This window comes from Bombus affinis, chromosome 12 (assembly GCF_024516045.1).
Source record: "Bombus affinis isolate iyBomAffi1 chromosome 12, iyBomAffi1.2, whole genome shotgun sequence".
Taxonomy (NCBI): Eukaryota; Metazoa; Arthropoda; class Insecta; order Hymenoptera; family Apidae; genus Bombus; species Bombus affinis.
The window spans coordinates 1,373,196-1,516,524 of NC_066355.1; the positions used below are offsets into that span (position 1 = coordinate 1,373,196).

The following is a 143,329-nucleotide window of genomic DNA, read 5'->3' on the forward strand; positions in this document are numbered from 1 at the left end:
ACCCAATCTGTTTCTTCTTACCGTTCCATATGCGTTGGTTAAGTTTTTATGTAACTCGAGGGACAAACTGGGACTACTGTACAAATTATCGGTCATGAGTGTGTGACCTTTTCCAAGATATGGTTCAAAAAGTGTCATTACTGTTTATGTAGTAACTGAAACGGGTCTAGAGCAAAGACAAGTAAAAGATGTTTTATTTATTAATAGGTTGATATAGTTTGTGTTACGACCGTTCGCGGAGAGACGCAGTCACTAGGAAAACGCGTCAGCGAGAGGTGTAACTTCTCGCTACGATTCTGTTAATCGACGTCGCGAAATAGTCGTTCCCCTGTTTCGGTTGAGATAACAGAGGTGGTTCAACTGAATGTAACACTGTATTAACAGGTTAATATAAAATAATATATTTAATAATAGTGTGGTGAATGTGGTACAGAAAATTTCCTCAATGCTTTACGAGATTATTCGATGTAATCGGTTTGAATTTGATCGTCACACCTCTCGATGTGTAACGTTCGACTCGTCAGTAGGAACTGCTCGTCTTTCGATGATTCCTTTGTCTCATTTTGAAGACGACCCCCACTATGCTCGGGTCACGCCACCGTTCGCGCCTATGATCACGTATGTCCGTTCTTGTGTGGAAAACGTAACGGACAAAATTCGACGTTTCGAGAGCTCGCTGCTTGGCGACAACAATGCGCTCGTCGATACATTGTATATGATCCGGCGGTCAGATAAGACGATCTGCCTGCGACACTGTAGGGCCACGAGCGACGGTTAGAAAATACAGCCTGTGGTAAGCCTCGTGGCGTAACAGTTTGTGCATTTAATAACGATGAATATAATGATAAAGAGTGACAGATTATCCAGTGATAAACAATGTCAACGTGTTCGTTCGGCTTAGCGGCTTTATACATTCGACGTATGCTCTCAACGTATGCTCTTAGAATCTTCAAAAAGGACTGCTTTGACCTTGGATCATTTCTTGGTCTTCTCGGGGAGACGACCCCCATTACGCTCGGATCACGCCACCGTTCGCGCCTATGATCACATATGCCGCATTCTTTTGAAACAACAGACTGAAATCGACGTTTCTGAAAGTAGCTGCTGCTTGGCGACAACTATGCGCTTGTCACAGACGAAATCCGACTAAACAAAGCGATAAGATAGCGAAATTCCAAGTGCCCTAATATAAGTGACCATCGGAATAACCTCCGGTCACTCTATCCATTCTCCGAAATATATGATCGAAGTCTTTTCCCACTCTCACGAATAAAAGAATTTAAATACTCCCCCTAAAATCATCCAAGTCAGTCTTGAACAGTCACGCCTAGAGCTCAGAAGTGTATTGTAAACGAGAAAGAAATAAAGTTTCTTTTTTTTCTTAAATTTCTTTTTATTTTACGTAACACGCTTGTCGATACATTGAATGCTCCTCGTCGGGCAAATAAGGCGATTCACCTGCGACATTGTAGGATCGCGGGCGACGACCAGAAACGCGACCCATACTAAAACCTCGCAAGCGTAACAGAGCGTTCACCTCCCTCTTTTTTGAAACTATATTTATAAGTGTCATTACTAGACTGTCCTATCGATTTTGATGGTATATCTTCAGATATTATTATGTTTGCCCCGGAATATACAATTAAATCTTGAATATAGTCTGTCACGCTATCACACGAGACAAAGGATTTAATCCCAAACTTGCTTTTTTTACGGTATATACTGTTTGAAAAATAAGATACTTTCATTTATACATAATTTTCCATATGGATAAAATGAAATTTTAAAGGATGTTCTTATTTGTTCAGCAATATAGCGTATTTTCATAATTGGATCGTGATTTTTAATGTTGTTTTCACTAAAATGCAGGTTCTTTCGTAATAGTGTATATCGAACCCTTGACATTATTTCTCCAAACGATACTGTTCTTATCAGTTTATCCTTACACCAACATTCTGATACAGATATCTTATGTATTCGTGCCACGAGCATGGCAACGGCCAAAAAATTATACATTTCGGGAACAGTAGTTGCATTAGAATTATATACATCGTCTCTTGTACTATTTTCAGAATATTTGTTTGTTTGCTCACCAATGAATTCTACGAGTTCCTCCAAAAAGAAAATTTGAAAAATATCGAGAATAGATGATTGCTCTTTTCACTTGCTTTGATTCCACTATTCCCGTTATCAAATTCGTGAATTATAGGTTGGAAATTTCCTTGTGTCCTGGAAAATTTATTTTTACATTCTTTTGTTTTGGTGTAGCTTTCGTGCAATACAGGAAGAGGCATTTCAAAATCATTTGTTTCTTCAGAATCAGAATCATCCGTTGTATCATGTTTGCATGCACTTTTTCTGACCATTCTCTTATCTCAATATATCATTTTAGAGATAAAACAAAAAATAACTGCAAAATATAAATAAACATATTTAAATAATATATGACTAACGAAATATATAATTGCCGAATTAGCATTCAGTTTTTCAGTCAGTATGTTTATAATAATAAGGGGTAGATTACCCCTCAAAGATATGTGAGGTGATAAGGTAGTGATTAGTTTTCACAAACACCAGAGTATACCTAACTACGTAGTTTATTAGAATATACCCAACGCGTACACTAGTCGTACAATACACGTGTTGTCTCGGTTCGCGGTCATTAATAGATCGGCGCAAAGAAGTATCGCTTAATTGCTGCTGCTCGTGTCTCTCGATAATTAAGAATGTGTCACGTAAAATAAAAAACAGGGGCTCGAACGAAAAGAAAAAAATTAAGGTAACAAAAAACAAGAGAATTTATTTCTTGTATTCTGAATTTACACTGACTGCGATTTTGTTCTGAGCTCCAGCCGTGACTTTCCAAGACTGAAGCTCTTACAATTTGACTTTCGGTAGCATCTGTTTCTTCTTTGTTTGTCATCCCTCAATATCCCCACTACCCTGTAGGCGTACCTGACCGTTGTCACGCTTCTAGGACATTCGGTAGAAGGACCGATAGGATACAGATGACTCATTAGGCACTTCGGCGGTATACATTGTCGCCAAGGCCGCCACATCTCTATCTCCATCATCGGTCGATCGGATTTGAAGTATGCCGGTCGTGACAAATGCGTCGCTACCCTGTTCGCTATATTTATATGCGTTGGAGTTGACGAAAGGCGATGGGATTTGAATTTCGAAGATGTTCTCGAAACATCCCAACGGGCGCTGAGCTCTCGACCTTGTTTACAATTGTTGGCTTTTCGGATAGCTGACTCGAGGGCCTATGATCACGGCAAAAACGACGGATTTGGATTAACGATCGGTACCGCCTAAGGTTGTCGGATCTATAATTAGCTCGTCTTTGGGTAAACACGATTTCTTGTGTAGCGGATTTACTGGGCTAAAACCATTATGATTTTTATCGACGAGTTCCGCTACATATGGATGCAAACACAGCGCACCGTTAGATGCAAAATTTGTTCCCCTTTTTTTTTATTGATGTTCTAATAAAAATGTTTAATTGTTCAATGGGACTTTTTATTTTTCTTTTATTTCTTTATTTACTTTTTATTTCAAAGTATCTTCTATTTATCGGTTATATTTAAAATGCCCTAACTGTCAATTTTCATACAATTTCATATATGACCAACGTGCCAGTCAAAGTGTTAAGCGCCTACAGACGCCTACAGCGTCACAAGCGCAAGTTTTCTAAACGCCTTGGGCGTCAATAGTAGTCAAAGGGTTAATGATGGAACTTTTGCCAGGAAAATCTATAGATCAGTTTGGAAGTTCCAACTCGCACGTCCTTGAATGTCTGTATTAAAAGATTGAGAAAGGTGCTAAATACGACTCACTCAATAGTCTTTGGTCGATAATCTCTCTTTTATTAGAAGCAGAAGCAGAAGCAGAATATGACGAAAAAATAAGAAGATTTTTCAAATGTGTAGCGAAGATAAGACTATGGAATTCAAACCAGGCATATAACCAGGTATAAAGTCTAAAAATAGTCCTTAATTTTCTAGCTCTTTTAGCTAATTCAAATGATCCTTTATCTTCAGAAATATTATCCTTGAAAACAATTACTCTACTTGCCTTGATCGCTGATCATTGTATTCAGATTTTATCAGATTACAGACTTATAAAGCTCGAAAATTGGTAGAAAATCCGATTCGTTGGAAATAAGAATATCTGATAAGGTAAAGAATTATGCATTAAATAGAAAACAATCTTTACTCACTATAGCTTTATACAAGAAAGAAAGAAATGTTTGCGCTATTTTAATTTGAGATAGTTATTTATTTCGAGCGCAACAACTTAGAAATTCAAGAGAGAACCATTTCGTTCAAATCAAACGCGCCTTGTAGAGTACATGGTAATATTGACATAAACGGGTTTTTTCCTCAAGACCGTCGATATACTTCGACTTTTACTACTAAGAATAAAGATATTAATATTGATGTTATTCGTAGGGCAGCGGAATGGATGGAAGATTCAAAGACATTCGTCCAATTTTATGACTTAGCAATCATATATGATGCAGACAGATATGTTTACAAATGCGATTTGGAAACTTACTTTATATAATATAGGATGATAAATTAGAACGCTTGTAGTGGCGCGTGGTAAGATGACATCCGCAAAAGCCACTATAGTGGCACATGGTATCTAAGAGATTAAGGTCTTTTTGTGTAATTCGTGCTACACTTCGTTTTAATGTTATAGATTAAGCAGAACAAATAAATCACAATTTTTCTTCTCTTGCAATACTTGAGTTTATGCTCGTTTTTCCGAATTTCTGGTCGTCGTTAGATGCTTTAAACGTCCACTAATTGATCTTGAGGGAGAGGAGTGAAATATAATTAGATAATTAAACGAACCTAAGTGGAATTCAACTATAGTTGTATGTTGCGCCTCTTCCGAGAGGATCAACTGGTAATACTCCTGTCCCTTTCGACGGAGTTGACACATTTAAAAGAAATAAAGAGACGACACGCCACTTATCCCAAAACCGTCGAGAGGCAAGAAATTTATAGGTTTCGTTATGCCGCCCGACGAACGTTCTGTCGTTCGGTATTAACAGAATTAAAACGTAATCCACGGATTCCGTGCTTTTCTGCAAATCCGTTCCCAGGCTTCTTCGTTTTTAGTTCGTTGCCTTTGTAGGCCGCTGCTTCTATATCCCATATATAGGGTTATCCACTTAACACTAAACCTATCGACATTTCGTGTGCGGTCAAAATGACCCGTGATTAAAGAAGTAATAGTTTTAATGATTTAACTTAGATAATGGTTTATTTAGAACTAAATGTATATAAAATGATGAACTTTCATAAAATTTCGTCCAAATTTACTTTTATTTAAACTCAATTATAAACCTAAATAGAATTCTTTACATTTTTATTTATATAGAGATATATCTTATTCAACTTTGTTACATTTTTTACAAATATAGCGGCACTCCACAGCAAACTTCCCAACGGTTTCTGTCCCGTGCCTCGCTACACAAAGACTCTACCCTTCGAACAAGATGATTGCCAGATGTCGATACATTTTCACCGAATATTTACCGCAAGTCTAAGGACCCGCTATAAATCTTAGGATTCATGCAGCTAAGATTCTCTAAAGGGACAAATAGTCTTTGTCTCAATAGTCCCTACACATACCATCCACTACGGGAAATTGCTTTTTCTCACGTACGACGCTCCTCGCTAGCAACTTTCTCTGAAGGGCAGTTACCATCCCTTTCCAACCACCAACTCACAATTTAGCCAATTAACAGCGACATCCATTTCCCTCACTCTCTGAACTAACACTTTTCTCAACGAATCCGATGATTCCGTAGCCTTAGACACACCCAATCAAAGTTTTCCTAAGGAGCATCATCGCGACACAAATTCATTCTGTTCTATCGCGAGCCGCGAGGCAAGTTGGAAGACGCCTATCTGAATTGTTCGTCCGCAGTCGTACGTAATAGCGAATCTGAATTTCTCGACATCTGTGCAACCGTCTCGTCTTGAACCACCTCGTAAAGTATCGCGCCGAGCTTGAACTTGCAATCTCGAACCGATAATTATACCGTGCTTTCAGCGCGCTAGTGTATACCACGAACACAAGCAACTAAATAGTTATTGTTAAACAATACCGAGTGATTCTTCTACACGTATCACGCACATCACCTCAAATTGGTGACCCCGACGTGATTTTTGTGTAAGAGGTGACAGCGATAGGCTAGTCGCAGTGTGAATATCATAGTCCGCAACTCACACCAATGGAAAAGGAGAGCAAACAAACTCCAGCCGGCTCATTGTTCCGCGTGCCGCCCTTTATGCCCACGAAGACCGGGATTTGGTTTTCCATTTTGGAGAAATATTTCAGAGTAGTCGGCATCAGCCACGACGATGAAAAAGCCTTAACCCTCATGGGATTCCTCGACCCACATTACCTCGCGAAGATTGAGGACACAGTGACCAACCTCCCCGCCACAGGCCAGTACGATAAATTGAAGAGCGAGCTGATCCGCGCCCTGACCGAATCGGACAGCGCCAAAGGCGAAAGGTTAGTCGAACGGGAAGAGATGGGCGACAGAAAGCCTTCCCAGTTTTACAACGACTTAAAGAAATTAGCCAGCCCCCTCGCGTCCGATGAATCCATCCTCAACTTGTGGAGGAATCGCCTCCCTGATCGTATGAGGGAAGTCCTGGCTGCAGTGGACGACACGAGCATCGAGAAACTGACCAGGACAGCGGATAAAATCGATGAGGCATATCGTAACTGGCAGCGCGTTCGCAAAGTGGTCACAATCGCCGAGCCCCCGGCATCACACGAAGGCAAAATCGACGCACTGGCCGCCGAGATCAGCAGACTGCGAGAAGAAATTAAGGCTATGAGAATCGGCGGGTATCGTCGACCACGAAGACGCTCGAATTCTCTCACTCGACCCCGCCGTCGTTCGCGTTCGCGAGACAACCCGCGCCAGGACGGAATTTGCTTCTATCATGCGAGGTTCGGCGATCGCGCCATGAAATGTACCACCCCTTGTAAGTGGAGGTCGGGAAACAACCCCAGCCGTCCGTAAAAGCGTCGGACGACAAAGGCTTGGGATCTCGCCGCATCTTTGTTTTGGACCAGAGAACGAAGACTTCGTTCTTAGTTTTTAGTTGACACCGGTGCTGATATCAGCGTTTATCCCCGAAGCAGGCTATCTAGGGACGTAAAGAAAACAGCGTATGAACTATTCGCTGCCAATGGGACGCGCATCGCAACGTACGGCACTTTAGCGATGGAGCTGAACCTGTCCCTTAGAAGTGCCCTCAAATGGAACTTTACGGTAGCCGATGTGCAAACCCCCATCATCGGCCTAGACTTCCTAAGTCATTACGGGTTGCTCGTAGACGCGCGAAACAAAGGCCTCATCGACACGGCAACCCAAATGTCATCGAGGGGATACACCGCCACGACAGACGAAGTGTCCGTTAAGACCATTATCGGCGAATCACCATATCACCAACTCCTGGCAGAATTTCCGGACTTCACCCGCCCACCGATTTTTGGAAAAGAGAGGACTCGACACGGTGTGGTACACCACATCGAAACCACGCCTGGCCCGCCGGTCTACAACAAACCCCGCCGTCTCGAACCTGATCGACTTAAACAGGTAAAGGAGGAATTCGAGATCATGATCGAACAGGGCGTGATGCGACCATCGAAAAGCCCGTGGGCATCACCTCTGCGTGTAGTGCCGAAAAAGGACGGAAACCTGCGACCATGTGGCGACTACCGTGCGTTGAACGCCCGCATCGTACCCGACAGGTACTCACTGCCACATATCGAAGACTTCGCGCATCATCTGCACGGTAAGCGAATCTTCTCAAAGATCGATCTCGTCCGCGCGTACCATCAAATTCCGATTGCGCCCGAGGACATCGAAAAAACCGCGATAGCAACACCGTTCGGTCTTTTCGAAGCAACAAACATGATGTTTGGGCTTCGGAACGCCGCGCAAACATGTCAGCGATTCGTCGACGAAATCACACGCGGGCTCGATTTCGTCTACGCGTACATCGATGATTTTCTTATAGCATCGGACGACGAAGGTCAACATCGCGAGCATTTGAAAATTCTGTTCAACCGCCTCAATAATTACGGCGTCGTGATAAACCCCACGAAATGCGAATTCGGCGTGCACGAAATTACTTTCCTCGGGTACTCGGTAAATTCCGACGGAATTAAGCCGCAGCCCGAACGCGTCGAAGCGATTATAAAATTGTCGAAACCCGCGAACGCTAAGCAACTACGTAGGTACCTCGGTATGATAAACTTCTACCGATGTTTTATACCGGGGGCCACAAAAACACTCAAACCGCTCAACGATTTGTTAAAAGGCGCGAAAAAGGGCAACGCGCCCATAGAGTCCACTCGGTCGGAACAGTCGGAAAACAGCTTTCGCGAATCGCAACGTGCTCTCGTGGATGCCACGATCCTGGCGCATCCGATACCAGGTGCGCCTATCAGCCTCACGGTAGATGCATCCGACTACGCAGTGGGAGCAGTATTACAACAACGCGCGAATAACGAATTACAACCGCTAGGGATGTAGTCTAGATATCGAAATTGTCGCGGCGAACACTTTTCTAACTTTTGTCTGAACGCGTAGGTAGGAGGTTTGTGGTCGGTATATATTACGAAGTTTCTGCCTTCTAAAGCGTGTCGAAAGTGTTTGATTACGGTGTATATTGCGAGTAGTTCGCGATCGTACGCGCTATATTTTTGCTGAGCGGGGGTCAGAGATTTCGTTGCGAACCCTAGCGGTTGCAATTCGTTATTCGCGCGTTGTTGTAATACTGCTCCCACTGCGTAGTCGGATGCATCTACCGTGAGGCTGATAGGCGCACCTGGTATCGGATGCGCCAGGATCGTGGCATCCACGAGAGCACGTTGCGATTCGCGAAAGCTGTTTTCCGACTGTTCCGACCATTCTATGGGCGCGTTGCCCTTTTTCGCGCCTTTTAACAAGTCGTTGAGCGGTTTGAGTGTCAATTCAGCACCGATATACGTTACATAAAGGGGCTAGATAACAACGTAGCCGACGCTCTGTCACGCATCGAAGCAATAGGGAAGGCCGTGGATCATCAAACTCTCGCTGCCGCGCAAGAAAACGACAATGAACTAAGCGATATCGTCAACTCCGGTACAACCGCGTTACGGTTAAAGAAGATACGCTTTCCCGGTTACGACGCAGAAATATACTGCGACGTATCAGCCGACATTGTAAGACCGTACGTACCGAAATCCTTGCGGCGCGACGTATTCAATTCGCTCCGCGGACTTTCCCACCCAGGGATACGTGCCACGCAAAAGTTGGTGACGTCGCGTTTCATTTGGCCGTCCGTAAATAAAGATTGCCGGACTTGGGCACGGCAATATATCCCGTGTCAACGATGCAAGGTCACCAGGCACGTGTCCTCACCCGTCGGAACGTTCGAAACGGCAGCAGGCCGGTTCGAGCACATACACATAGACATTATCGCGATGCAATATTCGCAAGGCTACCGATATTGTCTAACGCGCATCGACCGTTTCTCGCGTTGGCCTGAAACCATTCCCATCGCCGACATGGAAGCGACAACCGAAAGCCCTCCTTTCTACATGGATAGCTCGTTTTGGCGTGCCTGCAAAAATACCGAGCGACCAAGGACGCCTATTCGAATCAAACTTATTTAACGAACTGTGCCGGTTGCTCGGCATTAACCATCTACGCACGACAGCCTATCACCCCGCGTCCAACGGGATGGTAGAGCGTCTTCACCTGCAATTAAAGGCAGCAATAAAATGTCACAATACGAGCAACTGGGTAGAAATCTTACCAATTGTTTTACTTGGCATAAGAACCGCTATCAAGGAGGACCTGAACGCGACGGCCGCCGAAATGGTTTACGGCACCGGCATACGATTGCCGACAGAATTCTTCGTACCGACAAAGCAACAGCCCAACTCGGAATTCGCGAACCGTTTAAAAGAGGGAATAGAGAAAATCAGGCCTCATCCGATTACGCGACACGGCGACAAGAAAACCTTTGTGTTCCGCGAGCTCGAAACATCACCGTACGTATTTGTACGCCACGACGCGAGCGGTAGCCCGTTACAACCGCCTTACGACGGACCTTACCAGGTTATACAGCGTGGAACAAAGACCTTCATCGTCAAAATAAACAATAAAAACGTAATAGTCTCCATAGATCGTTTGAAACCCGCTTTTATTGTATCCGACGACATAGAACAACAGCAACTAGAAACCTGCGCAGAAACCCACGATATTTTTATACCGCGTCAAACCACAACTACGCAAAACGCCGAGCGGGCACAGCAAAGCGAAGACAACTCAAGAGTTCATCACACCACGCGCGCGGGCAGGAAAGTTCGTTTCCCTGATCGCTTTCAGGCGGGTCTGCGATAAGGTAATAGGTCAGAACTACCTGCGAGATATAAGAAAAAAGATAAACGTTGTCACTGGTAAGGGGGTACTGTAGCGGCATTCGACAGCAAACTTCCCAACGGTTTCTGTCCCGGGCATATAACAGAGTAAAAAATGCATCTAGTTTTGTTGCATCTAGTTCTCTCTTAGTCCCCAATACTCTGCTCGCTTCTTCTTCGGTACATTTTATTATATGATCCCTTATACGATGATCAATGATGAGATAAAATGACGTCTTTACCCGTCCTTTCATTATATGCCGTTTAGCATATCCCTAAAAATATTATGAACTGATGTCCTGCCAGATGTGGGACTTGCATCAATTTCTCTCCGAATTGTCTCATCGAGCCCAGTTTCGATACGTTGGTTCTCACCCTTTGCTGTCAACGCTTTTTCATCGCACACTGACCAGTCTTCTATGTCCGTAATTTTTTTTTTTTTAATTTTTTTTGAAAAGTCTTGACATTTCTAGGATAAATGTGGCGGCATTCGAACACGGAACTTTTCAACGGCTTCGCGACACAAAGCGCTATACCTTCAAAGTGTAAGGTCGACGTGCCTAATGTACCATCGTTATCCCTGTGGTTCTTTCGCCAAATATTCGGAAGAATGCATACGCGGCAACCGTCACCACACGTAATAATCGCGTGCGTAGTGGGGATATCGAGGGGCATATCTGTTATAATATCGTGGGGATATCTGTTCCGAGCTGTGAAGTGCGAAAGATTTAGCGTCATAACAAAGCAAACACAATTCCAGATACGTGATTATTAACTCTTGATTGTTAATTGTTGATCGTCGATAGTTAATCGTTAATCGTTAATTGTTGTTGATAGTTAATCGTTAATCGTTGATCGTAAATTGTTGATTGTTGATTATTAATAGTTTAATAAACCTTTTTTGTTGAACATCAAGAGTATTTCTTGTTGGCACCTTCACCAACAACCACCTCATAAATATTTATCACAGAATAATACCATGTACGGATTACAAAATTATTGTCAAATTTGATATGTTTTACTTTTCCTTTTATAACAACTTTACACAAAATGCTTTGAGATGCTTTCTGTCTGAATTTTAGAGACAACAAGTTTAGAAGTCGACTAATTGACTAACAAACTGAGATGTATTCTAGTCGAAAGGACAATAACAAGTAAGAATATGGTCTGTGACGGCGATGTTTACATGAAAATATTGATGAGTATTGGCCCTTCTCCATCAACGGTTATTCGAGGGTGGAATTGGGAAAGCTTTTTCCGTGTTTTATCGCAATGAGCAATAACCCTAAGAAACTTCTCGATTTTTAAAATGTTTGCAACAATGGACTGAAAATAAAGCTCAATTTTATGGCGATTCCTTAGGATTATTATGGGGATGGATTATGTTTTATAACAAGATTACGGGTGTAACAGCTGCTATTATTTGTTATTACTGATTTTGTTTGTCATCTACCCTCGAGATAGCCTTTTCTTTGTACTCATTGTATTTATTTTAAAAATAACTAATTTTTTTTTGTCGGGCGGTCAAAATGACCGCTCACGGTAGGCAAGACGGAGTACAAATCTTTCTCAGAAAATAAAAGAGCAAGCTAAAAGTAAATACAGAAAAATATATATTATATGCATGTTTTAGGAAAGGTGAGAAATTATGAAACGATACGATAAAGTTTAAATATGGTTAAATTTGAGTAGAAGTTCGAGAGCGGTTAATTTGACCGCCGATGGTAGGTTTAATGTTAACTGGGAACTGTGCTCGCACCAACATTGGAAATGGCAACAATGTAACATACAGTGACGAGCAAAAGTGTAAACGCACTCCGCTGATTTTATGTAAAAGGCGATAATATGACTAATTTTTCAAGTGATCGGAAAAGATTAGGTAACAGTAACTACAAGCTGCATCTGATTAACGAAATGTAATAGTTTTTCATTAACAGTATCATTTTCATTAACATTCATTATTCATTATTCATTATTCATTAACATTCATTAACATTAATAATTTCATTTTCATTAACATTAATAATATACAGAATATTTTATAATAATTGTGTTTTGAAACAATGTTTACAATTTTATACGTTTCGTGAGAAACGTTTATGATAGTATGTAAATGTCAGGGAAACGAAACTGTCAATAAGCACTGATTGTCCACTGTTTCGCAGTCAACTGCTCCACACCATTGTTAGATTACTTTTCAGCTTGATATACTTAATCCAAGATGAAGCAACTTAGTGAAGATAAAAAGAACAGTATTACCATATTTGTTTGTGTGATAAAGGTAAGTTTTATAATTTATTAATAATTCGCCAAATATAAAAAACATTGCAATTATAAGTGATAGTAAATTTTTCATTTGCAAGTCTCGTTTAGAAAAACAAATTTTCACGCAAGTCACTATTCGTTAGTCAGGAATCTAAAAATACTCAAGTTCCCTCGTCGTTGATAATGAATTTTTGCCTAGCATCTTTTTCATGAAAAACTGGCATCTAAAAAGTTTATTTTTGTGCCACACTTCAAAGGTAATCTGCAATATCTGAAGAAATAAAAACTTATGGTGTTACGATAAACAACATGTTGTAAATAACTTAAACACAGTTAGTTGTTAGGTTATTGTGTAAGTGAAATGATAAAATTCATATGTTTCTATTACTAAATATCTTAGAAATAGGTTGCATATCTCTAGTTATGTAAATTATTTGAATTTTGTATTTTTAAATATCTAAGTTGTAACTAAGTTTTTTTACACAAGCTTAGCTCTAATTTACCTTTTCCAATAATTTTTGTCAAATTCGTTATAACAAACATGTAAATATTTAGTGTATGTCGAATACTGAGTGCGTTATTCACATTCATTAAGACACATGATTTCACGAGATACATGTAATGATGGGACAAACATCTTGCGAAAACCATCTTTTTTGTGAGGCTTCAATGTTGTCGGTATCTCTTTTAGAAACTTTTATTGAAAATATAAAGTAATGTTAAATAGATAATTGAATAATAACCCTGCCCTTATATATAAAATCATGCGAATCGAATATAGTAAAAGGAACGTTTGAATATCTAGCAAAACACCTGAATATTCGGTACACGTCCAATACTAAATAGATAAATCAGGAAATTGGCAAATAATAATAATAATGTTCGGTGTCTTTAAAAAATACGCTACCGTTCGTAGTTTAATTAGAAAATTATCATCGACTACTGCATAAATCGAACTACAATAATTTTCTTTACTATATCATATACATCATAACATATGGAAACTATAATATTTTTCGAAATAACTCGGAAACGTATGGGCGAAAACCAAAAGTGTATACGATCCTTTTGACTCGGAATAATTTACCAAACATGCTGACAAAGTTCGATATGCTTCTAACGCATCTTGCATATTGACTGTAATAAAAATCAGATTATTGCATAATCATGCAACGAGCGTATCCGAATAAACCTCCAAAGTTTCAAACTGTTTTATTCGATTTTACTACTTGGAATCCAGCGAATTGATGAAAAGTATCCGAATCATCTGATACTACACTACTTGTGAAAAACATTAAAAGTAGTTTGCACGATAAGAATTAATACGCTACATCGAGATCAAAGTTCACAAAGAAATGCATTATGTAATAAATGTAACTTTTGTATTTCTTAATTTTTTGTATTCTACTTGAAGCATAACAAATATAAACATCTCTTATCTGTTTCTGCTCTTTATTCGACAAAAAATCGTTAATCCGTTGTTATATTGTATCGTTGTCTTGTAACTTTTTAAAGAAATATATAATATATTTTCTTATTTTTACACGTAGAACAGGCTGACATCGTTTTACGAAAAAGGCCAGAACACCATTGTATTATAATTATTAATCATACATACATATAGGTGTAAATGTATGGCTAACGATAATAATGTCTCTTTTTTTATCACTATAATGTTTAGGAAAACATACTTCGAAGCTCGTCTTTGAAGCAATTTCATCAAAATTTTACTATGCTACATTACTTTACTACGTTATTTACAATTTTCATTCTTGCGTTGATTCGATAACATTACATGTGATAGCAAATGCTGAGTAAAGCTAAGTCCACACTGAAAGACAAATGTCGACAGACATACGTCATCCGAAGAAAAATCCGTGAACACTTACTATCTTTTTCATTCCAATGGAAAACAAGAGACAACGTCTGCGGATGGAATGTAAATGGAATGTGCTTTTCATCCCGTTTGGGAATCAAATATTCCGTTGTACGATGGTGAGATCTATGATACAGTATTTGTTATCGAGCAAGGAAAAGCGAAAGTAACAAATTTGAAGACGCATGTTGTTCGTCGAAATCACTGCAGAATGCAAAGTGACGTATTATCTCTTTGTACATACGTCATAAAAGACAATTCGAAAATCGAACAAAGGTCAATTTCATTTCTTTTTAATAGAATTATTTTTTAATACATTAGTCATGACATTCCCTGTAAAAAGTTACGAACCTATGTATTTATGTCGAAAAACTGTTACCTTTGAGATGGTTGAAAAACGTAAATAAAAGCTATTAAATCCTGGGGTAGTATTTTATGGTAAAAGATTATTTTCGTCATTACAATGTTAATTATTTACATGATATGCGACTCCACAAGTGGATGTATGTATTTATTATTTAAAAATCAGGATTCAAAAATTTTAAGTTATGTACCGTACAAAGATTCCTAAAGTTCAACATTCGTACATTTCATCCCCAACACATCCCTAACTTAATGACACGCCTGGTACTCATCCTACTTCTGCTGGACAAACGACATTACCTGCAGACAGTCTACTAGAACATCTTCTAGCGACTGTTGGTGGACGATATCTGCGGACAATGTCTATCAATGTAGACGAGGTTTAAGACTGCAGAAAAGTACATGTGCACATAATAGGAAGGTATTCGCATAGAAATTTATGTTAGTGTGTTGATCTACTTAAGAAATATTTACTAGCGCATGCATATGTCGCGGTTTAAAAATTAAGGAGCCAAATTAAATATCGTAATAATTGAGATTTTTAAAATCGTGTTAAATATTATACAAGTGTACAGAAATAGCTCTTTTCATATTTCATTCATTTTATATTGTAAATATCAAAAATCAGTAATTGTAGTTTAATCATTTCTATAATGTAAAAGTAAAATTAAATATAGTTTTAAAAAATGCAATATTATAATGTATTTCTGTAAAGTAAAGCACGTCGAATATAATTGCACGATTTTTGTCACACGGAACATTTACATTGATTCTTACGTATTTTTCGATAATGAATTGGAATCTGCAATCAGATTCGTTCCACTACCCATACCTTCTATGTAATAATGCTATAATAATCGGATTATATATAAAGCAAATAATAATTTTATTTAATTGCCCAGGGCTGATCTTGCGACCGATCGAGAGGTGTCTTTGCGTGTATAATATGAGAGTGTAAAACCCAAGAGGGCATTCCGTGTTCACATGCCCTTAAAAATCCATTTACCGAACTCTCGTCCGGGGTTTTCCCGGGAAATCTTGGAGATGCAACTGACAAATACGTTGAGCGATTTCATCAGAACATTTCATATATGGAGAAACGATAGCACACCAAGTGGAGTGCTGATATGCTGGTTGATTGTAGCTGGATACTCAAATGGGATGTCTTTCGAGCAACATATTCCAGGAAATCAGTAATTCTGACATTTTACGCAATGTTCCGCGATTTTCAAATATGTAGCATTATACGAGTTACTAAATAATGATGCTGTATGGCACACAAAAATCAGGCGTGATGGGAACAGAGGTTCCATATAGGAGTTCAGCATACGTACGTGATAAAAGGAAATAAAATTTTGTAGGCCAGTGTTATTATCAAGTGTACTATTACGTTATGGTTTCTTTGCAGAAATAGCGGAAGATGTGAAGATTGCTTATCTTAAGAGTAACGAAAACAATGGTTCAGTATTTCCGATATCAGTTCTTCAACTCTTAAGTACGACGCGCCACTATAGTGGCCCACTCTACTGATTCATTCGCTCACCGTTTGAACTAAACGATCTTTTTCATTTGTCTTGTTTCATACGTTTCTTGTCCTCGCACTGTTTTATAACAGTTAAGAATATACAGACAGAATATATAGTCTTTGTTTTTGATACGCCAATGTCAGATATCAATTATTGCTTTCCGTTAAAATAAATATACCATTATTAGATGCTTTTTTTAACATGTCGATCCGTAGCCTTATAATTTTTTAGAATCTTTAGCCTCAAAATGTCGCGTCAAAATAGAAAACGAAGAGCAATTTGGAAAACACTATCGCGCAATATGTGTGAAAATTGTGACGTGGCTCTATGTGTCGTACCGTGCTTTAAGATATATCACTCTCAATTGTATTATTAATTGTTAAAATAAATTATTGAAGTTAAAGTATGTGCATCGTATCTTTAAGAAAACTTACACTTTAATTATCAAAAACATCGTTTCAATGTGCTTGAGTAGAGTGTTCTCTACTTAAGCAGTGCTGTATGGTTTACGCGTACTTCGCGTCAAACTCTGCCGTACAAAGAAACAGCTCTGCGCAAAATTCAGCCGTACGTAAGAGGTTAAACGTATATTCTTCACAAACTTGATACTTGACAAACAATATGCAAGTTACATGTACACTCTATCATGTTTGATGAGTATGAATTACACGATGTTCGATGGTTTGTGAATGAAGAAACTTTTTCCGGCGGTCACGAGATGGTTTCATGTCAGTCTTTAATATATGTTTCGAAACGGTGGCTAGCAATAGAAGCGAGGTTTTGCTAAGCTTACGTAATGCTACTTAACGCAGATTTGAAACAAGGTTACAAGCGTCTCGATGCTGATACCGCGGTATCTAGTGTTTTTGAGCATTTGGATCAGTGAACATTCCGGGTTGTAGATCACAGAACATTTTACTAATTTTTCTCTTGTTGTAAGTAATAACTCACATTGAATAATTAATTAAAGATTAATTAAACATATCGTATTCATGAAGTACTTTTTAAGAGATATTGCAGATGTGCATTATTGTAAAAATAATACAAGATAAGAAATTAAATTAAATTTAAATGACAAATTCTACTTTCAAGTATTCAAATTTAAGATATTATGAAACTTATAAAATATGTACGAGCTTCGCATAAAAATAGCTTTCATATGCAAAACGTCTTGAATGTTGTTAATTGAAATAATAAATTTTCATACATTTAATGCCTTTGCAATACCACTTTATTTATTCATTATCTAACTAAAATTTACGTCATTTATTCTACCAGGTGTAAATTAAAAGTTTTCGTAATCCACGTATAATCTTTAATCATCTTTATTTTGCTTAAAGGTTAGTGATAAGTACTAACTACTTACTTTAATTGAAAAAGAAAGCCGATCGATCGGCTTTTCATTAAAACGATTGGAGAGTTGACTTCGTGCCAATACAATTAATGAAATTACACAGTAGATACCACACAACAAAATTCTATGAAAAGTATTTAAAGTATTTTACTGTTTTAAAAAGTATTTTAAACAGAAAAAGTAACTATAAAAGGAAGATATTTTTGGGAAAATCTTTTATTATTGTTCTAAAAAATATTCAGCACGAAATTTTTGGAAATTTTTCTTGAAAAAACCTTGTGTAGTAATGTCACCAAAAATTTAATGAAATTAACACGAAAATATTGGTCCCCTAGTAGCGCAAATGGCTTACATTTTATTCCGCTGAATCTTTCTCCTATTCTTCTCTCAAAATTAATCGACACTCTAATCTGAAAATTGTATGCATGTATTATATTATAAGTCATTTTCCGTAAAAGTTTATACAAACGTATAAAACATATTAAAAAAATAATAGTGCGTCTTCCGTTTGCCAAGAAAAAGGTATTCTTAATTTCAAGTTACATTATTTCAATTATTGCTATTAAAATAATTAAAACGTGTTGTTTTATTTCATACTTCTTCTTCTTCTTTCTTTACGTTTTACGTCGCATCGACTACGAGGTCATTAGCTGGTCAATGTTGGGTCAACTATTTGAAATAATTATGAAATAACTTGTTCTTTGGAAGTATATTTCCACTAATATCATTTCAGAGATGCTCAGATCTGACGTATATTTGCATTCTTCTATTTTTGCTGTTTATACCATGAAATATCACAGTTTCTTCTTTTTGCATGATTTTACGATTATTTCTTGTGCCACATTTGAAATAAAAAGCAATAACAAAATAATTCCTTCTATTAAATTGCTGTTATTTCAAACGAATCGGTATTAATTATATTTTCAAATAACAATATTAAAAATGCTATGATACGGGATAAGATGAAACATTTCAGATAGTAATTTCTTATCTTAATTCCAAATACAATTTGCCAAGTCTGATCGATACTCGCGTATGGGCATATGACTTAATAATTGTATAGAAACCTCGAGTCAGAGTCTCCATTGATATACCAGTTTGCTTGGTAGCCGTTGTCCTACAGAAATGCTAAACTTGTGTCGTTATCTGTGGCCTCCATGATCGAATCGTGCAAATTGCTTCCTTCACAAGGTTGTAAATCTCGAGCTGACCTTGCTAGTACACAATTCTATCACGATTGTTGACTGCCATATTAATATTGGTTGTAAACGGAGAGTAAGTGAATAATGCTCGGTAGTCAGCTGTGTGTGTTTGGTTCCCAACAATGGAGTATATGCATCGTTGTCTCTGTCCAAATACTAGTTGTTGGCGCTTTTGGCGTTGTTGGCGTCGGAATAAATTAAAATCAAGCAATCCAACGTCAAATCGGCATACTTATACAGAAATATAAAGGACAGAGTATATATGGAACAACCACTAAGATTTATAACCGACGGTAACAAAGTAAACGAGCTAGAAAAACGCATATATGGATTGCCTTAAACTGGATACTATTGGATATTATATTACGCAATTTGAAGGAGAATAGTGTGCATATAAATTAAGGGACAGAAGCAGCCGATCGTTGGAATATACGTAGCTGACTTGTTATAGCAACAAATGATAAGGTAGTTGAAGAACTCGTATCAAAATTGATATAGCACTTTGAGTTAACGGAATCGGAAGAAAATAATTCCTTAAATATAAAAATTATAAAAAATAAGGATGCGATATAATTATTGGAAATATTATACAAAGAAAAAATTTTAAGGAGATACCGCTTAGAAAGTTGCGATTCAGTAAAATAGCCAATAAGAAAATGTGCCCATGACAGAGATTTAGATGCATATGAGGTTCGCCGAAGCCGGTGTCACGTAAAATAAAAAAAGAAATCGAAGGTGAACATAAAAAATAAAAAAAGAGAGAATTTATTAGGCTAACACCTTGTTTACACTAATGACAGTTTTCTTCCGAACTCTAGCTGTGACTTTCCAAGTCTGAAGCTCTTACAACTCGGTCGCATCCCTACACAAGTGGTTATCTTTTGAAGTAGGGAGGACCCCCGGGTGTTTGGTCTGGGCCCTGGACCCCCCTGCTACCGCGTGCGCTCCCTTGCCATCTGGTGGGTGTCCGTCATTAACCCATCGGTTTTTTAGTGTGTCGGTCGTGACACCGGATAAGACCGAATACCAAAAGTTACTGAGACCATTAATCTACTCGATTGGTAACTATATGATTCCGGATTTTGTCAATACCACCTAATGACAAAATCCGCAATGACTTAGTTGCCAAGCCAATATATGGCTATCGGAACGAGACCTGATATTTTTTACACGTCAAGTAAACTGTCAAAATATAATCAGAACTCAAAAGCAATACATTTGACCGCTGTGAAAAGGGTATGTAGATACCTGAAGAGAACGAAAGAGTAGAGATTAGAATGCGACCGTGTAGAATTGCAATTGGCAATCAGTAGAAGCCAGTTGGATGGGGAAAAAATTAAAATTGTAGAAAGAAAGAGAGAAAAAAGAGATTAGACAAGATCAAGTCGTGCTTTATTCGTTCTACAATGGAATATGTTTGCAGGACAACAATGAATATTTCAGTAATAGCATTTTACAATTAATTTAAAGATGTCTAATACAAACATTGAAATGTAATATATCGTAATAGTAAAGTAATTAAGAAATATGATAAATACAGGCGTGGAAGATTGGTCGTGAATATTGACAAAGAAAGCCAAATAAGATTGTAGCCGTTCGTCAGGTATATTTAAAATAAATAAATATACGTGTACAGAGTCCTTGATACAGTATAAAACTCGTTATCGTTCGTCGCGGAGATACTCGTTAATCTCGATATAGACTGTTCGACATTTCGTAGCTAATCGACTTATACTCTCTCGCTCGCGATCGCGTCCGTATATTTATACTGGTTGGGGGAGAGCCGGAAAATTTAAATTCGTCGTTTGTTTGACGGTTGCACGTAGCGGCGACATTGTTTTGCCCGGAGTTTATTTGCTTTTACATTACTCATAATCTAACGGTCTTGACACTCCGAGGCAAAACAACGTGATTCGAAATGTCCTCTGACTCATGTGCCGCTACACAGGCGTGTATAAGTGACATTTATGTATAAGTAATATTTTGTATGTAAATTCATTTTTAAGAAATGAACAGGTGCTATATTTTAACCTTTCAGTTTCGACAAAGAAGATAATTCTTTTAAGAAATTTTGTAGAAATTAAAGTCAGAAAATAAAATAAAAAAGTATACAACTTTCTATTAATTTTCAAAGTCATTTTAAAAACAATTACAAATAACATATGAGTTATATGAATGGAAAGAGTTACGTCAGAACCATTATCCACGATAAAACCTTATTTATTTAGTATCAATTCAAATTTTTCTTATAGAAAAGAAATGACACGTGAAAGTATTTAACGCAAAGATTTTAATTAAAAATTTTCATGCTATTGACCATTCATTTGCGTACACGTTCGAACGTCCCTTGTGATAGGCTCTTCTTATCATTTTATTTACATCATTTTTAAGAATATAAGTAAAACTAACGTAAAAAAAATTAATTATTGGTATACTACTTGTAGCAGACTGCAGTAAAGTACATAGAATAATTCAATACAAAGTAAAGAATTATATATATTTATTAAAATTTTGCGTATTTTTTAAAATTACAGTCCTGAACTATAAATAATTATCTGTAAATTCAAATCCAAGCCTAAAATAACATCTTTTTCCAAACTGTCTCTTCCCCAAATCTTATTTGTAACACCATTTTACTTACAATAATTTGCCTAACTTCTTCAAACTACCATGGATTTTTTTTATTAATTGTACTTTCAATCGAATAACTTTAATATATCATATACTTTTGTTATAATGTACGAAATAATTATAATTTATCAACAAACATCATTATAAATATTATTCTAAACATCATAAGGAATCATTATAAACATCAGTTCTTTTTATAAGTGCAATTATGAACTACATATAAGTTTTGGATCTGTATATTACTACATTTTATATGTAGAAAACCGAAAAGTTTACCTTTTAAATATATGCATATAAAAATAAATATTATTTATAATAATATTTACTCGTATAGGGTAGTAGTTAAGCTAATCGTTTTATAGCGTGGAGGCTTAGCCGCGGATAGATAGTGCGAAATAATGAGAGCAAATTATTGCTGTCACAGCTCGTTATCTGTATGTTATATGTATTTATATGTATATATGTATTATATGTATGATAGGTACTCGATATAATTATTGCAGAGATACCCGTTAGTGCTGTTGATTTCTGTCAATACTCGCTCGATACTGTACTATATTTTCCTTGGTCCGCGAACGTGTCTGTTTATTTATACTAGTCGGGGGAGAGTCGGAAAACTCGAATTTGTTCTAACCCGACGGTTGCATGTAGCGGCGACATTGTTCTGCCCGGAGTTTATATTACTTGTATTCTAACGGTCTTGATACTCCGGGACAAAACAACAACGTGATTTGATTTGTCCCCTAAATCATGTGCCGGTACAATAGGATGTCTATATTTGTTTCATATTCATTAAGCAATAAGCTGCGCAACCTAGCTGAGCGATAAAATGTGTGTATATTCAGGTATTTGAAAGTTCTTCGATAAAATGAGAAGCTATAAATTAGAGAAGTAAAGTAAATTAGAGAGAAATATGAGAAGTAAAGAGAAAAATGTAATGGCAAGAAATTGAAAAGATAAGAAGAATAACATGTGTAGTAATCTAAATAATCTACGATATAATACTATGTTGATTGATCTCTTCATCATTATTTTTAACATTAAATCATATAAATATTAAAACATCTCTGCAAGATATACCCAAGTCAGCTCTTCTCTGGAACTCCCATTAGATCACTCACTTGTAGCAACAAGTAATTCAACAATTATTGAAAACCAAATAGAACTACTTACAACTAACTCACAAATTATCAGTGCTTTCGGGAAGCTTTAAACATCTCAAGATCGACTTCAGTACCGTTAAGAACCAATGAAGATTTTGACGCAAGTATGGAATATTTGAATAGCAGCATAATAAATGCGATCTGTTCTACTACACCTGATGAAGAATCCGTAAGCAAACAGGACTCTCCAGATTTCATAAAAAGGAAAATTACAGAAAGACATAAGCTCAGAAGAATATCGCAAAGCAATAAAGAAGCAAGAGAAAACGTAGGTTAACAAAGCAACGAGAAAAGTGGAAACAATCCTTCAGAAATTCAAAAACAACTGTTTCCAGAAGTATCCAAGGAACTTGTCTCTTACAGCAAACTGTAACTATTCTCTTTGATAGATATTTAAGAAATTCACTTGTTCATCGTAAATTATTTCTGCAATCCATTTGTCGCAAGGAAGACACAGAACTCCACACAGATAAAGCTAACTTAGTTGTGCATTAGCCGATGTATTTAAGTCATTTTCTTCTATTGAAATCGGCAGGTACGCAGAAAAATACAAGGAAGGAACGACAACACATCCAAACCAACTGACTGCCGAAGCGAGCAAAACTCTCATAGAAAGAAGACAGAAAGAAAACATACCATTGACCTCACTAAAGAAATAAAATAGTCAAACTCGAAGAAGGTATCCCGCTGGGGAATGCCATCTAAATGTTATTTAACAATTAAGCTAGAAAAATTTACCAAATGTCTAGCTGGACAAATTGTAAAGTACAAATTAAATAATAATAAAAAAACACTTTCTTCTGTTAACGAAGCAGAAATATTTGTATATCTATAAATCATATTTGTGATGACAGATGAAATTTTTGTAAATCACCTTTCTAGATATCATTTCCTATAAAATCATTTACAACCTCAAAGGTCAAAGAAATGATCCATTACCATTTCAACCCCCTAAAAGCACCCGGACACGATATGATAAGTAAATAAAACGATCAAGGGAGTGTCCTGAATTAGAATGTTCTAAAACAGCGTCTTTTTGCGATTTTTTTTAGAAGGGAAAGAAAGAAATGAATTTGTTGAATTTTGAGGTATGATTTTATATATATTTAACGAATAGAAACAAATTTTTTTAAAATAAAAATTACAACAGAATTCTAAGCCTATTTCACGGGCTGCAGTTTTCAATCGGCGGGAAAGGTCCACTTCGTAATTCTTGACTGTAACAAAAAACCAAAAAAGGATTAAATTATTACATATCTTTCTAATAAACTAAATCTAAATCTTGAGGTTAAAATCTTCTGTTACAAATTATTAATTAGACCTTTTTATAACTTATGCTAATTCCATATATTATAATATCTCTGCCAGTGCGATGGAAAATGCACGGCTAGGCATCTTGAAAATAAATGCATTAGAAGAGGCAGGAATTCTTTTAGAACGGCCTTCTCTTACTACAAGAAATATAATAGCAGCAAAAATATATTATTAAGAGCTTCATAATAGATTTAATAATAATGATTTAATTAAGGGAATTATTTGCCTTTACCCCTTATATCTTGAGAGGGCTATGAAAAATGTATATATCCTTCAAGAGGCTAATTAGAATACTTCCTATGATATACATCGCCACATTAAGAATCAAATACTTTCTAATTAGCTACAAGCTCGGCGGGGCAGTCAGCTACGCTCGTTGAAGCCCAGAACTGAAGACGAACGTTCGCGAGTTCGAATCCCTCGGCATTAATGATATTGATAATCGAAATAAACAAGGAGAAAATACTCCAAATTTCTCCTAAAATACAACAGCAAGAAGGCAGCCCCTCCCTTGCGTGTTGGTTGGTGTACTTTCTGGGAGTGCACTTTTAAGGTCGCTTGGTATCAAGCACCTCAGGGGCCCGATGGGGTCACTCGCCTGATCTATGTCCCGCCCGTGGAGGTTTTAGCCGGTAAGAATCCGGCACTACCTTCTACCCACCACCACCTCACAAGGGTAGGTAGTAGGTTGTCTATGAAGATTTCCTCCACGTAAAAAAAAAAAAAAAAAATTTTTTTTTGTAGTGTGAAAGGAGAGACATTTAGCGCACCCCTAATTAAGGATGTAACACACATATAAATGGTAACTGTCGCTTTTCGACGGCACTTACCAGATTTTTTTGGAGAGACCGCGGAGAACTTCCGCTATCCTTTCGAATGACGCGGGACGTATATATACTGAGTTAGTTGCATTACTTAAAAAATGTACTTATTTTAGTTTTTACTCTGTTATATGAGGTTCTATGTATTTACATTATTTTAATATTTTATTGTAAAATATAAAGTTACTTATATATATTTATGGTACAATCACATTTCCAACAATTTTTATTTACTTTAATTTTACTGAGAAGTGATATTTAAGCTTAGGCATAAGGATAATACACATAATAAAGACTGTTTAGTTTTAAAAAATTAAGAAAACGTTTTATTATTCAATTTTATATAATACCTAACACCCACATAATTACCCATTAAATTTAAACATTTATCATAGTTCACAAGTTTTAAAACCATCTTGCCGTAGTCGTTCACTGCCAGACCATTTAACACGATAAGTATTACGCGAATGTTACATGTTTTGCCATTGAAACCGCAATAAATAAACATTTAATTTTTGCACAATATCATGTTATATTTGCATACTTTTTCTCTAACAATATTATTTGAATCATCCACATTGTTGGAAACTTGTTCAGTTCATGGAAATTTTTTTACTTTGATCAGTAAGAAAAATTTAGCAAGCGGTGGATCACCGATGACTATCTCAGCAGTCAACATATCAACCAATTGTTGACTGCAGACTGTTAAGCTACAATTGATCTTTTGCAAAACGCTTTCCAACTAGGAACTTTTCAAGATTATGAATATAAATGAATATAATATAATTCATTTATGAATTAACAAAGTATGACTTTTCCTTAGTATCAGCTTTCTTTGTACAATCCTCGGAGATACGGTAAATCAAAGTTGTTGGTTTTATAACGTGAAATTTTTAAACCAAAATTGAAAAGAACTTTTTGTTTCAGTATCGATTTGTAATCCTTTTCTTTCAATGTTGGTAGCTGCTTGACGTGCTCTAAATTTATATACATTCTGATCTCATTTATCTTCTTTATTTCACTATCTACACTTAAAATAAAGGGGAACACAAGATCCATATATTTTTCCATTTGTCCCAAGGAAATAGTTATGTATAAAGCGAGATGAGGCGCCAGTTTTTAAAAAATAAACTTTGAAGATTCCTGCAAAAAGATCCGTTGCATTTTCTTGCTATAAATTACGATATTACCAACTGCTATTTCTTTGTCATCAGCACCGTTTATGCGATGCACATTTATGGCATAGGATCGGAATATTGTGTTTTACTTAATTAGTATGCTTATTTCTATATCTAACGTTTCTATATTTATATAGTTCTATATCTTAACGTTTGTTGATCATTATAAACCGAAGATTCGTTGAAGAAGAAGAATACATTCTGGTCAGTGTTAGGTATGAAATTGCAATTTTTTAATTCCTTTTTTCTCTTTCCACCGAAATTTTTAGTGACATAATGCAAGATTAGACACGTCCTCACAAGGCATTTACACGTTGTTAAAACTAATTAACCAAATTTTATTAAATCCAAGCTCATATTAAATATGAACTTGGCTAATAAAAACTGGCCAAAGTCATTCTACTTTTTTTTTTATTTATTTCTTAAAATTCACAATTAGTCCAATTTGCACATTAGGTCGAATTTTTTAGCAGTTATATTAACATGTTGGTGGCTACCCCAAGCGAGGTACCATCCTTGCGTTTGCTAGGTTATATCCTTTGTGAGGTCTGCTGGGTGCTTCCTTCTTAGCCTTCTGTCCATGTTTATGGTTTTGAACGTTTCCGCAGCCAGCCGGTTTGAGTGTGTTGCTATTCTTGATTTGTATTTTTCTGCGTATCTGCTAATTTCTTCCTTGATCGTTGGGATTCCCAGGTCCCTCCGTATGTCATCATTTCTAACGGACCATGGTGAGTTTACTATCGTTCCAAGAATTTTAGCTTGCATTGTCTCTATTTTGTTTATATGGCTCATTGTTGTTGTCCCCCATAATGGGGATATTCCGTACGTCCAGATTTGTTTTATGATCGTTTTATGTATTTTTAATTTATTTTCTATGCTTAATTTGGATTTTCGACTTGTTAGCCAATGCATGTGTTAGCCAATGTCTCCTTGCTGTTTGTATTTTGTCTATTATTGATTTAGTATGCTGTTTCCATGGGAGTTGTGTATCTAAGTGGAATTCTTCTGTGCACTCCCTCGTGTAGCTCAATATTTTTTCTATTAATTGTTTATTAGATTGCTTATATCAAATGTAATTACCATGTAATTATTCGCATTCTTATAAACATCGTCTCCTCTTCCTATTTTGTGCGGTAATTTTCACTTTAAACGTATTAAACAATTCGCAATTTCAAATTTGTTAACGTTCGCTTTCTACGAATTGACCGCTATTGTCTGATTCTGGATCGCTTTGTCGTGAATGGGTTAAATAGAAAAATAACGAGCAAGGAAAGTAATTGAGAAGCAGCAAGACACGCCACAGAGTTCATATTTAGGAAGGCCAGTTTAAAATTATAGAAGTTTATTTATTCCTCGTACTGCAATGTTTGGGTCCGTTCGAACCCGAATACGTTACGACCAAACCTCGCTAGTCTGCAAGCAATTAATTTATGCGATAGCCTAGTTGTTTATGTTAGAGCGGGGTGCAGCCGAACGTACCGCTGAACTAAGCCATGCATTTAGCATCAGTGTTCGATATAATCTCACAATGTTTGACCTAGACACCATTTCCTGTGTAATTGATCGAACCGTCCACATTTCGAGGCTATAGCCATGATTTATATCATTTTGTTCGCAAGAATCTTAACAACCGCACTAAAAACTCTTAAGCTAAGTTGTAGAAAAGCTCCTAGTTACGTTACAACGAGCATTTTTTATAGTCTCACATATGCACATTGCACACGGGGCTCTAATCCGAAGCATCAGTGGAACTCCGAAACTTGCCGAATCCTCGTCTATGTATGCTATAAAGAAAAATTAGAGTTGGGTTTGTGTCAGGACAACGTATCCTGCCGCCGCAAGGCGACCGATAATCAAACAATAAACACTATTGATACAATGCATACGCTGTTGTAGACGCACAATTATAGACAGAATTCACTGTAGTGGTACCGATACCTTTTCGAGAATATCTCGTAAACTAAGATCGTTGGTTATATAAAGAAAATTATAAAATAGAGTATAAAAGAGAGTTATCCAGACTGATAAACTCTGTGATATATTTCAAAATCATCGAAATCGGAGAGGAGGTAACTTCACCGAAATTTGTCATCAGAAAATAAAAAATATGAAACTTTATATCTTTTATTTCGGCGACTTATTAATAATTGCGTCATCGCCGAAACAAATCACTGATAATCGGCAACTGCTCCGAGCAATCGGTTCCATGGAGTAGTGGTAGTATATGGTTATCAGGGATATGATCCCGCGATATAAACAATTTCCGCTGTTATCTATGATGGGTATCGACGATGAAAATTATTAATAAATCGCGGAAACAAGAAAAATAAAGTATTTTATTCTGTATTTCGATGTTATAAGGTCATTTTAGTTGGATCGTTGCGGTTCTTACGACCAAAATGATGCCCAACATGGCTGTACTCTCCAAAGGCGAACGATTCAATCAACTGCGCGAAAGGCGATGTCTGTATTCGCTTGAACATAACATTTCGAGATTACGGTGAATACTGATACCAAATGCATCGTTTAGAGGTGCGTTTGGCTTATTATCGTTCCGACATAAGTAAAAACAACTTTTGTCGATTACACTCGGTTGCAACGGACTGGGGTTCAAAAGGACCCAAACATGCGTGGATTAAATTAATTTCCATTCTTTTTAACAGGTCTGTCTAAATATGAATTCTGTAAGTTGTCTTGCCGTACCTTACTTGTTTTCCTTGTTCTTCATTCTTACATTTGACGTATTCACGGCACAGCGATTCAAAATCACATTCATAATCAGATAATAGCTGTCAATTTGTAGAAAGTCACTGTTAACAAATTCGAAGATACAACGTAAAAGAAAATCTTCAATACGTTAAAAAGGAAAAATATCGAACGAAATAGAAAAGGAATTGTGACGTTTGTAAGAATACGAATGTAGTATCGTGGACAAAAGGCCTAAGATATCGGCCGAATCGTAAACAATGTCGCGAGAGCCGCGGCATCGTCGGGTACATCAATGTGTCGTCGGTTCTTTTTAAGTGGATAGTTTCGTGGAAAGGGCCTGCGTGACCCTGGCCACGGGCGTTCCGGGACACGTGTCTCGAACGGCGGAAAAAGACAAAGAGACGTTAAAGTCAGTATTAGTTGAGAAGCCGGAGAGGACGGATGCAAAAGGTGTGCAGAGTGTGAATTGAGAAGCGAGAGCGAGCGAGTGTAGAAGCCGAAGGGTGTGAATCGGGAAGTCGGAAGCCGCATGTGAGAATAGGACGTGCAACAGCATTGTAATCATTTCGTTGCTTCGAATATTATTTATTAAATCAAAACATCATTACTTGTCCTTTCCTCTAAGACCCATTAAGATACTACACGAATAATTACATTGGAATTACATTTCACGACACACATTGAGCTACACGAGGAAGTGCATAGAAGAGGTAGCTTTTGATTGCTGCGAAGTTTCACGAACCCGCAGGAACGTGAAATCGGCTGGCAGAAACGCGACGCTCGTTTCTCTTTATCGTATAGAGAACAGTGATCGCCTGCTGTTTATTGTGACGTTAAATTTAAAATGCTTTAGCGTTCGGTAACAACGAAATTGTTTTGTATTCTCTCAAACGCGATGTACGATTGTAGTAGCACACGTAGATGTTATATTGTTGCCATTCTCAATGTTCTCGCCGCCGTGTATTTCAATGTTAAATGTATGATGCTGTATATAAGAATTTGTACAACTAGCTCTTGCTACCTCTGCGAAGTTAAACCTTATTAAACTGTAAAATGTTGTATCCGGAGTTGTAAATTTGAAATAGTGGAAATATACTTTATGCTTTAAACTGCTATTATGCTATTTCTCGTTTATCATCCGATTTTCAACGATACGACGGTATGCAGGAACTGTAAAAACGAAATTGGGAATATTTTAAATTTATAATTATTATTAATTGTTAAAGTACCGCAATTAATTAATTATATTTATTTAATTTAATTGATTAAAGCTATTAATTATATAAATACTTAACATGATTATTCCATTATTTTATAAAGTATGTTACATTTAATATTTTTAGATAATGCTTAATTACGTTATTCAAATAATTAATCACTCGATTATCGAAATAACTGATCAATTTTATGAATGTAAAATTGAAAATCGAAATGTTATATGTTCAATCAATACGAAATTTACTTGTCAAAATTACGAAGAAGCTGATATGAAAATAGTGTATCATACCAGCAACATGGATTAGAATGCACTATCATTAAGTGCTTAGATACTGCCATTTTTGTTATAATGTTGAACATCATGACCAATCTCAAAAGTAAATGTAAAATTTGGATTCAAATAATCAATGATTTATTAATGTGAATAAACTCTATGAATCACAAGATCTGCTCTGTAAAGGATTGCACCCGTTTGCTGGCTGACATTACAATCCAGCATTTTATCGAAAAGGAAAGAAGCATCCATTAAAACTGTTATTGGTATCTCAGGAATTCCAAAAAGCATTTTCAGATCTAGACAATGTGTCAAGCGATAAAAATGCAGTATCTGAAGTAATGGAAAAATTTGTTTGTCAATTATACGGTATCCGATCAATTCGAATTGATAAATTAACGCAGCAGCATTAAAAACTACGGCCGCTCGTTTATTAGTTTTCTATCCACTTCTGTCAAGCTTTTATTCGCCGTTTCATGATTGCTACATTGCATATTTATTTCTAAATGTTTAAACAATATGTAAACCAAATTTCAGCATCCGAAGTTTTCATTCTGTAGCGGCACATGAGTCATAGGACGATTCGAATCGAGAATGATTCATGTTATTGTTTTGCCTCGGACTATTATCGCCGCTACGTGCAACCGTCAATCGGTGTCGAATTCAAACTTTCCAGTACTCTCCAGACCAATATAAATAAATGAACACACTCTCTAGGACAATCGCTATCTATAGTATCCTTATATTGAGTAGCATCGAGCGAGTGACGTATTATGCTAACTCGGTATTCTGTACTTAGAACGATTTTAAATGTATCTGACTATCACAAGTATTCACTTGTTTCGTCATTTAAAATAACACGTTTAATACCCACCACAACTCTTTCAGCCACCACTTTATCTCTCACCTAGCACGAAAATTTTTCTGTTTCACTGTTCGGCCCGGCAAACCTTTTCCGGTGTGGTGCTGCAGAAATGCCTTTTCGCAAATGGCAATACCAGAGGAGAAACGACTATACTCACGTTTGTAGGTTGAGTTGTACTATGGTACCAGAGCTGCACCAAGCGGCTCCGTGTTGCAAAAGAAGGAAATTTACCCTGTTTTGTACCACACTAGCATAGACAAGAACCTAGCTCCACCCTAGCATAGACAAGAACCCAGTTTCACCGTAGCATAGACAAGAACCCAGTTTCACCGTAGCATAGACAAGAACTTAGTTTGTCACAGGCGGGAAGTTCTAAGACCATTTATCATGCAAGTGTCATTTTCGATGTTACCGATGCAGCGTAGAATGAGATTAATATGAAATTACAGAATATAGGACAAAACATTGTATAACCGTAGCTGATGGAGCCGCTCGATGGTGGACGCGGTGAATCGTATACGAGTCGAGTGAATCGTCGGCTACGACGCGGTGTTTCGCAGTCCACTGTCCTCGGACACAGGCATGGTGTATTATGCCGACGACACGTTGGTCCTGGTGCTTGGGCGACGTTGATGGCACGAGACACTGCATCTCGGTCAGCTAGTCGTCGCTTGCGCGGTACGTGTCATACGCGGGCTGGGCCTGAGGGTGCCCCAGCCATGTCTGAGGCTATTTGGTTTTACGATTAGTGGCTTATAGTTGGTTCCTTTGCCCGGCCTGTGCTTGCATATAAACGAGGAGCATATCGAGGTGGAGCTCCAGATGAAATTTTTAAATAAAAGTATTTTGGTTATAATTTTTTTTTTTTAAAGAAATTTAATTTTAATATAAAAATTTTAAATAATTAATATATTTTATATAAAAATTTAAAAAATTTATAAATAGAATATAAATTTATTAATTTAAATTTAATTGATTATTTAAATTTGGATAATAAAATTTTTAAAATTATAAATTTTTAAAAGTATAATTATTTAGATTATAATTATTTAAAAAATACTTTCGTTTATTTATAGAAAATATGGTTTTATATAAAAATTTTAAAAATTTATCGATAGGGCATGAGCCTATTAGCTTAAACTTAGCCTATTATATAAATGTTAATTTTAATTATTATTATTATTATTATATTTAATTAATATTTAATTATTTTAAATGTTATTTTTATAAATAATATATTTAAAAAAAATTTCGAAAAAAAAAATATTTTTATAGGATGGTATCTTTGTAAAAAATTCATTATTTTTTGAAAAAAAAATAGATTATCTTTTATATATACAAGTATATATTAATATATAATTATTAATTATAAATATAAACAAATTATAATTTTAATATAAATATTTATATTATATAAAAATTTATATATATATTTTAAAATTTAAACCAAATAAATATATTATACAATTATTTATATAAATATTATTGTTTATATAAAATATTATTATTTAATAATCTTTAGATATATAATTATATTGTAAAATATATTGGGAAACATAAATATCCTATGTATCGGTGTCTGTCTTGGCGGCGTCTCCTCCGTTCGAGCTCCAGGCCTTGGCGTTGCTGCGCGTGTACGAAAACCTGAGCGGCCTGGGTTCGGGCGAGGATTGCTACCCGAAATTAGACCTGAGGAATGATTCCCTTAGATTGGGAAAAGATGCAGGAATGCTCCGGCAGCAATTCGAAAGAGGTCCCGGGATATTCCTGTTAACCGACCGCGGGGTTTCAGTCGGTAAGAGTCCGACACTGCCCCCCGCTTCCCAGAAGTGAGACGGGGTGACCATTTCCCCGCGCAAGGAAAAAAAAGAAATGATTTTTTGAAGATATTTTTTACCACTGAGCTGATAAATCAAATAACAATTGAAAAAACAATTATGCTGTAAAAATGATAGGCTGCGGACACTGTTATCACATTCAATTTGGTGTAATGTCACCAAGGAAGAATTTTGGCCAATCCAAGGAAGCATCTTGGTAAATGTTTTATAAATTATATCATACAGAAAGATAAAGAAATTAAAATTACAAAATCATATTTTCAAAGATGTAAATATAGATAAATTATTAGAATATAATGTTTGTGTAAGTTAATTTGCGCATAAAATCGTTTTACGCTACCAGTAAGACACGCGTCACATATGCGTTGAATCATCTCGAGTTGCTACTTGTATCGATTGTATTGATTGGTATAATATCTAGATACAATAATCTCCGACTGGATCGCAGCAAATTGTCAACTTCCGTGGTGCGTCAGAGAAACCTCTGTTCTTCGGATTACGATTATGCAATTACATACATGCAAATATCGAATGTTGCTGTAATTACATGACAAAAAATTTAAAATAAATAAAATAGTCAGTTCGTAACAACCGTAATATATCCGTGTTTTCATACAAGCCAGACTCCTCTACGTTATTAACTTTGACTGAAAAAATAGATTTAAATGTACTTAAAAATACAGTTATCTAGATTATTAGTTCTAATCAGCAGAGCAGCTCTACAACCTCTTCACGACGATGGTCGTATGGGCAGTTTCGGGGTTAATGTACCCTGTGGAAAGGACAAATTTTGATGGGCGCGCATCAAGTAGGAATCTGCAATTTATTCTTATCAAAACAACGTGTAGCATAGAAAGTAAAAAGCAGATATACGTGTAATGTATACAAATTTATTAACTCATTATAATTTATTCATTTATTATTTATTTAAAAATGTGTGTTACAACCGAATGTTACAACCTTCCGAGTGAGACAAAAATTCTGTTCTATCCGTGTTTTTCGCTCGTGAGCTTTTCGTTCGCAGTCGGACCATGACCTTTGCACCACAACATACCGCAGCTAAACAATGCAATTTTACCATGACTATAGATTTTATTGAATTACGCGAATACAGTGGCTACCGATATACAATGATTAAAGATTATGTTCAATTCTATGAATTGGCAATGTAATTAATTACAATGGTTATATAATAAATCACACTTTATGTGCATCGCCGTGTATGTGTTTGAATACATAGGATTGGATATTATTCAGCTTGTTTTGAGACCGTCGGTCTGACAAGTCTCTGAATCCTGCCCGCGGTGTTGGATGTTCGTTGTTCATTGGTAAGATGCAGATGTTGGCCATCAGCCGTTTGACAACCTCAGTGGCTGTCCTTATTGAGATGATTTTGGTAACGCCATCCTTGCCTTGAAGCATCTCGGTGATACGGTCGAATCTCCAACGTGAAGGAAGAAGGCAATCCTCCTTGACCACCGCTATAGTGCCCAGGCAAAAATCCTCTGAAGTAGCGATGCGAATAGCATCCACGAAATTTCCACCGTTGTTAGAATGAATTTCTCCAATTTATATAGGATAATTTCTAAATTTCTCTGCATACAATGAACCAATGGAAAGAATTTAAGAATGCGTCTGTGGACTCGTAAACATCGACCGACTGCAAAGGATCGTCTCTCCATAAAAATGACCGTTGCTCGCGTGTTATAAGAACTTGATTATACGATTATACACGTCTTAACGCAGTGCTCTGTATAAATTCTCTAATTTATCGTCAGCTGTGCACAATGGACGTTTGAGCCTCTCAGCGCTAACAAACGATACAAGACCCGATTGTAGTTTCTGAGGGTCGCACTTATTGTTAGTATGTTCGTTCGAGAAACGCCTCCAAATCTACTAAAGTTTCCATGCGGCATTATAGTTGTCGTCGGACATTGCCAATGCTTTAAGCGTCCAGATCATCCTCTCTTTACTGTAGACTTTAAATATAAATAGTGAAATTGCTCAATGTTGCTCAAGGATTCGTTTTGATTGATCAGCGATTCAAAGTTATTGCGGAAGTAATCGCAAATGATGCGTAAAAGACAGTGGAATGGACGGTAATTTTATAGTAGCCGGCTGCGGACACTGCATGAGACGCACTCGTTTCTAACTGCCTGATTCGCGCTGTTAATTGCGAGAGTGCCTTTGAAACGAATAATCACTTATATATGTCTGAGTCTCGTACATCAATTTAAAATACAGATCTTGAAACTCTTTCGTTGATGAAATGTGAGATTCCTCCTCCTCACTTCCCTCTTCGAGGTACGAATGAATTTGTTGCTGAATAAACAGAAAGCGATCCATCAGCGGTGCACTCTTAACGATCCAATTACAAATGACCTCGATAGGCGCAATCTTTCCTTGCGTTTTCCAAAAATTATCGAATCTCGCGAGGTCTGATCTAATATGAAGGCGTTCAAGTTTCAGTAAATCGAAACCGAACCTCCTTTTTAGTGTAGTCATCGTTCAACGCAAAACAAGCAATATACAAAACTCGACGATTCACTGCAATGCAAGTTCGTGAAGATGTTTGTTTGTCAACGACTGCAGGCTCCACACCTAGCTACTGCGATGTGCCTCGTCTTGAGTTTCCAGTACGCTGATTACCGATTAATATCCCTCTGTCAACTGATCTCTGGATCCGGCATGTGCTTCCTTCGGATCTGACTCTCGAACTTCTTGCACGTGGTCTCTGACTGACTTTGCTTCTTCTTAGCACACTAGCACTATGAACCAGACTGACTCGTCACACTGAGTATCGACCTGATCGCGTCCGAACAAACTGGAATTGTGAGCCGGTTGACGAAGGAAAGTAGTTTATAAACCCACCCCCAGAAAGTAGTTCTTCAGTCCCACTCCATAACCATTAGTTTTCGTAAGATGGAAAATAATAGTTATGGACGACTGATTTCCCCTATTGGCCGACTGCCGATCGCTTAAAATAAGGGTGGGGAGGATAAAGATTTCCTTAATTCACCGAGTGGTTTACGACACTCTTGAGCATTCGGGAATTTTCAGGTTTACACCCTTCTTAGACCCCATTCAGCAGAGTCATAAACCCTTAACTTTCCAATTGTCTTGAACAACTACCGTTCAAATATTGAAGAAATTAATCGCATATTCATAAAATTGGGATTTAGCATTAAGAAAGTTTCTTATTCTTGTAACGGCACATGAGACAGAGGATAAATAAAATTATATTGTTGTTTTGTATCCGGACTGCAGATCTTGTATCAGATTGCAAGTAATAGTCTGGTCAAAATAGAAATTTCAAAGAACAGAAATTCCAACAGAGCTAAATTTTGGTAGAGAACTTGGGTACACCAGTAGAAATGAAGGGTGAAAAGTCCCCATTGATCCCATGTGTGCTAAAAAAGTTATTCAAGGTTAAAGTTAAAATTTTCTGATTTTTTTAATTTTTCTTGAAAACGGTAAGTTTTATCGAAAATATAGCCCAGACAAAAATTGGAGATCATAAAATTATCTACAAAAATGTTCCGCATAGTGGTTGTTGACTCTTGTGTTATATCTGCTTCTGGACTTGTGTATTTCATCTTTGACTGTAGGTATCTTGAGGTCACGGTGGATTGTTTCGTTGGTAACATACCAGGGTGCATTTAATAGGGATCTTAGCGTTTTCGATTGGAACCGTTGGAGTATTTCAATGTTGGAATTACTTGCTGTTCCCCATAGTTGGATTCCGTAGATCCAGACTGGTTTTATCACGGTCTTATAGAGCGTAATTTTGTTCTGTGTGCTTAGGTTGGAGCGACGGCCAATGAGCCAATAAAATTGTTTGAGTTTGTCCCTGAGTTGTTTAGATTTGTCTAGGATATGTTGTTTCCAGGTTAATCTCCTGTCCAGAGTCATGCCCAGGTATCTATCTGACTGTGTCTTTGTTGGCAACTGTTATATTGTTAATGGAGACCTGTGGGCAGGTTTGTTTTCGCAGCGTGAAGGTTACATGTGTGGATTTTTTTTCATTAATTTTGAAGCCCCATTTGTGGAACCACTTTTCCATTGAGTCGAGACCTTGCTGAAGGGTGGATAAGGATATTGTCGGGTTGGCGTGGGACGCTAATAGCGCTGTGTCGTCGGCAAATGTTGCTATGATTATTCCTGTTGATATTGGTAAGTCGGCAGTGTAGATGGAGAATAGAAGGGGTCCGAGGACACTGTCTTGGGGTATGCCCGCTTCTATTGGGAAAGTTGTGGTAATGGCGTCTGCGTATTTAACCATGAATTGCCTATTGGTTAGGTAGGACTTTAGCATGGAGTAATAAGTGTGTGGTAGGACTTTTTTAAGTTTGTAAAGAAGCCCTTCGTGCCATACTTTGTCGAATGCCTGTTGAATATCAAGAAATACCGCTGAGCAGTATTTTTTCTTTTCGACGGTTTGGCTGATACTGTGTGTTATTCGGTGGATTTGCTCTATTGTGGAATGCTGCTTCCGAAAGCCGAATTGATGATCTGGCAGAGTTTTCAGATCCTCTAGGAGTGGAAGGAGTCGATTCGTTAGCAACTTTTCGAATAGTTTTGACAAAGTGGGTAGAAGGCTAATTGAACGATAGGAGCTAGTTTCGTGTATTGGTTTTCCGAGTTTAGGGATGAGCGTAATTAGTGACGTTTTCCAGGTTTTGGGATAGTATTCAAGGCGAAGAATTGTATTGAAGATTGAAGAAATGAGTGGAATCCCTTTTACGGGTAGTTCCTTAATTGCTTTATTACTTATTTGATCATGTCCCGGTGCTTTCCTGGGGTTCAAACGATGGATTAATTCAGTAACCTCTAGAGAAGTGAAAGATTTATTAGGGAGAGACATTTGGAAGGAAGAATGCAGGTATTCCGTTATTCCCGGAGCGGTATTGGAGGAATAAGGTTTAATAATATTAATTTAAAAATAATTTTTATTAATGAGTATTTAATAATTTAATAATTTATAAATATTATAGATTTTAAAATTAAAATATATTAATAAGTAAATGTATATTTAAAAAAAAAATAATAATTTTTAATTTATTAAAATTAAATATAATAATGAATGAATTAGTAATTAATAAATAATGTTTTAAGTTTAAAGTTTATTTCTATAAATATATAATATATATATATAAGGAATTCGGCAAATTTAATATATCCACCTGTTTAACAAAAACATGGCTTATTGAGTAATAATTTTAAGTCAATTCTGCCCAATGATTTTAAAAATTTAATGGCTGCAGTATAACTGACTGTACAAAGGTAGCATAATCAATCGTTTTTTAATTAGGAACTGGAATGAAGGAGTTAATGAGATATATACTGTCTCATATATATATATATATATATATATATATATAATTAATTTAAATTTTTAATTAAAATGCTGAAATTTGTTTATGGGACGATAAGACCCTATAGAATTTTATATTAATATTTTGATTATAATTTAATTATTAAGTATTAATATTTTGTTGGGAGGACAGGTAAATTTATCAAACTTTATTTTAAATATTAACTTTGATTAAAGAATAATTTTTGGTGATCTTTTAATAAAAATTACAAGAATAAATTACCTTAGGGATAACAGCGTAATATCTTTTTAAAGATCATATTTATAAAGATGATTGCGACCTCGATGTTGAATTAAGATAAATTTTAAATGGACAAATTTAATAATTAAGTCTGTTCGACTTTTAAAATCTTACATGATCTGAGTTCAAATCGACGTGACTCAGATTGATTTCTATCTATAAAATGAAATAATAAATTATTTGTACGAAAGGACTATAATTTATAATTTAATTATAAATTTTATTTAATAAATATATAATTTAATTATATTAGCATATTTAGTGCATTAAATTTAGAATTTAAATAAATTATAATTAGTTATAATATATAATAATTATAAATAATTTTTTAAATTATATTTTATTAATAATTACAATTTTAATTGGAGTTGCATTTTTAACTTTATTTGAACGTAAAATTTTAGGTTATATTCAATTACGAAAGGGTCCTAATAAAGTAATATTTAAAGGTTTATTGCAACCATTTAGAGATGCTTTAAAATTATTAACTAAGGAGATTTTTTATTTAAGAATTAATATAATATATTTGTTTAGTCCAATAATTATATTTTTTTTATCAATAATTATATGATTAGTTTATCCTTGAATTTATAAATTTTATTTTATTGATTTTAGAATTATTTATTTAATGTTAATTTTAAGGTTAACAGTTTATTCAATTATTATGATTGGTTGAGTTTCAATATGTAATTATTCTATTTTAGGATCGTTACGTGTAGTTTCTCAAATAATTTCATTTGAAATTTTATTATTTATAATATTTTTTATTTTAATATTTATAATTGAGGATTATTCATTTTTTGAATTTATTAATTTTCAAAAAAATGTTAATTTTATATTTTTTATATATCCTTTATATTTAATTTTTATTGTTAGTGTATTAATTGATTTGAATCGTGTGCCATTTGATTTAATTGAGAGGGAATCTGAATTAGTTTCTGGATTTAATCTTGAGTATTTTAGAAGATTATTTGTGTTAATTTTTTTATCAGAATATATAAATATTATATTTATAAGAATAATTTTAACTCGTAATATTTTTTGGATTTTATAATTGATCGTTTGGTTTTATATTAATTTTTATATTTCATATAATTTTGTTGGTTATAATTCGTGGAGTTTTACCGCGAATTCGTTATGATATTTTAATAAAAATATGTTGACTTGAATTGTTAATATTAATTTTGTTTCATTCTTTATTTATTTATTTAATAAAAGAATTAATAATATTAAATTTTAATATTTTATAATTTTAAATAAAAATATGTTGATTATTAATAAAATATTTATTGGATTATATTTTATTTTTTAATTTGTTTAAATGGTTTAAGTTTGAGAAAATATTTATAGATTTTGGCCAAGGGAATATGGTTTACTGCTGGAATGACAATTATTTATATTTATGTAGTAATAGTAAGAATGGATACATGTGTAATTTTATTAACAAACGAAAATGCAGAAATTATAACTGCTGTAGTTTTAATAATTATTGGATAGATTAATTTAAATGGATTTATTAAATATTTTTTTATTAAGTATTTATTTAATAATTTTTCATTTATTTATTTATAGACTTTATTTTATTTTATTTTTTTATTTAATTTAAATAATTTTTTGATTGAATTTTTATTTAATTTAATTAATTTTAATGTTTTCATTTATAAATTTTTATTTTACTTTTTATTTAATTTAAACATTTTTTTTAATAAATTTTTTGTTCAATTTAATAAATTTAAATATTTATGTTTATAGATTTTTATTTTATTTTTTATTAAATTTAAATATTTTTTTAACTAGATTTTTGTTTAATTTGATCAATTTTAATATTTTTATAGATAAGTTTTTATTTTATTTTTTATTTAATTTAATTTTTTTATATAAGTTTTCGTTTAATTTAATTAATTTTAATAAAAAATTGACTAAATTTTTAAGTATTTTTAAGATTAAATTTGAATTTTATTTAACTGAATATTTTAAGATTATGATAAATGTATATTTAAAAGATTTATTTAGTTATTTTTCGTAATTCAGAATTTTTAATTTTATAATTTTTCATAATTTAAGTTTTATTTTGTTTTATTTAGTTAAATTAATATTTTTAAAAATTTATATTTTTTAATTATTAATTTTTATATTTATTATTTTTGATTTATATTTAATAATTTAATATTTGTTTAATAGTTAACTTTTAATTTACTTTTAATTAAATTATTATCATTATTATTATTTAATATTCTTAATTTTTATGAAGTTTAACAAATTTAACATTATATTTATAATATATTTATTTAACATTTATTTTATTTTTATTTATATTTATTAAACATTTACATACATACATACATACATACATACATACATACATACATACATACATACATATATATATTAATTAATTAATTTAACTAAATAAAATTCATTTGTATTAAGGATTAAGTTATTAATAAATTTTTAGTTTATTGGTATATTTAAAAAGTTAATATGATTAATTATTAAATTAAGTTAATAGAAAATTTTATTTCTATGGTATGATTTCAAGTCATATACTTGTTCAAGTTCATTAACTTATTTTTTTTAAATTAAATCTCAGATATTATTTATGTAGTATCTTAATGGGTCTTAGAGGAAAGGACAAGTAATGATGTTTTGATTTAATTAATAATATTCGAAGCAACGAAATAATTACAATGCTGTCGTACGTCTTATTTTCAGACGCGGCTTTCGACTTCCCGATTCACACTCTTCGGCTTCTACACTCGCTCGCTCTCGCTTCTCAATTCACACTCTGCACACCTTTCGCATCCGTTCTCTCCGGCTTCTCAACTAATACTGACTTTAACGTCTCTTTGTCTTTTCCCGCCGTTCGAGACACGTGTCCCGAAACGCCCGTGGCCAGGGTCACGCGGGCCCTTTCCACGAAACTATCCACTTAAAAAGGATCGACGACACATTGATGTACCCGACGATGCCGCGGCTCTCGCGACATTGTTTACGATTCGGCAGATATCTTAGGCCTTTTGTCCACGATACTACATTTATATATAATGATATAATTATGTATATAAAGTATATTAAAGTAAAAATTATGTTTAAATTAGTATATGGATATTCAATTATTTGTCCTCCTAATCAAGTTAATATAATAAAAATATTGATAAATCATTAGTATATAAATTTGTTAATAAAGTAAAACTTATTATTTTTCAAATTATTTGTATTAATTAAAGGAATTAAAAATATAAAATAAAGATTGATATAAATAATATAATTACACCTCCTAATTTATTAGGAATTGTACGTAAAATTGAATATGCAAATCTATATGCTGACGGCTAGTTACAAAAGGAGTAAATAGAAGTTATTCCTAGACACGGTCGATAGACCTGATCGATAGTTTTAGGACCTCTCTTGCCTTTTTCTTTCATTCGTTTGTGACCCTTCTAAGTGTGTGCAATAAAGGTTTTTCTGCTCCGAGAAGTGTGGATTTATTATCTATATAACATAATACAAACTAACGCGATCCTACCTCTAAAACATAAAATAACAACAAATATGAACAGGGTTAATTATAGGATTTGCTATTTTAAAATTATCAGGTTCTCCTAATATAAAAGGTATTTGTAAATTAATTAATATAAATAAATTAAATGTAAAAATAATAGTAATTAAATCTTTAATAGTAAAATATGGGTGAAAATTAATTTTGTAAATATTTATTTTTGAATGAATTGGATTTGATGATCCTGTAATATGTAGAATTATTAAATGTATAAATACTATTAATAACATGATGAAAGGTAAAATAAAGTGAAAGGAATAAAATCGATTTAGTGTGTCATTATTAATTGAAAATCCCCCTCAAATTCATTCAACAGTAAATTGTCCAATATAGGGAATTGCTGAAATAAGATTTGTAATTACTATTGCTCCTCAAAATGATATTTGATCTCATGGAAGTACATACCCTAAAAAAGCTGTTGCTATAGATAAAAATAAGATTGATACACCAATTGATCATACTTGAATTAATTTGAATGAATAATAGAATAAATTTCGTGCAATATGTAAATATATAATTAAAAAATAAAATGAGGCTCCATTTATATGAATTAAACGAATTAATCATCCGGAGTTTATATCTTTGATAATATTAGAAATTCTATAGAAGGCAATGTTAATATTAGGACAATAATGTATAGATAAAAATAATCCTGAAATAATTTGAATTATTAAAAATATTCCTAGAATTGAACCAAAATTTCATATATAATTAATGTTGATTGGTGTAGGTAAATTAATAAATGATAATGGTAAATTTAATATACGAGTTTTATAAATTATAGAAATTATTTTTTTCATTTTTTTGTTCGTAAATTTTTATTTTTAGTATAACAGATTTTTGTTATAATAAATAATATTAAAATTAAGAAAATAATAATTATTAATAAAATTAAATAATTTGGTTTATAATATAAATTTTTAATAATTTTAAATTTATTGTTTTTGTAAAAATTAAAATTTAAATGTTTAAGAATAATTTTGATTTGATAAATTTGAAAAATTATAGTTAATAAAATAAATGAATTTAAAATTAAAATTTTAGAAATAATATTTTTTTTTCTTTTTTATTTTATTGATTAATCTAATAAAATAAGAAAATATAATTAAAATTCCTCTAATGAAAATGATTATTAAAATATATATATTTATTGAAAAATTTTGTCTTAAAATTAAAGTATTAAATGTTATGTAAATAATATATAAAATTGAACAAATTAATTGTTTTAAAGGAGAATGGAAGATATTTATATAAAAATAATAAATAATTAGTATTAAACTAATATTTAAATTTATGTATAAAATAAAATTAAGAATTAATAAAGTTTTCATTTTTATTTTTTTTTTTTTATTTAAATTTTGTTATATTAATATTATAATTAAATTTTTAATTTACAAAATTAATGTTTTTATTAAACTATAAAACATTTATATTATATTAACAAAAAATAGTTTAATTAAAATAATAATTTTGGTGATTATTGATATTTAAAAAAAAAAATTTTTTTGAAATTTAATATTTTATATATATATATATATATATATATATATATATATATATATATGATAGTATTGAATTTATTTTAGATTATTTAATTTTTAATATAGTATTTTTAATATTAATTGTTGTGTTAAATTATAGAATTTATTTTTTAAGTTTTTTAATTGGAATTGAATATTTGATTGCAATAATTTTATTTTATTTAATATCAATAAATTATGGTGGATTTCTTTATTTAATTTATTTAATTTATTCAGTATGTGAGAGGGTATTAGGTTTATCATTGTTAGTAAGAATAAATTATGAATATGGTCATCAAAAAATTAATTTTGTGAATTTAATATAATGAATGAAGTTTTAATTTTATTAGTTGTAATATTTTTGATAAATTATATTAATTTTTATATTTTGAGAAATTTAATATTTTTAATAAGATTATATTTTTTAAAAAATATTAGATGAATTAAGTGAATTAATATTGTTGGAGGTTTAAGAAATAATAATTATTCTAATTATTTAATTTTAATAATAATTTGAGTATTTGGAATAATTTTTTTAAATTTAAATGAAATAAGAAAAAGTTGTTTAATATTAAATTTAATTTTATTTTTTTTTAATATTATTAAATTTTATAGTTATAGATTTATTAGTATTTTACTTTATATATGAATCTAGATTATTATTAATTTTTTATATGGTAATAGAATGAGGATATAGAGAGGATCGAATTTTAGCCGCATTTTATTTAATATTTTATACTTTAGTATTTTCTTTACCAATATTATATTTAATTTTTAAAATATTAGAAAGAAGAGGTAGAATAATTTTTTTTTTTTTATTAGAGATTAAGAAATTTAAATTTGATTATTTTAATTTTATTTATTTATTAATATCTTTTTTAATTAAAATTCCAATATATATATATTTCATGGATGATTAATTAAGGCACATGTAGAAGCTTCTTTTTTTAGATCAATAATTTTGGCTTCAGTAATATTAAAATTAGGAAGATATGGAATATTACGATTAATTTTAATTTTTAAGAATAAATTTATTAATTTATCTTATTATTTAATAATAATTAATTTATTTGGAATATTAATTTTAAGAATAATATGTTTATTTCAATTTGATATAAAATTAATTATTGCTTTATCTTCAGTGATTCATATAGGAATTATATCTATAGGAATATTAAGGGGTTTAAAAATTGGTTTATTAGGAGGATTATTAATAATAATTTCTCATGGATTAGTTTCTTCAGGTTTATTTTATTTAGTTAATGAAATTTATAAACAAACTAATAGACGAATTATTTTTGTAAATAAAGGATTAATTAATTTAATACCTTCAATATCAATAATATGATTTATAATGTGTGTATATAATTCAGGAGCTCCAATTTCTTTAAATATGGCAAGTGAAATTTTTTTATTAATAAGATTAATTATATGATATAAATATTTATTTATATTTTTATTTTTTTTATTGTTTATTTAGATTTATATATTCAATTTATTTATATAGATTTATTCAGTTTGGAAAAATTTATAATTTTAATATTAATTTAATAAATAGAAGTTTATTAAATTATTCAACTTTAATTTTACATTTATTACCTTTAAATTTATTTATTTTTAATTTATTTTTTTATTTAAATAGTTTAATTAAAAATATTGAATTGTGATTTCAATGATATATAAATATAAAATATTTTAAATTATTTTAAAAATAGTTGTTTTTGGAATTATATTAATTATAATAAGTTTAATTTTTATATTTTTTGGATTTTATATTTTATTTATAAATAAATTATTTATTTATGAATGAATAATTTATAATTTAAATTCAATAAAGATGAAATTAATTTTAGTAATTAGGTTTAAATTGTAAATATTTATATTTTTAGTTATATTGATTTGTTCAATAATTTTATTATATAGAGTAAGATATATAGATTTAAATAATAAATATTTAATTAAACGTTTTTATTATTTAATGATATTATTTTTATTATCAATAATTTTTTTAATTTTAAGTCCTAATATATTAACTTTATTGTTAGGATGGGATGGATTAGGATTAATTTCTTATTGTTTAATTATTTATTATCAAAAGAATTTAGCTTTTAATTCAGGAATAATAACTGTGATTTTAAATCGTTTAGGAGATTCAAGATTATTAATAATTATTTCTTTTATAATAATTTTTGGTAGATGAAATTTAATTTTATATAATATAAATTTATTAATTTTATTTATATTTTTAGTTATAGTATTTAGAAAAAGTGCACAATTAGTATTTATAATTTGATTACCTGCTGCAATGATAGCTCCTACACCTGTTTCTTCTTTAGTTCATTCTTCAACATTAGTAACTGCTGGGATTTATTTATTAATTTATTTATTAATGCTGAGCTTATTTATAAGTGCTGAGCTAGGCCGTTGGCGTTCCACAGAGCTATACGCATTGGTTTTATTTTTCTTCTGTGCGTATAAATTTGTCCATGAAGAGTGTGAGTAGTGACAGCAAGTTGTTAATTTGCTCAGTTTGCTTCTCGATAATTGCTTTTTCGAGTCTGGTGAAGTTGTCTGTGTTTTGTGTGGTGGGAATTCTATTTTCTGTGTGTACACTGTGTGTTTTCGAGTTGTTTACGTTTCTTTGTGTTGCCTGGGCATAGGACATTGATGGTGCGGTGAGTTTTTGGGGTCTAGGTTCTTGTATGGTTATCTCCTTGGGTCTCAGTTTTGGATACTTAATATTATGTAGTGTTTTATAGGCTGAGCATCCTTTGTAGTTCGCATTATGCTCTCCTTGACAGTGGATGCACTTCGCGGGGGTTTCAGGGGATTTGGTGCATTGGTCAGTGGGGTGATTACCTGCACATTTTACGCACCGGAATTTTGATTTATTTATAGGAAATATGGTTTTATATAAAAATTTTAAAAATTTATCGATAGGGCATGAGCCTATTAGCTTAAACTTAGCCTATTATATAAATGTTAATTTTAATTATTATTATTATTATTATTATTATTATTATTATTATTATTATATTTAATTAATATTTAATTATTTTAAATGTTATTTTTATAAATAATACATTTAAAAAAAATTTCGAAAAAAAAATATTTTTATAGGATGGTATCTTTGTAAAAAATTCATTATTTTTTGAAAAAAAAATAGATTATCTTTTATATATACAAGTATATATTAATATATAATTATTAATTATAAATATAAACAAATTATAATTTTAATATAAATATTTATATTATATAAAAATTTATATATATATTTTAAAATTTAAACCAAATAAATATATTATACAATTATTTATATAAATATTATTGTTTATATAAAATATTATTATTTAATAATCTTTAGATATATAATTATATTGTAAAATATATTGGGAAACATAAATATCCTATGTATCGGTGTCTGTCTTGGCGGCGTCTCCTCCGTTCGAGCTCCAGGCCTTGGCGTTGCTGCGCGTGTACGAAAACCTGAGCGGCCTGGGTTCGGGCGAGGATTGCTACCCGAAATTAGACCTGAGGAATGATTCCCTTAGATTGGGAAAAGATGCAGGAATGCTCCGGCAGCAATTCGAAAGAGGTCCCGGGATATTCCTGTTAACCGACCGCGGGGTTTCAGTCGGTAAGAGTCCGACACTGCCCCCCGCTTCCCAGAAGTGAGACGGGGTGACCATTTCCCCGCGCAAGGAAAAAAAAGAAATGATTTTTTGAAGATATTTTTTACCACTGAGCTGATAAATCAAATAACAATTGAAAAAACAATTATGCTGTAAAAATGATAGGCTGCGGACACTGTTATCACATTCAATTTGGTGTAATGTCACCAAGGAAGAATTTTGGCCAATCCAAGGAAGCATCTTGGTAAATGTTTTATAAATTATATCATACAAAAAGATAAAGAAATTAAAATTACAAAATCATATTTTCAAAGATGTAAATATAGATAAATTATTAGAATATAATGTTTGTGTAAGTTAATTTGCGCATAAAATCGTTTTACGCTACCAGTAAGACACGCGTCACATATGCGTTGAATCATCTCGAGTTGCTACTTGTATCGATTGTATTGATTGGTATAATATCTAGATACAATAATCTCCGACTGGATCGCAGCAAATTGTCAACTTCCGTGGTGCGTCAGAGAAACCTCTGTTCTTCGGATTACGATTATGCAATTACATACATGCAAATATCGAATGTTGCTGTAATTACATGACAAAAAATTTAAAATAAATAAAATAGTCAGTTCGTAACAACCGTAATATATCCGTGTTTTCATACAAGCCAGACTCCTCTACGTTATTAACTTTGACTGAAAAAATAGATTTAAATGTACTTAAAAATACAGTTATCTAGATTATTAGTTCTAATCAGCAGAGCAGCTCTACAACCTCTTCACGACGATGGTCGTATGGGCAGTTTCGGGGTTAATGTACCCTGTGGAAAGGACAAATTTTGATGGGCGCGCATCAAGTAGGAATCTGCAATTTATTCTTATCAAAACAACGTGTAGCATAGAAAGTAAAAAGCAGATATACGTGTAATGTATACAAATTTATTAACTCATTATAATTTATTCATTTATTATTTATTTAAAAATGTGTGTTACAACCGAATGTTACAACCTTCCGAGTGAGACAAAAATTCTGTTCTATCCGTGTTTTTCGCTCGTGAGCTTTTCGTTCGCAGTCGGACCATGACCTTTGCACCACAACATACCGCAGCTAAACAATGCAATTTTACCATGACTATAGATTTTATTGAATTACGCGAATACAGTGGCTACCGATATACAATGATTAAAGATTATGTTCAATTCTATGAATTGGCAATGTAATTAATTACAATGGTTATATAATAAATCACTTTATGTGCATCGCCGTGTATGTGTTTGAATACATAGGATTGGATATTATTCAGCTTGTTTTGAGACCGTCGGTCTGACAAGTCTCTGAATCCTGCCCGCGGTGTTGGATGTTCGTTGTTCATTGGTAAGATGCAGATGTTGGCCATCAGCCGTTTGACAACCTCAGTGGCTGTCCTTATTGAGATGATTTTGGTAACGCCATCCTTGCCTTGAAGCATCTCGGTGATACGGTCGAATCTCCAACGTGAAGGAAGAAGGCAATCCTCCTTGACCACCGCTATAGTGCCCAGGCAAAAATCCTCTGAAGTAGCGATGCGAATAGCATCCACGAAATTTCCACCGTTGTTAGAATGAATTTCTCCAATTTATATAGGATAATTTCTAAATTTCTCTGCATACAATGAACCAATGGAAAGAATTTAAGAATGCGTCTGTGGACTCGTAAACATCGACCGACTGCAAAGGATCGTCTCTCCATAAAAATGACCGTTGCTCGCGTGTTATAAGAACTTGATTATACGATTATACACGTCTTAACGCAGTGCTCTGTATAAATTCTCTAATTTATCGTCAGCTGTGCACAATGGACGTTTGAGCCTCTCAGCGCTAACAAACGATACAAGACCCGATTGTAGTTTCTGAGGGTCGCACTTATTGTTAGTATGTTCGTTCGAGAAACGCCTCCAAATCTACTAAAGTTTCCATGCGGCATTATAGTTGTCGTCGGACATTGCCAATGCTTTAAGCGTCCAGATCATCCTCTCTTTACTGTAGACTTTAAATATAAATAGTGAAATTGCTCAATGTTGCTCAAGGATTCGTTTTGATTGATCAGCGATTCAAAGTTATTGCGGAAGTAATCGCAAATGATGCGTAAAAGACAGTGGAATGGACGGTAATTTTATAGTAGCCGGCTGCGGACACTGCATGAGACGCACTCGTTTCTAACTGCCTGATTCGCGCTGTTAATTGCGAGAGTGCCTTTGAAACGAATAATCACTTATATATGTCTGAGTCTCGTACATCAATTTAAAATACAGATCTTGAAACTCTTTCGTTGATGAAATGTGAGATTCCTCCTCCTCACTTCCCTCTTCGAGGTACGAATGAATTTGTTGCTGAATAAACAGAAAGCGATCCATCAGCGGTGCACTCTTAACGATCCAATTACAAATGACCTCGATAGGCGCAATCTTTCCTTGCGTTTTCCAAAAATTATCGAATCTCGCGAGGTCTGATCTAATATGAAGGCGTTCAAGTTTCAGTAAATCGAAACCGAACCTCCTTTTTAGTGTAGTCATCGTTCAACGCAAAACAAGCAATATACAAAACTCGACGATTCACTGCAATGCAAGTTCGTGAAGATGTTTGTTTGTCAACGACTGCAGGCTCCACACCTAGCTACTGCGATGTGCCTCGTCTTGAGTTTCCAGTACGCTGATTACCGATTAATATCCCTCTGTCAACTGATCTCTGGATCCGGCATGTGCTTCCTTCGGATCTGACTCTCGAACTTCTTGCACGTGATCTCTGACTGACTTTGCTTCTTCTTAGCACACTAGCACTATGAACCAGACTGACTCGTCACACTGAGTATCGACCTGATCGCGTCCGAACAAACTGGAATTGTGAGCCGGTTGACGAAGGAAAGTAGTTTATAAACCCACCCCCAGAAAGTAGTTCTTCAGTCCCACTCCATAACCATTAGTTTTCGTAAGATGGAAAATAATAGTTATGGACGACTGATTTCCCCTATTGGCCGACTGCCGATCGCTTAAAATAAGGGTGGGGAGGATAAAGATTTCCTTAATTCACCGAGTGGTTTACGACACTCTTGAGCATTCGGGAATTTTCAGGTTTACACCCTTCTTAGACCCCATTCAGCAGAGTCATAAACCCTTAACTTTCCAATTGTCTTGAACAACTACCGTTCAAATATTGAAGAAATTAATCGCATATTCATAAAATTGGGATTTAGCATTAAGAAAGTTTCTTATTCTTGTAACGGCACATGAGACAGAGGATAAATAAAATTATATTGTTGTTTTGTATCCGGACTGCAGATCTTGTATCAGATTGCAAGTAATAGTCTGGTCAAAATAGAAATTTCAAAGAACAGAAATTCCAACAGAGCTAAATTTTGGTAGAGAACTTGGGTACACCAGTAGAAATGAAGGGTGAAAAGTCCCCATTGATCCCATGTGTGCTAAAAAAGTTATTCAAGGTTAAAGTTAAAATTTTCTGATTTTTTTAATTTTTCTTGAAAACGGTAAGTTTTATCGAAAATATAGCCCAGACAAAAATTGGAGATCATAAAATTATCTACAAAAATGTTCCGCATAGTGGTTGTTGACTCTTGTGTTATATCTGCTTCTGGACTTGTGTATTTCATCTTTGACTGTAGGTATCTTGAGGTCACGGTGGATTGTTTCGTTGGTAACATACCAGGGTGCATTTAATAGGGATCTTAGCGTTTTCGATTGGAACCGTTGGAGTATTTCAATGTTGGAATTACTTGCTGTTCCCCATAGTTGGATTCCGTAGATCCAGACTGGTTTTATCACGGTCTTATAGAGCGTAATTTTGTTCTGTGTGCTTAGGTTGGAGCGACGGCCAATGAGCCAATAAAATTGTTTGAGTTTGTCCCTGAGTTGTTTAGATTTGTCTAGGATATGTTGTTTCCAGGTTAATCTCCTGTCCAGAGTCATGCCCAGGTATCTATCTGACTGTGTCTTTGTTGGCAACTGTTATATTGTTAATGGAGACCTGTGGGCAGGTTTGTTTTCGCAGCGTGAAGGTTACATGTGTGGATTTTTTTTCATTAATTTTGAAGCCCCATTTGTGGAACCACTTTTCCATTGAGTCGAGACCTTGCTGAAGGGTGGATAAGGATATTGTCGGGTTGGCGTGGGACGCTAATAGCGCTGTGTCGTCGGCAAATGTTGCTATGATTATTCCTGTTGATATTGGTAAGTCGGCAGTGTAGATGGAGAATAGAAGGGGTCCGAGGACACTGTCTTGGGGTATGCCCGCTTCTATTGGGAAAGTTGTGGTAATGGCGTCTGCGTATTTAACCATGAATTGCCTATTGGTTAGGTAGGACTTTAGCATGGAGTAATAAGTGTGTGGTAGGACTTTTTTAAGTTTGTAAAGAAGCCCTTCGTGCCATACTTTGTCGAATGCCTGTTGAATATCAAGAAATACCGCTGAGCAGTATTTTTTCTTTTCGACGGTTTGGCTGATACTGTGTGTTATTCGGTGGATTTGCTCTATTGTGGAATGCTGCTTCCGAAAGCCGAATTGATGATCTGGCAGAGTTTTCAGATCCTCTAGGAGTGGAAGGAGTCGATTCGTTAGCAACTTTTCGAATAGTTTTGACAAAGTGGGTAGAAGGCTAATTGAACGATAGGAGCTAGTTTCGTGTATTGGTTTTCCGAGTTTAGGGATGAGCGTAATTAGTGACGTTTTCCAGGTTTTGGGATAGTATTCAAGGCGAAGAATTGTATTGAAGATTGAAGAAATGAGTGGAATCCCTTTTACGGGTAGTTCCTTAATTGCTTTATTACTTATTTGATCATGTCCCGGTGCTTTCCTGGGGTTCAAACGATGGATTAATTCAGTAACCTCTAGAGAAGTGAAAGATTTATTAGGGAGAGACATTTGGAAGGAAGAATGCAGGTATTCCGTTATTCCCGGAGCGGTATTGGAGGAATAAGGTTTAATAATATTAATTTAAAAATAATTTTTATTAATGAGTATTTAATAATTTAATAATTTATAAATATTATAGATTTTAAAATTAAAATATATTAATAAGTAAATGTATATTTAAAAAAAAAATAATAATTTTTAATTTATTAAAATTAAATATAATAATGAATGAATTAGTAATTAATAAATAATGTTTTAAGTTTAAAGTTTATTTCTATAAATATATAATATATATATATATATAAGGAATTCGGCAAATTTAATATATCCACCTGTTTAACAAAAACATGGCTTATTGAGTAATAATTTTAAGTCAATTCTGCCCAATGATTTTAAAAATTTAATGGCTGCAGTATAACTGACTGTACAAAGGTAGCATAATCAATCGTTTTTTAATTAGGAACTGGAATGAAGGAGTTAATGAGATATATACTGTCTCATATATATATATATATATATATACATATATATATATATAATTAATTTAAATTTTTAATTAAAATGCTGAAATTTGTTTATGGGACGATAAGACCCTATAGAATTTTATATTAATATTTTGATTATAATTTAATTATTAAGTATTAATATTTTGTTGGGAGGACAGGTAAATTTATCAAACTTTATTTTAAATATTAACTTTGATTAAAGAATAATTTTTGGTGATCTTTTAATAAAAATTACAAGAATAAATTACCTTAGGGATAACAGCGTAATATCTTTTTAAAGATCATATTTATAAAGATGATTGCGACCTCGATGTTGAATTAAGATAAATTTTAAATGGACAAATTTAATAATTAAGTCTGTTCGACTTTTAAAATCTTACATGATCTGAGTTCAAATCGACGTGACTCAGATTGATTTCTATCTATAAAATGAAATAATAAATTATTTGTACGAAAGGACTATAATTTATAATTTAATTATAAATTTTATTTAATAAATATATAATTTAATTATATTAGCATATTTAGTGCATTAAATTTAGAATTTAAATAAATTATAATTAGTTATAATATATAATAATTATAAATAATTTTTTAAATTATATTTTATTAATAATTACAATTTTAATTGGAGTTGCATTTTTAACTTTATTTGAACGTAAAATTTTAGGTTATATTCAATTACGAAAGGGTCCTAATAAAGTAATATTTAAAGGTTTATTGCAACCATTTAGAGATGCTTTAAAATTATTAACTAAGGAGATTTTTTATTTAAGAATTAATATAATATATTTGTTTAGTCCAATAATTATATTTTTTTTATCAATAATTATATGATTAGTTTATCCTTGAATTTATAAATTTTATTTTATTGATTTTAGAATTATTTATTTAATGTTAATTTTAAGGTTAACAGTTTATTCAATTATTATGATTGGTTGAGTTTCAATATGTAATTATTCTATTTTAGGATCGTTACGTGTAGTTTCTCAAATAATTTCATTTGAAATTTTATTATTTATAATATTTTTTATTTTAATATTTATAATTGAGGATTATTCATTTTTTGAATTTATTAATTTTCAAAAAAATGTTAATTTTATATTTTTTATATATCCTTTATATTTAATTTTTATTGTTAGTGTATTAATTGATTTGAATCGTGTGCCATTTGATTTAATTGAGAGGGAATCTGAATTAGTTTCTGGATTTAATCTTGAGTATTTTAGAAGATTATTTGTGTTAATTTTTTTATCAGAATATATAAATATTATATTTATAAGAATAATTTTAACTGTAATATTTTTTGGATTTTATAATTGATCGTTTGGTTTTATATTAATTTTTATATTTCATATAATTTTGTTGGTTATAATTCGTGGAGTTTTACCGCGAATTCGTTATGATATTTTAATAAAAATATGTTGACTTGAATTGTTAATATTAATTTTGTTTCATTCTTTATTTATTTATTTAATAAAAGAATTAATAATATTAAATTTTAATATTTTATAATTTTAAATAAAAATATGTTGATTATTAATAAAATATTTATTGGATTATATTTTATTTTTTAATTTGTTTAAATGGTTTAAGTTTGGAAAAATATTTATAGATTTTGGCCAAGGGAATATGGTTTACTGCTGGAATGACAATTATTTATATTTATGTAGTAATAGTAAGAATGGATACATGTGTAATTTTATTAACAAACGAAAATGCAGAAATTATAACTGCTGTAGTTTTAATAATTATTGGATAGATTAATTTAAATGGATTTATTAAATATTTTTTTATTAAGTATTTATTTAATAATTTTTCATTTATTTATTTATAGACTTTATTTTATTTTATTTTTTTTATTTAATTTAAATAATTTTTTGATTGAATTTTTATTTAATTTAATTAATTTTAATGTTTTCATTATAAATTTTTATTTTACTTTTTATTTAATTTAAACATTTTTTTTAATAAATTTTTTGTTCAATTTAATAAATTTAAATATTTATGTTTATAGATTTTTATTTTATTTTTTATTAAATTTAAATATTTTTTTAACTAGATTTTTGTTTAATTTGATCAATTTTAATATTTTTATAGATAAGTTTTTATTTTATTTTTTATTTAATTTAATTTTTTTATATAAGTTTTCGTTTAATTTAATTAATTTTAATAAAAAATTGACTAAATTTTTAAGTATTTTTAAGATTAAATTTGAATTTTATTTAACTGAATATTTTAAGATTATGATAAATGTATATTTAAAAGATTTATTTAGTTATTTTTCGTAATTCAGAATTTTTAATTTTATAATTTTTCATAATTTAAGTTTTATTTTGTTTTATTTAGTTAAATTAATATTTTTAAAAATTTATATTTTTTAATTATTAATTTTTATATTTATTATTTTTGATTTATATTTAATAATTTAATATTTGTTTAATAGTTAACTTTTAATTTACTTTTAATTAAATTATTATCATTATTATTATTTAATATTCTTAATTTTTATGAAGTTTAATAAATTTAACATTATATTTATAATATATTTATTTAACATTTATTTTATTTTTATTTATATTTATTAAACATTTACATACATACATACATACATACATACATACATACATACATATATATATTAATTAATTAATTTAACTAAATAAAATTCATTTGTATTAAGGATTAAGTTATTAATAAATTTTTAGTTTATTGGTATATTTAAAAAGTTAATATGATTAATTATTAAATTAAGTTAATAGAAAATTTTATTTCTATGGTATGATTTCAAGTCATATACTTGTTCAAGTTCATTAACTTATTTTTTTAAAATTAAATCTCAGATATTATTTATGTAGTATCTTAATGGGTCTTAGAGGAAAGGACAAGTAATGATGTTTTGATTTAATTAATAATATTCGAAGCAACGAAATAATTACAATGCTGTCGTACGTCTTATTTTCAGACGCGGCTTTCGACTTCCCGATTCACACTCTTCGGCTTCTACACTCGCTCGCTCTCGCTTCTCAATTCACACTCTGCACACCTTTCGCATCCGTTCTCTCCGGCTTCTCAACTAATACTGACTTTAACGTCTCTTTGTCTTTTCCCGCCGTTCGAGACACGTGTCCCGAAACGCCCGTGGCCAGGGTCACGCGGGCCCTTTCCACGAAACTATCCACTTAAAAAGGATCGACGACACATTGATGTACCCGACGATGCCGCGGCTCTCGCGACATTGTTTACGATTCGGCAGATATCTTAGGCCTTTTGTCCACGATACTACATTTATATATAATGATATAATTATGTATATAAAGTATATTAAAGTAAAAATTATGTTTAAATTAGTATATGGATATTCAATTATTTGTCCTCCTAATCAAGTTAATATAATAAAAATATTGATAAATCATTAGTATATAAATTTGTTAATAAAGTAAAACTTATTATTTTTCAAATTATTTGTATTAATTAAAGGAATTAAAAATATAAAATAAAGATTGATATAAATAATATAATTACACCTCCTAATTTATTAGGAATTGTACGTAAAATTGAATATGCAAATCTATATGCTGACGGCTAGTTACAAAAGGAGTAAATAGAAGTTATTCCTAGACACGGTCGATAGACCTGATCGATAGTTTTAGGACCTCTCTTGCCTTTTTCTTTCATTCGTTTGTGACCCTTCTAAGTGTGTGCAATAAAGGTTTTTCTGCTCCGAGAAGTGTGGATTTATTATCTATATAACATAATACAAACTAACGCGATCCTACCTCTAAAACATAAAATAACAACAAATATGAACAGGGTTAATTATAGGATTTGCTATTTTAAAATTATCAGGTTCTCCTAATATAAAAGGTATTTGTAAATTAATTAATATAAATAAATTAAATGTAAAAATAATAGTAATTAAATCTTTAATAGTAAAATATGGGTGAAAATTAATTTTGTAAATATTTATTTTTGAATGAATTGGATTTGATGATCCTGTAATATGTAGAATTATTAAATGTATAAATACTATTAATAACATGATGAAAGGTAAAATAAAGTGAAAGGAATAAAATCGATTTAGTGTGTCATTATTAATTGAAAATCCCCCTCAAATTCATTCAACAGTAAATTGTCCAATATAGGGAATTGCTGAAATAAGATTTGTAATTACTATTGCTCCTCAAAATGATATTTGATCTCATGGAAGTACATACCCTAAAAAAGCTGTTGCTATAGATAAAAATAAGATTGATACACCAATTGATCATACTTGAATTAATTTGAATGAATAATAGAATAAATTTCGTGCAATATGTAAATATATAATTAAAAAATAAAATGAGGCTCCATTTATATGAATTAAACGAATTAATCATCCGGAGTTTATATCTTTGATAATATTAGAAATTCTATAGAAGGCAATGTTAATATTAGGACAATAATGTATAGATAAAAATAATCCTGAAATAATTTGAATTATTAAAAATATTCCTAGAATTGAACCAAAATTTCATATATAATTAATGTTGATTGGTGTAGGTAAATTAATAAATGATAATGGTAAATTTAATATACGAGTTTTATAAATTATAGAAATTATTTTTTTCATTTTTTTGTTCGTAAATTTTTATTTTTAGTATAACAGATTTTTGTTATAATAAATAATATTAAAATTAAGAAAATAATAATTATTAATAAAATTAAATAATTTGGTTTATAATATAAATTTTTAATAATTTTAAATTTATTGTTTTTGTAAAAATTAAAATTTAAATGTTTAAGAATAATTTTGATTTGATAAATTTGAAAAATTATAGTTAATAAAATAAATGAATTTAAAATTAAAATTTTAGAAATAATATTTTTTTTTCTTTTTTATTTTATTGATTAATCTAATAAAATAAGAAAATATAATTAAAATTCCTCTAATGAAAATGATTATTAAAATATATATATTTATTGAAAAATTTTGTTTTAAAATTAAAGTATTAAATGTTATGTAAATAATATATAAAATTGAACAAATTAATTGTTTTAAAGGAGAATGGAAGATATTTATATAAAAATAATAAATAATTAGTATTAAACTAATATTTAAATTTATGTATAAAATAAAATTAAGAATTAATAAAGTTTTCATTTTTATTTTTTTTTTTTATTTAAATTTTGTTATATTAATATTATAATTAAATTTTTAATTTACAAAATTAATGTTTTTATTAAACTATAAAACATTTATATTATATTAACAAAAAATAGTTTAATTAAAATAATAATTTTGGTGATTATTGATATTTAAAAAAAAAAATTTTTTTGAAATTTAATATTTTATATATATATATATATATATATATATATATATATATATATGATAGTATTGAATTTATTTTAGATTATTTAATTTTTAATATAGTATTTTTAATATTAATTGTTGTGTTAAATTATAGAATTTATTTTTTAAGTTTTTTAATTGGTATTGAATATTTGATTGCAATAATTTTATTTTATTTAATATCAATAAATTATGGTGGATTTCTTTATTTAATTTATTTAATTTATTCAGTATGTGAGAGGGTATTAGGTTTATCATTGTTAGTAAGAATAAATTATGAATATGGTCATCAAAAAATTAATTTTGTGAATTTAATATAATGAATGAAGTTTTAATTTTATTAGTTGTAATATTTTTGATAAATTATATTAATTTTTATATTTTGAGAAATTTAATATTTTTAATAAGATTATATTTTTTAAAAAATATTAGATGAATTAAGTGAATTAATATTGTTGGAGGTTTAAGAAATAATAATTATTCTAATTATTTAATTTTAATAATAATTTGAGTATTTGGAATAATTTTTTTAAATTTAAATGAAATAAGAAAAAGTTGTTTAATATTAAATTTAATTTTATTTTTTTTAATATTATTAAATTTTATAGTTATAGATTTATTAGTATTTTACTTTATATATGAATCTAGATTATTATTAATTTTTTATATGGTAATAGAATGAGGATATAGAGAGGATCGAATTTTAGCCGCATTTTATTTAATATTTTATACTTTAGTATTTTCTTTACCAATATTATATTTAATTTTTAAAATATTAGAAAGAAGAGGTAGAATAATTTTTTTTTTTTTATTAGAGATTAAGAAATTTAAATTTGATTATTTTAATTTTATTTATTTATTAATATCTTTTTTAATTAAAATTCCAATATATATATATTTCATGGATGATTAATTAAGGCACATGTAGAAGCTTCTTTTTTTAGATCAATAATTTTGGCTTCAGTAATATTAAAATTAGGAAGATATGGAATATTACGATTAATTTTAATTTTTAAGAATAAATTTATTAATTTATCTTATTATTTAATAATAATTAATTTATTTGGAATATTAATTTTAAGAATAATATGTTTATTTCAATTTGATATAAAATTAATTATTGCTTTATCTTCAGTGATTCATATAGGAATTATATCTATAGGAATATTAAGGGGTTTAAAAATTGGTTTATTAGGAGGATTATTAATAATAATTTCTCATGGATTAGTTTCTTCAGGTTTATTTTATTTAGTTAATGAAATTAATAAACAAACTAATAGACGAATTATTTTTGTAAATAAAGGATTAATTAATTTAATACCTTCAATATCAATAATATGATTTATAATGTGTGTATATAATTCAGGAGCTCCAATTTCTTTAAATATGGCAAGTGAAATTTTTTTATTAATAAGATTAATTATATGATATAAATATTTATTTATATTTTTATTTTTTTTATTGTTTATTTAGATTTATATATTCAATTTATTTATATAGATTTATTCAGTTTGGAAAAATTTATAATTTTAATATTAATTTAATAAATAGAAGTTTATTAAATTATTCAACTTTAATTTTACATTTATTACCTTTAAATTTATTTATTTTTAATTTATTTTTTTATTTAAATAGTTTAATTAAAAATATTGAATTGTGATTTCAATGATATATAAATATAAAATATTTTAAATTATTTTAAAAATAGTTGTTTTTGGAATTATATTAATTATAATAAGTTTAATTTTTATATTTTTTGGATTTTATATTTTATTTATAAATAAATTATTTATTTATGAATGAATAATTTATAATTTAAATTCAATAAAGATGAAATTAATTTTAGTAATTAGGTTTAAATTGTAAATATTTATATTTTTAGTTATATTGATTTGTTCAATAATTTTATTATATAGAGTAAGATATATAGATTTAAATAATAAATATTTAATTAAACGTTTTTATTATTTAATGATATTATTTTTATTATCAATAATTTTTTTAATTTTAAGTCCTAATATATTAACTTTATTGTTAGGATGGGATGGATTAGGATTAATTTCTTATTGTTTAATTATTTATTATCAAAAGAATTTAGCTTTTAATTCAGGAATAATAACTGTGATTTTAAATCGTTTAGGAGATTCAAGATTATTAATAATTATTTCTTTTATAATAATTTTTGGTAGATGAAATTTAATTTTATATAATATAAATTTATTAATTTTATTTATATTTTTAGTTATAGTATTTAGAAAAAGTGCACAATTAGTATTTATAATTTGATTACCTGCTGCAATGATAGCTCCTACACCTGTTTCTTCTTTAGTTCATTCTTCAACATTAGTAACTGCTGGGATTTATTTATTAATTTATTTATTAATGCTGAGCTTATTTATAAGTGCTGAGCTAGACCGTTGGCGTTCCACAGAGCTATACGCATTGGTTTTATTTTTCTTCTGTGCGTATAAATTTGTCCATGAAGAGTGTGAGTAGTGACAGCAAGTTGTTAATTTGCTCAGTTTGCTTCTCGATAATTGCTTTTTCGAGTCTGGTGAAGTTGTCTGTGTTTTGTGTGGTGGGAATTCTATTTTCTGTGTGTACACTGTGTGTTTTCGAGTTGTTTACGTTTCTTTGTGTTGCCTGGGCATAGGACATTGATGGTGCGGTGAGTTTTTGGGGTCTAGGTTCTTGTATGGTTATCTCCTTGGGTCTCAGTTTTGGATACTTAATATTATGTAGTGTTTTATAGGCTGAGCATCCTTTGTAGTTCGCATTATGCTCTCCTTGACAGTGGATGCACTTCGCGGGGGTTTCAGGGGATTTGGTGCATTGGTCAGTGGGGTGATTACCTGCACATTTTACGCACCGGAATTTTGATTTATTTATAGGAAATATGGTTTTATATAAAAATTTTAAAAATTTATCGATAGGGCATGAGCCTATTAGCTTAAACTTAGCCTATTATATAAATGTTAATTTTAATTATTATTATTATTATTATTATTATTATTATTATTATTATTATATTTAATTAATATTTAATTATTTTAAATGTTATTTTTATAAATAATACATTTAAAAAAAATTTCGAAAAAAAAATATTTTTATAGGATGGTATCTTTGTAAAAAATTCATTATTTTTTGAAAAAAAAATAGATTATCTTTTATATATACAAGTATATATTAATATATAATTATTAATTATAAATATAAACAAATTATAATTTTAATATAAATATTTATATTATATAAAAATTTATATATATATTTTAAAATTTAAACCAAATAAATATATTATACAATTATTTATATAAATATTATTGTTTATATAAAATATTATTATTTAATAATCTTTAGATATATAATTATATTGTAAAATATATTGGGAAACATAAATATCCTATGTATCGGTGTCTGTCTTGGCGGCGTCTCCTCCGTTCGAGCTCCAGGCCTTGGCGTTGCTGCGCGTGTACGAAAACCTGAGCGGCCTGGGTTCGGGCGAGGATTGCTACCCGAAATTAGACCTGAGGAATGATTCCCTTAGATTGGGAAAAGATGCAGGAATGCTCCGGCAGCAATTCGAAAGAGGTCCCGGGATATTCCTGTTAACCGACCGCGGGGTTTCAGTCGGTAAGAGTCCGACACTGCCCCCCGCTTCCCAGAAGTGAGACGGGGTGACCATTTCCCCGCGCAAGGAAAAAAAAGAAATGATTTTTTGAAGATATTTTTTACCACTGAGCTGATAAATCAAATAACAATTGAAAAAACAATTATGCTGTAAAAATGATAGGCTGCGGACACTGTTATCACATTCAATTTGGTGTAATGTCACCAAGGAAGAATTTTGGCCAATCCAAGGAAGCATCTTGGTAAATGTTTTATAAATTATATCATACAAAAAGATAAAGAAATTAAAATTACAAAATCATATTTTCAAAGATGTAAATATAGATAAATTATTAGAATATAATGTTTGTGTAAGTTAATTTGCGCATAAAATCGTTTTACGCTACCAGTAAGACACGCGTCACATATGCGTTGAATCATCTCGAGTTGCTACTTGTATCGATTGTATTGATTGGTATAATATCTAGATACAATAATCTCCGACTGGATCGCAGCAAATTGTCAACTTCCGTGGTGCGTCAGAGAAACCTCTGTTCTTCGGATTACGATTATGCAATTACATACATGCAAATATCGAATGTTGCTGTAATTACATGACAAAAAATTTAAAATAAATAAAATAGTCAGTTCGTAACAACCGTAATATATCCGTGTTTTCATACAAGCCAGACTCCTCTACGTTATTAACTTTGACTGAAAAAATAGATTTAAATGTACTTAAAAATACAGTTATCTAGATTATTAGTTCTAATCAGCAGAGCAGCTCTACAACCTCTTCACGACGATGGTCGTATGGGCAGTTTCGGGGTTAATGTACCCTGTGGAAAGGACAAATTTTGATGGGCGCGCATCAAGTAGGAATCTGCAATTTATTCTTATCAAAACAACGTGTAGCATAGAAAGTAAAAAGCAGATATACGTGTAATGTATACAAATTTATTAACTCATTATAATTTATTCATTTATTATTTATTTAAAAATGTGTGTTACAACCGAATGTTACAACCTTCCGAGTGAGACAAAAATTCTGTTCTATCCGTGTTTTTCGCTCGTGAGCTTTTCGTTCGCAGTCGGACCATGACCTTTGCACCACAACATACCGCAGCTAAACAATGCAATTTTACCATGACTATAGATTTTATTGAATTACGCGAATACAGTGGCTACCGATATACAATGATTAAAGATTATGTTCAATTCTATGAATTGGCAATGTAATTAATTACAATGGTTATATAATAAATCACTTTATGTGCATCGCCGTGTATGTGTTTGAATACATAGGATTGGATATTATTCAGCTTGTTTTGAGACCGTCGGTCTGACAAGTCTCTGAATCCTGCCCGCGGTGTTGGATGTTCGTTGTTCATTGGTAAGATGCAGATGTTGGCCATCAGCCGTTTGACAACCTCAGTGGCTGTCCTTATTGAGATGATTTTGGTAACGCCATCCTTGCCTTGAAGCATCTCGGTGATACGGTCGAATCTCCAACGTGAAGGAAGAAGGCAATCCTCCTTGACCACCGCTATAGTGCCCAGGCAAAAATCCTCTGAAGTAGCGATGCGAATAGCATCCACGAAATTTCCACCGTTGTTAGAATGAATTTCTCCAATTTATATAGGATAATTTCTAAATTTCTCTGCATACAATGAACCAATGGAAAGAATTTAAGAATGCGTCTGTGGACTCGTAAACATCGACCGACTGCAAAGGATCGTCTCTCCATAAAAATGACCGTTGCTCGCGTGTTATAAGAACTTGATTATACGATTATACACGTCTTAACGCAGTGCTCTGTATAAATTCTCTAATTTATCGTCAGCTGTGCACAATGGACGTTTGAGCCTCTCAGCGCTAACAAACGATACAAGACCCGATTGTAGTTTCTGAGGGTCGCACTTATTGTTAGTATGTTCGTTCGAGAAACGCCTCCAAATCTACTAAAGTTTCCATGCGGCATTATAGTTGTCGTCGGACATTGCCAATGCTTTAAGCGTCCAGATCATCCTCTCTTTACTGTAGACTTTAAATATAAATAGTGAAATTGCTCAATGTTGCTCAAGGATTCGTTTTGATTGATCAGCGATTCAAAGTTATTGCGGAAGTAATCGCAAATGATGCGTAAAAGACAGTGGAATGGACGGTAATTTTATAGTAGCCGGCTGCGGACACTGCATGAGACGCACTCGTTTCTAACTGCCTGATTCGCGCTGTTAATTGCGAGAGTGCCTTTGAAACGAATAATCACTTATATATGTCTGAGTCTCGTACATCAATTTAAAATACAGATCTTGAAACTCTTTCGTTGATGAAATGTGAGATTCCTCCTCCTCACTTCCCTCTTCGAGGTACGAATGAATTTGTTGCTGAATAAACAGAAAGCGATCCATCAGCGGTGCACTCTTAACGATCCAATTACAAATGACCTCGATAGGCGCAATCTTTCCTTGCGTTTTCCAAAAATTATCGAATCTCGCGAGGTCTGATCTAATATGAAGGCGTTCAAGTTTCAGTAAATCGAAACCGAACCTCCTTTTTAGTGTAGTCATCGTTCAACGCAAAACAAGCAATATACAAAACTCGACGATTCACTGCAATGCAAGTTCGTGAAGATGTTTGTTTGTCAACGACTGCAGGCTCCACACCTAGCTACTGCGATGTGCCTCGTCTTGAGTTTCCAGTACGCTGATTACCGATTAATATCCCTCTGTCAACTGATCTCTGGATCCGGCATGTGCTTCCTTCGGATCTGACTCTCGAACTTCTTGCACGTGATCTCTGACTGACTTTGCTTCTTCTTAGCACACTAGCACTATGAACCAGACTGACTCGTCACACTGAGTATCGACCTGATCGCGTCCGAACAAACTGGAATTGTGAGCCGGTTGACGAAGGAAAGTAGTTTATAAACCCACCCCCAGAAAGTAGTTCTTCAGTCCCACTCCATAACCATTAGTTTTCGTAAGATGGAAAATAATAGTTATGGACGACTGATTTCCCCTATTGGCCGACTGCCGATCGCTTAAAATAAGGGTGGGGAGGATAAAGATTTCCTTAATTCACCGAGTGGTTTACGACACTCTTGAGCATTCGGGAATTTTCAGGTTTACACCCTTCTTAGACCCCATTCAGCAGAGTCATAAACCCTTAACTTTCCAATTGTCTTGAACAACTACCGTTCAAATATTGAAGAAATTAATCGCATATTCATAAAATTGGGATTTAGCATTAAGAAAGTTTCTTATTCTTGTAACGGCACATGAGACAGAGGATAAATAAAATTATATTGTTGTTTTGTATCCGGACTGCAGATCTTGTATCAGATTGCAAGTAATAGTCTGGTCAAAATAGAAATTTCAAAGAACAGAAATTCCAACAGAGCTAAATTTTGGTAGAGAACTTGGGTACACCAGTAGAAATGAAGGGTGAAAAGTCCCCATTGATCCCATGTGTGCTAAAAAAGTTATTCAAGGTTAAAGTTAAAATTTTCTGATTTTTTTAATTTTTCTTGAAAACGGTAAGTTTTATCGAAAATATAGCCCAGACAAAAATTGGAGATCATAAAATTATCTACAAAAATGTTCCGCATAGTGGTTGTTGACTCTTGTGTTATATCTGCTTCTGGACTTGTGTATTTCATCTTTGACTGTAGGTATCTTGAGGTCACGGTGGATTGTTTCGTTGGTAACATACCAGGGTGCATTTAATAGGGATCTTAGCGTTTTCGATTGGAACCGTTGGAGTATTTCAATGTTGGAATTACTTGCTGTTCCCCATAGTTGGATTCCGTAGATCCAGACTGGTTTTATCACGGTCTTATAGAGCGTAATTTTGTTCTGTGTGCTTAGGTTGGAGCGACGGCCAATGAGCCAATAAAATTGTTTGAGTTTGTCCCTGAGTTGTTTAGATTTGTCTAGGATATGTTGTTTCCAGGTTAATCTCCTGTCCAGAGTCATGCCCAGGTATCTATCTGACTGTGTCTTTGTTGGCAACTGTTATATTGTTAATGGAGACCTGTGGGCAGGTTTGTTTTCGCAGCGTGAAGGTTACATGTGTGGATTTTTTTTCATTAATTTTGAAGCCCCATTTGTGGAACCACTTTTCCATTGAGTCGAGACCTTGCTGAAGGGTGGATAAGGATATTGTCGGGTTGGCGTGGGACGCTAATAGCGCTGTGTCGTCGGCAAATGTTGCTATGATTATTCCTGTTGATATTGGTAAGTCGGCAGTGTAGATGGAGAATAGAAGGGGTCCGAGGACACTGTCTTGGGGTATGCCCGCTTCTATTGGGAAAGTTGTGGTAATGGCGTCTGCGTATTTAACCATGAATTGCCTATTGGTTAGGTAGGACTTTAGCATGGAGTAATAAGTGTGTGGTAGGACTTTTTTAAGTTTGTAAAGAAGCCCTTCGTGCCATACTTTGTCGAATGCCTGTTGAATATCAAGAAATACCGCTGAGCAGTATTTTTTCTTTTCGACGGTTTGGCTGATACTGTGTGTTATTCGGTGGATTTGCTCTATTGTGGAATGCTGCTTCCGAAAGCCGAATTGATGATCTGGCAGAGTTTTCAGATCCTCTAGGAGTGGAAGGAGTCGATTCGTTAGCAACTTTTCGAATAGTTTTGACAAAGTGGGTAGAAGGCTAATTGAACGATAGGAGCTAGTTTCGTGTATTGGTTTTCCGAGTTTAGGGATGAGCGTAATTAGTGACGTTTTCCAGGTTTTGGGATAGTATTCAAGGCGAAGAATTGTATTGAAGATTGAAGAAATGAGTGGAATCCCTTTTACGGGTAGTTCCTTAATTGCTTTATTACTTATTTGATCATGTCCCGGTGCTTTCCTGGGGTTCAAACGATGGATTAATTCAGTAACCTCTAGAGAAGTGAAAGATTTATTAGGGAGAGACATTTGGAAGGAAGAATGCAGGTATTCCGTTATTCCCGGAGCGGTATTGGAGGAATAAGGTTTAATAATATTAATTTAAAAATAATTTTTATTAATGAGTATTTAATAATTTAATAATTTATAAATATTATAGATTTTAAAATTAAAATATATTAATAAGTAAATGTATATTTAAAAAAAAAATAATAATTTTTAATTTATTAAAATTAAATATAATAATGAATGAATTAGTAATTAATAAATAATGTTTTAAGTTTAAAGTTTATTTCTATAAATATATAATATATATATATATATAAGGAATTCGGCAAATTTAATATATCCACCTGTTTAACAAAAACATGGCTTATTGAGTAATAATTTTAAGTCAATTCTGCCCAATGATTTTAAAAATTTAATGGCTGCAGTATAACTGACTGTACAAAGGTAGCATAATCAATCGTTTTTTAATTAGGAACTGGAATGAAGGAGTTAATGAGATATATACTGTCTCATATATATATATATATATATATGTCGGGGCGGCGTTAAGATTTGAGTTAGGGTTGAGGGCGTGAAACGAATCCCTATTGGCGCTAGACGTGATCATTATGCAATAGAGGAGATATTTACTAGTGCAAATATGACTATGATGGAATTGGACAAGTAATAGGATAATTAGGTACTCGAGAAGCTAATGACAATGATCCTAGGCTCACTAACGAATCCGCGGTCAAGGGGATGACAGACTCTACTTTTCCTCAGCGTCTAAGTTGTACTCAATGTTAATGCACGAGGCAATCACTACGTATCTGAGAGTTACTTGAATCGTCTTTGAGATCGTACCGGAGAGTGGTTCTCCATCACGGTAACGCTGTCGAGGAAAACTATGATGGGTGTGCCCAAGGGCACGAAATCATCGGATTCGTGGAGAAAAGCCTTCATTCGGAAAGTGAGGGAAATTGGCGTTACTGTTAATTGGTCAATTTCCATGTTGGTGGTTAGGGAAGGGTGCTAGCCGCCCTTAGGAGAAAGTTCGAGAAGAGGAAGCGTCGTTGGTGAGAAAAATAGATTTCTCCTATTTTCTCGTAGCTGGGACGAGGACTGTTTGTCGGTTTGAAGGACTTTAGTTAAACAGACCTTAAGATTTATAGCAGGTCCTCGGGCTAGCTGAACATGTACTGTGGAGACGCGTCGACATCTGGTAATCATCTTACTCAAAGAATAGAGTCTGCGTGTGGCGAGCCACGGGACAGAAATCGTTGAAATGCTTACCGTCGTGCCCCGTCCTAAGTATTTCTTTTAAGGAGAGCTATAGGGTTACTTCATGCCTTTGTTAGACAAAACGTTCATCCCTTGACCGCGACTACGTTCGGCGACTGGTTGTCGCCTCGAGCCCGAGCTCACTATCATAAATCTCAAATAAGTACAGTCGAATCGAATGACAACAGTTTCTTAATTCGGCTATGGTGAAATCTAAATTACAATACTAGGGGTCTTCCCAAAGTTCCGAAGGGAAGGTTCCAGTATTCTTTCATCTCCGACACGGCCATTCTGACTATCACACGTCCTCGTGTGTAACTAAAATATTGAGTTTCCTAACATTAGACTCGATACAATTGACATTATTCACAATTTAACTAGATGTTCGAATAAGGCAAGGGTCCAGTGTAGCAACAAATCCTGTTCGGGGGTTTGGCAGCAAAGAAATAAAAGATAATGAAAATTAGTAGCGTTATAGTTAGTACTCAAAGTGATAGTTGCATTCTGCAGGTTATTAGTCGGATCGTATCGGCATGATGGACCATTTTCGATTTCGCACTCCAAAGGATCTCGGTCTTCTAGATCGTGTGAGCACATAGAGCTTTGTTCCACGGTTTCACCGAGCTTTACCATATTGTTGCCCCGAGATGCATACGAACCACACCGCATGTTCTCACTGAGCCCTTATCATACTGTCGCCCCGAGATGCATGCGAACCACACCGCATGTTCTCACTGAGCCTTATCATACTGTCGCCCCGAGATGCATGCGAATCACATCGCATGTTCTCACTGAGCCTTATCATACTGTCGCCCCGAGATGCATGCGAGTCACATCGCATGTTCTCACTGAGCCTCATCACACTGTCGCCCCGAGATGCATACGAGTCACATCGCATGTTCTCACTGAGCCTCATCACACTGTCGCCCCGAGATGCATGCGAGTCACATCGCATGTTCTCACTGAGCCTCATCACACTGTCGCCCCGAGATGCATACGAGTCACATCGCATGTTCTCACTGAGCCTCATCACACTGTCGCCCCGAGATGCATACGAGTCACATCGCATGTTCTCACTGAGCCTCATCACACTATTACCACAAAAGCGTTTGAACTACATCACACGTTCTCTCTGAGCTTTATCACATTATTTCCCCGAAACACGTGCGAACTCGCTCTGCCGGGTGTTACTGGCATAGTGCTACTGATCTTCCGAGGTCGAAGTGCTCATATCGTCATGGTCACTGTTATTGCCTTCACTACAGACATCCAACTCGGCAGGGGTGCAACCATCTGGCATTTTCCTTAACCTGTCGTGACTGTACTTGTACGGTCGCTTACCGTCTAATGTCCTTAAGATATACCTGTCCCCTTCCAAGACTTCTGCTATTACAAATGGACCTCTAAATTTTGGATCTAGTTTGGTTTGATTCCTTTCTTCATTCTTGCGTAATACGAAATCACCGAGATTAAACCTAACCGCTTAAGCTTTAGCTTTGTCAAATCCATCCTCATCATACCTAGCACTAGTTTCCATCCACTTTATTGCCTGTCGTCTTATATTGGAGATATCGATACTTTTGATGTTATCGGGTAACAACAGATCGTGAAGTCTTGCCGTTCTACCTATTAGTAGTTCTAATGAGCTCGAGTTTGTCACGCGGTTGGTGGTGCAATTCAAAGCCAACTGTATTTCCCCAATCGCGTCTTGCCACGGCCGCCCGGTCGTCTCTACTACCGTGAACATATTTTCCAATGTACCCATAACACGCTCTACCTGTCCATTGGCCCTACTAGCACCGATCGCTATCAAGTGAACTTTAATTCGTTTGCTTTCGCAGAATTCTCGAAATTCTTTTACCCTTAAAACATCTTCCCCCGATCTGCTATTATCCGGCAGGGACTCCCGAATAAAAATATAGCGGATTTAAGCGCTTTAATGGTGTTAAGGGAATCTATCTTACGAGTATGATGCAGGTATACGAATTTAGTGAAGACGTCGATCAAAACAATGACGTACTCCTTTGAATTGCTTTTACCACTCAACTTGCCTGTTATGTCCATGTGGACCGTATGCCAGGGTATGCTGGTCTTAGGTATAGAATGCAGTTCGGCTTGTATCTTACCTAAACTAGCTTTCGAAACATGACAAGCATGACAGTTCTCAATGAATCGGCGAACGTACTTCGCCATCCCTTCGAACCAGTAATACTCGTATAGTTTCTCCAGCGTTTTCTCCCAACCTAAGTGCATAACTGACTGGTACACATGGTTAATAACAGACTATCTAAAACATCTTGGGACTGTAGGTACACAGAGAATCCTGCCTTTTCTTTGTATCCTACGGTGCAGAGTACCGAACCGTAATTCGTATGTATTCGCGATGTCTTCCGCGAGTCCATCGTTTTGCAATCCCTTGACGATTTCCAAGGTTTGAGAATCACAACGTTGTCCCGCTAATAGCCAATCTTCCGAAATTTCGGCCAGTCAACTATTTTCTCTTTGATTTTGTCGAATTTAATAGGGTCAACGCCTGTGGGGTTTCGCGACAAGAAATTTGTGAGCCGTCCGTTTACTTTCCCGATACATAATGTCAAAAATAAAAGTCTGCAAGTAAGCCCATCACCTATGGTCCCTGTCATTTAAATGTACTTTATTACTCGATGCTTTCAACGAGTTGCGATCCGTGACGACAAGAAATTCCCGTCCCTATAGATAGTGACAGAAATGTTTTATGGCGTTTACGATAGCTAATGTATTGTGTTCATAGGAGTGATATCTGGATTCCGCGGGGCTGGTTCTTTTACTGTAATACCCTATTACCTTGTTCTTACCTTCGGCTTGATGCGTCAAAATCACCCCGTAACTCTCCGAGCTAGCGTCAGTATGTAGTTCTATCGGGTAATTGGGGTTGAATATCGTTAGCACCGGCGCGTCGGTCAGGGCGGAAACTACCTGTTGTCTTATTTTCTCGTGTCTATCTGTCCAAGTTATATTTCTGTTATCTGAGATGAGCGCATACAGGGATTTCATCGTCTGTGAGAATTTAGGGATGAATTTTCGGAAGTACGGAGCTAACCCTATGAACTGCCTGAGTTGTGTAACGGTCGTTGGCACAGGTGAAGAACTTAAGGTGTGTATTTTACCCGGGTTAGGACGAACTTCTCCGTTATGAATTACATATCGCAAATGGAGCACCGATGTCTTTAGAAAAGAACGTTTCGCAAAATTAAAAGAGAATCCGGCTTTTACGAGGGTATCTAATACGGTGTTCAATCTTTCCGAAGCTCGATCTATCGAGTTGGCAATAATTAGGACGTCATTGAAATAAATAACAACATACGAATGAGCGAGGTCACCTAAGGCCTTGCGAATGACCCTCCGAAAGACGGACGGTGCAATTTTTCAGTCCAAACGGCATCGTTATCTACTCATATTGTCTGTCGGGGTAACGAACGCTGTAAACTTCGTTGGATTAGGATAAATAGAAATTTGGTGAAACCCGCTGGCCATGTCCCGGCTAATAAAATATCTCGCCTCTTGCGATCTCGCGACTTGATCCGCAATAAGGAGTAAAGGGTACCGATCCGCGACGATACTTTGATTTAGATCTCGGGAATCCACTCGTAATCTATCTGAGCCGTTTTTTTTCTTCACGAGTTACGGCTCGCTAATGGCGAATTACTAGGCCTTATAATTTTTGCTTTAATTAGAACGCTTGTTTTCTCACGTACCGCTCTTCGCTCCTCCTCGCTAAGTCTATGAGGACTTCCTCCTACGGTGGTGTTAGGATCAGTTAATCGTATTTCTAACCGGCCTGCATTTACGCGAATACGTAGGAAACCCGTAACGAATGAATCTTTGAATTTGTCGAGAAGAGAAATTGATCGACTTTTATTATTACCATGTACATCAGCGTCAACTTCATTAACGACGATCTCGTTTGCAGTGGTTTCATTACAGACACCAATCATTTTTGTTTTACACATAGCGAGGCTATTTTGTGTAATGTTACGTCAAAAACCAGACTTAGAGTTCCGCAACTAATCGCGACATCATATTTCAAATAACTATCAGCAAGGACATGAGAAACTATCTTCGATGTAAAAATCATTAATACACACAATGAACAAATGGGAGGCGTATGTTTAATACAGGTATTCCCTACTCCTCGCATTACTAATATGTCAGTCATTCCTTTGCCAGAAAATCTCGAGGCCGCGGACACTTTAATTAGTGAACGCTCGGCTCCCGAATCGGAGTAAAATGGAAACGACTCACCCAGATGACTTGATCTATCCGTTGGTGCTTCCAGTACGTAGAAGTCGACTCGCCACTCGTTATTGAAATTATAGTTTCCTTCCATAATCAGGTTGGCAGCTGCGCCCCATGCAGCGGAGTCGGAGCACGCGATTTTAAGGGTTAAAACGTGGTAGCGATAATTGTTAGGTCTCACACTCGATTTGCACTAGCGACTGAATTGCGCACGACTTGCGACTTGAGCACGATGATCGTAAGTTCTAGCACTGTTATAATCGGCACTGATCCCACTTCTGATGTCGGGGCGGCGTTAAGATTTGAGTTAGGGTTGAGGGCGTGAAACGAATCCCTATTGGCGCTAGACGTGATCATTATGCAATAGAGGAGATATTTACTAGTGCAAATATGACTATGATGGAATTGGACAAGTAATAGGATAATTAGGTACTCGAGAAGCTAATGACAATGATCCTAGGCTCACTAACGAATCCGCGGTCAAGGGGATGACAGACTCTACTTTTCCTCAGCGTCTAAGTTGTACTCAATGTTAATGCACGAGGCAATCACTACGTATCTGAGAGTTACTTGAATCGTCTTTGAGATCGTACCGGAGAGTGGTTCTCCATCACGGTAACGCTGTCGAGGAAAACTATGATGGGTGTGCCCAAGGGCACGAAATCATCGGATTCGTGGAGAAAAGCCTTCATTCGGAAAGTGAGGGAAATTGGCGTTACTGTTAATTGGTCAATTTCCATGTTGGTGGTTAGGGAAGGGTGCTAGCCGCCCTTAGGAGAAAGTTCGAGAAGAGGAAGCGTCGTTGGTGAGAAAAATAGATTTCTCCTATTTTCTCGTAGCTGGGACGAGGACTGTTTGTCGGTTTGAAGGACTTTAGTTAAACAGACCTTAAGATTTATAGCAGGTCCTCGGGCTAGCTGAACATGTACTGTGGAGACGCGTCGACATCTGGTAATCATCTTACTCAAAGAATAGAGTCTGCGTGTGGCGAGCCACGGGACAGAAATCGTTGAAATGCTTACCGTCGTGCCCCGTCCTAAGTATTTCTTTTAAGGAGAGCTATAGGGTTACTTCATGCCTTTGTTAGACAAAACGTTCATCCCTTGACCGCGACTACGTTCGGCGACTGGTTGTCGCCTCGAGCCCGAGCTCACTATCATAAATCTCAAATAAGTACAGTCGAATCGAATGACAACAGTTTCTTAATTCGGCTATGGTGAAATCTAAATTACAATACTAGGGGTCTTCCCAAAGTTCCGAAGGGAAGGTTCCAGTATTCTTTCATCTCCGACATATATATATATATATATAATTAATTTAAATTTTTAATTAAAATGCTGAAATTTGTTTATGGGACGATAAGACCCTATAGAATTTTATATTAATATTTTGATTATAATTTAATTATTAAGTATTAATATTTTGTTGGGAGGACAGGTAAATTTATCAAACTTTATTTTAAATATTAACTTTGATTAAAGAATAATTTTTGGTGATCTTTTAATAAAAATTACAAGAATAAATTACCTTAGGGATAACAGCGTAATATCTTTTTAAAGATCATATTTATAAAGATGATTGCGACCTCGATGTTGAATTAAGATAAATTTTAAATGGACAAATTTAATAATTAAGTCTGTTCGACTTTTAAAATCTTACATGATCTGAGTTCAAATCGACGTGACTCAGATTGATTTCTATCTATAAAATGAAATAATAAATTATTTGTACGAAAGGACTATAATTTATAATTTAATTATAAATTTTATTTAATAAATATATAATTTAATTATATTAGCATATTTAGTGCATTAAATTTAGAATTTAAATAAATTATAATTAGTTATAATATATAATAATTATAAATAATTTTTTAAATTATATTTTATTAATAATTACAATTTTAATTGGAGTTGCATTTTTAACTTTATTTGAACGTAAAATTTTAGGTTATATTCAATTACGAAAGGGTCCTAATAAAGTAATATTTAAAGGTTTATTGCAACCATTTAGAGATGCTTTAAAATTATTAACTAAGGAGATTTTTTATTTAAGAATTAATATAATATATTTGTTTAGTCCAATAATTATATTTTTTTTATCAATAATTATATGATTAGTTTATCCTTGAATTTATAAATTTTATTTTATTGATTTTAGAATTATTTATTTAATGTTAATTTTAAGGTTAACAGTTTATTCAATTATTATGATTGGTTGAGTTTCAATATGTAATTATTCTATTTTAGGATCGTTACGTGTAGTTTCTCAAATAATTTCATTTGAAATTTTATTATTTATAATATTTTTTATTTTAATATTTATAATTGAGGATTATTCATTTTTTGAATTTATTAATTTTCAAAAAAATGTTAATTTTATATTTTTTATATATCCTTTATATTTAATTTTTATTGTTAGTGTATTAATTGATTTGAATCGTGTGCCATTTGATTTAATTGAGAGGGAATCTGAATTAGTTTCTGGATTTAATCTTGAGTATTTTAGAAGATTATTTGTGTTAATTTTTTTATCAGAATATATAAATATTATATTTATAAGAATAATTTTAACTGTAATATTTTTTGGATTTTATAATTGATCGTTTGGTTTTATATTAATTTTTATATTTCATATAATTTTGTTGGTTATAATTCGTGGAGTTTTACCGCGAATTCGTTATGATATTTTAATAAAAATATGTTGACTTGAATTGTTAATATTAATTTTGTTTCATTCTTTATTTATTTATTTAATAAAAGAATTAATAATATTAAATTTTAATATTTTATAATTTTAAATAAAAATATGTTGATTATTAATAAAATATTTATTGGATTATATTTTATTTTTTAATTTGTTTAAATGGTTTAAGTTTGAGAAAATATTTATAGATTTTGGCCAAGGGAATATGGTTTACTGCTGGAATGACAATTATTTATATTTATGTAGTAATAGTAAGAATGGATACATGTGTAATTTTATTAACAAACGAAAATGCAGAAATTATAACTGCTGTAGTTTTAATAATTATTGGATAGATTAATTTAAATGGATTTATTAAATATTTTTTTATTAAGTATTTATTTAATAATTTTTCATTTATTTATTTATAGACTTTATTTTATTTTATTTTTTTATTTAATTTAAATAATTTTTTGATTGAATTTTTATTTAATTTAATTAATTTTAATGTTTTCATTTATAAATTTTTATTTTACTTTTTATTTAATTTAAACATTTTTTTTAATAAATTTTTTGTTCAATTTAATAAATTTAAATATTTATGTTTATAGATTTTTATTTTATTTTTTATTAAATTTAAATATTTTTTTAACTAGATTTTTGTTTAATTTGATCAATTTTAATATTTTTATAGATAAGTTTTTATTTTATTTTTTATTTAATTTAATTTTTTTATATAAGTTTTCGTTTAATTTAATTAATTTTAATAAAAAATTGACTAAATTTTTAAGTATTTTTAAGATTAAATTTGAATTTTATTTAACTGAATATTTTAAGATTATGATAAATGTATATTTAAAAGATTTATTTAGTTATTTTTCGTAATTCAGAATTTTTAATTTTATAATTTTTCATAATTTAAGTTTTATTTTGTTTTATTTAGTTAAATTAATATTTTTAAAAATTTATATTTTTTAATTATTAATTTTTATATTTATTATTTTTGATTTATATTTAATAATTTAATATTTGTTTAATAGTTAACTTTTAATTTACTTTTAATTAAATTATTATCATTATTATTATTTAATATTCTTAATTTTTATGAAGTTTAATAAATTTAACATTATATTTATAATATATTTATTTAACATTTATTTTATTTTTATTTATATTTATTAAACATTTACATACATACATACATACATACATACATACATACATACATATATATATTAATTAATTAATTTAACTAAATAAAATTCATTTGTATTAAGGATTAAGTTATTAATAAATTTTTAGTTTATTGGTATATTTAAAAAGTTAATATGATTAATTATTAAATTAAGTTAATAGAAAATTTTATTTCTATGGTATGATTTCAAGTCATATACTTGTTCAAGTTCATTAACTTATTTTTTTAAAATTAAATCTCAGATATTATTTATGTAGTATCTTAATGGGTCTTAGAGGAAAGGACAAGTAATGATGTTTTGATTTAATTAATAATATTCGAAGCAACGAAATAATTACAATGCTGTCGTACGTCTTATTTTCAGACGCGGCTTTCGACTTCCCGATTCACACTCTTCGGCTTCTACACTCGCTCGCTCTCGCTTCTCAATTCACACTCTGCACACCTTTCGCATCCGTTCTCTCCGGCTTCTCAACTAATACTGACTTTAACGTCTCTTTGTCTTTTCCCGCCGTTCGAGACACGTGTCCCGAAACGCCCGTGGCCAGGGTCACGCGGGCCCTTTCCACGAAACTATCCACTTAAAAAGGATCGACGACACATTGATGTACCCGACGATGCCGCGGCTCTCGCGACATTGTTTACGATTCGGCAGATATCTTAGGCCTTTTGTCCACGATACTACATTTATATATAATGATATAATTATGTATATAAAGTATATTAAAGTAAAAATTATGTTTAAATTAGTATATGGATATTCAATTATTTGTCCTCCTAATCAAGTTAATATAATAAAAATATTGATAAATCATTAGTATATAAATTTGTTAATAAAGTAAAACTTATTATTTTTCAAATTATTTGTATTAATTAAAGGAATTAAAAATATAAAATAAAGATTGATATAAATAATATAATTACACCTCCTAATTTATTAGGAATTGTACGTAAAATTGAATATGCAAATCTATATGCTGACGGCTAGTTACAAAAGGAGTAAATAGAAGTTATTCCTAGACACGGTCGATAGACCTGATCGATAGTTTTAGGACCTCTCTTGCCTTTTTCTTTCATTCGTTTGTGACCCTTCTAAGTGTGTGCAATAAAGGTTTTTCTGCTCCGAGAAGTGTGGATTTATTATCTATATAACATAATACAAACTAACGCGATCCTACCTCTAAAACATAAAATAACAACAAATATGAACAGGGTTAATTATAGGATTTGCTATTTTAAAATTATCAGGTTCTCCTAATATAAAAGGTATTTGTAAATTAATTAATATAAATAAATTAAATGTAAAAATAATAGTAATTAAATCTTTAATAGTAAAATATGGGTGAAAATTAATTTTGTAAATATTTATTTTTGAATGAATTGGATTTGATGATCCTGTAATATGTAGAATTATTAAATGTATAAATACTATTAATAACATGATGAAAGGTAAAATAAAGTGAAAGGAATAAAATCGATTTAGTGTGTCATTATTAATTGAAAATCCCCCTCAAATTCATTCAACAGTAAATTGTCCAATATAGGGAATTGCTGAAATAAGATTTGTAATTACTATTGCTCCTCAAAATGATATTTGATCTCATGGAAGTACATACCCTAAAAAAGCTGTTGCTATAGATAAAAATAAGATTGATACACCAATTGATCATACTTGAATTAATTTGAATGAATAATAGAATAAATTTCGTGCAATATGTAAATATATAATTAAAAAATAAAATGAGGCTCCATTTATATGAATTAAACGAATTAATCATCCGGAGTTTATATCTTTGATAATATTAGAAATTCTATAGAAGGCAATGTTAATATTAGGACAATAATGTATAGATAAAAATAATCCTGAAATAATTTGAATTATTAAAAATATTCCTAGAATTGAACCAAAATTTCATATATAATTAATGTTGATTGGTGTAGGTAAATTAATAAATGATAATGGTAAATTTAATATACGAGTTTTATAAATTATAGAAATTATTTTTTTCATTTTTTTGTTCGTAAATTTTTATTTTTAGTATAACAGATTTTTGTTATAATAAATAATATTAAAATTAAGAAAATAATAATTATTAATAAAATTAAATAATTTGGTTTATAATATAAATTTTTAATAATTTTAAATTTATTGTTTTTGTAAAAATTAAAATTTAAATGTTTAAGAATAATTTTGATTTGATAAATTTGAAAAATTATAGTTAATAAAATAAATGAATTTAAAATTAAAATTTTAGAAATAATATTTTTTTTTCTTTTTTATTTTATTGATTAATCTAATAAAATAAGAAAATATAATTAAAATTCCTCTAATGAAAATGATTATTAAAATATATATATTTATTGAAAAATTTTGTTTTAAAATTAAAGTATTAAATGTTATGTAAATAATATATAAAATTGAACAAATTAATTGTTTTAAAGGAGAATGGAAGATATTTATATAAAAATAATAAATAATTAGTATTAAACTAATATTTAAATTTATGTATAAAATAAAATTAAGAATTAATAAAGTTTTCATTTTTATTTTTTTTTTTTATTTAAATTTTGTTATATTAATATTATAATTAAATTTTTAATTTACAAAATTAATGTTTTTATTAAACTATAAAACATTTATATTATATTAACAAAAAATAGTTTAATTAAAATAATAATTTTGGTGATTATTGATATTTAAAAAAAAAAATTTTTTTGAAATTTAATATTTTATATATATATATATATATATATATATATATATATATATATATATATATATATATGATAGTATTGAATTTATTTTAGATTATTTAATTTTTAATATAGTATTTTTAATATTAATTGTTGTGTTAAATTATAGAATTTATTTTTTAAGTTTTTTAATTGGTATTGAATATTTGATTGCAATAATTTTATTTTATTTAATATCAATAAATTATGGTGGATTTCTTTATTTAATTTATTTAATTTATTCAGTATGTGAGAGGGTATTAGGTTTATCATTGTTAGTAAGAATAAATTATGAATATGGTCATCAAAAAATTAATTTTGTGAATTTAATATAATGAATGAAGTTTTAATTTTATTAGTTGTAATATTTTTGATAAATTATATTAATTTTTATATTTTGAGAAATTTAATATTTTTAATAAGATTATATTTTTTAAAAAATATTAGATGAATTAAGTGAATTAATATTGTTGGAGGTTTAAGAAATAATAATTATTCTAATTATTTAATTTTAATAATAATTTGAGTATTTGGAATAATTTTTTTAAATTTAAATGAAATAAGAAAAAGTTGTTTAATATTAAATTTAATTTTATTTTTTTTAATATTATTAAATTTTATAGTTATAGATTTATTAGTATTTTACTTTATATATGAATCTAGATTATTATTAATTTTTTATATGGTAATAGAATGAGGATATAGAGAGGATCGAATTTTAGCCGCATTTTATTTAATATTTTATACTTTAGTATTTTCTTTACCAATATTATATTTAATTTTTAAAATATTAGAAAGAAGAGGTAGAATAATTTTTTTTTTTTTATTAGAGATTAAGAAATTTAAATTTGATTATTTTAATTTTATTTATTTATTAATATCTTTTTTAATTAAAATTCCAATATATATATATTTCATGGATGATTAATTAAGGCACATGTAGAAGCTTCTTTTTTTAGATCAATAATTTTGGCTTCAGTAATATTAAAATTAGGAAGATATGGAATATTACGATTAATTTTAATTTTTAAGAATAAATTTATTAATTTATCTTATTATTTAATAATAATTAATTTATTTGGAATATTAATTTTAAGAATAATATGTTTATTTCAATTTGATATAAAATTAATTATTGCTTTATCTTCAGTGATTCATATAGGAATTATATCTATAGGAATATTAAGGGGTTTAAAAATTGGTTTATTAGGAGGATTATTAATAATAATTTCTCATGGATTAGTTTCTTCAGGTTTATTTTATTTAGTTAATGAAATTAATAAACAAACTAATAGACGAATTATTTTTGTAAATAAAGGATTAATTAATTTAATACCTTCAATATCAATAATATGATTTATAATGTGTGTATATAATTCAGGAGCTCCAATTTCTTTAAATATGGCAAGTGAAATTTTTTTATTAATAAGATTAATTATATGATATAAATATTTATTTATATTTTTATTTTTTTTATTGTTTATTTAGATTTATATATTCAATTTATTTATATAGATTTATTCAGTTTGGAAAAATTTATAATTTTAATATTAATTTAATAAATAGAAGTTTATTAAATTATTCAACTTTAATTTTACATTTATTACCTTTAAATTTATTTATTTTTAATTTATTTTTTTATTTAAATAGTTTAATTAAAAATATTGAATTGTGATTTCAATGATATATAAATATAAAATATTTTAAATTATTTTAAAAATAGTTGTTTTTGGAATTATATTAATTATAATAAGTTTAATTTTTATATTTTTTGGATTTTATATTTTATTTATAAATAAATTATTTATTTATGAATGAATAATTTATAATTTAAATTCAATAAAAATGAATTTAATTTTAGTAATTAGGTTTAAATTGTAAATATTTATATTTTTAGTTATATTGATTTGTTCAATAATTTTATTATATAGAGTAAGATATATAGATTTAAATAATAAACATTTAATTAAACGTTTTTATTATTTAATGATATTATTTTTATTATCAATAATTTTTTTAATTTTAAGTCCTAATATATTAACTTTATTGTTAGGATGGGATGGATTAGGATTAATTTCTTATTGTTTAATTATTTATTATCAAAAGAATTTAGCTTTTAATTCAGGAATAATAACTGTGATTTTAAATCGTTTAGGAGATTCAAGATTATTAATAATTATTTCTTTTATAATAATTTTTGGTAGATGAAATTTAATTTTATATAATATAAATTTATTAATTTTATTTATATTTTTAGTTATAGTATTTAGAAAAAGTGCACAATTAGTATTTATAATTTGATTACCTGCTGCAATGATAGCTCCTACACCTGTTTCTTCTTTAGTTCATTCTTCAACATTAGTAACTGCTGGGATTTATTTATTAATTTATTTATTAATGCTGAGCTTATTTATAAGTGCTGAGCTAGGCCGTTGGCGTTCCACAGAGCTATACGCATTGGTTTTATTTTTCTTCTGTGCGTATAAATTTGTCCATGAAGAGTGTGAGTAGTGACAGCAAGTTGTTAATTTGCTCAGTTTGCTTCTCGATAATTGCTTTTTCGAGTCTGGTGAAGTTGTCTGTGTTTTGTGTGGTGGGAATTCTATTTTCTGTGTGTACACTGTGTGTTTTCGAGTTGTTTACGTTTCTTTGTGTTGCCTGGGCATAGGACATTGATGGTGCGGTGAGTTTTTGGGGTCTAGGTTCTTGTATGGTTATCTCCTTGGGTCTCAGTTTTGGATACTTAATATTATGTAGTGTTTTATAGGCTGAGCATCCTTTGTAGTTCGCATTATGCTCTCCTTGACAGTGGATGCACTTCGCGGGGGTTTCAGGGGATTTGGTGCATTGGTCAGTGGGGTGATTACCTGCACATTTTACGCACCGGAATTTTGATTTATTTATAGGAAATATGGTTTTATATAAAAATTTTAAAAATTTATCGATAGGGCATGAGCCTATTAGCTTAAACTTAGCCTATTATATAAATGTTAATTTTAATTATTATTATTATTATTATTATTATTATTATTATTATTATTATATTTAATTAATATTTAATTATTTTAAATGTTATTTTTATAAATAATATATTTAAAAAAAATTTCGAAAAAAAAATATTTTTATAGGATGGTATCTTTGTAAAAAATTCATTATTTTTTGAAAAAAAAATAGATTATCTTTTATATATACAAGTATATATTAATATATAATTATTAATTATAAATATAAACAAATTATAATTTTAATATAAATATTTATATTATATAAAAATTTATATATATATTTTAAAATTTAAACCAAATAAATATATTATACAATTATTTATATAAATATTATTGTTTATATAAAATATTATTATTTAATAATCTTTAGATATATAATTATATTGTAAAATATATTGGGAAACATAAATATCCTATGTATCGGTGTCTGTCTTGGCGGCGTCTCCTCCGTTCGAGCTCCAGGCCTTAGCGTTGCTGCGCGTGTACGAAAACCTGAGCGGCCTGGGTTCGGGCGAGGATTGCTACCCGAAATTAGACCTGAGGAATGATTCCCTTAGATTGGGAAAAGATGCAGGAATGCTCCGGCAGCAATTCGAAAGAGGTCCCGGGATATTCCTGTTAACCGACCGCGGGGTTTCAGTCGGTAAGAGTCCGACACTGCCCCCCGCTTCCCAGAAGTGAGACGGGGTGACCATTTCCCCGCGCAAGGAAAAAAAAGAAATGATTTTTTGAAGATATTTTTTACCACTGAGCTGATAAATCAAATAACAATTGAAAAAACAATTATGCTGTAAAAATGATAGGCTGCGGACACTGTTATCACATTCAATTTGGTGTAATGTCACCAAGGAAGAATTTTGGCCAATCCAAGGAAGCATCTTGGTAAATGTTTTATAAATTATATCATACAAAAAGATAAAGAAATTAAAATTACAAAATCATATTTTCAAAGATGTAAATATAGATAAATTATTAGAATATAATGTTTGTGTAAGTTAATTTGCGCATAAAATCGTTTTACGCTACCAGTAAGACACGCGTCACATATGCGTTGAATCATCTCGAGTTGCTACTTGTATCGATTGTATTGATTGGTATAATATCTAGATACAATAATCTCCGACTGGATCGCAGCAAATTGTCAACTTCCGTGGTGCGTCAGAGAAACCTCTGTTCTTCGGATTACGATTATGCAATTACATACATGCAAATATCGAATGTTGCTGTAATTACATGACAAAAAATTTAAAATAAATAAAATAGTCAGTTCGTAACAACCGTAATATATCCGTGTTTTCATACAAGCCAGACTCCTCTACGTTATTAACTTTGACTGAAAAAATAGATTTAAATGTACTTAAAAATACAGTTATCTAGATTATTAGTTCTAATCAGCAGAGCAGCTCTACAACCTCTTCACGACGATGGTCGTATGGGCAGTTTCGGGGTTAATGTACCCTGTGGAAAGGACAAATTTTGATGGGCGCGCATCAAGTAGGAATCTGCAATTTATTCTTATCAAAACAACGTGTAGCATAGAAAGTAAAAAGCAGATATACGTGTAATGTATACAAATTTATTAACTCATTATAATTTATTCATTTATTATTTATTTAAAAATGTGTGTTACAACCGAATGTTACAACCTTCCGAGTGAGACAAAAATTCTGTTCTATCCGTGTTTTTCGCTCGTGAGCTTTTCGTTCGCAGTCGGACCATGACCTTTGCACCACAACATACCGCAGCTAAACAATGCAATTTTACCATGACTATAGATTTTATTGAATTACGCGAATACAGTGGCTACCGATATACAATGATTAAAGATTATGTTCAATTCTATGAATTGGCAATGTAATTAATTACAATGGTTATATAATAAATCACTTTATGTGCATCGCCGTGTATGTGTTTGAATACATAGGATTGGATATTATTCAGCTTGTTTTGAGACCGTCGGTCTGACAAGTCTCTGAATCCTGCCCGCGGTGTTGGATGTTCGTTGTTCATTGGTAAGATGCAGATGTTGGCCATCAGCCGTTTGACAACCTCAGTGGCTGTCCTTATTGAGATGATTTTGGTAACGCCATCCTTGCCTTGAAGCATCTCGGTGATACGGTCGAATCTCCAACGTGAAGGAAGAAGGCAATCCTCCTTGACCACCGCTATAGTGCCCAGGCAAAAATCCTCTGAAGTAGCGATGCGAATAGCATCCACGAAATTTCCACCGTTGTTAGAATGAATTTCTCCAATTTATATAGGATAATTTCTAAATTTCTCTGCATACAATGAACCAATGGAAAGAATTTAAGAATGCGTCTGTGGACTCGTAAACATCGACCGACTGCAAAGGATCGTCTCTCCATAAAAATGACCGTTGCTCGCGTGTTATAAGAACTTGATTATACGATTATACACGTCTTAACGCAGTGCTCTGTATAAATTCTCTAATTTATCGTCAGCTGTGCACAATGGACGTTTGAGCCTCTCAGCGCTAACAAACGATACAAGACCCGATTGTAGTTTCTGAGGGTCGCACTTATTGTTAGTATGTTCGTTCGAGAAACGCCTCCAAATCTACTAAAGTTTCCATGCGGCATTATAGTTGTCGTCGGACATTGCCAATGCTTTAAGCGTCCAGATCATCCTCTCTTTACTGTAGACTTTAAATATAAATAGTGAAATTGCTCAATGTTGCTCAAGGATTCGTTTTGATTGATCAGCGATTCAAAGTTATTGCGGAAGTAATCGCAAATGATGCGTAAAAGACAGTGGAATGGACGGTAATTTTATAGTAGCCGGCTGCGGACACTGCATGAGACGCACTCGTTTCTAACTGCCTGATTCGCGCTGTTAATTGCGAGAGTGCCTTTGAAACGAATAATCACTTATATATGTCTGAGTCTCGTACATCAATTTAAAATACAGATCTTGAAACTCTTTCGTTGATGAAATGTGAGATTCCTCCTCCTCACTTCCCTCTTCGAGGTACGAATGAATTTGTTGCTGAATAAACAGAAAGCGATCCATCAGCGGTGCACTCTTAACGATCCAATTACAAATGACCTCGATAGGCGCAATCTTTCCTTGCGTTTTCCAAAAATTATCGAATCTCGCGAGGTCTGATCTAATATGAAGGCGTTCAAGTTTCAGTAAATCGAAACCGAACCTCCTTTTTAGTGTAGTCATCGTTCAACGCAAAACAAGCAATATACAAAACTCGACGATTCACTGCAATGCAAGTTCGTGAAGATGTTTGTTTGTCAACGACTGCAGGCTCCACACCTAGCTACTGCGATGTGCCTCGTCTTGAGTTTCCAGTACGCTGATTACCGATTAATATCCCTCTGTCAACTGATCTCTGGATCCGGCATGTGCTTCCTTCGGATCTGACTCTCGAACTTCTTGCACGTGATCTCTGACTGACTTTGCTTCTTCTTAGCACACTAGCACTATGAACCAGACTGACTCGTCACACTGAGTATCGACCTGATCGCGTCCGAACAAACTGGAATTGTGAGCCGGTTGACGAAGGAAAGTAGTTTATAAACCCACCCCCAGAAAGTAGTTCTTCAGTCCCACTCCATAACCATTAGTTTTCGTAAGATGGAAAATAATAGTTATGGACGACTGATTTCCCCTATTGGCCGACTGCCGATCGCTTAAAATAAGGGTGGGGAGGATAAAGATTTCCTTAATTCACCGAGTGGTTTACGACACTCTTGAGCATTCGGGAATTTTCAGGTTTACACCCTTCTTAGACCCCATTCAGCAGAGTCATAAACCCTTAACTTTCCAATTGTCTTGAACAACTACCGTTCAAATATTGAAGAAATTAATCGCATATTCATAAAATTGGGATTTAGCATTAAGAAAGTTTCTTATTCTTGTAACGGCACATGAGACAGAGGATAAATAAAATTATATTGTTGTTTTGTATCCGGACTGCAGATCTTGTATCAGATTGCAAGTAATAGTCTGGTCAAAATAGAAATTTCAAAGAACAGAAATTCCAACAGAGCTAAATTTTGGTAGAGAACTTGGGTACACCAGTAGAAATGAAGGGTGAAAAGTCCCCATTGATCCCATGTGTGCTAAAAAAGTTATTCAAGGTTAAAGTTAAAATTTTCTGATTTTTTTAATTTTTCTTGAAAACGGTAAGTTTTATCGAAAATATAGCCCAGACAAAAATTGGAGATCATAAAATTATCTACAAAAATGTTCCGCATAGTGGTTGTTGACTCTTGTGTTATATCTGCTTCTGGACTTGTGTATTTCATCTTTGACTGTAGGTATCTTGAGGTCACGGTGGATTGTTTCGTTGGTAACATACCAGGGTGCATTTAATAGGGATCTTAGCGTTTTCGATTGGAACCGTTGGAGTATTTCAATGTTGGAATTACTTGCTGTTCCCCATAGTTGGATTCCGTAGATCCAGACTGGTTTTATCACGGTCTTATAGAGCGTAATTTTGTTCTGTGTGCTTAGGTTGGAGCGACGGCCAATGAGCCAATAAAATTGTTTGAGTTTGTCCCTGAGTTGTTTAGATTTGTCTAGGATATGTTGTTTCCAGGTTAATCTCCTGTCCAGAGTCATGCCCAGGTATCTATCTGACTGTGTCTTTGTTGGCAACTGTTATATTGTTAATGGAGACCTGTGGGCAGGTTTGTTTTCGCAGCGTGAAGGTTACATGTGTGGATTTTTTTTCATTAATTTTGAAGCCCCATTTGTGGAACCACTTTTCCATTGAGTCGAGACCTTGCTGAAGGGTGGATAAGGATATTGTCGGGTTGGCGTGGGACGCTAATAGCGCTGTGTCGTCGGCAAATGTTGCTATGATTATTCCTGTTGATATTGGTAAGTCGGCAGTGTAGATGGAGAATAGAAGGGGTCCGAGGACACTGTCTTGGGGTATGCCCGCTTCTATTGGGAAAGTTGTGGTAATGGCGTCTGCGTATTTAACCATGAATTGCCTATTGGTTAGGTAGGACTTTAGCATGGAGTAATAAGTGTGTGGTAGGACTTTTTTAAGTTTGTAAAGAAGCCCTTCGTGCCATACTTTGTCGAATGCCTGTTGAATATCAAGAAATACCGCTGAGCAGTATTTTTTCTTTTCGACGGTTTGGCTGATACTGTGTGTTATTCGGTGGATTTGCTCTATTGTGGAATGCTGCTTCCGAAAGCCGAATTGATGATCTGGCAGAGTTTTCAGATCCTCTAGGAGTGGAAGGAGTCGATTCGTTAGCAACTTTTCGAATAGTTTTGACAAAGTGGGTAGAAGGCTAATTGAACGATAGGAGCTAGTTTCGTGTATTGGTTTTCCGAGTTTAGGGATGAGCGTAATTAGTGACGTTTTCCAGGTTTTGGGATAGTATTCAAGGCGAAGAATTGTATTGAAGATTGAAGAAATGAGTGGAATCCCTTTTACGGGTAGTTCCTTAATTGCTTTATTACTTATTTGATCATGTCCCGGTGCTTTCCTGGGGTTCAAACGATGGATTAATTCAGTAACCTCTAGAGAAGTGAAAGATTTATTAGGGAGAGACATTTGGAAGGAAGAATGCAGGTATTCCGTTATTCCCGGAGCGGTATTGGAGGAATAAGGTTTAATAATATTAATTTAAAAATAATTTTTATTAATGAGTATTTAATAATTTAATAATTTATAAATATTATAGATTTTAAAATTAAAATATATTAATAAGTAAATGTATATTTAAAAAAAAAATAATAATTTTTAATTTATTAAAATTAAATATAATAATGAATGAATTAGTAATTAATAAATAATGTTTTAAGTTTAAAGTTTATTTCTATAAATATATAATATATATATATATATAAGGAATTCGGCAAATTTAATATATCCACCTGTTTAACAAAAACATGGCTTATTGAGTAATAATTTTAAGTCAATTCTGCCCAATGATTTTAAAAATTTAATGGCTGCAGTATAACTGACTGTACAAAGGTAGCATAATCAATCGTTTTTTAATTAGGAACTGGAATGAAGGAGTTAATGAGATATATACTGTCTCATATATATATATATATATATATATATATATATATATAATTAATTTAAATTTTTAATTAAAATGCTGAAATTTGTTTATGGGACGATAAGACCCTATAGAATTTTATATTAATATTTTGATTATAATTTAATTATTAAGTATTAATATTTTGTTGGGAGGACAGGTAAATTTATCAAACTTTATTTTAAATATTAACTTTGATTAAAGAATAATTTTTGGTGATCTTTTAATAAAAATTACAAGAATAAATTACCTTAGGGATAACAGCGTAATATCTTTTTAAAGATCATATTTATAAAGATGATTGCGACCTCGATGTTGAATTAAGATAAATTTTAAATGGACAAATTTAATAATTAAGTCTGTTCGACTTTTAAAATCTTACATGATCTGAGTTCAAATCGACGTGACTCAGATTGATTTCTATCTATAAAATGAAATAATAAATTATTTGTACGAAAGGACTATAATTTATAATTTAATTATAAATTTTATTTAATAAATATATAATTTAATTATATTAGCATATTTAGTGCATTAAATTTAGAATTTAAATAAATTATAATTAGTTATAATATATAATAATTATAAATAATTTTTTAAATTATATTTTATTAATAATTACAATTTTAATTGGAGTTGCATTTTTAACTTTATTTGAACGTAAAATTTTAGGTTATATTCAATTACGAAAGGGTCCTAATAAAGTAATATTTAAAGGTTTATTGCAACCATTTAGAGATGCTTTAAAATTATTAACTAAGGAGATTTTTTATTTAAGAATTAATATAATATATTTGTTTAGTCCAATAATTATATTTTTTTTATCAATAATTATATGATTAGTTTATCCTTGAATTTATAAATTTTATTTTATTGATTTTAGAATTATTTATTTAATGTTAATTTTAAGGTTAACAGTTTATTCAATTATTATGATTGGTTGAGTTTCAATATGTAATTATTCTATTTTAGGATCGTTACGTGTAGTTTCTCAAATAATTTCATTTGAAATTTTATTATTTATAATATTTTTTATTTTAATATTTATAATTGAGGATTATTCATTTTTTGAATTTATTAATTTTCAAAAAAATGTTAATTTTATATTTTTTATATATCCTTTATATTTAATTTTTATTGTTAGTGTATTAATTGATTTGAATCGTGTGCCATTTGATTTAATTGAGAGGGAATCTGAATTAGTTTCTGGATTTAATCTTGAGTATTTTAGAAGATTATTTGTGTTAATTTTTTTATCAGAATATATAAATATTATATTTATAAGAATAATTTTAACTGTAATATTTTTTGGATTTTATAATTGATCGTTTGGTTTTATATTAATTTTTATATTTCATATAATTTTGTTGGTTATAATTCGTGGAGTTTTACCGCGAATTCGTTATGATATTTTAATAAAAATATGTTGACTTGAATTGTTAATATTAATTTTGTTTCATTCTTTATTTATTTATTTAATAAAAGAATTAATAATATTAAATTTTAATATTTTATAATTTTAAATAAAAATATGTTGATTATTAATAAAATATTTATTGGATTATATTTTATTTTTTAATTTGTTTAAATGGTTTAAGTTTGAGAAAATATTTATAGATTTTGGCCAAGGGAATATGGTTTACTGCTGGAATGACAATTATTTATATTTATGTAGTAATAGTAAGAATGGATACATGTGTAATTTTATTAACAAACGAAAATGCAGAAATTATAACTGCTGTAGTTTTAATAATTATTGGATAGATTAATTTAAATGGATTTATTAAATATTTTTTTATTAAGTATTTATTTAATAATTTTTCATTTATTTATTTATAGACTTTATTTTATTTTATTTTTTTATTTAATTTAAATAATTTTTTGATTGAATTTTTATTTAATTTAATTAATTTTAATGTTTTCATTTATAAATTTTTATTTTACTTTTTATTTAATTTAAACATTTTTTTTAATAAATTTTTTGTTCAATTTAATAAATTTAAATATTTATGTTTATAGATTTTTATTTTATTTTTTATTAAATTTAAATATTTTTTTAACTAGATTTTTGTTTAATTTGATCAATTTTAATATTTTTATAGATAAGTTTTTATTTTATTTTTTATTTAATTTAATTTTTTTATATAAGTTTTCGTTTAATTTAATTAATTTTAATAAAAAATTGACTAAATTTTTAAGTATTTTTAAGATTAAATTTGAATTTTATTTAACTGAATATTTTAAGATTATGATAAATGTATATTTAAAAGATTTATTTAGTTATTTTTCGTAATTCAGAATTTTTAATTTTATAATTTTTCATAATTTAAGTTTTATTTTGTTTTATTTAGTTAAATTAATATTTTTAAAAATTTATATTTTTTAATTATTAATTTTTATATTTATTATTTTTGATTTATATTTAATAATTTAATATTTGTTTAATAGTTAACTTTTAATTTACTTTTAATTAAATTATTATCATTATTATTATTTAATATTCTTAATTTTTATGAAGTTTAATAAATTTAACATTATATTTATAATATATTTATTTAACATTTATTTTATTTTTATTTATATTTATTAAACATTTACATACATACATACATACATACATACATACATACATACATATATATATTAATTAATTAATTTAACTAAATAAAATTCATTTGTATTAAGGATTAAGTTATTAATAAATTTTTAGTTTATTGGTATATTTAAAAAGTTAATATGATTAATTATTAAATTAAGTTAATAGAAAATTTTATTTCTATGGTATGATTTCAAGTCATATACTTGTTCAAGTTCATTAACTTATTTTTTTAAAATTAAATCTCAGATATTATTTATGTAGTATCTTAATGGGTCTTAGAGGAAAGGACAAGTAATGATGTTTTGATTTAATTAATAATATTCGAAGCAACGAAATAATTACAATGCTGTCGTACGTCTTATTTTCAGACGCGGCTTTCGACTTCCCGATTCACACTCTTCGGCTTCTACACTCGCTCGCTCTCGCTTCTCAATTCACACTCTGCACACCTTTCGCATCCGTTCTCTCCGGCTTCTCAACTAATACTGACTTTAACGTCTCTTTGTCTTTTCCCGCCGTTCGAGACACGTGTCCCGAAACGCCCGTGGCCAGGGTCACGCGGGCCCTTTCCACGAAACTATCCACTTAAAAAGGATCGACGACACATTGATGTACCCGACGATGCCGCGGCTCTCGCGACATTGTTTACGATTCGGCAGATATCTTAGGCCTTTTGTCCACGATACTACATTTATATATAATGATATAATTATGTATATAAAGTATATTAAAGTAAAAATTATGTTTAAATTAGTATATGGATATTCAATTATTTGTCCTCCTAATCAAGTTAATATAATAAAAATATTGATAAATCATTAGTATATAAATTTGTTAATAAAGTAAAACTTATTATTTTTCAAATTATTTGTATTAATTAAAGGAATTAAAAATATAAAATAAAGATTGATATAAATAATATAATTACACCTCCTAATTTATTAGGAATTGTACGTAAAATTGAATATGCAAATCTATATGCTGACGGCTAGTTACAAAAGGAGTAAATAGAAGTTATTCCTAGACACGGTCGATAGACCTGATCGATAGTTTTAGGACCTCTCTTGCCTTTTTCTTTCATTCGTTTGTGACCCTTCTAAGTGTGTGCAATAAAGGTTTTTCTGCTCCGAGAAGTGTGGATTTATTATCTATATAACATAATACAAACTAACGCGATCCTACCTCTAAAACATAAAATAACAACAAATATGAACAGGGTTAATTATAGGATTTGCTATTTTAAAATTATCAGGTTCTCCTAATATAAAAGGTATTTGTAAATTAATTAATATAAATAAATTAAATGTAAAAATAATAGTAATTAAATCTTTAATAGTAAAATATGGGTGAAAATTAATTTTGTAAATATTTATTTTTGAATGAATTGGATTTGATGATCCTGTAATATGTAGAATTATTAAATGTATAAATACTATTAATAACATGATGAAAGGTAAAATAAAGTGAAAGGAATAAAATCGATTTAGTGTGTCATTATTAATTGAAAATCCCCCTCAAATTCATTCAACAGTAAATTGTCCAATATAGGGAATTGCTGAAATAAGATTTGTAATTACTATTGCTCCTCAAAATGATATTTGATCTCATGGAAGTACATACCCTAAAAAAGCTGTTGCTATAGATAAAAATAAGATTGATACACCAATTGATCATACTTGAATTAATTTGAATGAATAATAGAATAAATTTCGTGCAATATGTAAATATATAATTAAAAAATAAAATGAGGCTCCATTTATATGAATTAAACGAATTAATCATCCGGAGTTTATATCTTTGATAATATTAGAAATTCTATAGAAGGCAATGTTAATATTAGGACAATAATGTATAGATAAAAATAATCCTGAAATAATTTGAATTATTAAAAATATTCCTAGAATTGAACCAAAATTTCATATATAATTAATGTTGATTGGTGTAGGTAAATTAATAAATGATAATGGTAAATTTAATATACGAGTTTTATAAATTATAGAAATTATTTTTTTCATTTTTTTGTTCGTAAATTTTTATTTTTAGTATAACAGATTTTTGTTATAATAAATAATATTAAAATTAAGAAAATAATAATTATTAATAAAATTAAATAATTTGGTTTATAATATAAATTTTTAATAATTTTAAATTTATTGTTTTTGTAAAAATTAAAATTTAAATGTTTAAGAATAATTTTGATTTGATAAATTTGAAAAATTATAGTTAATAAAATAAATGAATTTAAAATTAAAATTTTAGAAATAATATTTTTTTTTCTTTTTTATTTTATTGATTAATCTAATAAAATAAGAAAATATAATTAAAATTCCTCTAATGAAAATGATTATTAAAATATATATATTTATTGAAAAATTTTGTTTTAAAATTAAAGTATTAAATGTTATGTAAATAATATATAAAATTGAACAAATTAATTGTTTTAAAGGAGAATGGAAGATATTTATATAAAAATAATAAATAATTAGTATTAAACTAATATTTAAATTTATGTATAAAATAAAATTAAGAATTAATAAAGTTTTCATTTTTATTTTTTTTTTTTATTTAAATTTTGTTATATTAATATTATAATTAAATTTTTAATTTACAAAATTAATGTTTTTATTAAACTATAAAACATTTATATTATATTAACAAAAAATAGTTTAATTAAAATAATAATTTTGGTGATTATTGATATTTAAAAAAAAAAATTTTTTTGAAATTTAATATTTTATATATATATATATATATATATATATATATATATATGATAGTATTGAATTTATTTTAGATTATTTAATTTTTAATATAGTATTTTTAATATTAATTGTTGTGTTAAATTATAGAATTTATTTTTTAAGTTTTTTAATTGGTATTGAATATTTGATTGCAATAATTTTATTTTATTTAATATCAATAAATTATGGTGGATTTCTTTATTTAATTTATTTAATTTATTCAGTATGTGAGAGGGTATTAGGTTTATCATTGTTAGTAAGAATAAATTATGAATATGGTCATCAAAAAATTAATTTTGTGAATTTAATATAATGAATGAAGTTTTAATTTTATTAGTTGTAATATTTTTGATAAATTATATTAATTTTTATATTTTGAGAAATTTAATATTTTTAATAAGATTATATTTTTTAAAAAATATTAGATGAATTAAGTGAATTAATATTGTTGGAGGTTTAAGAAATAATAATTATTCTAATTATTTAATTTTAATAATAATTTGAGTATTTGGAATAATTTTTTTAAATTTAAATGAAATAAGAAAAAGTTGTTTAATATTAAATTTAATTTTATTTTTTTTAATATTATTAAATTTTATAGTTATAGATTTATTAGTATTTTACTTTATATATGAATCTAGATTATTATTAATTTTTTATATGGTAATAGAATGAGGATATAGAGAGGATCGAATTTTAGCCGCATTTTATTTAATATTTTATACTTTAGTATTTTCTTTACCAATATTATATTTAATTTTTAAAATATTAGAAAGAAGAGGTAGAATAATTTTTTTTTTTTTATTAGAGATTAAGAAATTTAAATTTGATTATTTTAATTTTATTTATTTATTAATATCTTTTTTAATTAAAATTCCAATATATATATATTTCATGGATGATTAATTAAGGCACATGTAGAAGCTTCTTTTTTTAGATCAATAATTTTGGCTTCAGTAATATTAAAATTAGGAAGATATGGAATATTACGATTAATTTTAATTTTTAAGAATAAATTTATTAATTTATCTTATTATTTAATAATAATTAATTTATTTGGAATATTAATTTTAAGAATAATATGTTTATTTCAATTTGATATAAAATTAATTATTGCTTTATCTTCAGTGATTCATATAGGAATTATATCTATAGGAATATTAAGGGGTTTAAAAATTGGTTTATTAGGAGGATTATTAATAATAATTTCTCATGGATTAGTTTCTTCAGGTTTATTTTATTTAGTTAATGAAATTAATAAACAAACTAATAGACGAATTATTTTTGTAAATAAAGGATTAATTAATTTAATACCTTCAATATCAATAATATGATTTATAATGTGTGTATATAATTCAGGAGCTCCAATTTCTTTAAATATGGCAAGTGAAATTTTTTTATTAATAAGATTAATTATATGATATAAATATTTATTTATATTTTTATTTTTTTTATTGTTTATTTAGATTTATATATTCAATTTATTTATATAGATTTATTCAGTTTGGAAAAATTTATAATTTTAATATTAATTTAATAAATAGAAGTTTATTAAATTATTCAACTTTAATTTTACATTTATTACCTTTAAATTTATTTATTTTTAATTTATTTTTTTATTTAAATAGTTTAATTAAAAATATTGAATTGTGATTTCAATGATATATAAATATAAAATATTTTAAATTATTTTAAAAATAGTTGTTTTTGGAATTATATTAATTATAATAAGTTTAATTTTTATATTTTTTGGATTTTATATTTTATTTATAAATAAATTATTTATTTATGAATGAATAATTTATAATTTAAATTCAATAAAGATGAAATTAATTTTAGTAATTAGGTTTAAATTGTAAATATTTATATTTTTAGTTATATTGATTTGTTCAATAATTTTATTATATAGAGTAAGATATATAGATTTAAATAATAAATATTTAATTAAACGTTTTTATTATTTAATGATATTATTTTTATTATCAATAATTTTTTTAATTTTAAGTCCTAATATATTAACTTTATTGTTAGGATGGGATGGATTAGGATTAATTTCTTATTGTTTAATTATTTATTATCAAAAGAATTTAGCTTTTAATTCAGGAATAATAACTGTGATTTTAAATCGTTTAGGAGATTCAAGATTATTAATAATTATTTCTTTTATAATAATTTTTGGTAGATGAAATTTAATTTTATATAATATAAATTTATTAATTTTATTTATATTTTTAGTTATAGTATTTAGAAAAAGTGCACAATTAGTATTTATAATTTGATTACCTGCTGCAATGATAGCTCCTACACCTGTTTCTTCTTTAGTTCATTCTTCAACATTAGTAACTGCTGGGATTTATTTATTAATTTATTTATTAATGCTGAGCTTATTTATAAGTGCTGAGCTAGACCGTTGGCGTTCCACAGAGCTATACGCATTGGTTTTATTTTTCTTCTGTGCGTATAAATTTGTCCATGAAGAGTGTGAGTAGTGACAGCAAGTTGTTAATTTGCTCAGTTTGCTTCTCGATAATTGCTTTTTCGAGTCTGGTGAAGTTGTCTGTGTTTTGTGTGGTGGGAATTCTATTTTCTGTGTGTACACTGTGTGTTTTCGAGTTGTTTACGTTTCTTTGTGTTGCCTGGGCATAGGACATTGATGGTGCGGTGAGTTTTTGGGGTCTAGGTTCTTGTATGGTTATCTCCTTGGGTCTCAGTTTTGGATACTTAATATTATGTAGTGTTTTATAGGCTGAGCATCCTTTGTAGTTCGCATTATGCTCTCCTTGACAGTGGATGCACTTCGCGGGGGTTTCAGGGGATTTGGTGCATTGGTCAGTGGGGTGATTACCTGCACATTTTACGCACCGGAATTTTGATTTATTTATAGGAAATATGGTTTTATATAAAAATTTTAAAAATTTATCGATAGGGCATGAGCCTATTAGCTTAAACTTAGCCTATTATATAAATGTTAATTTTAATTATTATTATTATTATTATTATTATTATTATTATTATTATTATATTTAATTAATATTTAATTATTTTAAATGTTATTTTTATAAATAATACATTTAAAAAAAATTTCGAAAAAAAAATATTTTTATAGGATGGTATCTTTGTAAAAAATTCATTATTTTTTGAAAAAAAAATAGATTATCTTTTATATATACAAGTATATATTAATATATAATTATTAATTATAAATATAAACAAATTATAATTTTAATATAAATATTTATATTATATAAAAATTTATATATATATTTTAAAATTTAAACCAAATAAATATATTATACAATTATTTATATAAATATTATTGTTTATATAAAATATTATTATTTAATAATCTTTAGATATATAATTATATTGTAAAATATATTGGGAAACATAAATATCCTATGTATCGGTGTCTGTCTTGGCGGCGTCTCCTCCGTTCGAGCTCCAGGCCTTGGCGTTGCTGCGCGTGTACGAAAACCTGAGCGGCCTGGGTTCGGGCGAGGATTGCTACCCGAAATTAGACCTGAGGAATGATTCCCTTAGATTGGGAAAAGATGCAGGAATGCTCCGGCAGCAATTCGAAAGAGGTCCCGGGATATTCCTGTTAACCGACCGCGGGGTTTCAGTCGGTAAGAGTCCGACACTGCCCCCCGCTTCCCAGAAGTGAGACGGGGTGACCATTTCCCCGCGCAAGGAAAAAAAAGAAATGATTTTTTGAAGATATTTTTTACCACTGAGCTGATAAATCAAATAACAATTGAAAAAACAATTATGCTGTAAAAATGATAGGCTGCGGACACTGTTATCACATTCAATTTGGTGTAATGTCACCAAGGAAGAATTTTGGCCAATCCAAGGAAGCATCTTGGTAAATGTTTTATAAATTATATCATACAAAAAGATAAAGAAATTAAAATTACAAAATCATATTTTCAAAGATGTAAATATAGATAAATTATTAGAATATAATGTTTGTGTAAGTTAATTTGCGCATAAAATCGTTTTACGCTACCAGTAAGACACGCGTCACATATGCGTTGAATCATCTCGAGTTGCTACTTGTATCGATTGTATTGATTGGTATAATATCTAGATACAATAATCTCCGACTGGATCGCAGCAAATTGTCAACTTCCGTGGTGCGTCAGAGAAACCTCTGTTCTTCGGATTACGATTATGCAATTACATACATGCAAATATCGAATGTTGCTGTAATTACATGACAAAAAATTTAAAATAAATAAAATAGTCAGTTCGTAACAACCGTAATATATCCGTGTTTTCATACAAGCCAGACTCCTCTACGTTATTAACTTTGACTGAAAAAATAGATTTAAATGTACTTAAAAATACAGTTATCTAGATTATTAGTTCTAATCAGCAGAGCAGCTCTACAACCTCTTCACGACGATGGTCGTATGGGCAGTTTCGGGGTTAATGTACCCTGTGGAAAGGACAAATTTTGATGGGCGCGCATCAAGTAGGAATCTGCAATTTATTCTTATCAAAACAACGTGTAGCATAGAAAGTAAAAAGCAGATATACGTGTAATGTATACAAATTTATTAACTCATTATAATTTATTCATTTATTATTTATTTAAAAATGTGTGTTACAACCGAATGTTACAACCTTCCGAGTGAGACAAAAATTCTGTTCTATCCGTGTTTTTCGCTCGTGAGCTTTTCGTTCGCAGTCGGACCATGACCTTTGCACCACAACATACCGCAGCTAAACAATGCAATTTTACCATGACTATAGATTTTATTGAATTACGCGAATACAGTGGCTACCGATATACAATGATTAAAGATTATGTTCAATTCTATGAATTGGCAATGTAATTAATTACAATGGTTATATAATAAATCACTTTATGTGCATCGCCGTGTATGTGTTTGAATACATAGGATTGGATATTATTCAGCTTGTTTTGAGACCGTCGGTCTGACAAGTCTCTGAATCCTGCCCGCGGTGTTGGATGTTCGTTGTTCATTGGTAAGATGCAGATGTTGGCCATCAGCCGTTTGACAACCTCAGTGGCTGTCCTTATTGAGATGATTTTGGTAACGCCATCCTTGCCTTGAAGCATCTCGGTGATACGGTCGAATCTCCAACGTGAAGGAAGAAGGCAATCCTCCTTGACCACCGCTATAGTGCCCAGGCAAAAATCCTCTGAAGTAGCGATGCGAATAGCATCCACGAAATTTCCACCGTTGTTAGAATGAATTTCTCCAATTTATATAGGATAATTTCTAAATTTCTCTGCATACAATGAACCAATGGAAAGAATTTAAGAATGCGTCTGTGGACTCGTAAACATCGACCGACTGCAAAGGATCGTCTCTCCATAAAAATGACCGTTGCTCGCGTGTTATAAGAACTTGATTATACGATTATACACGTCTTAACGCAGTGCTCTGTATAAATTCTCTAATTTATCGTCAGCTGTGCACAATGGACGTTTGAGCCTCTCAGCGCTAACAAACGATACAAGACCCGATTGTAGTTTCTGAGGGTCGCACTTATTGTTAGTATGTTCGTTCGAGAAACGCCTCCAAATCTACTAAAGTTTCCATGCGGCATTATAGTTGTCGTCGGACATTGCCAATGCTTTAAGCGTCCAGATCATCCTCTCTTTACTGTAGACTTTAAATATAAATAGTGAAATTGCTCAATGTTGCTCAAGGATTCGTTTTGATTGATCAGCGATTCAAAGTTATTGCGGAAGTAATCGCAAATGATGCGTAAAAGACAGTGGAATGGACGGTAATTTTATAGTAGCCGGCTGCGGACACTGCATGAGACGCACTCGTTTCTAACTGCCTGATTCGCGCTGTTAATTGCGAGAGTGCCTTTGAAACGAATAATCACTTATATATGTCTGAGTCTCGTACATCAATTTAAAATACAGATCTTGAAACTCTTTCGTTGATGAAATGTGAGATTCCTCCTCCTCACTTCCCTCTTCGAGGTACGAATGAATTTGTTGCTGAATAAACAGAAAGCGATCCATCAGCGGTGCACTCTTAACGATCCAATTACAAATGACCTCGATAGGCGCAATCTTTCCTTGCGTTTTCCAAAAATTATCGAATCTCGCGAGGTCTGATCTAATATGAAGGCGTTCAAGTTTCAGTAAATCGAAACCGAACCTCCTTTTTAGTGTAGTCATCGTTCAACGCAAAACAAGCAATATACAAAACTCGACGATTCACTGCAATGCAAGTTCGTGAAGATGTTTGTTTGTCAACGACTGCAGGCTCCACACCTAGCTACTGCGATGTGCCTCGTCTTGAGTTTCCAGTACGCTGATTACCGATTAATATCCCTCTGTCAACTGATCTCTGGATCCGGCATGTGCTTCCTTCGGATCTGACTCTCGAACTTCTTGCACGTGATCTCTGACTGACTTTGCTTCTTCTTAGCACACTAGCACTATGAACCAGACTGACTCGTCACACTGAGTATCGACCTGATCGCGTCCGAACAAACTGGAATTGTGAGCCGGTTGACGAAGGAAAGTAGTTTATAAACCCACCCCCAGAAAGTAGTTCTTCAGTCCCACTCCATAACCATTAGTTTTCGTAAGATGGAAAATAATAGTTATGGACGACTGATTTCCCCTATTGGCCGACTGCCGATCGCTTAAAATAAGGGTGGGGAGGATAAAGATTTCCTTAATTCACCGAGTGGTTTACGACACTCTTGAGCATTCGGGAATTTTCAGGTTTACACCCTTCTTAGACCCCATTCAGCAGAGTCATAAACCCTTAACTTTCCAATTGTCTTGAACAACTACCGTTCAAATATTGAAGAAATTAATCGCATATTCATAAAATTGGGATTTAGCATTAAGAAAGTTTCTTATTCTTGTAACGGCACATGAGACAGAGGATAAATAAAATTATATTGTTGTTTTGTATCCGGACTGCAGATCTTGTATCAGATTGCAAGTAATAGTCTGGTCAAAATAGAAATTTCAAAGAACAGAAATTCCAACAGAGCTAAATTTTGGTAGAGAACTTGGGTACACCAGTAGAAATGAAGGGTGAAAAGTCCCCATTGATCCCATGTGTGCTAAAAAAGTTATTCAAGGTTAAAGTTAAAATTTTCTGATTTTTTTAATTTTTCTTGAAAACGGTAAGTTTTATCGAAAATATAGCCCAGACAAAAATTGGAGATCATAAAATTATCTACAAAAATGTTCCGCATAGTGGTTGTTGACTCTTGTGTTATATCTGCTTCTGGACTTGTGTATTTCATCTTTGACTGTAGGTATCTTGAGGTCACGGTGGATTGTTTCGTTGGTAACATACCAGGGTGCATTTAATAGGGATCTTAGCGTTTTCGATTGGAACCGTTGGAGTATTTCAATGTTGGAATTACTTGCTGTTCCCCATAGTTGGATTCCGTAGATCCAGACTGGTTTTATCACGGTCTTATAGAGCGTAATTTTGTTCTGTGTGCTTAGGTTGGAGCGACGGCCAATGAGCCAATAAAATTGTTTGAGTTTGTCCCTGAGTTGTTTAGATTTGTCTAGGATATGTTGTTTCCAGGTTAATCTCCTGTCCAGAGTCATGCCCAGGTATCTATCTGACTGTGTCTTTGTTGGCAACTGTTATATTGTTAATGGAGACCTGTGGGCAGGTTTGTTTTCGCAGCGTGAAGGTTACATGTGTGGATTTTTTTTCATTAATTTTGAAGCCCCATTTGTGGAACCACTTTTCCATTGAGTCGAGACCTTGCTGAAGGGTGGATAAGGATATTGTCGGGTTGGCGTGGGACGCTAATAGCGCTGTGTCGTCGGCAAATGTTGCTATGATTATTCCTGTTGATATTGGTAAGTCGGCAGTGTAGATGGAGAATAGAAGGGGTCCGAGGACACTGTCTTGGGGTATGCCCGCTTCTATTGGGAAAGTTGTGGTAATGGCGTCTGCGTATTTAACCATGAATTGCCTATTGGTTAGGTAGGACTTTAGCATGGAGTAATAAGTGTGTGGTAGGACTTTTTTAAGTTTGTAAAGAAGCCCTTCGTGCCATACTTTGTCGAATGCCTGTTGAATATCAAGAAATACCGCTGAGCAGTATTTTTTCTTTTCGACGGTTTGGCTGATACTGTGTGTTATTCGGTGGATTTGCTCTATTGTGGAATGCTGCTTCCGAAAGCCGAATTGATGATCTGGCAGAGTTTTCAGATCCTCTAGGAGTGGAAGGAGTCGATTCGTTAGCAACTTTTCGAATAGTTTTGACAAAGTGGGTAGAAGGCTAATTGAACGATAGGAGCTAGTTTCGTGTATTGGTTTTCCGAGTTTAGGGATGAGCGTAATTAGTGACGTTTTCCAGGTTTTGGGATAGTATTCAAGGCGAAGAATTGTATTGAAGATTGAAGAAATGAGTGGAATCCCTTTTACGGGTAGTTCCTTAATTGCTTTATTACTTATTTGATCATGTCCCGGTGCTTTCCTGGGGTTCAAACGATGGATTAATTCAGTAACCTCTAGAGAAGTGAAAGATTTATTAGGGAGAGACATTTGGAAGGAAGAATGCAGGTATTCCGTTATTCCCGGAGCGGTATTGGAGGAATAAGGTTTAATAATATTAATTTAAAAATAATTTTTATTAATGAGTATTTAATAATTTAATAATTTATAAATATTATAGATTTTAAAATTAAAATATATTAATAAGTAAATGTATATTTAAAAAAAAAATAATAATTTTTAATTTATTAAAATTAAATATAATAATGAATGAATTAGTAATTAATAAATAATGTTTTAAGTTTAAAGTTTATTTCTATAAATATATAATATATATATATATATAAGGAATTCGGCAAATTTAATATATCCACCTGTTTAACAAAAACATGGCTTATTGAGTAATAATTTTAAGTCAATTCTGCCCAATGATTTTAAAAATTTAATGGCTGCAGTATAACTGACTGTACAAAGGTAGCATAATCAATCGTTTTTTAATTAGGAACTGGAATGAAGGAGTTAATGAGATATATACTGTCTCATATATATATATATATATATATATATATATATATATATATATATATATTAATTTAAATTTTTAATTAAAATGCTGAAATTTGTTTATGGGACGATAAGACCCTATAGAATTTTATATTAATATTTTGATTATAATTTAATTATTAAGTATTAATATTTTGTTGGGAGGACAGGTAAATTTATCAAACTTTATTTTAAATATTAACTTTGATTAAAGAATAATTTTTGGTGATCTTTTAATAAAAATTACAAGAATAAATTACCTTAGGGATAACAGCGTAATATCTTTTTAAAGATCATATTTATAAAGATGATTGCGACCTCGATGTTGAATTAAGATAAATTTTAAATGGACAAATTTAATAATTAAGTCTGTTCGACTTTTAAAATCTTACATGATCTGAGTTCAAATCGACGTGACTCAGATTGATTTCTATCTATAAAATGAAATAATAAATTATTTGTACGAAAGGACTATAATTTATAATTTAATTATAAATTTTATTTAATAAATATATAATTTAATTATATTAGCATATTTAGTGCATTAAATTTAGAATTTAAATAAATTATAATTAGTTATAATATATAATAATTATAAATAATTTTTTAAATTATATTTTATTAATAATTACAATTTTAATTGGAGTTGCATTTTTAACTTTATTTGAACGTAAAATTTTAGGTTATATTCAATTACGAAAGGGTCCTAATAAAGTAATATTTAAAGGTTTATTGCAACCATTTAGAGATGCTTTAAAATTATTAACTAAGGAGATTTTTTATTTAAGAATTAATATAATATATTTGTTTAGTCCAATAATTATATTTTTTTTATCAATAATTATATGATTAGTTTATCCTTGAATTTATAAATTTTATTTTATTGATTTTAGAATTATTTATTTAATGTTAATTTTAAGGTTAACAGTTTATTCAATTATTATGATTGGTTGAGTTTCAATATGTAATTATTCTATTTTAGGATCGTTACGTGTAGTTTCTCAAATAATTTCATTTGAAATTTTATTATTTATAATATTTTTTATTTTAATATTTATAATTGAGGATTATTCATTTTTTGAATTTATTAATTTTCAAAAAAATGTTAATTTTATATTTTTTATATATCCTTTATATTTAATTTTTATTGTTAGTGTATTAATTGATTTGAATCGTGTGCCATTTGATTTAATTGAGAGGGAATCTGAATTAGTTTCTGGATTTAATCTTGAGTATTTTAGAAGATTATTTGTGTTAATTTTTTTATCAGAATATATAAATATTATATTTATAAGAATAATTTTAACTGTAATATTTTTTGGATTTTATAATTGATCGTTTGGTTTTATATTAATTTTTATATTTCATATAATTTTGTTGGTTATAATTCGTGGAGTTTTACCGCGAATTCGTTATGATATTTTAATAAAAATATGTTGACTTGAATTGTTAATATTAATTTTGTTTCATTCTTTATTTATTTATTTAATAAAAGAATTAATAATATTAAATTTTAATATTTTATAATTTTAAATAAAAATATGTTGATTATTAATAAAATATTTATTGGATTATATTTTATTTTTTAATTTGTTTAAATGGTTTAAGTTTGAGAAAATATTTATAGATTTTGGCCAAGGGAATATGGTTTACTGCTGGAATGACAATTATTTATATTTATGTAGTAATAGTAAGAATGGATACATGTGTAATTTTATTAACAAACGAAAATGCAGAAATTATAACTGCTGTAGTTTTAATAATTATTGGATAGATTAATTTAAATGGATTTATTAAATATTTTTTTATTAAGTATTTATTTAATAATTTTTCATTTATTTATTTATAGACTTTATTTTATTTTATTTTTTTATTTAATTTAAATAATTTTTTGATTGAATTTTTATTTAATTTAATTAATTTTAATGTTTTCATTTATAAATTTTTATTTTACTTTTTATTTAATTTAAACATTTTTTTTAATAAATTTTTTGTTCAATTTAATAAATTTAAATATTTATGTTTATAGATTTTTATTTTATTTTTTATTAAATTTAAATATTTTTTTAACTAGATTTTTGTTTAATTTGATCAATTTTAATATTTTTATAGATAAGTTTTTATTTTATTTTTTATTTAATTTAATTTTTTTATATAAGTTTTCGTTTAATTTAATTAATTTTAATAAAAAATTGACTAAATTTTTAAGTATTTTTAAGATTAAATTTGAATTTTATTTAACTGAATATTTTAAGATTATGATAAATGTATATTTAAAAGATTTATTTAGTTATTTTTCGTAATTCAGAATTTTTAATTTTATAATTTTTCATAATTTAAGTTTTATTTTGTTTTATTTAGTTAAATTAATATTTTTAAAAATTTATATTTTTTAATTATTAATTTTTATATTTATTATTTTTGATTTATATTTAATAATTTAATATTTGTTTAATAGTTAACTTTTAATTTACTTTTAATTAAATTATTATCATTATTATTATTTAATATTCTTAATTTTTATGAAGTTTAATAAATTTAACATTATATTTATAATATATTTATTTAACATTTATTTTATTTTTATTTATATTTATTAAACATTTACATACATACATACATACATACATACATACATACATACATATATATATTAATTAATTAATTTAACTAAATAAAATTCATTTGTATTAAGGATTAAGTTATTAATAAATTTTTAGTTTATTGGTATATTTAAAAAGTTAATATGATTAATTATTAAATTAAGTTAATAGAAAATTTTATTTCTATGGTATGATTTCAAGTCATATACTTGTTCAAGTTCATTAACTTATTTTTTTAAAATTAAATCTCAGATATTATTTATGTAGTATCTTAATGGGTCTTAGAGGAAAGGACAAGTAATGATGTTTTGATTTAATTAATAATATTCGAAGCAACGAAATAATTACAATGCTGTCGTACGTCTTATTTTCAGACGCGGCTTTCGACTTCCCGATTCACACTCTTCGGCTTCTACACTCGCTCGCTCTCGCTTCTCAATTCACACTCTGCACACCTTTCGCATCCGTTCTCTCCGGCTTCTCAACTAATACTGACTTTAACGTCTCTTTGTCTTTTCCCGCCGTTCGAGACACGTGTCCCGAAACGCCCGTGGCCAGGGTCACGCGGGCCCTTTCCACGAAACTATCCACTTAAAAAGGATCGACGACACATTGATGTACCCGACGATGCCGCGGCTCTCGCGACATTGTTTACGATTCGGCAGATATCTTAGGCCTTTTGTCCACGATACTACATTTATATATAATGATATAATTATGTATATAAAGTATATTAAAGTAAAAATTATGTTTAAATTAGTATATGGATATTCAATTATTTGTCCTCCTAATCAAGTTAATATAATAAAAATATTGATAAATCATTAGTATATAAATTTGTTAATAAAGTAAAACTTATTATTTTTCAAATTATTTGTATTAATTAAAGGAATTAAAAATATAAAATAAAGATTGATATAAATAATATAATTACACCTCCTAATTTATTAGGAATTGTACGTAAAATTGAATATGCAAATCTATATGCTGACGGCTAGTTACAAAAGGAGTAAATAGAAGTTATTCCTAGACACGGTCGATAGACCTGATCGATAGTTTTAGGACCTCTCTTGCCTTTTTCTTTCATTCGTTTGTGACCCTTCTAAGTGTGTGCAATAAAGGTTTTTCTGCTCCGAGAAGTGTGGATTTATTATCTATATAACATAATACAAACTAACGCGATCCTACCTCTAAAACATAAAATAACAACAAATATGAACAGGGTTAATTATAGGATTTGCTATTTTAAAATTATCAGGTTCTCCTAATATAAAAGGTATTTGTAAATTAATTAATATAAATAAATTAAATGTAAAAATAATAGTAATTAAATCTTTAATAGTAAAATATGGGTGAAAATTAATTTTGTAAATATTTATTTTTGAATGAATTGGATTTGATGATCCTGTAATATGTAGAATTATTAAATGTATAAATACTATTAATAACATGATGAAAGGTAAAATAAAGTGAAAGGAATAAAATCGATTTAGTGTGTCATTATTAATTGAAAATCCCCCTCAAATTCATTCAACAGTAAATTGTCCAATATAGGGAATTGCTGAAATAAGATTTGTAATTACTATTGCTCCTCAAAATGATATTTGATCTCATGGAAGTACATACCCTAAAAAAGCTGTTGCTATAGATAAAAATAAGATTGATACACCAATTGATCATACTTGAATTAATTTGAATGAATAATAGAATAAATTTCGTGCAATATGTAAATATATAATTAAAAAATAAAATGAGGCTCCATTTATATGAATTAAACGAATTAATCATCCGGAGTTTATATCTTTGATAATATTAGAAATTCTATAGAAGGCAATGTTAATATTAGGACAATAATGTATAGATAAAAATAATCCTGAAATAATTTGAATTATTAAAAATATTCCTAGAATTGAACCAAAATTTCATATATAATTAATGTTGATTGGTGTAGGTAAATTAATAAATGATAATGGTAAATTTAATATACGAGTTTTATAAATTATAGAAATTATTTTTTTCATTTTTTTGTTCGTAAATTTTTATTTTTAGTATAACAGATTTTTGTTATAATAAATAATATTAAAATTAAGAAAATAATAATTATTAATAAAATTAAATAATTTGGTTTATAATATAAATTTTTAATAATTTTAAATTTATTGTTTTTGTAAAAATTAAAATTTAAATGTTTAAGAATAATTTTGATTTGATAAATTTGAAAAATTATAGTTAATAAAATAAATGAATTTAAAATTAAAATTTTAGAAATAATATTTTTTTTTCTTTTTTATTTTATTGATTAATCTAATAAAATAAGAAAATATAATTAAAATTCCTCTAATGAAAATGATTATTAAAATATATATATTTATTGAAAAATTTTGTTTTAAAATTAAAGTATTAAATGTTATGTAAATAATATATAAAATTGAACAAATTAATTGTTTTAAAGGAGAATGGAAGATATTTATATAAAAATAATAAATAATTAGTATTAAACTAATATTTAAATTTATGTATAAAATAAAATTAAGAATTAATAAAGTTTTCATTTTTATTTTTTTTTTTTATTTAAATTTTGTTATATTAATATTATAATTAAATTTTTAATTTACAAAATTAATGTTTTTATTAAACTATAAAACATTTATATTATATTAACAAAAAATAGTTTAATTAAAATAATAATTTTGGTGATTATTGATATTTAAAAAAAAAAATTTTTTTGAAATTTAATATTTTATATATATATATATATATATATATATATATATATATATGATAGTATTGAATTTATTTTAGATTATTTAATTTTTAATATAGTATTTTTAATATTAATTGTTGTGTTAAATTATAGAATTTATTTTTTAAGTTTTTTAATTGGTATTGAATATTTGATTGCAATAATTTTATTTTATTTAATATCAATAAATTATGGTGGATTTCTTTATTTAATTTATTTAATTTATTCAGTATGTGAGAGGGTATTAGGTTTATCATTGTTAGTAAGAATAAATTATGAATATGGTCATCAAAAAATTAATTTTGTGAATTTAATATAATGAATGAAGTTTTAATTTTATTAGTTGTAATATTTTTGATAAATTATATTAATTTTTATATTTTGAGAAATTTAATATTTTTAATAAGATTATATTTTTTAAAAAATATTAGATGAATTAAGTGAATTAATATTGTTGGAGGTTTAAGAAATAATAATTATTCTAATTATTTAATTTTAATAATAATTTGAGTATTTGGAATAATTTTTTTAAATTTAAATGAAATAAGAAAAAGTTGTTTAATATTAAATTTAATTTTATTTTTTTTAATATTATTAAATTTTATAGTTATAGATTTATTAGTATTTTACTTTATATATGAATCTAGATTATTATTAATTTTTTATATGGTAATAGAATGAGGATATAGAGAGGATCGAATTTTAGCCGCATTTTATTTAATATTTTATACTTTAGTATTTTCTTTACCAATATTATATTTAATTTTTAAAATATTAGAAAGAAGAGGTAGAATAATTTTTTTTTTTTTATTAGAGATTAAGAAATTTAAATTTGATTATTTTAATTTTATTTATTTATTAATATCTTTTTTAATTAAAATTCCAATATATATATATTTCATGGATGATTAATTAAGGCACATGTAGAAGCTTCTTTTTTTAGATCAATAATTTTGGCTTCAGTAATATTAAAATTAGGAAGATATGGAATATTACGATTAATTTTAATTTTTAAGAATAAATTTATTAATTTATCTTATTATTTAATAATAATTAATTTATTTGGAATATTAATTTTAAGAATAATATGTTTATTTCAATTTGATATAAAATTAATTATTGCTTTATCTTCAGTGATTCATATAGGAATTATATCTATAGGAATATTAAGGGGTTTAAAAATTGGTTTATTAGGAGGATTATTAATAATAATTTCTCATGGATTAGTTTCTTCAGGTTTATTTTATTTAGTTAATGAAATTAATAAACAAACTAATAGACGAATTATTTTTGTAAATAAAGGATTAATTAATTTAATACCTTCAATATCAATAATATGATTTATAATGTGTGTATATAATTCAGGAGCTCCAATTTCTTTAAATATGGCAAGTGAAATTTTTTTATTAATAAGATTAATTATATGATATAAATATTTATTTATATTTTTATTTTTTTTATTGTTTATTTAGATTTATATATTCAATTTATTTATATAGATTTATTCAGTTTGGAAAAATTTATAATTTTAATATTAATTTAATAAATAGAAGTTTATTAAATTATTCAACTTTAATTTTACATTTATTACCTTTAAATTTATTTATTTTTAATTTATTTTTTTATTTAAATAGTTTAATTAAAAATATTGAATTGTGATTTCAATGATATATAAATATAAAATATTTTAAATTATTTTAAAAATAGTTGTTTTTGGAATTATATTAATTATAATAAGTTTAATTTTTATATTTTTTGGATTTTATATTTTATTTATAAATAAATTATTTATTTATGAATGAATAATTTATAATTTAAATTCAATAAAGATGAAATTAATTTTAGTAATTAGGTTTAAATTGTAAATATTTATATTTTTAGTTATATTGATTTGTTCAATAATTTTATTATATAGAGTAAGATATATAGATTTAAATAATAAATATTTAATTAAACGTTTTTATTATTTAATGATATTATTTTTATTATCAATAATTTTTTTAATTTTAAGTCCTAATATATTAACTTTATTGTTAGGATGGGATGGATTAGGATTAATTTCTTATTGTTTAATTATTTATTATCAAAAGAATTTAGCTTTTAATTCAGGAATAATAACTGTGATTTTAAATCGTTTAGGAGATTCAAGATTATTAATAATTATTTCTTTTATAATAATTTTTGGTAGATGAAATTTAATTTTATATAATATAAATTTATTAATTTTATTTATATTTTTAGTTATAGTATTTAGAAAAAGTGCACAATTAGTATTTATAATTTGATTACCTGCTGCAATGATAGCTCCTACACCTGTTTCTTCTTTAGTTCATTCTTCAACATTAGTAACTGCTGGGATTTATTTATTAATTTATTTATTAATGCTGAGCTTATTTATAAGTGCTGAGCTAGACCGTTGGCGTTCCACAGAGCTATACGCATTGGTTTTATTTTTCTTCTGTGCGTATAAATTTGTCCATGAAGAGTGTGAGTAGTGACAGCAAGTTGTTAATTTGCTCAGTTTGCTTCTCGATAATTGCTTTTTCGAGTCTGGTGAAGTTGTCTGTGTTTTGTGTGGTGGGAATTCTATTTTCTGTGTGTACACTGTGTGTTTTCGAGTTGTTTACGTTTCTTTGTGTTGCCTGGGCATAGGACATTGATGGTGCGGTGAGTTTTTGGGGTCTAGGTTCTTGTATGGTTATCTCCTTGGGTCTCAGTTTTGGATACTTAATATTATGTAGTGTTTTATAGGCTGAGCATCCTTTGTAGTTCGCATTATGCTCTCCTTGACAGTGGATGCACTTCGCGGGGGTTTCAGGGGATTTGGTGCATTGGTCAGTGGGGTGATTACCTGCACATTTTACGCACCGGAATTTTGATTTATTTATAGGAAATATGGTTTTATATAAAAATTTTAAAAATTTATCGATAGGGCATGAGCCTATTAGCTTAAACTTAGCCTATTATATAAATGTTAATTTTAATTATTATTATTATTATTATTATTATTATTATTATTATTATTATATTTAATTAATATTTAATTATTTTAAATGTTATTTTTATAAATAATACATTTAAAAAAAATTTCGAAAAAAAAATATTTTTATAGGATGGTATCTTTGTAAAAAATTCATTATTTTTTGAAAAAAAAATAGATTATCTTTTATATATACAAGTATATATTAATATATAATTATTAATTATAAATATAAACAAATTATAATTTTAATATAAATATTTATATTATATAAAAATTTATATATATATTTTAAAATTTAAACCAAATAAATATATTATACAATTATTTATATAAATATTATTGTTTATATAAAATATTATTATTTAATAATCTTTAGATATATAATTATATTGTAAAATATATTGGGAAACATAAATATCCTATGTATCGGTGTCTGTCTTGGCGGCGTCTCCTCCGTTCGAGCTCCAGGCCTTGGCGTTGCTGCGCGTGTACGAAAACCTGAGCGGCCTGGGTTCGGGCGAGGATTGCTACCCGAAATTAGACCTGAGGAATGATTCCCTTAGATTGGGAAAAGATGCAGGAATGCTCCGGCAGCAATTCGAAAGAGGTCCCGGGATATTCCTGTTAACCGACCGCGGGGTTTCAGTCGGTAAGAGTCCGACACTGCCCCCCGCTTCCCAGAAGTGAGACGGGGTGACCATTTCCCCGCGCAAGGAAAAAAAAGAAATGATTTTTTGAAGATATTTTTTACCACTGAGCTGATAAATCAAATAACAATTGAAAAAACAATTATGCTGTAAAAATGATAGGCTGCGGACACTGTTATCACATTCAATTTGGTGTAATGTCACCAAGGAAGAATTTTGGCCAATCCAAGGAAGCATCTTGGTAAATGTTTTATAAATTATATCATACAAAAAGATAAAGAAATTAAAATTACAAAATCATATTTTCAAAGATGTAAATATAGATAAATTATTAGAATATAATGTTTGTGTAAGTTAATTTGCGCATAAAATCGTTTTACGCTACCAGTAAGACACGCGTCACATATGCGTTGAATCATCTCGAGTTGCTACTTGTATCGATTGTATTGATTGGTATAATATCTAGATACAATAATCTCCGACTGGATCGCAGCAAATTGTCAACTTCCGTGGTGCGTCAGAGAAACCTCTGTTCTTCGGATTACGATTATGCAATTACATACATGCAAATATCGAATGTTGCTGTAATTACATGACAAAAAATTTAAAATAAATAAAATAGTCAGTTCGTAACAACCGTAATATATCCGTGTTTTCATACAAGCCAGACTCCTCTACGTTATTAACTTTGACTGAAAAAATAGATTTAAATGTACTTAAAAATACAGTTATCTAGATTATTAGTTCTAATCAGCAGAGCAGCTCTACAACCTCTTCACGACGATGGTCGTATGGGCAGTTTCGGGGTTAATGTACCCTGTGGAAAGGACAAATTTTGATGGGCGCGCATCAAGTAGGAATCTGCAATTTATTCTTATCAAAACAACGTGTAGCATAGAAAGTAAAAAGCAGATATACGTGTAATGTATACAAATTTATTAACTCATTATAATTTATTCATTTATTATTTATTTAAAAATGTGTGTTACAACCGAATGTTACAACCTTCCGAGTGAGACAAAAATTCTGTTCTATCCGTGTTTTTCGCTCGTGAGCTTTTCGTTCGCAGTCGGACCATGACCTTTGCACCACAACATACCGCAGCTAAACAATGCAATTTTACCATGACTATAGATTTTATTGAATTACGCGAATACAGTGGCTACCGATATACAATGATTAAAGATTATGTTCAATTCTATGAATTGGCAATGTAATTAATTACAATGGTTATATAATAAATCACTTTATGTGCATCGCCGTGTATGTGTTTGAATACATAGGATTGGATATTATTCAGCTTGTTTTGAGACCGTCGGTCTGACAAGTCTCTGAATCCTGCCCGCGGTGTTGGATGTTCGTTGTTCATTGGTAAGATGCAGATGTTGGCCATCAGCCGTTTGACAACCTCAGTGGCTGTCCTTATTGAGATGATTTTGGTAACGCCATCCTTGCCTTGAAGCATCTCGGTGATACGGTCGAATCTCCAACGTGAAGGAAGAAGGCAATCCTCCTTGACCACCGCTATAGTGCCCAGGCAAAAATCCTCTGAAGTAGCGATGCGAATAGCATCCACGAAATTTCCACCGTTGTTAGAATGAATTTCTCCAATTTATATAGGATAATTTCTAAATTTCTCTGCATACAATGAACCAATGGAAAGAATTTAAGAATGCGTCTGTGGACTCGTAAACATCGACCGACTGCAAAGGATCGTCTCTCCATAAAAATGACCGTTGCTCGCGTGTTATAAGAACTTGATTATACGATTATACACGTCTTAACGCAGTGCTCTGTATAAATTCTCTAATTTATCGTCAGCTGTGCACAATGGACGTTTGAGCCTCTCAGCGCTAACAAACGATACAAGACCCGATTGTAGTTTCTGAGGGTCGCACTTATTGTTAGTATGTTCGTTCGAGAAACGCCTCCAAATCTACTAAAGTTTCCATGCGGCATTATAGTTGTCGTCGGACATTGCCAATGCTTTAAGCGTCCAGATCATCCTCTCTTTACTGTAGACTTTAAATATAAATAGTGAAATTGCTCAATGTTGCTCAAGGATTCGTTTTGATTGATCAGCGATTCAAAGTTATTGCGGAAGTAATCGCAAATGATGCGTAAAAGACAGTGGAATGGACGGTAATTTTATAGTAGCCGGCTGCGGACACTGCATGAGACGCACTCGTTTCTAACTGCCTGATTCGCGCTGTTAATTGCGAGAGTGCCTTTGAAACGAATAATCACTTATATATGTCTGAGTCTCGTACATCAATTTAAAATACAGATCTTGAAACTCTTTCGTTGATGAAATGTGAGATTCCTCCTCCTCACTTCCCTCTTCGAGGTACGAATGAATTTGTTGCTGAATAAACAGAAAGCGATCCATCAGCGGTGCACTCTTAACGATCCAATTACAAATGACCTCGATAGGCGCAATCTTTCCTTGCGTTTTCCAAAAATTATCGAATCTCGCGAGGTCTGATCTAATATGAAGGCGTTCAAGTTTCAGTAAATCGAAACCGAACCTCCTTTTTAGTGTAGTCATCGTTCAACGCAAAACAAGCAATATACAAAACTCGACGATTCACTGCAATGCAAGTTCGTGAAGATGTTTGTTTGTCAACGACTGCAGGCTCCACACCTAGCTACTGCGATGTGCCTCGTCTTGAGTTTCCAGTACGCTGATTACCGATTAATATCCCTCTGTCAACTGATCTCTGGATCCGGCATGTGCTTCCTTCGGATCTGACTCTCGAACTTCTTGCACGTGGTCTCTGACTGACTTTGCTTCTTCTTAGCACACTAGCACTATGAACCAGACTGACTCGTCACACTGAGTATCGACCTGATCGCGTCCGAACAAACTGGAATTGTGAGCCGGTTGACGAAGGAAAGTAGTTTATAAACCCACCCCCAGAAAGTAGTTCTTCAGTCCCACTCCATAACCATTAGTTTTCGTAAGATGGAAAATAATAGTTATGGACGACTGATTTCCCCTATTGGCCGACTGCCGATCGCTTAAAATAAGGGTGGGGAGGATAAAGATTTCCTTAATTCACCGAGTGGTTTACGACACTCTTGAGCATTCGGGAATTTTCAGGTTTACACCCTTCTTAGACCCCATTCAGCAGAGTCATAAACCCTTAACTTTCCAATTGTCTTGAACAACTACCGTTCAAATATTGAAGAAATTAATCGCATATTCATAAAATTGGGATTTAGCATTAAGAAAGTTTCTTATTCTTGTAACGGCACATGAGACAGAGGATAAATAAAATTATATTGTTGTTTTGTATCCGGACTGCAGATCTTGTATCAGATTGCAAGTAATAGTCTGGTCAAAATAGAAATTTCAAAGAACAGAAATTCCAACAGAGCTAAATTTTGGTAGAGAACTTGGGTACACCAGTAGAAATGAAGGGTGAAAAGTCCCCATTGATCCCATGTGTGCTAAAAAAGTTATTCAAGGTTAAAGTTAAAATTTTCTGATTTTTTTAATTTTTCTTGAAAACGGTAAGTTTTATCGAAAATATAGCCCAGACAAAAATTGGAGATCATAAAATTATCTACAAAAATGTTCCGCATAGTGGTTGTTGACTCTTGTGTTATATCTGCTTCTGGACTTGTGTATTTCATCTTTGACTGTAGGTATCTTGAGGTCACGGTGGATTGTTTCGTTGGTAACATACCAGGGTGCATTTAATAGGGATCTTAGCGTTTTCGATTGGAACCGTTGGAGTATTTCAATGTTGGAATTACTTGCTGTTCCCCATAGTTGGATTCCGTAGATCCAGACTGGTTTTATCACGGTCTTATAGAGCGTAATTTTGTTCTGTGTGCTTAGGTTGGAGCGACGGCCAATGAGCCAATAAAATTGTTTGAGTTTGTCCCTGAGTTGTTTAGATTTGTCTAGGATATGTTGTTTCCAGGTTAATCTCCTGTCCAGAGTCATGCCCAGGTATCTATCTGACTGTGTCTTTGTTGGCAACTGTTATATTGTTAATGGAGACCTGTGGGCAGGTTTGTTTTCGCAGCGTGAAGGTTACATGTGTGGATTTTTTTTCATTAATTTTGAAGCCCCATTTGTGGAACCACTTTTCCATTGAGTCGAGACCTTGCTGAAGGGTGGATAAGGATATTGTCGGGTTGGCGTGGGACGCTAATAGCGCTGTGTCGTCGGCAAATGTTGCTATGATTATTCCTGTTGATATTGGTAAGTCGGCAGTGTAGATGGAGAATAGAAGGGGTCCGAGGACACTGTCTTGGGGTATGCCCGCTTCTATTGGGAAAGTTGTGGTAATGGCGTCTGCGTATTTAACCATGAATTGCCTATTGGTTAGGTAGGACTTTAGCATGGAGTAATAAGTGTGTGGTAGGACTTTTTTAAGTTTGTAAAGAAGCCCTTCGTGCCATACTTTGTCGAATGCCTGTTGAATATCAAGAAATACCGCTGAGCAGTATTTTTTCTTTTCGACGGTTTGGCTGATACTGTGTGTTATTCGGTGGATTTGCTCTATTGTGGAATGCTGCTTCCGAAAGCCGAATTGATGATCTGGCAGAGTTTTCAGATCCTCTAGGAGTGGAAGGAGTCGATTCGTTAGCAACTTTTCGAATAGTTTTGACAAAGTGGGTAGAAGGCTAATTGAACGATAGGAGCTAGTTTCGTGTATTGGTTTTCCGAGTTTAGGGATGAGCGTAATTAGTGACGTTTTCCAGGTTTTGGGATAGTATTCAAGGCGAAGAATTGTATTGAAGATTGAAGAAATGAGTGGAATCCCTTTTACGGGTAGTTCCTTAATTGCTTTATTACTTATTTGATCATGTCCCGGTGCTTTCCTGGGGTTCAAACGATGGATTAATTCAGTAACCTCTAGAGAAGTGAAAGATTTATTAGGGAGAGACATTTGGAAGGAAGAATGCAGGTATTCCGTTATTCCCGGAGCGGTATTGGAGGAATAAGGTTTAATAATATTAATTTAAAAATAATTTTTATTAATGAGTATTTAATAATTTAATAATTTATAAATATTATAGATTTTAAAATTAAAATATATTAATAAGTAAATGTATATTTAAAAAAAAAATAATAATTTTTAATTTATTAAAATTAAATATAATAATGAATGAATTAGTAATTAATAAATAATGTTTTAAGTTTAAAGTTTATTTCTATAAATATATAATATATATATATATATAAGGAATTCGGCAAATTTAATATATCCACCTGTTTAACAAAAACATGGCTTATTGAGTAATAATTTTAAGTCAATTCTGCCCAATGATTTTAAAAATTTAATGGCTGCAGTATAACTGACTGTACAAAGGTAGCATAATCAATCGTTTTTTAATTAGGAACTGGAATGAAGGAGTTAATGAGATATATACTGTCTCATATATATATATATATATATATATATATATATATAATTAATTTAAATTTTTAATTAAAATGCTGAAATTTGTTTATGGGACGATAAGACCCTATAGAATTTTATATTAATATTTTGATTATAATTTAATTATTAAGTATTAATATTTTGTTGGGAGGACAGGTAAATTTATCAAACTTTATTTTAAATATTAACTTTGATTAAAGAATAATTTTTGGTGATCTTTTAATAAAAATTACAAGAATAAATTACCTTAGGGATAACAGCGTAATATCTTTTTAAAGATCATATTTATAAAGATGATTGCGACCTCGATGTTGAATTAAGATAAATTTTAAATGGACAAATTTAATAATTAAGTCTGTTCGACTTTTAAAATCTTACATGATCTGAGTTCAAATCGACGTGACTCAGATTGATTTCTATCTATAAAATGAAATAATAAATTATTTGTACGAAAGGACTATAATTTATAATTTAATTATAAATTTTATTTAATAAATATATAATTTAATTATATTAGCATATTTAGTGCATTAAATTTAGAATTTAAATAAATTATAATTAGTTATAATATATAATAATTATAAATAATTTTTTAAATTATATTTTATTAATAATTACAATTTTAATTGGAGTTGCATTTTTAACTTTATTTGAACGTAAAATTTTAGGTTATATTCAATTACGAAAGGGTCCTAATAAAGTAATATTTAAAGGTTTATTGCAACCATTTAGAGATGCTTTAAAATTATTAACTAAGGAGATTTTTTATTTAAGAATTAATATAATATATTTGTTTAGTCCAATAATTATATTTTTTTTATCAATAATTATATGATTAGTTTATCCTTGAATTTATAAATTTTATTTTATTGATTTTAGAATTATTTATTTAATGTTAATTTTAAGGTTAACAGTTTATTCAATTATTATGATTGGTTGAGTTTCAATATGTAATTATTCTATTTTAGGATCGTTACGTGTAGTTTCTCAAATAATTTCATTTGAAATTTTATTATTTATAATATTTTTTATTTTAATATTTATAATTGAGGATTATTCATTTTTTGAATTTATTAATTTTCAAAAAAATGTTAATTTTATATTTTTTATATATCCTTTATATTTAATTTTTATTGTTAGTGTATTAATTGATTTGAATCGTGTGCCATTTGATTTAATTGAGAGGGAATCTGAATTAGTTTCTGGATTTAATCTTGAGTATTTTAGAAGATTATTTGTGTTAATTTTTTTATCAGAATATATAAATATTATATTTATAAGAATAATTTTAACTGTAATATTTTTTGGATTTTATAATTGATCGTTTGGTTTTATATTAATTTTTATATTTCATATAATTTTGTTGGTTATAATTCGTGGAGTTTTACCGCGAATTCGTTATGATATTTTAATAAAAATATGTTGACTTGAATTGTTAATATTAATTTTGTTTCATTCTTTATTTATTTATTTAATAAAAGAATTAATAATATTAAATTTTAATATTTTATAATTTTAAATAAAAATATGTTGATTATTAATAAAATATTTATTGGATTATATTTTATTTTTTAATTTGTTTAAATGGTTTAAGTTTGAGAAAATATTTATAGATTTTGGCCAAGGGAATATGGTTTACTGCTGGAATGACAATTATTTATATTTATGTAGTAATAGTAAGAATGGATACATGTGTAATTTTATTAACAAACGAAAATGCAGAAATTATAACTGCTGTAGTTTTAATAATTATTGGATAGATTAATTTAAATGGATTTATTAAATATTTTTTTATTAAGTATTTATTTAATAATTTTTCATTTATTTATTTATAGACTTTATTTTATTTTATTTTTTTATTTAATTTAAATAATTTTTTGATTGAATTTTTATTTAATTTAATTAATTTTAATGTTTTCATTTATAAATTTTTATTTTACTTTTTATTTAATTTAAACATTTTTTTTAATAAATTTTTTGTTCAATTTAATAAATTTAAATATTTATGTTTATAGATTTTTATTTTATTTTTTATTAAATTTAAATATTTTTTTAACTAGATTTTTGTTTAATTTGATCAATTTTAATATTTTTATAGATAAGTTTTTATTTTATTTTTTATTTAATTTAATTTTTTTATATAAGTTTTCGTTTAATTTAATTAATTTTAATAAAAAATTGACTAAATTTTTAAGTATTTTTAAGATTAAATTTGAATTTTATTTAACTGAATATTTTAAGATTATGATAAATGTATATTTAAAAGATTTATTTAGTTATTTTTCGTAATTCAGAATTTTTAATTTTATAATTTTTCATAATTTAAGTTTTATTTTGTTTTATTTAGTTAAATTAATATTTTTAAAAATTTATATTTTTTAATTATTAATTTTTATATTTATTATTTTTAATTTATATTTAATAATTTAATATTTGTTTAATAGTTAACTTTTAATTTACTTTTAATTAAATTATTATCATTATTATTATTTAATATTCTTAATTTTTATGAAGTTTAATAAATTTAACATTATATTTATAATATATTTATTTAACATTTATTTTATTTTTATTTATATTTATTAAACATTTACATACATACATACATACATACATACATACATACATATATATATTAATTAATTAATTTAACTAAATAAAATTCATTTGTATTAAGGATTAAGTTATTAATAAATTTTTAGTTTATTGGTATATTTAAAAAGTTAATATGATTAATTATTAAATTAAGTTAATAGAAAATTTTATTTCTATGGTATGATTTCAAGTCATATACTTGTTCAAGTTCATTAACTTATTTTTTTTAAATTAAATCTCAGATATTATTTATGTAGTATCTTAATGGGTCTTAGAGGAAAGGACAAGTAATGATGTTTTGATTTAATTAATAATATTCGAAGCAACGAAATAATTACAATGCTGTCGTACGTCTTATTTTCAGACGCGGCTTTCGACTTCCCGATTCACACTCTTCGGCTTCTACACTCGCTCGCTCTCGCTTCTCAATTCACACTCTGCACACCTTTCGCATCCGTTCTCTCCGGCTTCTCAACTAATACTGACTTTAACGTCTCTTTGTCTTTTCCCGCCGTTCGAGACACGTGTCCCGAAACGCCCGTGGCCAGGGTCACGCGGGCCCTTTCCACGAAACTATCCACTTAAAAAGGATCGACGACACATTGATGTACCCGACGATGCCGCGGCTCTCGCGACATTGTTTACGATTCGGCAGATATCTTAGGCCTTTTGTCCACGATACTACATTTATATATAATGATATAATTATGTATATAAAGTATATTAAAGTAAAAATTATGTTTAAATTAGTATATGGATATTCAATTATTTGTCCTCCTAATCAAGTTAATATAATAAAAATATTGATAAATCATTAGTATATAAATTTGTTAATAAAGTAAAACTTATTATTTTTCAAATTATTTGTATTAATTAAAGGAATTAAAAATATAAAATAAAGATTGATATAAATAATATAATTACACCTCCTAATTTATTAGGAATTGTACGTAAAATTGAATATGCAAATCTATATGCTGACGGCTAGTTACAAAAGGAGTAAATAGAAGTTATTCCTAGACACGGTCGATAGACCTGATCGATAGTTTTAGGACCTCTCTTGCCTTTTTCTTTCATTCGTTTGTGACCCTTCTAAGTGTGTGCAATAAAGGTTTTTCTGCTCCGAGAAGTGTGGATTTATTATCTATATAACATAATACAAACTAACGCGATCCTACCTCTAAAACATAAAATAACAACAAATATGAACAGGGTTAATTATAGGATTTGCTATTTTAAAATTATCAGGTTCTCCTAATATAAAAGGTATTTGTAAATTAATTAATATAAATAAATTAAATGTAAAAATAATAGTAATTAAATCTTTAATAGTAAAATATGGGTGAAAATTAATTTTGTAAATATTTATTTTTGAATGAATTGGATTTGATGATCCTGTAATATGTAGAATTATTAAATGTATAAATACTATTAATAACATGATGAAAGGTAAAATAAAGTGAAAGGAATAAAATCGATTTAGTGTGTCATTATTAATTGAAAATCCCCCTCAAATTCATTCAACAGTAAATTGTCCAATATAGGGAATTGCTGAAATAAGATTTGTAATTACTATTGCTCCTCAAAATGATATTTGATCTCATGGAAGTACATACCCTAAAAAAGCTGTTGCTATAGATAAAAATAAGATTGATACACCAATTGATCATACTTGAATTAATTTGAATGAATAATAGAATAAATTTCGTGCAATATGTAAATATATAATTAAAAAATAAAATGAGGCTCCATTTATATGAATTAAACGAATTAATCATCCGGAGTTTATATCTTTGATAATATTAGAAATTCTATAGAAGGCAATGTTAATATTAGGACAATAATGTATAGATAAAAATAATCCTGAAATAATTTGAATTATTAAAAATATTCCTAGAATTGAACCAAAATTTCATATATAATTAATGTTGATTGGTGTAGGTAAATTAATAAATGATAATGGTAAATTTAATATACGAGTTTTATAAATTATAGAAATTATTTTTTTCATTTTTTTGTTCGTAAATTTTTATTTTTAGTATAACAGATTTTTGTTATAATAAATAATATTAAAATTAAGAAAATAATAATTATTAATAAAATTAAATAATTTGGTTTATAATATAAATTTTTAATAATTTTAAATTTATTGTTTTTGTAAAAATTAAAATTTAAATGTTTAAGAATAATTTTGATTTGATAAATTTGAAAAATTATAGTTAATAAAATAAATGAATTTAAAATTAAAATTTTAGAAATAATATTTTTTTTTCTTTTTTATTTTATTGATTAATCTAATAAAATAAGAAAATATAATTAAAATTCCTCTAATGAAAATGATTATTAAAATATATATATTTATTGAAAAATTTTGTTTTAAAATTAAAGTATTAAATGTTATGTAAATAATATATAAAATTGAACAAATTAATTGTTTTAAAGGAGAATGGAAGATATTTATATAAAAATAATAAATAATTAGTATTAAACTAATATTTAAATTTATGTATAAAATAAAATTAAGAATTAATAAAGTTTTCATTTTTATTTTTTTTTTTTATTTAAATTTTGTTATATTAATATTATAATTAAATTTTTAATTTACAAAATTAATGTTTTTATTAAACTATAAAACATTTATATTATATTAACAAAAAATAGTTTAATTAAAATAATAATTTTGGTGATTATTGATATTTAAAAAAAAAAATTTTTTTGAAATTTAATATTTTATATATATATATATATATATATATATATATATATATATATGATAGTATTGAATTTATTTTAGATTATTTAATTTTTAATATAGTATTTTTAATATTAATTGTTGTGTTAAATTATAGAATTTATTTTTTAAGTTTTTTAATTGGTATTGAATATTTGATTGCAATAATTTTATTTTATTTAATATCAATAAATTATGGTGGATTTCTTTATTTAATTTATTTAATTTATTCAGTATGTGAGAGGGTATTAGGTTTATCATTGTTAGTAAGAATAAATTATGAATATGGTCATCAAAAAATTAATTTTGTGAATTTAATATAATGAATGAAGTTTTAATTTTATTAGTTGTAATATTTTTGATAAATTATATTAATTTTTATATTTTGAGAAATTTAATATTTTTAATAAGATTATATTTTTTAAAAAATATTAGATGAATTAAGTGAATTAATATTGTTGGAGGTTTAAGAAATAATAATTATTCTAATTATTTAATTTTAATAATAATTTGAGTATTTGGAATAATTTTTTTAAATTTAAATGAAATAAGAAAAAGTTGTTTAATATTAAATTTAATTTTATTTTTTTTAATATTATTAAATTTTATAGTTATAGATTTATTAGTATTTTACTTTATATATGAATCTAGATTATTATTAATTTTTTATATGGTAATAGAATGAGGATATAGAGAGGATCGAATTTTAGCCGCATTTTATTTAATATTTTATACTTTAGTATTTTCTTTACCAATATTATATTTAATTTTTAAAATATTAGAAAGAAGAGGTAGAATAATTTTTTTTTTTTTATTAGAGATTAAGAAATTTAAATTTGATTATTTTAATTTTATTTATTTATTAATATCTTTTTTAATTAAAATTCCAATATATATATATTTCATGGATGATTAATTAAGGCACATGTAGAAGCTTCTTTTTTTAGATCAATAATTTTGGCTTCAGTAATATTAAAATTAGGAAGATATGGAATATTACGATTAATTTTAATTTTTAAGAATAAATTTATTAATTTATCTTATTATTTAATAATAATTAATTTATTTGGAATATTAATTTTAAGAATAATATGTTTATTTCAATTTGATATAAAATTAATTATTGCTTTATCTTCAGTGATTCATATAGGAATTATATCTATAGGAATATTAAGGGGTTTAAAAATTGGTTTATTAGGAGGATTATTAATAATAATTTCTCATGGATTAGTTTCTTCAGGTTTATTTTATTTAGTTAATGAAATTAATAAACAAACTAATAGACGAATTATTTTTGTAAATAAAGGATTAATTAATTTAATACCTTCAATATCAATAATATGATTTATAATGTGTGTATATAATTCAGGAGCTCCAATTTCTTTAAATATGGCAAGTGAAATTTTTTTATTAATAAGATTAATTATATGATATAAATATTTATTTATATTTTTATTTTTTTTATTGTTTATTTAGATTTATATATTCAATTTATTTATATAGATTTATTCAGTTTGGAAAAATTTATAATTTTAATATTAATTTAATAAATAGAAGTTTATTAAATTATTCAACTTTAATTTTACATTTATTACCTTTAAATTTATTTATTTTTAATTTATTTTTTTATTTAAATAGTTTAATTAAAAATATTGAATTGTGATTTCAATGATATATAAATATAAAATATTTTAAATTATTTTAAAAATAGTTGTTTTTGGAATTATATTAATTATAATAAGTTTAATTTTTATATTTTTTGGATTTTATATTTTATTTATAAATAAATTATTTATTTATGAATGAATAATTTATAATTTAAATTCAATAAAGATGAAATTAATTTTAGTAATTAGGTTTAAATTGTAAATATTTATATTTTTAGTTATATTGATTTGTTCAATAATTTTATTATATAGAGTAAGATATATAGATTTAAATAATAAATATTTAATTAAACGTTTTTATTATTTAATGATATTATTTTTATTATCAATAATTTTTTTAATTTTAAGTCCTAATATATTAACTTTATTGTTAGGATGGGATGGATTAGGATTAATTTCTTATTGTTTAATTATTTATTATCAAAAGAATTTAGCTTTTAATTCAGGAATAATAACTGTGATTTTAAATCGTTTAGGAGATTCAAGATTATTAATAATTATTTCTTTTATAATAATTTTTGGTAGATGAAATTTAATTTTATATAATATAAATTTATTAATTTTATTTATATTTTTAGTTATAGTATTTAGAAAAAGTGCACAATTAGTATTTATAATTTGATTACCTGCTGCAATGATAGCTCCTACACCTGTTTCTTCTTTAGTTCATTCTTCAACATTAGTAACTGCTGGGATTTATTTATTAATTTATTTATTAATGCTGAGCTTATTTATAAGTGCTGAGCTAGACCGTTGGCGTTCCACAGAGCTATACGCATTGGTTTTATTTTTCTTCTGTGCGTATAAATTTGTCCATGAAGAGTGTGAGTAGTGACAGCAAGTTGTTAATTTGCTCAGTTTGCTTCTCGATAATTGCTTTTTCGAGTCTGGTGAAGTTGTCTGTGTTTTGTGAGGTGGGAATTCTATTTTCTCTGTGTACATTGTGTGTTTTCGAGTTGTTTACGTTTCCTTGTGTTGCCTGGGCATAGGACATTGATGGTGTGGTGAGTTTTTGGGGTCTAGGTTCTTGTATGGTTATCTCCTTGGGTCTCAGTTTTGGATACTTAATATTATGTAGTGTTTTATAGGCTGAGCATCCTTTGTAGTTCGCATTATGCTCTCCTTGACAGTGGATACACTTCGCGGGGGTTTCAGGGGATTTGGTGCATTGGTCAGTGGGGTGATTACCTGCACATTTTACGCACCGGAATTTTGATTTATTTATAGGAAATATGGTTTTATATAAAAATTTTAAAAATTTATCGATAGGGCATGAGCCTATTAGCTTAAACTTAGCCTATTATATAAATGTTAATTTTAATTATTATTATTATTATTATTATTATTATTATTATTATTATTATATTTAATTAATATTTAATTATTTTAAATGTTATTTTTATAAATAATATATTTAAAAAAAATTTCGAAAAAAAAATATTTTTATAGGATGGTATCTTTGTAAAAAATTCATTATTTTTTGAAAAAAAAATAGATTATCTTTTATATATACAAGTATATATTAATATATAATTATTAATTATAAATATAAACAAATTATAATTTTAATATAAATATTTATATTATATAAAAATTTATATATATATTTTAAAATTTAAACCAAATAAATATATTATACAATTATTTATATAAATATTATTGTTTATATAAAATATTATTATTTAATAATCTTTAGATATATAATTATATTGTAAAATATATTGGGAAACATAAATATCCTATGTATCGGTGTCTGTCTTGGCGGCGTCTCCTCCGTTCGAGCTCCAGGCCTTGGCGTTGCTGCGCGTGTACGAAAACCTGAGCGGCCTGGGTTCGGGCGAGGATTGCTACCCGAAATTAGACCTGAGGAATGATTCCCTTAGATTGGGAAAAGATGCAGGAATGCTCCGGCAGCAATTCGAAAGAGGTCCCGGGATATTCCTGTTAACCGACCGCGGGGTTTCAGTCGGTAAGAGTCCGACACTGCCCCCCGCTTCCCAGAAGTGAGACGGGGTGACCATTTCCCCGCGCAAGGAAAAAAAAGAAATGATTTTTTGAAGATATTTTTTACCACTGAGCTGATAAATCAAATAACAATTGAAAAAACAATTATGCTGTAAAAATGATAGGCTGCGGACACTGTTATCACATTCAATTTGGTGTAATGTCACCAAGGAAGAATTTTGGCCAATCCAAGGAAGCATCTTGGTAAATGTTTTATAAATTATATCATACAAAAAGATAAAGAAATTAAAATTACAAAATCATATTTTCAAAGATGTAAATATAGATAAATTATTAGAATATAATGTTTGTGTAAGTTAATTTGCGCATAAAATCGTTTTACGCTACCAGTAAGACACGCGTCACATATGCGTTGAATCATCTCGAGTTGCTACTTGTATCGATTGTATTGATTGGTATAATATCTAGATACAATAATCTCCGACTGGATCGCAGCAAATTGTCAACTTCCGTGGTGCGTCAGAGAAACCTCTGTTCTTCGGATTACGATTATGCAATTACATACATGCAAATATCGAATGTTGCTGTAATTACATGACAAAAAATTTAAAATAAATAAAATAGTCAGTTCGTAACAACCGTAATATATCCGTGTTTTCATACAAGCCAGACTCCTCTACGTTATTAACTTTGACTGAAAAAATAGATTTAAATGTACTTAAAAATACAGTTATCTAGATTATTAGTTCTAATCAGCAGAGCAGCTCTACAACCTCTTCACGACGATGGTCGTATGGGCAGTTTCGGGGTTAATGTACCCTGTGGAAAGGACAAATTTTGATGGGCGCGCATCAAGTAGGAATCTGCAATTTATTCTTATCAAAACAACGTGTAGCATAGAAAGTAAAAAGCAGATATACGTGTAATGTATACAAATTTATTAACTCATTATAATTTATTCATTTATTATTTATTTAAAAATGTGTGTTACAACCGAATGTTACAACCTTCCGAGTGAGACAAAAATTCTGTTCTATCCGTGTTTTTCGCTCGTGAGCTTTTCGTTCGCAGTCGGACCATGACCTTTGCACCACAACATACCGCAGCTAAACAATGCAATTTTACCATGACTATAGATTTTATTGAATTACGCGAATACAGTGGCTACCGATATACAATGATTAAAGATTATGTTCAATTCTATGAATTGGCAATGTAATTAATTACAATGGTTATATAATAAATCACTTTATGTGCATCGCCGTGTATGTGTTTGAATACATAGGATTGGATATTATTCAGCTTGTTTTGAGACCGTCGGTCTGACAAGTCTCTGAATCCTGCCCGCGGTGTTGGATGTTCGTTGTTCATTGGTAAGATGCAGATGTTGGCCATCAGCCGTTTGACAACCTCAGTGGCTGTCCTTATTGAGATGATTTTGGTAACGCCATCCTTGCCTTGAAGCATCTCGGTGATACGGTCGAATCTCCAACGTGAAGGAAGAAGGCAATCCTCCTTGACCACCGCTATAGTGCCCAGGCAAAAATCCTCTGAAGTAGCGATGCGAATAGCATCCACGAAATTTCCACCGTTGTTAGAATGAATTTCTCCAATTTATATAGGATAATTTCTAAATTTCTCTGCATACAATGAACCAATGGAAAGAATTTAAGAATGCGTCTGTGGACTCGTAAACATCGACCGACTGCAAAGGATCGTCTCTCCATAAAAATGACCGTTGCTCGCGTGTTATAAGAACTTGATTATACGATTATACACGTCTTAACGCAGTGCTCTGTATAAATTCTCTAATTTATCGTCAGCTGTGCACAATGGACGTTTGAGCCTCTCAGCGCTAACAAACGATACAAGACCCGATTGTAGTTTCTGAGGGTCGCACTTATTGTTAGTATGTTCGTTCGAGAAACGCCTCCAAATCTACTAAAGTTTCCATGCGGCATTATAGTTGTCGTCGGACATTGCCAATGCTTTAAGCGTCCAGATCATCCTCTCTTTACTGTAGACTTTAAATATAAATAGTGAAATTGCTCAATGTTGCTCAAGGATTCGTTTTGATTGATCAGCGATTCAAAGTTATTGCGGAAGTAATCGCAAATGATGCGTAAAAGACAGTGGAATGGACGGTAATTTTATAGTAGCCGGCTGCGGACACTGCATGAGACGCACTCGTTTCTAACTGCCTGATTCGCGCTGTTAATTGCGAGAGTGCCTTTGAAACGAATAATCACTTATATATGTCTGAGTCTCGTACATCAATTTAAAATACAGATCTTGAAACTCTTTCGTTGATGAAATGTGAGATTCCTCCTCCTCACTTCCCTCTTCGAGGTACGAATGAATTTGTTGCTGAATAAACAGAAAGCGATCCATCAGCGGTGCACTCTTAACGATCCAATTACAAATGACCTCGATAGGCGCAATCTTTCCTTGCGTTTTCCAAAAATTATCGAATCTCGCGAGGTCTGATCTAATATGAAGGCGTTCAAGTTTCAGTAAATCGAAACCGAACCTCCTTTTTAGTGTAGTCATCGTTCAACGCAAAACAAGCAATATACAAAACTCGACGATTCACTGCAATGCAAGTTCGTGAAGATGTTTGTTTGTCAACGACTGCAGGCTCCACACCTAGCTACTGCGATGTGCCTCGTCTTGAGTTTCCAGTACGCTGATTACCGATTAATATCCCTCTGTCAACTGATCTCTGGATCCGGCATGTGCTTCCTTCGGATCTGACTCTCGAACTTCTTGCACGTGATCTCTGACTGACTTTGCTTCTTCTTAGCACACTAGCACTATGAACCAGACTGACTCGTCACACTGAGTATCGACCTGATCGCGTCCGAACAAACTGGAATTGTGAGCCGGTTGACGAAGGAAAGTAGTTTATAAACCCACCCCCAGAAAGTAGTTCTTCAGTCCCACTCCATAACCATTAGTTTTCGTAAGATGGAAAATAATAGTTATGGACGACTGATTTCCCCTATTGGCCGACTGCCGATCGCTTAAAATAAGGGTGGGGAGGATAAAGATTTCCTTAATTCACCGAGTGGTTTACGACACTCTTGAGCATTCGGGAATTTTCAGGTTTACACCCTTCTTAGACCCCATTCAGCAGAGTCATAAACCCTTAACTTTCCAATTGTCTTGAACAACTACCGTTCAAATATTGAAGAAATTAATCGCATATTCATAAAATTGGGATTTAGCATTAAGAAAGTTTCTTATTCTTGTAACGGCACATGAGACAGAGGATAAATAAAATTATATTGTTGTTTTGTATCCGGACTGCAGATCTTGTATCAGATTGCAAGTAATAGTCTGGTCAAAATAGAAATTTCAAAGAACAGAAATTCCAACAGAGCTAAATTTTGGTAGAGAACTTGGGTACACCAGTAGAAATGAAGGGTGAAAAGTCCCCATTGATCCCATGTGTGCTAAAAAAGTTATTCAAGGTTAAAGTTAAAATTTTCTGATTTTTTTAATTTTTCTTGAAAACGGTAAGTTTTATCGAAAATATAGCCCAGACAAAAATTGGAGATCATAAAATTATCTACAAAAATGTTCCGCATAGTGGTTGTTGACTCTTGTGTTATATCTGCTTCTGGACTTGTGTATTTCATCTTTGACTGTAGGTATCTTGAGGTCACGGTGGATTGTTTCGTTGGTAACATACCAGGGTGCATTTAATAGGGATCTTAGCGTTTTCGATTGGAACCGTTGGAGTATTTCAATGTTGGAATTACTTGCTGTTCCCCATAGTTGGATTCCGTAGATCCAGACTGGTTTTATCACGGTCTTATAGAGCGTAATTTTGTTCTGTGTGCTTAGGTTGGAGCGACGGCCAATGAGCCAATAAAATTGTTTGAGTTTGTCCCTGAGTTGTTTAGATTTGTCTAGGATATGTTGTTTCCAGGTTAATCTCCTGTCCAGAGTCATGCCCAGGTATCTATCTGACTGTGTCTTTGTTGGCAACTGTTATATTGTTAATGGAGACCTGTGGGCAGGTTTGTTTTCGCAGCGTGAAGGTTACATGTGTGGATTTTTTTTCATTAATTTTGAAGCCCCATTTGTGGAACCACTTTTCCATTGAGTCGAGACCTTGCTGAAGGGTGGATAAGGATATTGTCGGGTTGGCGTGGGACGCTAATAGCGCTGTGTCGTCGGCAAATGTTGCTATGATTATTCCTGTTGATATTGGTAAGTCGGCAGTGTAGATGGAGAATAGAAGGGGTCCGAGGACACTGTCTTGGGGTATGCCCGCTTCTATTGGGAAAGTTGTGGTAATGGCGTCTGCGTATTTAACCATGAATTGCCTATTGGTTAGGTAGGACTTTAGCATGGAGTAATAAGTGTGTGGTAGGACTTTTTTAAGTTTGTAAAGAAGCCCTTCGTGCCATACTTTGTCGAATGCCTGTTGAATATCAAGAAATACCGCTGAGCAGTATTTTTTCTTTTCGACGGTTTGGCTGATACTGTGTGTTATTCGGTGGATTTGCTCTATTGTGGAATGCTGCTTCCGAAAGCCGAATTGATGATCTGGCAGAGTTTTCAGATCCTCTAGGAGTGGAAGGAGTCGATTCGTTAGCAACTTTTCGAATAGTTTTGACAAAGTGGGTAGAAGGCTAATTGAACGATAGGAGCTAGTTTCGTGTATTGGTTTTCCGAGTTTAGGGATGAGCGTAATTAGTGACGTTTTCCAGGTTTTGGGATAGTATTCAAGGCGAAGAATTGTATTGAAGATTGAAGAAATGAGTGGAATCCCTTTTACGGGTAGTTCCTTAATTGCTTTATTACTTATTTGATCATGTCCCGGTGCTTTCCTGGGGTTCAAACGATGGATTAATTCAGTAACCTCTAGAGAAGTGAAAGATTTATTAGGGAGAGACATTTGGAAGGAAGAATGCAGGTATTCCGTTATTCCCGGAGCGGTATTGGAGGAATAAGGTTTAATAATATTAATTTAAAAATAATTTTTATTAATGAGTATTTAATAATTTAATAATTTATAAATATTATAGATTTTAAAATTAAAATATATTAATAAGTAAATGTATATTTAAAAAAAAAATAATAATTTTTAATTTATTAAAATTAAATATAATAATGAATGAATTAGTAATTAATAAATAATGTTTTAAGTTTAAAGTTTATTTCTATAAATATATAATATATATATATATATAAGGAATTCGGCAAATTTAATATATCCACCTGTTTAACAAAAACATGGCTTATTGAGTAATAATTTTAAGTCAATTCTGCCCAATGATTTTAAAAATTTAATGGCTGCAGTATAACTGACTGTACAAAGGTAGCATAATCAATCGTTTTTTAATTAGGAACTGGAATGAAGGAGTTAATGAGATATATACTGTCTCATATATATATATATATATATATATATATATATATATATATATAATTAATTTAAATTTTTAATTAAAATGCTGAAATTTGTTTATGGGACGATAAGACCCTATAGAATTTTATATTAATATTTTGATTATAATTTAATTATTAAGTATTAATATTTTGTTGGGAGGACAGGTAAATTTATCAAACTTTATTTTAAATATTAACTTTGATTAAAGAATAATTTTTGGTGATCTTTTAATAAAAATTACAAGAATAAATTACCTTAGGGATAACAGCGTAATATCTTTTTAAAGATCATATTTATAAAGATGATTGCGACCTCGATGTTGAATTAAGATAAATTTTAAATGGACAAATTTAATAATTAAGTCTGTTCGACTTTTAAAATCTTACATGATCTGAGTTCAAATCGACGTGACTCAGATTGATTTCTATCTATAAAATGAAATAATAAATTATTTGTACGAAAGGACTATAATTTATAATTTAATTATAAATTTTATTTAATAAATATATAATTTAATTATATTAGCATATTTAGTGCATTAAATTTAGAATTTAAATAAATTATAATTAGTTATAATATATAATAATTATAAATAATTTTTTAAATTATATTTTATTAATAATTACAATTTTAATTGGAGTTGCATTTTTAACTTTATTTGAACGTAAAATTTTAGGTTATATTCAATTACGAAAGGGTCCTAATAAAGTAATATTTAAAGGTTTATTGCAACCATTTAGAGATGCTTTAAAATTATTAACTAAGGAGATTTTTTATTTAAGAATTAATATAATATATTTGTTTAGTCCAATAATTATATTTTTTTTATCAATAATTATATGATTAGTTTATCCTTGAATTTATAAATTTTATTTTATTGATTTTAGAATTATTTATTTAATGTTAATTTTAAGGTTAACAGTTTATTCAATTATTATGATTGGTTGAGTTTCAATATGTAATTATTCTATTTTAGGATCGTTACGTGTAGTTTCTCAAATAATTTCATTTGAAATTTTATTATTTATAATATTTTTTATTTTAATATTTATAATTGAGGATTATTCATTTTTTGAATTTATTAATTTTCAAAAAAATGTTAATTTTATATTTTTTATATATCCTTTATATTTAATTTTTATTGTTAGTGTATTAATTGATTTGAATCGTGTGCCATTTGATTTAATTGAGAGGGAATCTGAATTAGTTTCTGGATTTAATCTTGAGTATTTTAGAAGATTATTTGTGTTAATTTTTTTTATCAGAATATATAAATATTATATTTATAAGAATAATTTTAACTGTAATATTTTTTGGATTTTATAATTGATCGTTTGGTTTTATATTAATTTTTATATTTCATATAATTTTGTTGGTTATAATTCGTGGAGTTTTACCGCGAATTCGTTATGATATTTTAATAAAAATATGTTGACTTGAATTGTTAATATTAATTTTGTTTCATTCTTTATTTATTTATTTAATAAAAGAATTAATAATATTAAATTTTAATATTTTATAATTTTAAATAAAAATATGTTGATTATTAATAAAATATTTATTGGATTATATTTTATTTTTTAATTTGTTTAAATGGTTTAAGTTTGAGAAAATATTTATAGATTTTGGCCAAGGGAATATGGTTTACTGCTGGAATGACAATTATTTATATTTATGTAGTAATAGTAAGAATGGATACATGTGTAATTTTATTAACAAACGAAAATGCAGAAATTATAACTGCTGTAGTTTTAATAATTATTGGATAGATTAATTTAAATGGATTTATTAAATATTTTTTTATTAAGTATTTATTTAATAATTTTTCATTTATTTATTTATAGACTTTATTTTATTTTATTTTTTTATTTAATTTAAATAATTTTTTGATTGAATTTTTATTTAATTTAATTAATTTTAATGTTTTCATTTATAAATTTTTATTTTACTTTTTATTTAATTTAAACATTTTTTTTAATAAATTTTTTGTTCAATTTAATAAATTTAAATATTTATGTTTATAGATTTTTATTTTATTTTTTATTAAATTTAAATATTTTTTTAACTAGATTTTTGTTTAATTTGATCAATTTTAATATTTTTATAGATAAGTTTTTATTTTATTTTTTATTTAATTTAATTTTTTTATATAAGTTTTCGTTTAATTTAATTAATTTTAATAAAAAATTGACTAAATTTTTAAGTATTTTTAAGATTAAATTTGAATTTTATTTAACTGAATATTTTAAGATTATGATAAATGTATATTTAAAAGATTTATTTAGTTATTTTTCGTAATTCAGAATTTTTAATTTTATAATTTTTCATAATTTAAGTTTTATTTTGTTTTATTTAGTTAAATTAATATTTTTAAAAATTTATATTTTTTAATTATTAATTTTTATATTTATTATTTTTGATTTATATTTAATAATTTAATATTTGTTTAATAGTTAACTTTTAATTTACTTTTAATTAAATTATTATCATTATTATTATTTAATATTCTTAATTTTTATGAAGTTTAACAAATTTAACATTATATTTATAATATATTTATTTAACATTTATTTTATTTTTATTTATATTTATTAAACATTTACATACATACATACATACATACATACATACATACATACATACATACATACATATATATATTAATTAATTAATTTAACTAAATAAAATTCATTTGTATTAAGGATTAAGTTATTAATAAATTTTTAGTTTATTGGTATATTTAAAAAGTTAATATGATTAATTATTAAATTAAGTTAATAGAAAATTTTATTTCTATGGTATGATTTCAAGTCATATACTTGTTCAAGTTCATTAACTTATTTTTTTAAAATTAAATCTCAGATATTATTTATGTAGTATCTTAATGGGTCTTAGAGGAAAGGACAAGTAATGATGTTTTGATTTAATTAATAATATTCGAAGCAACGAAATAATTACAATGCTGTCGTACGTCTTATTTTCAGACGCGGCTTTCGACTTCCCGATTCACACTCTTCGGCTTCTACACTCGCTCGCTCTCGCTTCTCAATTCACACTCTGCACACCTTTCGCATCCGTTCTCTCCGGCTTCTCAACTAATACTGACTTTAACGTCTCTTTGTCTTTTCCCGCCGTTCGAGACACGTGTCCCGAAACGCCCGTGGCCAGGGTCACGCGGGCCCTTTCCACGAAACTATCCACTTAAAAAGGATCGACGACACATTGATGTACCCGACGATGCCGCGGCTCTCGCGACATTGTTTACGATTCGGCAGATATCTTAGGCCTTTTGTCCACGATACTACATTTATATATAATGATATAATTATGTATATAAAGTATATTAAAGTAAAAATTATGTTTAAATTAGTATATGGATATTCAATTATTTGTCCTCCTAATCAAGTTAATATAATAAAAATATTGATAAATCATTAGTATATAAATTTGTTAATAAAGTAAAACTTATTATTTTTCAAATTATTTGTATTAATTAAAGGAATTAAAAATATAAAATAAAGATTGATATAAATAATATAATTACACCTCCTAATTTATTAGGAATTGTACGTAAAATTGAATATGCAAATCTATATGCTGACGGCTAGTTACAAAAGGAGTAAATAGAAGTTATTCCTAGACACGGTCGATAGACCTGATCGATAGTTTTAGGACCTCTCTTGCCTTTTTCTTTCATTCGTTTGTGACCCTTCTAAGTGTGTGCAATAAAGGTTTTTCTGCTCCGAGAAGTGTGGATTTATTATCTATATAACATAATACAAACTAACGCGATCCTACCTCTAAAACATAAAATAACAACAAATATGAACAGGGTTAATTATAGGATTTGCTATTTTAAAATTATCAGGTTCTCCTAATATAAAAGGTATTTGTAAATTAATTAATATAAATAAATTAAATGTAAAAATAATAGTAATTAAATCTTTAATAGTAAAATATGGGTGAAAATTAATTTTGTAAATATTTATTTTTGAATGAATTGGATTTGATGATCCTGTAATATGTAGAATTATTAAATGTATAAATACTATTAATAACATGATGAAAGGTAAAATAAAGTGAAAGGAATAAAATCGATTTAGTGTGTCATTATTAATTGAAAATCCCCCTCAAATTCATTCAACAGTAAATTGTCCAATATAGGGAATTGCTGAAATAAGATTTGTAATTACTATTGCTCCTCAAAATGATATTTGATCTCATGGAAGTACATACCCTAAAAAAGCTGTTGCTATAGATAAAAATAAGATTGATACACCAATTGATCATACTTGAATTAATTTGAATGAATAATAGAATAAATTTCGTGCAATATGTAAATATATAATTAAAAAATAAAATGAGGCTCCATTTATATGAATTAAACGAATTAATCATCCGGAGTTTATATCTTTGATAATATTAGAAATTCTATAGAAGGCAATGTTAATATTAGGACAATAATGTATAGATAAAAATAATCCTGAAATAATTTGAATTATTAAAAATATTCCTAGAATTGAACCAAAATTTCATATATAATTAATGTTGATTGGTGTAGGTAAATTAATAAATGATAATGGTAAATTTAATATACGAGTTTTATAAATTATAGAAATTATTTTTTTCATTTTTTTGTTCGTAAATTTTTATTTTTAGTATAACAGATTTTTGTTATAATAAATAATATTAAAATTAAGAAAATAATAATTATTAATAAAATTAAATAATTTGGTTTATAATATAAATTTTTAATAATTTTAAATTTATTGTTTTTGTAAAAATTAAAATTTAAATGTTTAAGAATAATTTTGATTTGATAAATTTGAAAAATTATAGTTAATAAAATAAATGAATTTAAAATTAAAATTTTAGAAATAATATTTTTTTTTCTTTTTTATTTTATTGATTAATCTAATAAAATAAGAAAATATAATTAAAATTCCTCTAATGAAAATGATTATTAAAATATATATATTTATTGAAAAATTTTGTTTTAAAATTAAAGTATTAAATGTTATGTAAATAATATATAAAATTGAACAAATTAATTGTTTTAAAGGAGAATGGAAGATATTTATATAAAAATAATAAATAATTAGTATTAAACTAATATTTAAATTTATGTATAAAATAAAATTAAGAATTAATAAAGTTTTCATTTTTATTTTTTTTTTTTATTTAAATTTTGTTATATTAATATTATAATTAAATTTTTAATTTACAAAATTAATGTTTTTATTAAACTATAAAACATTTATATTATATTAACAAAAAATAGTTTAATTAAAATAATAATTTTGGTGATTATTGATATTTAAAAAAAAAATTTTTTTGAAATTTAATATTTTATATATATATATATATATATATATATATATATATATATATATGATAGTATTGAATTTATTTTAGATTATTTAATTTTTAATATAGTATTTTTAATATTAATTGTTGTGTTAAATTATAGAATTTATTTTTTAAGTTTTTTAATTGGTATTGAATATTTGATTGCAATAATTTTATTTTATTTAATATCAATAAATTATGGTGGATTTCTTTATTTAATTTATTTAATTTATTCAGTATGTGAGAGGGTATTAGGTTTATCATTGTTAGTAAGAATAAATTATGAATATGGTCATCAAAAAATTAATTTTGTGAATTTAATATAATGAATGAAGTTTTAATTTTATTAGTTGTAATATTTTTGATAAATTATATTAATTTTTATATTTTGAGAAATTTAATATTTTTAATAAGATTATATTTTTTAAAAATATTAGATGAATTAAGTGAATTAATATTGTTGGAGGTTTAAGAAATAATAATTATTCTAATTATTTAATTTTAATAATAATTTGAGTATTTGGAATAATTTTTTTAAATTTAAATGAAATAAGAAAAAGTTGTTTAATATTAAATTTAATTTTATTTTTTTTAATATTATTAAATTTTATAGTTATAGATTTATTAGTATTTTACTTTATATATGAATCTAGATTATTATTAATTTTTTATATGGTAATAGAATGAGGATATAGAGAGGATCGAATTTTAGCCGCATTTTATTTAATATTTTATACTTTAGTATTTTCTTTACCAATATTATATTTAATTTTTAAAATATTAGAAAGAAGAGGTAGAATAATTTTTTTTTTTTTTATTAGAGATTAAGAAATTTAAATTTGATTATTTTAATTTTATTTATTTATTAATATCTTTTTTAATTAAAATTCCAATATATATATATTTCATGGATGATTAATTAAGGCACATGTAGAAGCTTCTTTTTTTAGATCAATAATTTTGGCTTCAGTAATATTAAAATTAGGAAGATATGGAATATTACGATTAATTTTAATTTTTAAGAATAAATTTATTAATTTATCTTATTATTTAATAATAATTAATTTATTTGGAATATTAATTTTAAGAATAATATGTTTATTTCAATTTGATATAAAATTAATTATTGCTTTATCTTCAGTGATTCATATAGGAATTATATCTATAGGAATATTAAGGGGTTTAAAAATTGGTTTATTAGGAGGATTATTAATAATAATTTCTCATGGATTAGTTTCTTCAGGTTTATTTTATTTAGTTAATGAAATTAATAAACAAACTAATAGACGAATTATTTTTGTAAATAAAGGATTAATTAATTTAATACCTTCAATATCAATAATATGATTTATAATGTGTGTATATAATTCAGGAGCTCCAATTTCTTTAAATATGGCAAGTGAAATTTTTTTATTAATAAGATTAATTATATGATATAAATATTTATTTATATTTTTATTTTTTTTATTGTTTATTTAGATTTATATATTCAATTTATTTATATAGATTTATTCAGTTTGGAAAAATTTATAATTTTAATATTAATTTAATAAATAGAAGTTTATTAAATTATTCAACTTTAATTTTACATTTATTACCTTTAAATTTATTTATTTTTAATTTATTTTTTTATTTAAATAGTTTAATTAAAAATATTGAATTGTGATTTCAATGATATATAAATATAAAATATTTTAAATTATTTTAAAAATAGTTGTTTTTGGAATTATATTAATTATAATAAGTTTAATTTTTATATTTTTTGGATTTTATATTTTATTTATAAATAAATTATTTATTTATGAATGAATAATTTATAATTTAAATTCAATAAAGATGAAATTAATTTTAGTAATTAGGTTTAAATTGTAAATATTTATATTTTTAGTTATATTGATTTGTTCAATAATTTTATTATATAGAGTAAGATATATAGATTTAAATAATAAATATTTAATTAAACGTTTTTATTATTTAATGATATTATTTTTATTATCAATAATTTTTTTAATTTTAAGTCCTAATATATTAACTTTATTGTTAGGATGGGATGGATTAGGATTAATTTCTTATTGTTTAATTATTTATTATCAAAAGAATTTAGCTTTTAATTCAGGAATAATAACTGTGATTTTAAATCGTTTAGGAGATTCAAGATTATTAATAATTATTTCTTTTATAATAATTTTTGGTAGATGAAATTTAATTTTATATAATATAAATTTATTAATTTTATTTATATTTTTAGTTATAGTATTTAGAAAAAGTGCACAATTAGTATTTATAATTTGATTACCTGCTGCAATGATAGCTCCTACACCTGTTTCTTCTTTAGTTCATTCTTCAACATTAGTAACTGCTGGGATTTATTTATTAATTTATTTATTAATGCTGAGCTTATTTATAAGTGCTGAGCTAGACCGTTGGCGTTCCACAGAGCTATACGCATTGGTTTTATTTTTCTTCTGTGCGTATAAATTTGTCCATGAAGAGTGTGAGTAGTGACAGCAAGTTGTTAATTTGCTCAGTTTGCTTCTCGATAATTGCTTTTTCGAGTCTGGTGAAGTTGTCTGTGTTTTGTGAGGTGGGAATTCTATTTTCTCTGTGTACATTGTGTGTTTTCGAGTTGTTTACGTTTCCTTGTGTTGCCTGGGCATAGGACATTGATGGTGTGGTGAGTTTTTGGGGTCTAGGTTCTTGTATGGTTATCTCCTTGGGTCTCAGTTTTGGATACTTAATATTATGTAGTGTTTTATAGGCTGAGCATCCTTTGTAGTTCGCATTATGCTCTCCTTGACAGTGGATACACTTCGCGGGGGTTTCAGGGGATTTGGTGCATTGGTCAGTGGGGTGATTACCTGCACATTTTACGCACCGGAATTTTGATTTATTTATAGGAAATATGGTTTTATATAAAAATTTTAAAATTTATCGATAGGGCATGAGCCTATTAGCTTAAACTTAGCCTATTATATAAATGTTAATTTTAATTATTATTATTATTATTATTATTATTATTATTATTATTATTATTATATTAATTAATATTTAATTATTTTAAATGTTATTTTTATAAATAATACATTTAAAAAAAATTTCGAAAAAAAAATATTTTTATAGGATGGTATCTTTGTAAAAAATTCATTATTTTTTGAAAAAAAAATAGATTATCTTTTATATATACAAGTATATATTAATATATAATTATTAATTATAAATATAAACAAATTATAATTTTAATATAAATATTTATATTATATAAAAATTTATATATATATTTTAAAATTTAAACCAAATAAATATATTATACAATTATTTATATAAATATTATTGTTTATATAAAATATTATTATTTAATAATCTTTAGATATATAATTATATTGTAAAATATATTGGGAAACATAAATATCCTATGTATCGGTGTCTGTCTTGGCGGCGTCTCCTCCGTTCGAGCTCCAGGCCTTGGCGTTGCTGCGCGTGTACGAAAACCTGAGCGGCCTGGGTTCGGGCGAGGATTGCTACCCGAAATTAGACCTGAGGAATGATTCCCTTAGATTGGGAAAAGATGCAGGAATGCTCCGGCAGCAATTCGAAAGAGGTCCCGGGATATTCCTGTTAACCGACCGCGGGGTTTCAGTCGGTAAGAGTCCGACACTGCCCCCCGCTTCCCAGAAGTGAGACGGGGTGACCATTTCCCCGCGCAAGGAAAAAAAAGAAATGATTTTTTGAAGATATTTTTTACCACTGAGCTGATAAATCAAATAACAATTGAAAAAACAATTATGCTGTAAAAATGATAGGCTGCGGACACTGTTATCACATTCAATTTGGTGTAATGTCACCAAGGAAGAATTTTGGCCAATCCAAGGAAGCATCTTGGTAAATGTTTTATAAATTATATCATACAAAAAGATAAAGAAATTAAAATTACAAAATCATATTTTCAAAGATGTAAATATAGATAAATTATTAGAATATAATGTTTGTGTAAGTTAATTTGCGCATAAAATCGTTTTACGCTACCAGTAAGACACGCGTCACATATGCGTTGAATCATCTCGAGTTGCTACTTGTATCGATTGTATTGATTGGTATAATATCTAGATACAATAATCTCCGACTGGATCGCAGCAAATTGTCAACTTCCGTGGTGCGTCAGAGAAACCTCTGTTCTTCGGATTACGATTATGCAATTACATACATGCAAATATCGAATGTTGCTGTAATTACATGACAAAAAATTTAAAATAAATAAAATAGTCAGTTCGTAACAACCGTAATATATCCGTGTTTTCATACAAGCCAGACTCCTCTACGTTATTAACTTTGACTGAAAAAATAGATTTAAATGTACTTAAAAATACAGTTATCTAGATTATTAGTTCTAATCAGCAGAGCAGCTCTACAACCTCTTCACGACGATGGTCGTATGGGCAGTTTCGGGGTTAATGTACCCTGTGGAAAGGACAAATTTTGATGGGCGCGCATCAAGTAGGAATCTGCAATTTATTCTTATCAAAACAACGTGTAGCATAGAAAGTAAAAAGCAGATATACGTGTAATGTATACAAATTTATTAACTCATTATAATTTATTCATTTATTATTTATTTAAAAATGTGTGTTACAACCGAATGTTACAACCTTCCGAGTGAGACAAAAATTCTGTTCTATCCGTGTTTTTCGCTCGTGAGCTTTTCGTTCGCAGTCGGACCATGACCTTTGCACCACAACATACCGCAGCTAAACAATGCAATTTTACCATGACTATAGATTTTATTGAATTACGCGAATACAGTGGCTACCGATATACAATGATTAAAGATTATGTTCAATTCTATGAATTGGCAATGTAATTAATTACAATGGTTATATAATAAATCACTTTATGTGCATCGCCGTGTATGTGTTTGAATACATAGGATTGGATATTATTCAGCTTGTTTTGAGACCGTCGGTCTGACAAGTCTCTGAATCCTGCCCGCGGTGTTGGATGTTCGTTGTTCATTGGTAAGATGCAGATGTTGGCCATCAGCCGTTTGACAACCTCAGTGGCTGTCCTTATTGAGATGATTTTGGTAACGCCATCCTTGCCTTGAAGCATCTCGGTGATACGGTCGAATCTCCAACGTGAAGGAAGAAGGCAATCCTCCTTGACCACCGCTATAGTGCCCAGGCAAAAATCCTCTGAAGTAGCGATGCGAATAGCATCCACGAAATTTCCACCGTTGTTAGAATGAATTTCTCCAATTTATATAGGATAATTTCTAAATTTCTCTGCATACAATGAACCAATGGAAAGAATTTAAGAATGCGTCTGTGGACTCGTAAACATCGACCGACTGCAAAGGATCGTCTCTCCATAAAAATGACCGTTGCTCGCGTGTTATAAGAACTTGATTATACGATTATACACGTCTTAACGCAGTGCTCTGTATAAATTCTCTAATTTATCGTCAGCTGTGCACAATGGACGTTTGAGCCTCTCAGCGCTAACAAACGATACAAGACCCGATTGTAGTTTCTGAGGGTCGCACTTATTGTTAGTATGTTCGTTCGAGAAACGCCTCCAAATCTACTAAAGTTTCCATGCGGCATTATAGTTGTCGTCGGACATTGCCAATGCTTTAAGCGTCCAGATCATCCTCTCTTTACTGTAGACTTTAAATATAAATAGTGAAATTGCTCAATGTTGCTCAAGGATTCGTTTTGATTGATCAGCGATTCAAAGTTATTGCGGAAGTAATCGCAAATGATGCGTAAAAGACAGTGGAATGGACGGTAATTTTATAGTAGCCGGCTGCGGACACTGCATGAGACGCACTCGTTTCTAACTGCCTGATTCGCGCTGTTAATTGCGAGAGTGCCTTTGAAACGAATAATCACTTATATATGTCTGAGTCTCGTACATCAATTTAAAATACAGATCTTGAAACTCTTTCGTTGATGAAATGTGAGATTCCTCCTCCTCACTTCCCTCTTCGAGGTACGAATGAATTTGTTGCTGAATAAACAGAAAGCGATCCATCAGCGGTGCACTCTTAACGATCCAATTACAAATGACCTCGATAGGCGCAATCTTTCCTTGCGTTTTCCAAAAATTATCGAATCTCGCGAGGTCTGATCTAATATGAAGGCGTTCAAGTTTCAGTAAATCGAAACCGAACCTCCTTTTTAGTGTAGTCATCGTTCAACGCAAAACAAGCAATATACAAAACTCGACGATTCACTGCAATGCAAGTTCGTGAAGATGTTTGTTTGTCAACGACTGCAGGCTCCACACCTAGCTACTGCGATGTGCCTCGTCTTGAGTTTCCAGTACGCTGATTACCGATTAATATCCCTCTGTCAACTGATCTCTGGATCCGGCATGTGCTTCCTTCGGATCTGACTCTCGAACTTCTTGCACGTGATCTCTGACTGACTTTGCTTCTTCTTAGCACACTAGCACTATGAACCAGACTGACTCGTCACACTGAGTATCGACCTGATCGCGTCCGAACAAACTGGAATTGTGAGCCGGTTGACGAAGGAAAGTAGTTTATAAACCCACCCCCAGAAAGTAGTTCTTCAGTCCCACTCCATAACCATTAGTTTTCGTAAGATGGAAAATAATAGTTATGGACGACTGATTTCCCCTATTGGCCGACTGCCGATCGCTTAAAATAAGGGTGGGGAGGATAAAGATTTCCTTAATTCACCGAGTGGTTTACGACACTCTTGAGCATTCGGGAATTTTCAGGTTTACACCCTTCTTAGACCCCATTCAGCAGAGTCATAAACCCTTAACTTTCCAATTGTCTTGAACAACTACCGTTCAAATATTGAAGAAATTAATCGCATATTCATAAAATTGGGATTTAGCATTAAGAAAGTTTCTTATTCTTGTAACGGCACATGAGACAGAGGATAAATAAAATTATATTGTTGTTTTGTATCCGGACTGCAGATCTTGTATCAGATTGCAAGTAATAGTCTGGTCAAAATAGAAATTTCAAAGAACAGAAATTCCAACAGAGCTAAATTTTGGTAGAGAACTTGGGT

General features: G+C 29.4%; 1 long non-coding RNA gene and 1 other non-coding gene across 12 annotated transcripts; both read left to right on the forward strand.

The window, feature by feature from the left end:
- The first annotated feature begins 24,887 nt into the window (after positions 1 to 24,887).
- On the forward strand, positions 24,888 to 24,990 carry LOC126922881 (U6atac minor spliceosomal RNA). Its single transcript, XR_007712983.1, has one exon. It is a non-coding gene; the product is annotated as a U6atac minor spliceosomal RNA (small nuclear RNA).
- Positions 24,991 to 42,812: 17,822 nt separating this feature from the next.
- On the forward strand, positions 42,813 to 121,531 carry LOC126922429 (uncharacterized). Of its 11 annotated transcripts, XR_007712736.1 has the most exons (6): positions 42,813 to 42,977; positions 57,210 to 57,351; positions 77,876 to 78,017; positions 92,258 to 92,399; positions 106,631 to 106,772; positions 120,991 to 121,531. It is a non-coding gene; the product is annotated as an uncharacterized LOC126922429 (long non-coding RNA). The 11 variants fall into 11 exon arrangements; XR_007712738.1 differs by lacking the exon at positions 106,631 to 106,772; XR_007712740.1 differs by lacking the exon at positions 92,258 to 92,399.
- Positions 121,532 to 143,329: the final 21,798 nt, after the last annotated feature.